Source organism: Zootoca vivipara, chromosome 7 (genome assembly GCF_965207765.1).
Source record: "Zootoca vivipara chromosome 7, rZooViv2.hap1.1, whole genome shotgun sequence".
In the NCBI taxonomy this organism is placed as follows: domain Eukaryota; kingdom Metazoa; phylum Chordata; class Lepidosauria; order Squamata; family Lacertidae; genus Zootoca; species Zootoca vivipara.
In genome coordinates this window covers 8,058,726-8,202,904 of record NC_142590.1, presented here as the reverse complement: position 1 = coordinate 8,202,904, position 144,179 = coordinate 8,058,726, and the positions used below count along the sequence as shown (strand labels likewise).

Here is a 144,179-nt window from a genome sequence, read left to right as displayed (position 1 = left end):
ACTGTTTGTGTGTTTGGGGGGCAGAGGGTTGTTGGGTCACGTTAGCCATATTGATTCCTATGCTGTTAGTGGGTTCTTGTTGTTGTCTTGTTGGCCTATGTAATAAAGGGGAGCATCTTCTATTTGGTGTCCTCTTCTATTTGTCCCTGTGTTAGTTTCAGCCTGTTGGCCAGCATTTCTAGTAAGTCTGTTTCCCATAAAATTTTGGTACTAGTGGTCCATGTTCATTCCTGACAGGTCTCTCCAGTATGATGTTTCTGCCTGCTGAGAGTAGGTGGGTTATGAGCTCTTTATAGTGTGAGTGTGCATTATTATCTTGGGAAATATTCAGTAGGGCCAGTTCTGGGGTGGGTTCCATTACCTGTTTGGTTATTTTGCATATTTCCAGAAGGATCAGATTTTGGGGGTATTCCCACCACAAGTGGAGGTATGTGCCTGTGGAGGTGCAGCCTCTCCAGCATTTTGGTGAGGTTCCGGGGTGTATCAGCGCCAGTTTCTGTGGTGTTAGGTACCATCTGTAGGTAAATTTCATGGTGAGTTCCCTTTTGGCTGAGATGGATTTAAAGCATAGCTGCCAAGTACCCCGTTTTCCCCGGGAAACCCCTGATTTTACTTACCTTTTCCCGGTGGTCCCCCGTATCACTTCGTCTCCCATTTTTCTCCGTTATTTTCTCCTGCCGGCGGCCATTTTTTTCTTTCTGATTTGCCCTTCTATGGGCACCAAAAATGGCCACCGCTGGCTTCAAAAGTCGCATCTGCGCATGTCCGGAAGTGCATAGACGCTACTTCCGGTGTCGGCAGCGGCCATTTTTGGTGCCCATAGATGGGCAGAGCGACACCGGAAGTGGCGTCGACGCACTTCCTGACATGCGTAGAAGTGACTTTTGAAGCCGGTGGCGGCCATTTTTGGTGCCCATAGAAGGGCAAAGCGACACCGGAAGTTACGTCGACGCAACTTCCGGTGTCGCACGGCTGCCGGTCCCGGATTCTGCAGTCCGGGACTTGGAAGGTAAGATTTAAAGGGAGGTTTAGACCACATTCTAGTCCATTGGGTAGGGTTTATTTCGTAGCCTATCTCGTGCTCCCAATGTTCCTTGATTGCATTGAGGGAGTTTGTGGGACTTTGGAGCAGTATTCTGTATATTGTGCATACCATTCCCTTGCCGTGCCCCTTAGGAGGAGGTTTTCAGATGTGATCAAGGGCCTAGTGGCTGCTGATTTTACTGCTGGATTGTTTAAGAAGGCGTGTAGTTGGTGGTGTGTTAGTCAGGGTATTTGGGTGTCCCCTAGTTTGTCTTGTATTCCATGTGTTGATATGGGTTTCTTATTTTTGTAGGAGTCTGCTAGGCAGTATAGGCCTTTGGCTTGCCAAGTTTTTATTTGGAAGTTCTGTGCCACATGATGGAATAGTGGGCGGCGAGCCAAAGGGGATAAGTGGAGATGGGTTTGGGGACAGCTTGCCTACTTTTTCTTGGATTGTGTGAACTTATTAGGGTTGTGGAGATTTTCCTTTGTTTGTTTTGGAGGAATGGGTTTGCTGCAGTGGGGGTATTTTCAATTGTCACTCTCTCCAAGTGTACCCATTGTTTCTTCTCATCTTCTAGAATGCATGGGATTATGTGGCACACTTGGTTGGTGATGTTGATGTAGTATAATTCTATGTTGGGGATTCCCCATCTTCTTTCTTGCAGGTATTTGGAGCTTATTCTTTGCTTTTTGTGTGAGAAAATAAATGAGTGTAATTCCCCCCCCCTGTCGTTTATGGAGTTGTGTTGAAGGAATCCAGATTGGGAGGGTTTGAAATAGGTAGGTTAATTTTGGGAGGGTGATCATTTTGACCATGGCTATTTTGTCTAAGAGGGTGAAGTTGATGTCGTTTCACTTCCTGAAGTCTCTGTTGATTTGTACCCCTAGGTATCTGAATTTGGTAAGGCAGAGTTTTATCTTTGTGATGTTGCTGAATTCCTTTGGGAGATGCAGGTGGGTGTTGAAGCACATAACCATGGATTTAGCAAAGTTCACCTGTAGGCCTGACACTGTATTGAATATGCTGAGGTTTTTTTTTATTATGGTGATTGCTGTGTTTATGAGATCTAGTGTCATGACCATTAGGTCACCTGCAAAGAACCCGAGTTTATAGGTTTTACCTTTTATTTCCACTCCCTTGATATCGGGGGGGGGGCAGCTTGGAGTCGGATTGCTAGGGGTTCCAGGGTTAGAATGAATAGGAAGGGAGACAGTGGGCACTCTTGTTTTATGCCTCTTTGGATTGCTATGGTATTGGAGTCCATACGATTAATTCTGCATTTTGCTGAGGATTTGGATTAAATTTGTTTAATAATTTAGAGAAAGTTGGGGTCAAATTGTTGTCGTTTAGTTGTTTAGTCGTGTCCGACTCTTCGTGACCCCATGGACCAGAGCACGCCAGGCACTCCTGTCTTCCACTGCCTCCCGCAGTTTGGTCAAACTCTTGTTCGTACCTTCGAGAACACTGTCCAACCATCTCATTCTCTGTCATCCCCTTCTCCTCGTGCCCTCAATCTTTCCCAACACCAGGGTCTTTTCCAAATTACATGTTGGTAAATACTGCTATTAGGTATTTCTATTCCAAAAAAATCAAAGGCTTTGAGGATGTCCAGCAACATAATCGTCAGTGGGAGTTTGGTTGTTTTGCTTCGTTTGATCAGATTTAGTAATTTCCTAATGGGATCTGTTATATTTCAAACAGGGATGAAGCCAAACTGGGCTGGTGTAGGAAATTTTTTAGGCGGTTGGCCAAGGTTGATGTGAATATTTTGAAGTCTTGACTTGCGGTATGATTCTACTTTGAGACTATCCTTGAGTGGTTTTGGGACAGACTATTTTAGAGGAGGTCCAAGTTTTAGGGATGTGTCATTAAATAGGCGGGTAATGTAGGGCATCAGGATTTCTTAAATTACAGTGGAACCTCTACCTGTGACCATAATCCGTTCCGGAGGTCCATCCGGAGGTCAAAACAGGTAGCTGGGAGAGGTGCCATTGTGTGCAGGCACGGGCAGCGATTGCCCGCTTCTGCTCATGTGCGAACGGCGGCAAACCCACCGCTTACTTCCAGGTTTGCCATGGACATTGGGCAAAATCGACTTAAGCGGAGGCAGACGTAAGAAGAGGTTTGACTGTGCTTGTAGAATTCTGCCGTAAAGCCATGCAGGCCTGGAGCTTTGTGTGGTTTTAGGCTTTTGAGGACTGTTTCCATTTCCTCTGGGGTGATAGGACCGGCCATGAATTCTTGTTCCTCTGCAGTTAAGGTTGGCATAGTCAATCCTACTAGGAAATTTCTGATACCCTGCTCAGATGGGTTGTGGGAGGTGTATAGATTGGAGTAAAATTCAGTTTTCTTCACAGCGTGGGTTTCTCACTATAAGACAAAATTATAGGGTCAGAATACTCACAGCCCAGCAACTTGATTAGCAGACGCTCCCGTGGGGCTTCATAATCAAATATTTGTTCACTGAAATGGAATCAAAGCAAAGGGTTTGCGAAGCAAGTCCCACAGCGCACGATACTGAAATAACAGATGGAAATTTAACAGAATTGAAACATTCTTTCTGTGCCGAGGCCTCTTTGAAGTGTGCAACTGAGCTCAGCCAAGAATGAGGGGGGAATGGACAGTGTCAGCAAAGCAGAGCATTGGCTCTTCCCAGAAGATGCGTATCCCAGCATGCACTGCTAGTGACCACGGGTTTTTCTGGTGCTTTCCCGGGGGTCCAGATCCCGGCACGCACTGTTGTTGAGCATGCCCAGAAAAGATTTCTCACAAGGAAATGCTGTGACCACACTCATGATTTAGATTGGCTGGAGTTCTATCATTTGGACAGGGTTTTCAATGCAACATTGCAATTTTGTTTTCAGCAAAAAGGGTTTGGCACCATTTTGCCCCAGGAGATATGAAACTGAAGAATTTAATATTTTGGCAAACCAATCTGCCGTTCTAGGAATTTGCCATTTAAAAGAGGGGGCGGGAGGGAGAGAGAGAGAGAGAGAGAGAGAGAGAGAATGAGGAATTCAAAAACCACCTAATTGATTCAGAGAAAGAACAGAAACTATACCCAAATATGGGGCACCACCCATTCAGAGTTAAAACGCTATTTAGTTCCCATTATTTCAATGAGATAATGAAGCAAGTCCCTCTTCCCTATTTAAATCAGCTGGATTTAAAAGTGCCTAACTTTGGCAATCAATTGGGTGTTGCCAGTTCAACACAAGACCAGACGGTTCTTCTGTCCAAAAACGAACAAATAGTTTTTTTTAATTAAATATTTTTTATTAGAAAGTTTTTATAACATCAAAAACATCAATAAACCAAAACCAAAAAGAAAACAAAAACACAACAATACAAACAAAAAAAAACACATACATCATCTTATATCATCTTTTTAACTCATTGTCCCTTTTGCTTCCCCAACTCCCCTCTATCTGATTTTCATTTTAGATTCATCTGTAACAGTTTCTATTTCATTACTTTTAATTTTCATCATCCTGTATTTTTCTTGATTCCTTTTAATCCCATCCTTTTATTTATATCTCACAAATAGTTTTAAAGAAGTCATTTGTTGTAAGAAAGACATCTCTTCCCATGGTGTACATATGTCCCCCCCCCAAAAAAATAGTTGCCTATAATCATACAGGTTTTGTAGGTTTTTGAAATAATAATATAACTTGCTAAGCCTTCATGTGCAAAACAAAACCTTCCTCTAGAAACCCAAATTTTGCAGAAGGAATTGCCCCAAGTCTTTAAGTTTGTGCTTTGGGGGTATGCAATGAAACCTTACTATTGGCAAATATCTAGGCTATGCAGTTATGCACTCCTATGCATGTCTAAAATCCACACACACACATTAATAGAGATCTGCAGTTGAAGCCTTGACGTGGAGCTCTGTCACTGTGAGGTCCACTCAAGTCTAAACTATAAAGTCGCGAGGTCACGGTTTTGCCAAAAAGCCAACGTCGTCCGATTCACTCGAAAGTGGTGCCAAACATCTGCAAATGCCCCCCCCTGCAATGTTTGGTGGTAGAAACCCCACATTTCAGGGTGGGCCATAACATGAGCCCTCGGTTCCCTAACCCTCGGGGTCACGATTTCGTGGAAAATCCATTGTCGGATTCACTTAAAAGCAGTGGGAAACACCTGAAAATGCCCCCCTGCAACATTTGGCAGTTCAAACCCCACGTTTCACAGTAGGCCATAAAATGAGCCCTCGGCGCTCTAACCCATGGGGCTCACGATTTTGCCAATAATCCAACATCGTCCGATTCACTCGAAAGGAATGCTAAACATAGACAACTGGCCTCCTGCAATGTTTGATCCCATGATTTACCATGGGGGGAGCTCCAGTTACAAAGTAGTAAACAATAATCACCCAAGTTATATACATTTAACTTGTGCACATTCAGTTTAATGTGCTTTGCATTTTTTTTCTTTAAATTTTTTTAAAGGGGTGTGTGTCCAGGAAAAAAGACTTTGGCGATGCCATCGACCATTGCTCCCAACATGTTTTGACTATATGCGATTTTGGCTAGAGGCGCAATCCATTGGACATAACCCTCGCATAAGTTGAGGGCTTACTTTACAACAGAAATAAATTGGGGGGAGACTTTGCCATTTGAAACACCTTGTTGAGAGCAGAGAGACATCCACACACGAAACCTCCCTCACAGCCTATCAGAGCATGTGCTACCTCGCAGATCATGCTACGTTTCTGGGTTGCTATGCAGTGGGTTGCGCTGTGGTCTAAACCACTGAGACTCTTGGGCTTGCCGATTGGAAGGTCGGCGGTTTGAATCCCTGCGACAGGGTGAGCTCCCATTGCTCTGTACCAGCTCCTGCCAACCTAGCAGTTGGAAGTGCAAGTAGATAAATAGGTACCACTGCGGTGGGAAGGTAAAAGGTGTTTCTGTGTGCTCTGGTTTCCATCACAGTGTCCCGTTGCGCCAGAAGTGGTTTAGTCCTGCTGGCCACATGACTCAGAAAGCTGTCTATGGACAAACACCAGCTCCCACGGCCTGAAAGCGAGATGAGCGCTGCAACCCCCCTGTCGCCTTTCACTGGACTTAACCGTCCAGGGGTCCTTTACCTTTTTTCTCTCTTTTGCTATGCAACACCTCCACATCCCTCCCCTATTGCCTAGGTGACAGTGACAACAGCACCTACTTTTAATTCTGTGTATGTTTTTAAATTATTGTTTATTTCTATGTTTTTAGTGGTTCTTACGTTTATATGTAAGCCTCCTTGAGGCCCATACAGTCATACCTTGGGTTGCGTCCACTGCAGGTCGCATTTTTCCGGGTTTCAAACACGGCGGATCCAGCAGTGTTTCCTTCCGGGTTCCGCCGCACGTGTATGCGCAGAAGCGCATGAGTGAAAGTGCCGGTCGGGTTGTGGACTTTTCGGGGTGCAAACGGCACCCCGGAACGGATTGGGTCCGTAACCTGAGGTACCAATGTAACGGGAAAAAGTGGGGTATGAATAAAGATATCACCACCACCATAAATTTACACATTTGTCCAGATTTTTGGTTTTGGGGAAATGGCAACCCATTCAACCTCTGAACGGATCTCTGGAACAGATTATAGTCGCAAATAGAGGTTCCACTGTATCGGGGGGCGTAGGAAGATAGGGGCGGTGCACCCCGAGCGACGCGATTCCAGGGGCGCCATCGCCGCTGTCCACCCTGCCCCCAAATCGCCCGTGCCACCCCTGCGTGCGGCGCGCCCCACCCACAGAACACGCGCCACGTCACTGGGGGCAGCGTGCCTGCTCCCCCCCCAAGTGATGGAGCATGAAGCTCCGCCGCTGCACTGTATTAAGTTTGCCTTGGGCCAGTCACTGTCTGAGCCTAGCACACCTAGCAAAGGGACCCTGTGCTAAACCAGACCTTTCTTCCAACACCCTTTGCCTCCCTGCTTACAACAACAGGCATATGCTACCTTCAATAGATTACATGACTGCTCCTTCTGTGAGAAAACTATATTACTAGACTGATGTTGTCTATGTAGCTTTCTGTGTTGTTTAGTCTGCAATTCTAAACAAAGGTGGAATTTAGACACATATTTTAAAAAACGTTGTGAAAATGCTTTTTTTAAAGTTTTGAAAAATATATTGAATTTGCCATAGCTCGCCATCTCCATCTATTGGCACATTTGTATAAGGCGCCTTACAGCACACTTAAAACATTTTATTTGCAGCTGTATGGCTGAGTCCAAACTTACTAGGGAACAAACCCCACTGAACATAGTTCATTCTGTTTCTGAGTAAACATGTACAGGATTCTGTACATGTTCTGGGCTGCATCAATAGGAGTATAGCATCTAGTTCAAGGGAAGTAATAGTACCACTGTATTCTGCTCTGGTCAGACCTCACCTGGAGTACTGTGTCCAGTTCTGGGCACCACAGTTCAAGAAGGATACTGATAAGCTGGAACGTGTCCAGAAGAGGGCAACCAAAATGGTCAAAGGCCTGGAAACGATGCCTTATGAGGAACGGCTTAGGGAGCTAGGTATGTTTAGCCTGGAGAAGAGAAGGTTAAGGGGTGATATGATAGCCATGTTCAAATATATAAAAGGATGTCATATAGAGGAGGGAGAAAGGTTGTTTTCTGCTGCTCCAGAGAAGCGGACACGGAGCAATGGATTCAAGCTACAAGAAAGAAGATTCCACCTAAACATTAGGAAGAACTTCCTGACAGTAAGAGCTGTTGGGCAGTGGAACTTGCTACCAAGGAATGTGGTGGAGTCTCCTTCTTTGGAGGTCTTTAAGCAGAGGCTTGACAGGCATATGTCAATAATGCTTTGATGGTGTTTCCTGCTCGGCAGGGGGTTGAACTGGATGGCCCTTGTGGTCTCTTCCAACTCTACGATTCTATGATTCTAGGATTGCACCGCTAATCTGACTTGGAGTAGTACACACTCAACTTATTATTATTATGAATCATTATATTTTTGTGGACTCCGGTGAGTAGTAGCTTTAGTAGGAAGTCATAGAAAACATTTGGGTGGAAGCAGTGGGGTTTTTTCGGTTAATAAAGTGAGGTTCTGGTACTCACAGCTTGATAAAAGCTGCTGTGCCTGTCAGCACAAAATGGCTACCATGAACAGCCAAAAAAGAGGTAACGTTACTCTGTATGGATGAGTACTCTCACACGCAAAAAAGCGCTGGGTATAAGCGATCAAATACGGGAAGTCTGACGCTGCAAAAAGTTGGAGCAGAAGATTAGGGCTGATTAGAAATGACATACCTAGCTGTGTGCTGTGAAAATAGAGCCCTTTTAAAGCTTGTTGCTGAAACTCCTCTCAAACTTGTTTTACTGTAAACATATTCAAATTATATTCTTGTCCAGAAGTGGCATATTCAATCCACGTCAGCATGAAATGCCTCGTGCTGCCAACGTGAAACTTCGTGGGCTGTGCAATATCACACTGGGAACACAATTGCCAGGCACGGAGGCCTCGGAAACAGCAGCATTTTTACTGTAAACATCTTCAAATTATGTCTGCAAATTAATTTGCAGCATGCTCTCAGTGGCACATGAGGGAGCATGAAATACTTCCGCAACCTCTTTAAAGATAAGGCAAGCTCAGAGAGCACTCTATTGGAAACATGGGGTGTCAGAATATTGACAAAGAACTGAAAATAAAAGGAACATTTAACTTATTACTTGGTCAGAGTTTTTTTTTGTAATTAATTGACTTTTTAGCAGCAGCTAAAAAAAGCCAATGCAATTCTGGGCTGCATCAATAGGAGTATAGCATCTAGATCAAGGGAAGTAATAGTACCACTGTATTCTGCTCTGGTCAGACCTGACCTGGAATACTGTGTCCAGTTCTGGGCACCACAGTTCAAGAAGGATACTGACAAGCTGGAACGTGTCCAGAAGAGGGCAACCAAAATGGTCAAAGGCTTGAAACAATGCCTTATGAGGAACGGCTTAGGGAGCTGGGTATGCTTAGCCTGGAGAAGAGAAGGTTAAGGGGTGATATGATAGCCATGTTCAAATATATAAAAGGATGTCATATAGAGGAGGGAGAAAGATTGTTTTGTGCTGCTCCAGAGAAGCGGAGACGGAGCAATGGATTCAAACTACAAGAAAGAATATTCCACCTAAACATTAGGAAGAACTTCCTGACAGTAAGAGCTGTTCGGCAGTGGAACTTGCTGCCAAGGAGTGTGGTGGAGTCTCCTCCTTTGGAGGTCTTTAAGCAGAGGCTTGGCAGGCATATGCCAAGAATGCTTTGATGGTGTTTCCTTCTCGGCAGGGGGTTGGACTGGATGGCCCTTGTGGTCTCTTCCAACTCTATGATTCTATGACTGAAAGGGTTCCCTGATAAACTGGGCAATAGGATTTTTTGTTTGTTATTTTATACAAAGTGCAGAAAGCAAGATCCATCTTAAAAGAGGTATTTCCCCCTTTCTCTCATAGGACGAATCCCTCTTCTAAGATGCAAGCCTTGGTATTAATACTGTGCAGGTATCATCGAAAAAGGAAACATGTTATCAGTGCAAAGTGCTTTTAGCTTTAATCCTGGAGTTGTTAATGTTATGCTTATAGGTAACACTACTCTCAGACAATTGTCATACGTTTTTTGGGGGAAACACCCATGTTTGGTGCTGGACTGTTATTTTGTGCAGAATCTCTCTGGGCTCCAAGTGGAAGGATTTGCCTGGTGTGTTTTGGTCGCTTGGTTAAAGGAGAGTGTCTTTTAGCTGGTTTTTGAGGGGATACTGGCCTGCTTCTTTGGTGTGATTTGCCTGATTTTTTTTTTTTTGCGGGCAGGGATCTGAGCACCACCACTTTTTCTTCTGTGATATGGGTATTTTGTGCTGCCCACCATAGCTTCCCAAATATGCCCCTGGACACAAAATGTTGGGAATCTCAGCCTCAATCAAGAGTTGCACGACTTAACTGGCTGAAACTCATACCATTAGTCAACTGGGACTTCTTTGCATAGCTGCCAAGTACCCCGTTTTCCCCGGGAAACCCCCATTTTTTCATACCGTTTCCCAACGGTCCCCAGTATCTCTTCGTCTCCCGTTATTCTCCCTTATAATCTCCTGCCGGCAGCCAATTTTTTTCCCCTGCTTTGCCCATCTATGGGCACCGAAAATGGCCGGCGCCAGCATCGAAAATCACATCTAAGCATGTCCGGAAGTGCGTAGACGTGACTTCCGGTGTCGGCGGTGTCCATTTTTGGTGCTCATAGATGGGCAGAGCGACACCGGAAGTTGCGTCTACGCACTTCCGGACATGAGTAGACACGACTTCCGTTGTGGCGCCGGCCATTTTTGGTGCCCATAGATGGGCTGCCGGTCCCGGATTCTGCAGTCCGGGACTTGGCAGGTATGCTTCTTTGATCAGATGGCCGTCCCAATTTAATGCAAGAGCAACCATTTCTCATGTAGAGGGGGAACCGTAGCAAAACGTTGGCATAAATGGCAAATGACAGGTGCAAGCCAGCTCTCCGATTTCTAGTGGCAATATCCCTAGTCCTGGCAGTGCCCCTGCAGCCTGTTTAAAATTTCCAGGATTGCAGCTTTCACTTTGTACCCGCGGCGTGGCACCACGGGGTTTCATTTCTACCACGACTGCTCTGTTCACAGCACTTGCAGCTGCAATAGACTGTGGGAAAATATTTCATTTCCCCAAGAGATAGCATTAGCCATGAGCGGGATTCACAGGATTGGCCCCAGTCCACACATATGTCTCCGGCACTCAGATGCTTCTTAGTATGGAATCCCCTCAGGTCTTAAGACTGGCTGGAAGCAGGTAACTTTACCAGGGCTCCGAGAACATGCAGTCTGAGCTGTAAACCTATTGCCACAAGGAAATACTTGAAGCTGAATTGTACATCACGAGGCAGGACATGCACATCCCTATCTTCTGAGATTTGCTGGAGCCTAATCTCCAGATCTCACAGTAGCACCACAGTTCGTGCAGGGGCTGATGGGAGCTGGGAGTCCTAAACATCTGGAGAGCACCAAGTTGGGAAAAGCTGTTCTACTCTGACAGCCAGTAAGTCTTGCACAGCCAGCTTCAGGCAGAGGCCTTCTTAAACATACGACAAGTTGGTTGGTGTATTTCATTACTCTGGCCACTGACCACAGCAACCGCTGAGGCATGGGACACAGGTAGCGCTGTGGTCTAAACCACTGAGACTCTTGGGCTTGCCAATCAGAAGGTTGGCGGTTCAAATCCATACCACGGGGTGAGCTCCTGTTGCTCTGTCCCAGCTTCTGCCAACCTAGCAGTTCGAAAGCATGTCAGTGCAAGTAAAGGTAAAGGGACCCCTGACCATTAGGTCCAGTCGTGACCGACTCTGGGGTTGCGCGCTCATCTCGCATTATTGGCCAAGGGAGCCAGCGTACAGCTTCCAGGTCACGTGGCCAGCATGACAAAGCTGCTTCTGGCGAACCAGAGCAACACACGGAAACGTAGCGGTTCCTATTTATCTACTTGCACTTTGATGTGCTTTCGAACTGCTAGGTTGGCAGGAGCTGGGACCGAGCAACAGGAGCTCACCCCGTCGCAGGGATTCGAACCGTCAACCTTCTGATCGGCAAGCCCTAGGTTCTGTGGTTTAACCCACAGCACCACCTGCGTCCCCGTCAGTGCAAGTACTGTAGACAAATACGGGAAGATAAATGGCGGGAAGGTAAACAGTGTTTCCGTGCGCTCTGGTTTCTGTCACGGTGTCCCGTTGCGCCAGAAGCGCTTTAGTCCTGCTGCCCACATGACCTTGAAAGCTGTCTGTGGACAAACACCGGCTCCCTCAGCCTGAGAGTGAGATGAGCGCCACAACCCCATAGTCGCCTTTAACTGGACTTAACTGCCCAGGAGTCCTTTACCTTTTCTTACCTTTTACCTCGATCCTCTAGTCAATGCTCAGAACTGGGTCCTGAGGGGCTTTAGTCATTAGGAAATCCCTACAGTGTCCCAATTTACACAGCCCTAACTCAGCTTTCCACAAGGAGAATTGCAGTCCTATTCCTAACACTCTAGTCTGATTGTTTTGGTCACGAGCAAAAGAAGAAATCACATTTTTAATAGTAGAAAGGAGCCCTTGCATCTTGTTAACATCTGCAGTTCAATCACATTTCTGGGCTAAAAGCTGCGGAATGCCTCAGCAGGACATAAATCTCACCACTTGCCGAAGTTGCCATACATGGGATCCAGATGTGACTGGGAGAATTGAAATTCACTTATGACACATAAGGGTGTCGGCAGCTTTGAGCAAACCCTAATAGAAAGGATGCTGAACTAATGCGGCATAACCACCCCTTGAAGCCCTGGCTGAGGTATCATATCATAAAGCTAGTAGTCCTGTCTCGGGCATTAGCAAGAAGCAGAAGGTGTTTTGAATTTTCCTCCAAAGTCTCATTACACGGTACTTCCCATGCACTGCTTACTTGCCTTGGTGTCTTTTTCAGTCTGCCAGAGATCTCTGCCGTTTTATGTAAACATAAAGCAGAAGCTCTTCTCTTGAGTGATGCACACCAGAGGCGTCTTGCCCATAGAGGCTAGTGGCGCCGGGCGCCAGGGCGCCAAGTTCTGGAGGGCGCCAGGGAAGAGGTGTAGGCTGGACGTGGCACCTCGCACCATCAGCTCGCCGCACTTGCCCACCTGCCATGCTGCGCCGAAGCAGCGCCGTGCCTGGAGCCTCCGTCTGCCGTGGCCACCGCGGCACAAAGCGGCCAGCTGAGCTAGGAGGTGCCGCGGCCAGCCTCTGCCTCTTCCCTGCCCTCCAACCGCTGCCCATGTCCTCCAGCCCCACTGGCAGCACCGTCCTCCCTAAAAAAGGTGGACAACTCCGGGAAACGGGGGGGGGGGCAGATGGAGCTTTGCACCACGGTGCCGGATATGCTTAAGACAGCTCTGATGCACGCAATTTAATGCTAAGTCTCTTCTGTGACAAAGATATGACAGAGACTGATGAGAACTCCCAGCCCATTTGCCTTTTGCAGCTGCTTCTAAAATATGTACCCATGTAGCGGTCATTTCCCACTATGGCTACCACATCCCTTTTCTGAGGAGCCGTTTCTTCTGCCATATCTCCGGAGTCAGTTCAGGAGACTTCTGCTAAACCCTGTTCTCCTTGCCATCAATAGAATCATCTCGCCTACCCCTCTCCTGAAGGCAGGCCGTCACAATTTGTGAGTGACCAACCAATGCAGGCCACCAGTTACCCGGTATGTCTGGCAGCTGGTAGGATAGTGCTTAGCTTGCTGTGTTTGAAATGTTCCTGGCATCGCCTAGTTGTTAGAATTATTCTTTCTGTCGCCCAGCACTGAGCTAGCTATTCTTTCCATACCCATTCAATCTCATGCTCCCTCTGCTGTTGGTTCGCTTTCACGTTCCTGGATATCATCTGCTGTTTTACACTGCACACTAAAATTTTCAAAATCGCCTGATGCTCAGTTTTCAGAGTGATTCCCCCCCCCACCTACCCTGCACTTCTTTCTGGGGATATTTGTTGCATTTCCTAATCATTTAAGTGCAATACTTAAAACTGCAGAAAATGTGAGTTTCCCCCTCAGCTCGTGCTGCCATTGCTGCACAAAATGTGGCAGCACAAGTGTGATGGGCTTCAAGTCGATATAGACATGACTGGTGCATCTTCAGAAGAGCTGCCAAGCCAGAGAAATCTCAGCCTTCATCCTCCAGTTGCGAGCCAAGACCCCCCCAGAAATTCCCAACCAATAACTCAGACGGACACGTTATTTTAGGTTTTTGTTTTGGCATAATTTTGGCCACAACTTTATTTAAAATTACAATTAATTTTGAGTGTTGGCCTTAGGCTTTGGTTAATCTTCTGCCCCACGGTGGGACAGGACCAGCTCTGACTTCCTGCAATAGGAAAGTCAAGTAAACACTGCATGGTGGAGGAGATAGCTGAGCAACAGGCAATCTCCCCCTCCAGAAATGTTCCCCAAGGCCCGTGCTCTGTATTGGCCCCAGCCCCGCACCATTGCAGGGGTGTAAAGACTAGAGCCCCGGAGCCCCAGGATTCCTTTAACGGAATACTTCTATAAGAGCAACACTGAGGGGCATGCACCTCCATGCGATGCCCCTCCCAAACTCATCAACCAAAGCCTAACCTGCCAACCTAACAAGTTGTGACTATTGCTAAGGAGTAGGCGAAAAACCAAGTGGCAACAGCCAATCAGCCAAATGGAAAAAATTCCTACTGACCCCTGAATACAGGCAGTACCATAGCAAGGTCAACCTAAACCTGCAGGAAAAAAAGGAGGTGGGCGGGAGGGAGATCAAATTCACTAGCAGGAATGGCGCTGAACCCCAGGGATGCTGACTACTTAAAAGATCCCCTTGTCAATCAAAATTGGATACATGCCATTCTCCCCAGAGACAGCCAGCCCCTCCAATCAGGTTCTCCCAATTAGCTTAAGCCCACCCCACCCACACACCGTCATTTCTGATAGGCCTGTTCGCAACTCTCACTAAATCCCTATGCGGGTTAATGAGTTTTATCGTCCTGACCTGAAAGATTTTATATGAGGCCAGCCTCACCTCATGACCTGGTGTGAGGCTTCGCACCAGGCAAAACCTGGCAAAACTTTTGGAGTCGGTGGGCATACAAAAGGCAACCTGCTGATTTTTAGCAAAACTAACAGTTGCTGCACAGTACAAAGAATTTGAGGTTTCAGACCCAGGTGGCGCTGTGGGTTAAACCACAGAGTCTAGGGCTTGCTGATCAGAAGGTTGGCGGTTCGAATCCCTGCAACGGGGTGAGTTCCCGTTGCTCGGTCCCAGCTCCTGCCCACCTAGCAGTTCGAAAGCACATCAAAGTGCAAGTACTGTAGATAAATAGGGACTGCTCCGGTGGGAAGGTAAATGGCGTTTCCGTGCGCTGCTCTGGTTCGCCAGAAGCAGCTTTGTCATGCTGGCCACATGACCCAGAAGCTGTCTGCAGACAAACGCCGGCTCCCTCGGCCTATAGAGCGAGATGAGCGCCGCAACCCCAGAGTCGGACATGACTGGACCTGATGGTCAGGGGCCCTTTTTTAAAAAGTAAGTTCCTATAGCCTTCCTGGTTCTGAGCACACCTGGGCAGCTGACATCACTACTGGGAAAACCATAGCTTTAACTATACACACCTTTGTTGGCAAGGTGATGTCTCTGCTTTTTTAGATACTGCCTAGGTTTGTCATTACTTTTCTTCTTTAGTTGGGACCTCACTCGTTTTCCATTTTGGGGCTAGCAAAACATGGGTCAAAACATGGGTCAAACATGGGAATTTCAGTCTGAATTATCCCCAACACAAAGGACTCCGTTTTTTTTGGGGGGGGGGAAGTACTTTAAAACATTTTTTCCTAATTCATTATATATCATTTCCCAATACTCTTTTGCCCTTTTATAAGTCCACCGCATATGATAAAACGTACCCTTAACCTCATTACATCTCCAGCACTTATCTGATTCGGACTTATACATTTTAGCAAGTCTGCTCAGAGTTAAATACCATCTATAAATCATTTTCAGGTAAGCTCTCCTCCAAAGAATAACATGCTGTGAACTTCAGATCGCTCTTCCTAAGTTTCCCCCAGCGGTTCAGATCTGTATTATGTCCTATATCTATTGCCCAGTGTGTCATAGAAACTTTAACAAGCACTTTCCTCCGTGGCTTGGGTCCAGGGCCGCCCAGGGCTGGTCGGGTGCCCTGGCGCCGTGGCACGGAGATCGCTCCGGCGCCCCCGCCCTGGTGGGCGGGTGCAGCGCGCAGCACGGCTTCCGCGCGGCTTCGCTGCGCAGCGCCCTCCTGCCAGCCCAGCGCCCTGGCGCCCCGCGCCACTGTGACTACCCTTAGAGCCGGGCCTGCTTGGGTCATTTTCAGCACTGGAACTGTGCTGGGAGAAAAGGAGCCTAAAACTGCACAGCCTGGGAAGCCAAGATGCAGGTAGGGTCTCCTCCCAGTTCCTTTCACCTTTTGCTGTAAAAAAGTAGACACACACAAACACACACACTATCTATACATCTATATCTGTACACTATCTTGGACAATCTTACTACCCCTGTTCCTAGCTGATTTTTGTCCATCTTACCATTTGCTCTTTCTCTAACGAAAATTGCCAGTGGCAAGAGAATTCACAGAAATCCCTTCTTAATTGGAAACAGCAAGGTTGTGTATTTTTCAGTTGTCTATTTTTGATTCCTGTAAAATTAAAGTTAAATAGCTGCAACACAGCAGTTTCCAAATTCCCACAGCCCCGTCCATTAAAGAGGAAATAGATCCCAGATTATTGAGGGGTGGGGGTGGGGTTTAATTATTAATACACTAGAACTTAGCATTAGAACAAAGCATCAGCGGCTTTATGGGATACATCTGGCGACGGCTGTTGTCTGTCTGTACAACTAGGTTCTCACAAACGCTTTCCCCCAGACTAATTTGTGGGAACTGTTTCTTACTGGGGGAAATGGGGTCTTTTGTGAACAGTTGGAACGAGAGAGAAGCAGTTTTGGTGAATGCTGGCAGGGATCTGAAATGCAAAGCAGTTGCCCTCCTGAGGGTCCCTCTATGCCAATTGTTTCAAGATGGAATTCCCACTCTTTGCCCTGTGAAAAGTGATTGGAAGCTGGCATGACAGGAGGTAGGGAAATGTCTCTGCTGAAGTGTGGGAAATTAGGTGGCTTGTGGCGGGAGACCATTGAGAGGCAGTGCTACAAACCCTCATTGAGGGGGCCCGGTGTCATGTGACCTGCCCCACCTGAGCTTACCTTCCAAGTCCCGGACTGCAGAATCCGGGACCGGCAGCCGCGTGACACCGGAAGTTGTGACAACGCAACTTCCGGTGTCGCTTTGCCCTTCTATGGGCACCAAAAATGGCCACTGCCGGCTTCGAAAGTCGCGTCTACGCATGTCCGGAAGTGCGTAGACACAGCTTTTTTTCTAGCTGTTTGATTTCAATCCCTAGGTTGTCTTTAATCAGACAGCAAAAGCCTGCTTTAGGCGGCCCTTAGTATTTGTTTTCTGTGCAGGTATCATATAAGAGGTGAATCCACTGATTTTAATGTCTCTAATTGCCCATGTTTCTTGTAGAAATTATTAATTCAAAGTCTTTGAGAAAATTCATTAGGTCTGGGTCTCCGCCTCCCCCCCCCCCAGCCACGATGTTCCAGGACAGCAAGCGTAAAGTCTGTTTTTGAGTTTGGGACTGGTTTGCAGAGTTTAGTCAGTCTAATTCAGTTATTGAGCTCAGTAATGAAAATGATGTATCGTTGGTATGTAACACCGAGCAAAATTGCTAAAATGTACAAAACAAGTTCTAAAATGTGCTGGGAATGTAAAGAGAAAGAAAGAGAGCACTTTCTACTACATGTGGTGGACATGTAGATTGGTAAAGGCCTTCTGGGATATTATAGATAGATAGATAGATAGATAGATAGATAGATAGATAGATAGATAATGAGTTAAATAAAATATTTAAAAATACATTTGTCAAAAAACCAGAAGCCTTTTTACTAGGTTATAATAGGTGAAGCCCCTCCATGGATCGCTGCCTTGTCGTGGCGAAGGGGCCTGAATAACTCCAAGAAGCTATGAGCTATGCCGTGCAGGGCCACTTAAGGTGGACAGGTCATAGCCGAGGGTTTAGACTAAACGTGATCCACATGGAGAAGGACTTGGCAAACCACTCCAGTATATTGCCAAGAAAACTCCAAGGACATAAAAAAGGAGAAGCTTTGAGAAGAAAGTGAGACTTTCCAAGTCATGCTCTGGTTCCTGGGGTCATGGAGAGTTGAACACGACAAAGACGACTAAACAACAAAATAGGTGAAGAGTTCCCAAGAGAAGACAAAAAACTTTTTATGTATGCAACGACGGCAGTGAGAATGCTACTAGCCCAGAGATGGAAAGAGGGAGAATTATAAGACTACTTTTTAACCCAGGAAAATCTTCTCAAAAGTCGGGGGTCATCTTATACGCCGGGTCGTATTTCTTATACGGCGAGTATATCCCAAACTCTCTCTCTCTCTCTCTCTCTCTCTCTCTCTATATATATATATATATATATATATAAACTGGAAAAGTTTGGGGTTGTCTTATTTGCCCAGTCATCTTACACGGGCACCAACAAAAGAAGAATGGCAGGTGAAACTGATGGAGTATGAGGAGATGGTGAAAGTGACAGGGAAGATCCGAGATCAGGAAGCTCAAGTATTTTCTAAAGACTGGAGTAAATTTGTATTCTTTTAAAAAAGACCACTGTAAACAAGTAAAATCTTTGGCACGGATGTAAAAACACTTGTAATGTGATTTTTTAACAGTAATTATGGTTATATAATAGACAGATAAGGGTAAAAGATGCAGTAAATGTAATCTTAAAGATGGAGCCCATGGAGGGAGGGAAGAAGGTCTAAGGGCTCGAAAGAACTCTGTATTTTAAAGTTTGAAATGGTTTTGTTTTATATGTATAATTTTTTTCAAAAACTTAATAAAAATATTATTATTTTTTAAAAATTCACCCACAGGAAAAAAAGAATTAAAGGAAATCGCCCTCTGCATGTCCTGTTCCTGCCCAGTGCTCCAGCGCTCACCTGAGCAGTGGAGGATGGCTGCACCCTCAGTAGTAGGGGAGCTCTTTCCCCTGTTCAGAAATATTGAGGGGGTAGAAGCCCCTTCTGCCCCCTATAGCTGGCGCCTCTGCCATGAATTTAGCTACAATGGGAGATAGTCAGCAGGCAAACGCAGTAATTGCAGTGTTCCCTTTCACAGTTATTGATCAGGGAAAACTGACTTGTTTTAATGGCAGGGCCATGAAACTCAGCGATGATGAAGAGTGCCAGCGATGGATGAACGCATATAAGGTAAAAAGGTAAAGGACCCCTGACAGTTAAGTCCAGTTGCAGATGACTCTGGGGTTGCAGCGCTCATCTCACTTTCAGGCCAAGGGAGCCAGCGTCTCTCCACAGACAGCTTTCTGGGTCATGTGGCCAGCAGGACTAAACCGCTTCTGGCGCAACAGAACACTGTGACGGAAACCAGAGCGCACGGAAACACCATTTACCTCCCTGCCGCAGTGGTACCTATTTATCTACTTGCCCTTTGTGCTTTCAAACTGCTAGGTTGGCAGGAGCTGGGACAGAAATAAACAGTAAATTGCAAGAGCTCGGGCCAGGAGGAAGATGAATTTCAAGTAAGTCTTCAAAAGGTTTTATTTATGTACCGTAATGATAAGATGAATTCAAATAGGAATTAATTCCAGTATGATAATGAGGCAAATAAAAATAAATTCCAGTGAAAAAATCCCAGGACAAGGCCCTGTTTCGCCAATTCTTCATCAGCAATGTTTTCATGGTCAGAGTGTACCAAGTATGTTTGCAAACTTCCTCCTGGCCCGAGTTCTTCAAATTTATTTCTGTTTATTTCTGGATTTTACCAAGAACTCCAATTTCTACAGTAATTCAACATGGCCAAAGGAGCTGGGACAGAGCAACGGGAGCTCACCCCGTCGCGGGGATTCGAACTGCCGACTTTCCGATTGACAAGCCCAAGAGGCTCCATGGTTTAGACCACAGTGCCACCCGCGTCCCTAATGCATATACAGTGGTACCTCGGTTTATGAACACAATAATCTTTCAGTGAATTCAACCACACTGATCCTGAGGTGTTTTTTTTAAAAAAATGTGTAGTTTAAAACATGGGAAGGATTCTCTGTACTATAATCTTTTAATTTCCATGATATTTACTGCACAATTTGATACTCATATTCTGAAAAATCTACTTTTTACTCCTCGTTATCTACTCAATTCAGGCATCCCCAAACTCGGCCCTCCAGACGTTTTGGGGCTACAACTCCCATCATCCCTAGCTAACAGGGCCAGTGGTCAGGGATGATGGGAACTGTAGTCCCAAAACATCTGGAGGGCTGAGTTTGGGGGTGCCTGACACAATTTGTACAGTGTAAAATCATTTGCACAATTCATTCCCATTTTTTTTAAAAAATGACTTTACTTCCCAGTGTTAAGTGCACTTTAGCTAGGAATTCCGGACTCCACCTGGTGACAAGCAATCTTTGGATAGCAAGTATGTTTCTTGACACCCCACCAAACACATTAATTGAGAATAATGCAATTTAAGCCTAATTATTCTACAGTAACTTTCCTGTAATTCAAACCCGCAGTGGACTATTGATGTTGGAAGAAAGTGTAAATACCTCATGTACCAAAGTGACAGACTGGCTGTGAGCCTGTTGGAAAGTAAAGAATAATGGTTCTAATACAAAATTGGTCCAGACAATTTGAGACTTTGTTTTTAAAACCAAGTAAGTTTCTGGCCCTCATGGTCTCGTGGAAACTTTGAAAGCAACTGGGCATTTGCTACCTACGGCTTGAAAAACTACAAGTGATCTAAGTAATAGTGATCATAAAATAAGAAACAGGACATTTGCACTCCTTACTTTTCTGGTCCCAATCCTTGGTCCACAGATACTCCAGCACTTCTGGGTCCTATCTTTTGTTCTCTGCAGAAGACACAGAAATCCAAAACAAACGTAACATTTTGACTAATCTACCTAATTTGCCTAATGCATTCATGTTGGGAAATGTGGGTTTGTATGGAGCCATGCTTTGTACTTCAGCTTGAGGTCTAAGACCCTGTTAAGTGACTGGCAGTCTCTCTGCCTTCTAAGAATTTATGCTCTAATTGATAACTGCACATATTTTCAGAGGCAGAGCCAAGCAAATAATAAGCTTGCTCAAATACTAAATTATTCTGTACAACCCACCTCCTCTTGCAGCCATCCAGATGGGATTACGCCGCAGCCAAGAGAGTCTGCTCTTTATTTCATGGCGCAGCTAGATTTTATCAGTCCTTTATCTCCCTCTCTCTCTCCAGATTTGATCCAGGCAGAAAGGCCAGCCACGTGGCAATAATTGTGCTAAGAAAACAAACAAACCTCTGAAGAGAGGAAGAGAAAAGGCAGCTGAGAGGCAATTTACACTGCAGAAGCAAATATACAAATAGAAAGGGAGAGTCATAGCAGATTATGTCACAGCTGAGGCATAATCTTCAATACAGTCATACCTCGGTTTAAGTACGCCTCGGTTTGAGTATTTTCAGTTTAAGTACTCCGCGGACCTGTCTGGAACGGATCAATCCACTTTCCAATACTTTCAATGTGAAAGTTCACTTCAGGTTAAGTACGTTTCAGGTTAAGTACGGACTTCCGGAACCAATTACACTCATACCTCGGGTTAAGTACGCTTCAGGTTGAGTACTCCATGGACCCGTCTGGAACAGATTAATCCACTTTCCATTACTTTCAATGTGAAAGTTTGCTTCAGGTTGAGTACGCTTCAGTTTAAGTACTCCACGGACCGTCTGGAACGGAATAATCTACTTTCCATTACTTTGTGGGAAAGTTCGCTTCAGGTTAAGTTCGTTTCAGGTTAAGTACAGACTTCCGGAACCAATTGTGTTTGTAAACCGAGGTACCAGTGTATGTAGGTAGGCCAAAAACTTATACCCCTGGTTTGGGTGCATAAACACAATTAAGTGGACGCAAATTCTGAAGTGAACCTAAATTTGGTGACCTTGCATAAATTAGTGACCTCATCAAAGATCACAATTCCTTTGTTTGGAATGCTAGACCTAGAATCAAAGAAATCTAGAGTTGGAAGGATCCTTGAGGGCAGTCTATCTTAACCCCTTGCGAGGTAAGAATCTCAGCTGAAGCATTCAACTGCAAAGCTATTCTCTTGTGCTACTCAGCTGTATTTCAAATGGAGTGTCATTTCCCAGAGAGGGAAATTTAGCTCAGAATGCTTAATAAGATTGTGAACATGCATAGTTGAGCATTCAGCAAGAACAAGCACCGGAAGCCACATGCAAAAGTTGCTTAACGTTAAACTATCAGCTTGGAGTCTTGCTTCCATCCTAGAGCAAGCCAGTCACTGCTCTTCCACTCTAGGCAATAAGGGGAAGATAAGAGTACTGTAATTGAATTTCCACCCCATTGGAAGTATTGCACTTATATATATGTGTGTGTGTGTCTCCAAGTAAGTTCTGTCTTTACTGGTTCTTCTTCTTCTTTGGCGATCCCTCGTAGCCAAGTAAGATTGTTTTCCATGAACATGGTTTTAACAGTGGGTCCATAAGTGACTGTGGAGACCAATTCTGGACCCACACGTCCTTACACAGTGGGGAAATTGGTTCCCGGGTGGGAGCTGATCACGATGTGGATTTGTCAAGCGTGCCTTTCTCTTAGCACGTTTCTCCCTTGTGTTCTGAGTTCGAGTGTCTTCAAAGTCCATGACACCTTTGGTAAAGGCTGTTCTCCAGTTGGAGTGCTCGCAGGCCAGTGTTTCCCAGTTGTCGGTGTTTATACTACATTTTTTAAAGATTTGCCTTGAGAGAGTCTTTAAACCTCTTTTGTTGACCACCGACACTACACTTTCCATTTTTAAGTTGGGAATAGAGTAGTTGCTTTGGAAGACGATCATCAGGCATCCAAACAACGTGACCAGTCCAACGAAGTTGATGTTGAAGAATCATCGCTTTCAACACTGGTGATCTTTGCTTCTTCCAGTACACTGGTATTAGTTAACCTGTCTTCCCAAGTGATGTGTAAAATTTTCAGAGACGCTGTTGATGGAATCTTTCGAGGAGTTGGAGATGGCATTTAGTTACAAGTACACTTTATAGATATGGGTCTATCCCATATGGAGATAATCCCTTTGTCCTCTGTTGGCTGAAAGCTGAAAGCCAACAGAGCATCTCTCGCTAAAAAGCTGCTGGTCCAATGACGGAGGAAATCAAAGGGAGAGGGAGGAGGGCTGCGTGCCTTGTGCTTTTGTTACCTGCACAGGTAAGGTCACATGCAAAAGGAAGTATGTCCCAGCCCAGGAGGAAAAAGGAAGTTCCGATGGCGACTGGCTGGACCAAGCATCCCCTTGCATGGCCACTCTAGGAAAACAAGGAATGTTATACTTGACTGCTATCTATACATCCCACCCCACTCCTACCCCCACCCCCCCAGAAATCAAGGAACCATAGAATCATATGACTTGTAGAGTTTTGCTGGGTGGCAGGTGTGCAAGGGTGCATATGCTTTATTTTAAAAAGAAAAGAACGATGAATTATACCTTTTGCAGAAATGTGTTGTGCTTGGTAGTGTCAAGAGGAGTTTGGACTGGACAGTTAGGAAAGGAAGAGCACTGTTAATGGTACTCTCTATATTTTCTGCACCTGAATGACATACTGCACACAGATTATATGCACCCATTCAGTTTTTAAGGTATGAACTCCATTTCCAAATTTGCTGGATTCGATCCAAATAAAATATTATCACTGTTGCCTGATTACACAAAGTTCCTTTCCTCCTTTTCAAGAAGTGAATTGTGCCAGTGAGCTACGCCAGGAAGCATTACTATTCTGCCTGGTGTTTATCTTATTCCAGAACATCTTCAAAACTCCCTTTGAAACAGATATTATGAAAGGCTCTTTAAAAGCATGCGTGTAGCTTGCTTGCAAAGAATTGATTGCAGCATTCCCTGTAGTTAATTAACAGCTCGGCTCAACGATGACAAGCTCTTGATTATGTCGCGTGTTATAACGGGCATGGTTCGTGCTGATATAATGAATGTTGTAAAACAGTTTCCATTATAACCGCCATTTTCACAAGCCCATAACTTTTCGAAACATTTGCTTTGCATGCTTGGCCCCTGCCCAATGCTCATCGGGGGAGGGGGAGTTTGACCCCTCTCGCCCCCTTTGGAGTTATGAGAAAGTAAAATGGACAAAAAGAAACACTTTTACATAATGATATCATAAAACCTCAAGTACTCTGAGTGTAACTGGAACATTTCCTGCCTCTTGCAGCTTGGAACATGACACAGCTGCAGTCTTTTTGGGAAAGGGTTTGTACTTCGACTCCATTACTCTAAGGCAGGGATGAGCAATCTGTTTCTGTTGAGGGAAAACCTCTTTCTCTTGGAAGTCATCGGTTGAGGGTCACATCGGGCTGGAATCCAAAGTGATTAGGATCCTTTGCTTTCCTTCCACCTTGTAGTCCTTTGGAACCAGAGCTGGTCTGGATTCAATGTGAGAGTCAGTATGGTTTAAAGGTAAAGGTAAAGGTAAAGGGTTGCGCACTCATCTCGCATTATTGGCCGAGGGAGCCGGCGTATAGCTTCCAGGTCATGTGGCCAGCATGACAAAGCCGCTTCTGGCAAACCAGAGCAGCACATGGAAACGCCGTTTACCTTCCCGCTTTAGTGGTTCCTATTTATCTACTTGCATTTTGATGTGCTTTCAAACTGCTAGGTTGGCAGGAGCTGGGACCAAGCAACGGGAGCTCACCCCGTCACAGGGATTCGAATCTCCGACCTTTTGATCAGCAAGCCCTAGGCTCAGTGGTTTAGCCCACAGCGCCACCTGGGTCCCCCAGGATGGTTTAGGTAGCCCTTATAGAACACAGGTAACAGGCAGAGGCAGATTTAGGGGACCAAAACTACTCTGGTCCCACTATGAAGCTGCAGCCTTTTGCTGGATGGGAGACTTCTGGGAAAAGATTTATAATGAATTGAAAAAAGTGTTGAAAAACACTTTTGTTAAGAAACCAGAGGCCTTCTTACTGGGGATAGTTGGAGAGGAAATACCCAAGAAAGATGTTACATTTTTTCTGTATGCCACAACAGCAGCAAGAATATTATTAGCCAAGAATTGGAAGAATGAAGAGTTACCTACGATAGATGAATGGCAGAAGAAGATGATAGAATTTATGGAGCTGGCAGAGCTAACCTGGAGACTCCGAGACCAGAGGGAGGAAGTGGTGGAAGAAGAGTGGAAAATTTTTAAAGAGTATTTAAGAAATAAACATATTATTGGAAAGAATTTAGAGAAGTTTAGGAGGTACAGGGAGGTTGTAGAAATAAATAAAAAGTTTAGATAAATATGGATATTGAGATGTAGTTATAAATAAATAGGAAGTGTGAGATGTGTTATGATATAAGATAAGATTAGAAAAAGAATAGTTTTATGGTATATAAGGTATAAGGATAAAAGATTTAGAAATTACTAAAGAGGATTTACAATGTAATGCAGTTGGAAGGGATATGAGGAAGTCACAGAATTAGAATTGATATAAGTTGAAGGTTTTTTTGGGGGAAATTCTTTTTGTGTTTTTTTGTATTTTGTAGTTTTTATATTTTGTAATTTTTGTATTTTGTATTTCTTGTATTTTGTATCTTTTGTATTTTCTGTTTTTGTGCTTTTTGATTGTTATAAAATAATAAATATTTTTTTTGGGGGGGGGAACTACTCTGGTCCCACTAGATGCTGAGGCTCAGAGGCACCTCAGGGGATGTTGCAACTACGATTTAGAATGGAGCACGATAAATGGGGGGCCACAGATTTTTGGCGTTGCACAGGGGCTGCTGAAATTTGAGACCTTCAGGCATGGGTGTACCCAGGATTTTAGTATTTTGGTTAGGGGGGGCAAGCTTTTGGTTAGGGGGACCAGAACCTCAGTTAGCTATGTGTTTTTATTTATTTTTATTGATTGGGACAGCTGCCCCTCCCTGCCCCCTCCGGCTACGCCCATGCCCCCAGGTCTGCCACTGTACAGGGGAAGTGTGCAAGCACTTTTCTGCCCAATCATTTTGTGAAAAACAAGCACACTGCCACCTTTCAGTGTTGTTAGCAAATGAATGAAGTCACAAGCATGGCTGACATTTGGTGGAGTAGCATAAGCCATAGAAATAAAAATGGGAGAGGCACTCACATTATGTGGAGAAATGACTTGCTGGTTCACTTTGAATCTTCTTCTTTTAGTTTTCCCTGGTGGAAAAGTGGTTGCTGCCTACAGAAAACAATTTAGAAATCCCAGAGCTTTCTTTCTTTCTTTCTTTCTTTCTTTCTTTCTTTCTTTCTTTCTTTCTTTCTTTCTTTCTTTCTTTCTTTCTTCTTTATTTTTATATGCTTTACAGCAGTGGTCCTCAACCCCCGGGCCACGGACCGGTAGCGGTCCGTGGATCAATTGGTACCAGGCTGCCTAAGGATCATTAAATACAATTAAATTAAAATTATTAAATCAAAACAATCTAAATAAAATATAAACAATAAACGTCCCCCCCCCTCAGCGGGCCGCAGTAAAATTATCAAACGTTGACTGGTCCGCGGCGATAAAAAGGTTGGGGAGCACTGCTTTACAGTATTATGCTTAAACACCAACAACCCCCCATAGATTTACGTTATTTGTTACAAAAGATACGAAGTTAACAAAAAATAAACTCATATGTTCTGACAATAAATCTTCTTAAAGTACATCTAACTTTCCGCCGTCTCCATACTAACTTATTGCATAAACCTATCCATTCATTTTATAATAAAGTATTATTTCTCCTGTGCCCTTGTTTCTTACTTAGTACAGCTCCAGAAGTTTTTCGAAGGCAGCGACCGAGTTGCAACAATTGTTCTTAAGATATGTTTTGAAAACTTCCCATTTTGCAAGAAATACTTGTTTTGAATTATCTTTCATTTTTTTTCGGTTAATTTGGCTAGCTCTGCACATTCAACTAATTTTTGTAACCATTCTGACCTGGAAGGGATTATACCACACTCAGAGCTTTCATGTACAGTTTTATCCTATGAGAGCTTCCTTGCAGTGTCATATTCTAGAGACTATATGCATAAAGAATTTAAGCGCTCTTCAGCGGAACAGCCAACTTACTGTGACAATCTACCTTTACAGCATCTGTACTACTGACTCTCAAACTTTGGGAATGTTGAAATATAGACAACAAAAATCCGTTTGAGCCATGCGACTCAAATCGGGTCTACTGTACTAGACCCAATTTTGATAAGTAATGAGGACTAAAGTCACTTCTGGAGCTCTCCGGGATTAGGGGCCATGAGTTTAAGCATCATTAGTTTCATAGTATTATTATAATTATTATAATTATTATTATAATTATTATTATTATTATTATTATTATTTTCTTTATTGAATTTATATACTGCCCTATACATGGAGGTCTCAGGTGGTTCACAGAACAAGATCAACATACAAACCACAATATATATAATCAATATAAAAACAACAACCCAATAACCCCCCCACACACATTTTAAAAGGGTATAGGATGTCAATCAGATCAACCAAGTTGCTGAATTGCAACTCATTAGCAAGCTTAAAACCATGGAGCCACCTGGAATGAACAAAGACATAGGATTCTTATCTCATTATACATGATCAAGCTTTCCTTAGCACCTCAGCCTTTACTCTCCCCCCCCCCGCAAGACCAATTGCAGTCATTAACAGTCGTTAACAGTCATTAACAGTCATTAAGGTGGATTCTGTTTCAGTGTATCTGACGAAGTGTGCATGCACACGAAAGCTCATACCAAAATAAAAACTTAGTTGGTCTTTAAGGTGCTACTGAAGGAATTTTTTTATTTTGAGATCAACCAAAGGCCTGGTTAAAAAGGAACGTTTTTGCCTGGTGCCTAAAGATGTATAATGAAGGCGCCAGGCAAACGTCCCTGGGGGAGCATTCCACAGACAGGGAGCCACTACAGAAAAGCCCCATTCTTGTGTTGCCACCCTCTGGACCTCTCCAGGAGGAGGCACATGAAGGAGGGCCTCAGAAGATGATCTCAGGGTCCGGGGAGATTCATATGGAAAGAGGCGGTCTTTGAGGTATTGTAGATCTGTCCCTCCTACCTTTTGCGATGCTTCCACAGGTCCCTTGTGTAGCAGAAGCCTTGGGGAATGCACAAAAACACTCACCAGTGCAAAGTCCGGAGGGGATGGCGGAATCCACTCCACCATTTGGCAGATTGGAATGGAACTGACTGGTTCTCCTCAAGCCTACCTTTCCTGACTTTCCTTTATTGTCCCCCCCCCCCCAGCCTTTCTCACTCCGCACACATTCCTCGTTATTTGTCTGCCCACTCCCGGCCCGTTCTTTTCGTTGTGTTCTTTGCAGCCATCTTTTAAATTAGTCCTTCAGGTTGCCTCATCTCTTCCCAAGAGAACAAACAAACTCATTTCTTCCTTTGTTCAATCTCTTCCTTAATCTTTATTTGGCCAGTGGCTATGGTCCAGGAAGCCCATTTGCACATCGACAGGAGGAGAGTGAGTGTGTACAGCTGGGATCTTTGTCTCCCTTTCAGCACAGTCACTCCCTCCTTACCCCACAGCGCTGTGAACCATAACTGAACCCCAAAGTTTCAGTAGTGACTTGCAAGCTACACCTGCTGAAATCCTCTCTTCCGCACAACTATCCAAGGGGCAGGAGCCCGGTCCTCTTTTGTTTATATATACAGTGGTACCTCTACTTACGAATGTTTCTACTTACGAATGGAGCTCTGTCTGCCATCTTGGATGCAGTTTAGATAGGATATTTTCTACTTATGAATTTTTAGATAGGGTTGCTTCGACTTACAATTTTTTTCTCCCAATGCATTCCTATGGGATTCGACTTACAATTTTTTTCGACTTACGAATGTGCGTTCGGAACGCATTAAATTCGTAAGTGGAGGTACCACTGTATATAATTTTTATTAACTTTTCTGTTTTACAATTTAAAATACTCATTTTACATCCTTAAGATATCCATGGCTTCCCCTCTTCTCTTTCCATGGTTCATTTTACATATCATAAATCCCTGCATATTTTACAAAAACTGTACCATTCCGTATTCCATTATTGCATCCATCAAAACTTGTTTACACTGTTGAATTTAACTTAATGCCGCCAGCATTTTCAGCTGTACACAGTTATTTCCCATATAGTCAATAAACGTTTTCCAATCCTCTTTAAACGTATGTTCTTCTTGTTCTCTTATTCTATATGTTAAGTCCGTAAGCTGCACATATTCCATCAATTTAAGTTGCCATTCTTCTTTAGTTGGGACCTCACTTGTTTTCCATTTGGGGGCTAACAAAACATGGGTCACAGTATTAGCATACACCTGGGAATTTTAGTCTGAATTATCCCCAACAGAAAGGACTCTGGTTTTGGGGGGGAAGTACTTTTAAACATTTTTTTCAATTCATTCTGAATCATTTCCCAATACTGTTTTACTCTTTTGCAAGTCCACCACATATGAAAGAACGTTTCCTCTCTGTCCTCTTCTGCATCTGGCCTCCTGAGGGGAGGGGCTGTAAACCTGATTGCTTTCAGACTGTTTTTATCATCCAATCGAACCTACTTGCTGGAATCTCCCTGTTTTCCCCCCAAAGGGTGGGAAAGCAAATAATAACCTCCTCCCCACAGTGCTGCTACGACAGTACCGCTACAACTTCACTGTCCCCCCACTGCATCGCCCTAAACAACTTAACACTTCAGGATACGGGGCGACAACACTTTGACAACATTGCAGGATTATCATACAATACTCTCTTTTCAGTCCCGCTCTCAACAATACGAGTATTAACAACACAGGGCTACTCTGAGGGCTGATGTGACCCACAGTTTATTGGCCAGAGTGCTAACCCCACCACCCTTTCCACACACACAAAGATGCAGCTGTGGTCTAAACAACTGAGTTTCTTGGGCTTGCTGATCAGAAGGTCGGCGGTTCGAATCCCCATGATGGAGTGAGCTCCTGTTGCTCTATCCCAGCTCCAGCCAACCTAGCAGTTCGAAAGCACGCCAGTGCAAGTAGATAAATAGGTACTGTTGTGGCAGGAAGGTAAAAGGTGTTTTCGTGCGCTCTGGTTTCCATCACGGTGTCCTGATGTGGTTTAGTCATGCTGGCCACATGACCCGGAAAGCTGTCTGTGGACAAATGCCAGCTCCCTCGGCTTGAAATTGAGATGAGCATCACACTCAATAGTTGCCTTTGACTGGCCTTAACCGTCCAGGGGTCCTTTACCTTTTTAACTTTATGAATATAATCTTTTCCTGCTAGAGTAAATTGTTAAGTGCTTATTTAAACAGAGGAGGGACCATTTTGCCCCGGCATGCAAAGAAGACATGAATTGTTTTTTTTAATATAAAAAAATATGAATCTGTTTTTGTTGCTGTTTTGGATATAGGACACAGCACACTCACAGCTAGGTGAAAGTGGTTTAGTCCTGTTGGCCACATGACCTGGAAAGTTGTCTGTGGATAAATGCTGGCTCCCTCAGCCTGAAAGCGAGATGAGCGCCGCAACCCCATAGTCACCTTTTGACTGGACTTAACCATCCAGGGGTCCTTTACCTGTACAGTACATGCATTACAAATTTTGTAATTCCTTGCATTGGGGAAATGGTAATTTCTTTAATATATACAATTGTTGCTTAGCACAGTCCCTTTGAATCATTTTACAAAGCCATAGCACTAAACAAAAAACGCAGAAGAAACGAGAACACTTCTGCATGTCCTTGAGACTAAACTCTCTGCTTTAGTGGCGTTCCTTTGAGAAGAAAAGTGCAGGCATGGCACTGGGCTCTCTTCATAAGGTTCTTTCCCTCTTTGGATTCGTTTTCCCAATCACACATTCTCTGCACAAGCTCCTTTTGTTCGCTGCTGTGAGCCAATCTCCATGTTGTAGCAGCTGCCCAGATGTTCCCTATCAAACTCCAAGCCATGCCAGCAAACTTTGGCACACATGAAAGTACACTGAGTAATGGGCCTCCACAAATACCGGTTTCCCCTTCTGATTTCTGCAAGTATTTTAAAATGCTAATGGGTTCCACTCAGCTGCAATCTAAAGGAGGCTGTAGGGCTGGGCTGTGTGAGTGTCCAGCAAATTAACAGTTAAAAGTCTATGAGGCGCCTCGGTGCTGCGATGCCCTGAGGGGTCTCGTCTGGAGTTCTCTAACCTTGAACTGCTGTCACTCGCTTTCCTGCTAATAGCTTTCCAGCAGTGGAGCCAAAATCTGGGCATTTTTGTTTTCCAAAATGAAACCGAGCTCAGCTCGCGGAGCAAACTCTGTGTTTTCCCGCCTCCGCAGAGGATGCTGTTGACATGGCCTCAGAGCTGTCCCAGTTCCTTTCACATTCTTGCATGCCACCCTTTAGAAGAGGAGAGAAACAGACGGAGTAGGGAGACTGTGTGTTCCTCCATCTCAGCAGGCGCTGGTACAGTTTGGTCCTGGAAGCATCTTATGCATTCCTGACATTACAAATGATAGCTCCGGGTGAGAGGATGCTGCAATCAGATGGGTCCCCCACGGCCATGTACAATGTCAGCATAGCATCCTTGGGGTCCCCGGTCTATATCCTTGTTGACACTTTCAAAGAACTGTAAAACCCTGTTTCTCCGAAAATAAGACGTAGCCATAAAATAAGCCGTAGCAGGATTTTTAAGCATTCAAGGAATATAAGCCATACCCTGAAAATAAGACATAGTGATACGCGCAGAAGCAATGCCGGCCGCGGCAGGAAGAGGAGGGGAAAAAAATAAGACATCCCCTGAAAATAAACCATAGTGTTGTTGTTTTTTTGAGGAAAAATAAATATAAGACGGTGTCTTATTTTCGGAGAAACACGGGTAGCTTTGTGAAACAAGACTTGTCCTTGCAGAAGCTCCGCCAGCTCTGCTCCAGCAAGGCCCCCTTTATCTACTGTACAAGCTTATTTATTTCCTGGGGTAAAATCCTTTTAAAAAACCTCAACAACACCCTAAAAAAAGGTTAACAACTTTGGCCAGCTCCCACAGCCCTTTACTTCTTCAAATTTGGCCCTCTTTGAAAAAAGTTTGGACATTACTGTTTTAAATCAACCTCTTTGGCTGTTCTACAGTCTTTCTTTTATTTTCTAGCGGGCCTCAGTTAAACACAGTGAGACGTTTCATATTTGTTTTCAGGCCCAGCTCTAGGGGTAGTCTCGGTGGCACGGGGCGCCAGGGCGCGGGCCGGCACGGGGGCGCTGCGCGGCAAAGCCGCAAGGAAGCCATGCTGCGCGCTGCACCCGCCCACCAGGGCGGGGGCGCCGGAGCGATCTCCGTGCCACGGCGCCAGGGCCCCCGACCTGCTTGAGACGGCCCTGTTTGTTTTATATTTAAATGATCTAACATTGGGGGTAGCAGTGATTTGCACTGTTTTTCAGGACATCCCTGACCTCCCAATTACCCACCGTGCTGAGATTCACTGGCTGTGCGTGTACTTTTGAATCCATGAGGGGACTGCAAGCTACAAATTGGGAAACTAGGGATCAACTACTTCAGCCAGCTTGGTGCACGGTGACTGCTTTTATGATAACATGGCATAATCCTCATATTTGAAGTTCAAGGACAGCTTGAGATCTGCATCCATTTCACACTGCAAAGCTTTTGGGACAAGCGTGGTGGAGCAGCGCTTCGTTCTCCGGAAAGGGGGGGGCAACACAAGAACGGGCCTTTTCTGCAGTGGCTCCCTGCTTGTGGAATGCTCTCCCCAGGGAGGCTCGCCTGGCACCCTCATTACATATCTTTAGGCACTGCACAACAATGTCCCTCTTTAACCAGGCATTTGGCTGATTAAACAATCTGCAGCTGATTAAAACAATCTATAGGGACGCGTGTGGCGCTGTGGTCTAAACCACTGAGCCTAGGGCTTGCCAATCAGAAGGTCGGCGGTTCGAATCCCCGTGACGGGGTGTCCCAGCTCCTGCCAAACTAGCAGTTTGAAAGCACGTCAAAAGTGCAAGGGGATAAATAGGTACCGTTCCGGCGGGAAGGTAAACGGTGTTTCCGTGCGCTGCTATGGTTTCGTCAGAAGCGGCTTAGCCAAGCTGGCCACATAACCCAAAAAACTGTCTGCGGACAAATGTCGGCTCCCTCAGCCAGTAAAGGGAGATGAGCACCACAACCCCAGAGTCGTTCGCGACTGGACTCAGGGCCGTCTTAAGCATATTGGGCGCCCTGGGGCCGTGGTGCGAAGATCGCTCCGGCGCGCCCCCCGCCCCGTTTGCCACCACGGCTGGCGGGTGGGCACAGCACTGCTGCAATGGACGCAGCTGCGTGGCGTCCCCTGGCGGCATGGCGCCCTGTGCCACCCAGCCTTGCCTTAGAGCCGGCCCTGACTGGACTTAACTGTCAGGGGTCCCTTTACCTTTTTAGCCTTCTAAGTGTGTCGGGGTGTAGGTGTGCTACTGTTTTGCTTCTTTTTGTTTTGTTTTTTGTTTTCGTATTTTGGGTTTTCATACTGCAAACCACCCTGTGATCTATTGGATGAATTTAATAAATCATCGTCACCAGACCCAGCAACATTGAATTCATGGGAGGAAGGGTGCTAAGGGAATGCCTCAGCTGACAGGCCTGACAGGAGGGTGGCCACCTGCCTCGCATTGCCATGGCCTTGCAAGCCACCTGAGGTCTGGATGAAGCCCTAGGTTTCCCCAAGCCAAGAGGCAGGGCAGTGGGAGCAGGAGCCGGCCAGGTGACGTAACCATATTCCCCACATACCTATGAAGGAAAGCTGTATTTCTCTTCCTCTCCCCCCCCCCTCCGTCCCTTCTTTTGTATTGAAATGGAAATCTATTCTGAAGTCAGCTAAAAGCAATGCAAGCCAAAAATTTTGGAAAAGGGGGAAAAATTCACCATGGGACTATGCCTTGATTAAAAGCAATTAAAATGCCACAAAATAATGGGAGCTGGGCTCTTTTCTTTGGTGAAGGGTGCACATAGAAGAAGATGCCTTCACCCCGGTATGGCTCCCCTTTATCATATACACAGCCCAACAAGACAATGACAAGAATCCGCCAACAGCATACAAATCAATCTGGCTAACCTGATTCATAAACACCCACCACCCCACTCACACATGAAAACTGTGGGATGTGATACATAAGTAGCAGTCAAATACAACATTCCTTGTTTTCCTAGAGTGGACATGCAAGGGGATGTTTGGTTCAACCAGTCAGAACTTCCTGTTTCCTCCTGGGCTGGGACATACTTCCTTTGCATGTGACTAGAGGTGGGCGTGACCTTACCTGTGCAGGTAACAGAAGCACAAGGCACGTAGCACTCTCTCGCTCTTTGACTTCCTCTGCCGTAGGAGCAGCAGCTTTTTAGCTAGAGATGCTCTATGGGCTTTCAGCCATTAGAGGACACTGGGATTCTTCCCCTATGGGATAATTCCACATGTATATACTTTGTAACTAAGTCTGCCTTCAGGGATCCAACTGTGAACTGATGATGTTGTGAGTAAACTTCTTTTATTGACTTCAAATAAGATTGTTGTGTGTTTATTCTTTTGAGAGGGATAAAAAGGGGACTTACCAGGAACATGCAATTCAATAATCAATTGTATGATAGTGAGAGGCTTAAACAAGCCTGCAACCACCTGGCCGCTGTGCGTTAAAAAGGGAATGCACTCTGCTAAGTAAAGGGACTTGCTAACACAAGTTCGGAAGGATATTAATAAATAATATATCCTCTCCTGCTTCCCTGAACATTCCCACAAAAACAAAGTTAATCACAGCCAATCACAAACAAGCAACCACACCCTAGGCCAACCCCAACCTCTCTCACCACCAAAGGAACACAAGCGAATAATAAAGAGAGCCTGCACAAGTGACGCTGACACAAAACCCCACACATACACTGAGTAGAATGGAAGGATTGCCACCCCACCCCACCCCACTCACCATGCCCCCGCTCCACCTCTTTCCCCCTTTTCCTCCTAAGGCAACACTAATGTCTCAACAAATGAAACTGATCTGTAGAAAATGTAACTTGAAAGAAGAGGCATTGCACAAACTTTTGTAAACCAAGAAATCTTTAATAAAAATAAGGTGGTTTTTTTTAAAAAAAATAAAAAAGGGTGCACATGGTCTCACACAGAGGTAAAAGACTGCATCTCTAAAACATAAAACATGGCACTGTGGGTTAAACCACAGAGTCTAGGGCTTGCTGATCAGAAGGTCGGCGGTTCAAATCCCTGTGACAGGGTGAGCTCCCGTTGCTCGGTCCCAGCTCCTGCCAACCTAGCAGTTCGGAAGCATGTCAAAATGCAAGTAGATAAACAGGAACCACTACAGCGGGAAGGTAAACGGCGTTTCCATGTGCTGCTCTGGTTTTCCAAAAGCAGCTTTGTCATGCTGGCCACATGACCTGGAAGCTATACGCCGGCTCACTCGGCCAATAATGAGAGATGAGCGCGCAACCCCAGAGTCGGTCACGACTGGACCTAATGGTCAGGGGTCCCTTTACCTAAAACATAAGCTGCCTTCTTCACACTGCTCAGTTACTGGATAGTAGTACAACAACTTGGATACAGTATTTCAGTAAAGGTAAAGGTAAAGGGACCCCTGACCATAAGGTCCAGTTGTGGATGACTCTGGGGTTGCGGCGCTCCTCTCGCTTTATAGGCCAAGGAGCCGGTGTTTGTCTGCAGACAGCTTCTGGGTCATGTGGCCAGCATAACTAAGCCGCTTCTGGTGAACCAGAGCAGCACACAGAAATGCTGTTTACCTTCCTGCTAGAGCGCTACCTATTTATCTACTTGCACCTTTGAGCTGATAGGTTGCCAGGAGCTGGGACCGAACAACGGGAGCTCACCCCGTCGCGGGGATTCGAACCACCGACCTTCTGATCGGCAAGCCCTAGGCTCTCAGCCTTCAACGTTCCGTGAGCAGTTGGTTCCCACTCTGAACCAAAAACAATGCCTTCAAAGCTATTCCAGATGTAATGATCAAATGAGTGCAGTGCAGGACACATGATGGCATATTGGTGGGTAGACTTGGGCTTGCACATGATGTTGTGTAGTCTTATTGGATGATAACATCAATGTCTTCCCACAATTACACAGTGCTAGGCAGAGCCCTCACTGAGCGAGTAAATTTCCAACAGGTGGGGGACACACAGGAATGAATGCTGTTCCAGACAACGAAGTACCTTGAACATTAAAAAAAAAACGGGCATGCTGAGAAGGCAAGGATCTCTACAAGCCAGGAATTCTTACGTATGATTCATGCATGCAAGTACTCACCTGTAGTTTAAAGTGGTACAAGTCAAGTCAGACAGGTCTACTTCTGTGTTCTTAACATCTTCCAGAGTCTGATGATTGCATAAGTGGGGGGGGGGGAAGGAAAAGATAAAAACGTCAAAATGTTGTAAAGGATTTTATTTCTTAAAAGCCAAGCACATTTCAGCCCATGTACATTTTAGGCCTTCCTCATGGGCTATAAAACGGAGAGAAAGGTTTGCATGTTCACTCAAACATTAAATTCAACTTGATCTTTGCTGCTTCCGTGTCTCAGATTTTGCTCATGGAACATCCGGCTTTCCCTTTAGCATTTGGAGAAAGCCTGGCAATGTTGCATGACTGATGGGTTGAACATTGACTCTCGGAAGGCACAAATATGGCCAATTGCCTTGAATGAAAAAATTGACGTGTCGAGATACATGCAGCCAAAGGCAAGTCAAACCCATTTAACTTCTACAACACTTGGCAGCCGTTTCTTGACTTTATGTGACCAGAGGACTGTACTCACAGAACTCAATATGTTGCTGTTACATAAACTGAAAACCAATAAAAATATTTATATATTTTAAAAAAGGAGAGAGAGGACAAAGAGCGGCGACATCAGAGATCTCTGCTGTTCGTTTCAACTTTGCATTTTGAGTAAGTATGTAAGGACATGAAATTGTTGTTTTTAAGCTTGGGGGGGCGGGCGGGACGACAGACCCTGATAAAGGCTTAAAATTCACAGAGGCTGAAATGCATTGGGTTTGTTTGCAGATGCTCCCTATTTCTAGCTCTATTCCCTATATTACAGAAGATCCTTCTATTGAGATGGGAAAGGTGATTGCTTTTGAATGGGCCGTTTCAAAGAGTGGATCAATGCTCAAAATCAATCTGGTTTTGATATCTCAAAGACGGTTTGCTTGTGCTCAGTTGCCTTGTGCTGCGTATGTTTTAAAGTATGCTTGTGATTTTTTCCCTTGATTTTCTTGTTTTCTCTTTTTGCAAACTGCTTTGAGGTTTGGTTTTGTTTTACAATAAAGTGGTGTATAAATGTGATGAAATAAATGAGGTGGAGCTTCTAAAACTATTGGTAGGGGGAAGTGTATGGGGCTGTAAAGACCTTGAGACATGTGTTTTCCCAGTGAGAAGTGCTGTAGGATATCCAGTGCAGTCACTGTATGAAAAATCAATCTCTAGCCTTATATGTAACCCTGCTCTGATAACCTTGATGGGATCTCATCTCTTTTTTTAAAAAAAAATAACATTTTATTAGATTTTCCAATTAATACACATTTAAACATAACAAATAACACCATAACACAGTAACATGTATTTCACTGTGACTTCCCTCCATCCCCTCATAAGGTTTTCTAATCAAAGCTTATCCCGCAGTTTTTTATTTCCTCTTCTTAAATTCAGTTCGCAGGATTTACTTCAACCCTGCAAGAGTTTTTAAACTTCTACAGTTCTTTTCCATGTAGTCCACATATTTACTCCAGTCTTTTAGGAACTTTGTTTCCCCCTGGTTCCGGATCCCGCTCGTAAGTCTCGCTAATTCAGCATAGTCTATCATTTTTGTCTGCCACTCTCCAATCGTTGGTAATTCCTGTGTCTTCCATTTTTGGGCTAATAAAGTCCTAGCCGTGGTTGTTGCATATAAACATAATACATTGTCCTCTCTTTTAATTTCTTGACCTATCATTCCTAACAGAAATGATTCAGGTTTTTTGGGAAAGGTGTATTTAAAAATTTTCTTCAGTTCATTATATATCATTTCCCAAAATTCTTTGACCTTGTCGCACTTCCACCACATATGATAAAAATCTCCCTCCTCCTCCTTACATTTCCAGCATTTTCTATCATTCAGATGGGATCTCATCTCTAGGTCCATCAACGGTGTCTCTGAAAAATTGTACACATCACTTGGGAAGATAGGCGAACTAATGCCAGTGTACTGGAATAAGCAAAGATCTCCAGTGTCAAAGCAATGATTCTTCAACATCAACATCGTTGGACTGGTCATGTTGTGCGGATGCCCGATTATTGTCTTCCAAAGCAACTACTGTACTACTATTCCCAACTTAAAAATGGAAAACGTAATGGTGGTGGTCAACAAAAGAGGTTTGAAGACAAATCTAAAAAAAACTGTAGTATAAACACTGACAACTGGGGAACACTGGCCTGCGAGGGCTCCAATTGGAGAACAGCCTTTACCAAAGGTGTCATGAGTTTTGAAGACGCTCAAACTCAGGACGAAAGGGAGAAACGTGCTAAGAGGAAGGCACGCTTGGCAAACCCTCACCGTGATCAACTCCTGCCAGGAAACCTATGTCCCCACTGTGGAAGGACATGTGGATCCAGAATTGGCTTCCACAGTCACTTACGGACTCACTGTTAAAACTGTGTTCATAGAAGACAATCTTACTTGGCTATGAGGGATCGCCGAAGAAGCTGAGCTGCAGAGGCCGGTGGGATGTGGAGACCTGATTATACCACTCTTGGGACTTACAAACTCCTATGCATGCAGCTTATAGCATTTGTGATGGAGGTCTCTCAGCAACTCCCTAAAATTGAGGGCCTAAATACTGGCTCCTCCTTTGCATGTATGTGTGTCTGGGATGCAAACAGGTGTCTTCTAGTTACTGAATGTAAGGCATAGCTGCCAAGTTATCCCTTTTTTACAGGGATTTCCCCTTATGCTGAATAGGCTTCCTCGCAAGAAAAGGGAAAACTTGGCAGCTATGAAAGGCTAACCTGACCCAAAAATACACACACATGAAAACAAAGACCATCATAGCCAATCACAAATGAACAACTACATCCTTGGCCAACCCAAATCTCTCACACAATCAAAAGAACACAAGCGAATAAAGGAGTACCAACACAAACAAAGCTGACATCAAGCCCTACATACATTAAGCAAAACAGAAACATCGTCACCTACTCCCACCCCCATCCACCCTCCCATCCCTTATCTACCTTGTTTTCCCTCTTTCTTCTTAGTGTCTTAACAAATGAAACTGATTTGCAAAAATGATACATGTTAAAATATGAGTGACACTGCACACATCTTTGTAATTCAAAAAAATATTTAATAAAAAAATATTTAAAATTAAAAAATGCAGCCCCCTTGGCAGGAGCAACAGAAACTCTCATGTACTTCTGTTCTCTCACCTTGTGATCCTCCCATAAAACAACACCATGAGGACTGAGCATAGAACTGTAGAATTGTAGAGTTGGAAGGAATCCTAAGGGTCATCTTGTCCTGTAATGCAGGAATCTCAACTAGATCATACATGACAAATGGCCATCCAACCTCTGCTCTGGTGGATTGAGGATTAGATCTGTAGCTTTAGATCTAAACATCCTATTCCATCTGTGTGGGAGAAATACAAAAGAATAATCTGGCTGTGAAGCCCTTTTAGCAGAGTAAGGTAAAGGTAAAGGGACCCCTGACCATTAGGTCCAGTCGTGAACGACTCTGGGGTTGCACGCTCATCTCGCATTATTGGCCGAGGGAGCCGGCGTATAGCTTCCATAGTTTAGCAGAGTAAAACACACTTAATTCCATAGTTTAGCAGCGTATAGTTTAGCAGAGTAAAACACACTTAATTTTTTTGCATCTTATTAAAGCTTAGGAATTGGGAAGCTAACCCTTTCTATCCCTTTTTGTTTGTGGTCTTCTGACCTTCCCCTCTTCACCCTACACATTTTTAGTTAAACAGAGAAAAGGTTTACTTACATTTCAATGCAGGCAAGCAAATGCAGCAAAGTACAGTATGTCTAGTCGAAATCGCCTTTCTTTTAACTTGAAGCCATTGATCTGGGTCCTTGTTTTCGGAACAGGAGAAAATCAGCTTGCTCCTTCCTCCATGTGAGAGCCCCTAAGATATTTGAAGATGTCTACCCTATCTCCTCTGAGTCTCCTCTTCTCCATGCTAAACATACCCAGTTCCTTCAACCTTTCCTCATAAGGCTTGGTTTCCAGACCCTTAATTATTTTGGTCCCCCTCCTCCTCTGCACGTTCCAGCTTGTCAATATCCTCCTTGAATTGTGGCACCCAGAACTGACGTCGAGTTTCAATTTGAAAATAGAAAGGGTTGAAATGGGAAGGGTGAGTTGACTTACTTGAGTCCCTAACAGCTGTTAGGTTATGTCAGGGGGACTCCCTACAGGGAGCCTCCCCTCCCCCCCCGTCATCCTGACCAGCACTTCACCCAGCGATAGCATGAGCAGCGAGTCAGGAGGAGGGAATGAGGAATGGAGCGGAATGGAGGGAGGGCTCAGTGAGGCGCCCGAGCCCTGGCTACACGCTGGGGAACAGAGTGGGCAGGAAGGGCTCAGAGACGCGTCAGAGCTTTGGCTCTGGTCAGGGGACAACAGATGAGGGGCTCAGCAAGACGCCGGAGCCCAGGTGCAGCCCCAGCCAGCAAGAGGGGATATCTCTTTCCAGCGCACAAATTGAGGCACATGCCCACACGTAGGGCTAAGGGGCGGCGTTTCAGGGTGCCCAGGCTTTTATGTTGGCCCCGAAGCAGGCGGAAGCCATTACCGGATTCTGAAAGTGACTAGGTGGTCATGTTTTCTGCTATCTCTGCACTGTAAATAGTATGCACAATAAAACTCTTAAAGACAGCGCTGCCTGGAGCGTTTTTACTCAAGAGCAGCCACAATAGCCCCCTGACAGGTTATAGAACAAGCGGCGTGTGGTTCACGATCCCGTTAATCGCAAAAGGTGCTACAACTAATTTATTTTACCAATTGCTGTGTTGCTTGACTTACACATGATGGTGTTATACAACCGCTGATGTAATGTGTCTGAGAGAATTCTGTGTATTGTGAAGACATCCTGCTGCCACATAGCTGAGTTAGATCATTGGTTTATATCGCACAGTATTGTATATTCTCTCAAGTGGGGTCTCTCCAAGGGCCTCAGCAGAGGGCTTTTGCCAGCTGTTTCATTAGAGAAACAGGGAATTGAGCTTGGTACCATTGGTGTGCAAATGGTGTGCCCTAGCACTGAAATAGGAGTCTTCTCCATTCTTCACTTTTGGGGGGCTAGGCTAGGCAATACAGTTCCTACTGGCTAAGCACGCTGTGGCCTTCTGCTTAATTAGGCTGTTACAAGACAGAGGAGACTTTAAAATAACTGAAAGCATCTCACTGCAAATCATATTTTGAGTAATAATCACAGAAGAGTTTGCTTTGCAAAATCATTCTGCTCAGTGTCTCTTTTCTGTTGTCATTTCTCCACAAACCCTTTCGCAGAGAACAGCTTTAACTAAAAATGAACTGTGATCAATAAATTCATTATGAACAATGGCAGAGTCAGACTTTCATCAACTATCTTTTTTTAAAATAAAATAAAATAAACTTTATTTAAATTGAATTAAAATACATTCAACACATACTCAAAGAACACAGGCATACCAAACAGGCACCAAATCATATATAAATCATAATATACAAAATCATATAAAAATAATAATAAAGTAATCTATAACATTCATCTCCAAATGATAATAATAGAAACAATCATAATATAGTCTACATAATAATAAACATAATAATCCAAAACATAAAAATTCTCGACAATACATAAACAATGAAATAAGAAAATAGAAAAAAAGAAAAAAGAGGAAAAAGAGAGAGAGAGAGAAAAAAAACATACATTCATCTCATCATTCGTATCCAAATTCATCAAAAATCCTGATCCCGTACCTGGTATATTTCTCCCACTAAAGACTTCCACTTATCTCTATTCTCAGATTTCTTTAAATATTATTTTCCAATACTGCATTCCCAATTCTATATAATCAAATAGGCATCTCCGATGATCATCAGATAAAATGAACTGTGATCAATAAATTCATTATGAACAATGGCAGAGTCAGACTTTCATCCACTATCAAGTTTTAGGTAAAAGGTCTGATCCATGTGGACTCTTCTCTTGACTTAGTAAAAATAAACTTAAGGAAGTATCTAAGTTTATGAGCCTTGCCCAACCCTTCTCACTGCCTCTCCAACCAGGAAAGGATTTCGTAGCCATCTTTCTTGGCCTAATGGCTTTTAAAGTGCCTCAGTGAACTGTTAAGTATCGGGTTCTTCTAACTCCATCAAGTTGGCTGCAGGTTTTCAGTGCAGATTCATTCTGATTTATTCCCCAAGAGCACCCTAACTAAACAGTTTGGGAGGGACTGTAATGAGAGAAGGGAGGAATTATTTATACACCTGGGGGGGGGGGCATTGGAGTTATTCTTGTTGATTTTCCTCTTTGTATTTCGCAGTCTACTTGTTAAACGGTATAAAACAAATCATATTTTTTAAAAGTTATTTAAAGCACTAAAGCTTATGTGAATTAGGGAGCAGATTGTGTAGCTACAGTCATTTTCTCAATTAACTGAACATAAATCTACGGTAATGAGCTGCTTAACTGGTATGGGAAAGATTGAATAGCCTCGGCCCTGCAAAAGCCCCGGATCCGTCCCAAAGTTCTGTTAACACACCAAGCTTTGATTATTCCATTTTTCCCATCTGTGCAAGTGCAAGCACTAGTGTGTAATTAGCACTACCCGCCACAGAGAACATCCAGACCACAGAATAGAAAGGCTGGGAGCATTTTGAGGATCATTCAGTCCAACTAAAGAAGGATCCCTCTCCACTATTTTGGTGGCATCCATCTGTCTCGAGAGACAATGGAGTGCGCCTCTGGAGGTGAAGTCAAATCACTGCATTAGCAGCCACTCAAGTGACCTCTGTGGGGTGCAAGCCTAGGCAGAGTGCATTATAGAGATCCTGGGCTGCCCAGTGTGGGAATGTTAGGGATGTGGATTAGGATATATTATTAGATAGATCCTATCCAAGCTTGTGTTATCAAGCTTCCAATATCAGCAGAGTGACATTCCCCTTTTGTGCGCAGCAAAGGTGTGTGTTTAGGTTTGTTAAAACCTCTACAACAATATTATACTTCCTGGAAAAATCCCCCTTTTCCCTCTTAAAAGAAATACACGACACAATAGTCTTAAAAGAAGATAGAGTTTACTCACATGACATCCTGAGTTGACAGCATAATCTCAGAAAGGCAGGCTTGCTTAGAAAAGTTACATTTATGTACATGTGGAGACTACTTAGTAAAGTAAGGCTCCATTTGGTCTCTCTTGGCTGGAAGCCGGGAGAGACTCAAACGCTAAGGTGTTGCTTCTCTGAAGTGTGTGGTCCAAGAGAGGGAAATGGCTACTGGCCAGTGAATTTATTTGCCACCTTTCCCATCTCATTTGCATGTCTGGAGGAACCGGAAACTGACCTGGTCAGGTGTTCCTCCATGTGGTCCTCCAAGTGGACACTCTGGGAACTGTTGTGACTTGTCTGCCCCAGTATTCCATCCCACACCCAGATGACAAGGCCCACCTCTCAGCTTTGGGCCACTACCACGTTGATGAGCCCCACCTGCCCTCCAGGACCCCCTATAGTTGGCATCATTGGGCAATACCCTGCTCATCTCTACCACACGGTAAGTCATCATCCTCCTCCTATAGATTAACTCACACCTATACCAAGGGCACTTCATCAAAGGTACTTGTAGGAAAGAGTCATTTTCCAGAAGAAGAAGAAGAAGAAGAAGAAGAAGAAGAAGAAGAAGAAGAAGAAGAAGAAGAAGAAGAAGAAGAAGAAGAAGATTAAATACATGTTTTCTTGATTTACCAAATTTGCACAAAACAGCTGTTTCAACAATAAAAATTGATTCGTGTAATACAGCCAGCCCCATCAGTTAGAGCAGGCATCCCCAAACTTCGGCCCTCCAGATGTTTTGGATTACAATTCCCATCATCCCTGACCACTGGTCCTGTTAGCTAGGGATCATGGGATCCAGTTAGCTAGGGATCATGGGATCCAGTTAGCTAGGGATCATGGGATCCAGTTGTAGGCGAAAAACATCTGGAGGGCCGCAGTTTGGGGATGCCTGAGTTAGAGCAGGTATGTCCAACAGGTAGACCCCCCAAAGAAGCTAAACAATATTGACTCCCCTAAGAAAAGCTTAACAACTTTGACCTAAATCACCAAAAAACGAGCTTTCCTCCTCCTTCCTAAAAAAAAAAAAGCTCAACAACTTTGACCTGAACACCAGAAAAGGGGTTAGATCACTGTCAGTGAGTAGATCACAGTCTCTTGGGAGTTGGCCACCCCTGAGTTAGAGAATCAGCGGTCCACCAAGAAGCACCTTGTCAGGGAAAATAATGGCCAAGCAGGTGGAAGCCCAGGTAGCTTCAGGCTCCAGACCCCACCCTGAAACCAAAAAGCCAAGGTGCAGCTTGGGAAGAACGTGAGCAACCATGGCAGGGGGGGGGGAAGGGACTTGGAGACAGGGCTTTTCCTTTCCCTTTCCTGGCTCCTGTACCTGCAAGGGCCAATTTTATTTTCATTTCGAATGCAGCTGTTTTGCTCAAGAGCAGTTATGTACAAATCAGCCGTTTTTAAAGTTCAAAACAAAAAACAAAACAAAACAGTGAACGATGGGTGGAAATAGGCAGGCTGCATCCTTCCCTTTCAGCTAATGGAAACAAAATGGCAGAGTTGTGCTCAGATGACAAGCAAAAGTACGAGTTGTGGTGATAGATGGCACCCGGCAAAATGCTGCCATCACACATTAAAACAACAGCAACATCCCCACCATGCAATGTGCTTCAGCACATCCACACTTGAGTAACATGTGAGTTTATGTTAGCTTCTGCACCCACCTGCCCTTACCACTTTGGAAAAATCCAAGTTAAATGCACGAGTGTGGCCAGCCACCAGGATGAGGACAATGTAATGTGGACAGCACAAAAATCATGCACAGATGGGATACATTGCATCCACTTTCAACTGCCCCGGGTACACACCCGCAATTTAGAATATCAAGTTTTTCAGTTGCCGTGAAGTTGGAAAAAGGAGAAAAATATGTTTATGAGAAAGGATATAATATAAAGCCCTCTTTTTAATTTTGTTGTTGTTGTTTAGTCGTTTAGTCGTGTCCGACTCTTTGTGACCCCATGGACCATAGCACGCCAGGAACTCCTGTCTTCCACTGCCTCCCGCAGTTTGGTCAAACTCATGTTCGTAGCTTCGAGAACACTGTCCAACCATCTCGTCCTCTGTCGTCCTGTTCTCCTAGTGCCTTCAATCTTTCCCAACATCAGGGAAAGATTTTTAATTTACTTGCCTTCAAATGGTAATGGATGAAGCCCTTTGCAAACTTATTGGAACTGCACACTAAGAAAGTGGCAGAGTTTATGGAGAAGCACACTGGACCTTGAAAATACAAAAACTAGCTGTTAGCTGAATTTGTCTCTAGCACTACTCAAAATGATTCTGGAGTCGATGATCAGCAAAACCACAGGTTGCTGAGAGAACTAATAAAAGAACAAGGTCACATTCTTTCTGTAGATCTTAAGTAAGAGATCCTCCGGGGCATTCTCTGGCTCCAAACGAGGCCTGCAACCCTACAGAACTGGACCAGAAGGTTTGGTGGCGAAGCTCTCAAAGAGCCATCCGGGGACGTGGATTTATTATTTGGTGAAGAACAATAGAATTGCTTCTCCATGTTTTCCCTCTCCCAAGGATGGAGGGGAAAGAAGCAGTTATTGTTTTGATTTCTGCAAATGCTAAGATAATGACATTACAGAGCACCCTCTAAGTTGACCCACTGCCATGACCTGTGAGCAGGAAGTCACCTTAACCACAAACATTCTGCGTGGCCTTAGGTCAGGGGGTAGTTATCTCAGTCCCCACAACCTTTTTCTTTGGCTCCTCAAGAATCCACCCAAAATGGGGAGGGGAAAGCAAGCACTGGGCTGGGCAAAGGGCAGGACCCTGGTGGGTGTGCAAATTGCTCGCTCTCCAGTCTTCAGATTGATCATTTGATGAGCACAGGGGGCAAGACTCTGCACAGATCAGCTGAGGAGGGCGGCTGTGGGATTGTGTGTGCCCATGCTAGAGGGTGGCAACTACTGGCCACACCTGATGCTGGCATGCAGCTTCTGCTCCCCCAAATTCTTTCTCCAAATTCTTCCCCCGAATTCCTTTCTTGGAAATGAAAGTAAAGGAAAGGAAAGGATGTAAATAAGAACTTAAATGACTCAAAGATGATGAGTGCTGGTGGAGGGGAGTCAAATGGGTGTGGTACTTCATCCTTTTTTCTTTCTTACCCTTTCCTTTTATTCTCTTTGGTTTTTTGGGTTAAGTATGTGTACTTTTTGATTGATGCTTTTGAATTATGGTGCTGGAGGAGACTCTTGAGAGTCCCATGGACTGCAAGAAGATCAAACCTATCCATTCTTAAGGAAATCAGCCCTGAGTGCTAACTGGAAGGACAGATCGTGAAGCTGAGGCTCCAATACTTTGGCCACCTCATGAGAAGAGAAGAATCCTTGGAAAAGACCCTGATGTTGGGAAAGATTGAGGGCACTAGGAGAAGGGGACGACAGAGGACGAGATGGTTGGACAGTGTTCTTGATGCTACGAACATGAGTTTGACCAAACTGCGGGAGGCAGTGCAAGACAGGAGTGCCTGGCGTGCTATGGTCCATGGAGTCACAAAGAGTCGGATACGACTAAACGACTAAACAACAACAACATGTGTACTTTATTGTTTGTTTGTTAAACATTAAAATTAAAAAAGGAAAGGAAAGGCAAAATCAGAAGTGATGAGGCCAAATATCCTTTGTTAAGGACAGGTAAGCTTTATGTGATTAAAGTAATTTATATTTGCTGTGCGGATCATGTGCCTTCTTCCTAGTTGGGTCAAAGTGCATGTTTGACTTTAACGCTCATTAAAATGTATGAAAGAGTTTGACGAGAGATACACAAATTGGAAGGAGAAGAGATGGGGAGCTATCAACAGATATATGATGGTGGAATAGAGGAAAGTGGAGCTCTGGGGGCTTGTTAGAGGACTAAAAGAACAGGACACCAAAGAGATGTGATTCTGGAAAGTGGGAATGGGTTGATAGTAAAGGTAAAAAAAAAAAAGGTAAAGGACCCCTGGATGGTTAAGTCCAGTTAAAGGCGACTATGGGGTTATGGTGCTCATCTCACTTTCAGGCTGAGGAAGCCGGTGTTTGTCCACAGACAGCTTTCCAGGCAATGGCTATTATGCACAATAGCTGTGTTCTCATTCCACTGCTGGAGGTGGATTGCTAGGTCAGGAGTGCCCCAGACCCGAGAGGGTGCATTATTTTGTTTTATTTTTAATGCAAAGTCTTACAAATGAGCAGATATGTCTCTGGATGGAAATCAAGAAAGCAATTTTGAAGCAATGTACATTCTGTCTAAGAACAGCAGACCTGAGAGATTAGTAAAAGTGCTCTCAGTATCGTGGGGGATAATGTCCATGGTGAGGGGCCAACTTTGATGATATGATCATGTGCCTCCACCTCTGGCCCTCGCAAGCCATACGGAATCCATCTTGCTCTAGGGAGGGGGGGGGAAGAAGAAGTGCTGGCTCCATGGGAGATGTATCAACAGGGATGGATGGCTGATTCCAAATGATTGCCTACAAATCAGAGAACTGCCACCTCCTCTTTGAACTGCTGCTGAAGTTGGATGGGAATGTTATCTGCAAGCATCTGGATCTTCTCAGTCAGCACAGCTTTGATCACCTCAGCAAGCTGACTAGTGTCCTCTCAGGGCATGGTTCCCATCTTGAAGGTCTCTATCTGTTTCTGACATGCATGGTTAGATGTTCTCCTGCAAAGGTGCTTGTGGCATAATTAAAGGTGTGTTGTGTTTGCTAATTTGAACAGAAAACCCTTTTCTTTGGTTAAGTGGCAAGGTTTATTTCCAAGAACCTGTTCATGAACTATGGGTCCCTGGGAATATTTCTAGCAGGGGGAATGCAATAAAAGCTCTCTTCTTTAAAAACAAACGAATGGCCCACAAATAACCTGGGTTTGGCTGTATTGCAAGCAAGTCCTCCCTAGCGCAGCCTGGAAGAAGCAGCACTCTGAAACATACAACTTATACCACTGCTAAGGTCTTTTGCCTTAAACTTTGTGGTAACATAGTTTATCTCAGAAATAAAGGATGGTATGAGCATAAAAGAATATAAGGGGAGGCCTGCAGAATCTGACCAAAGGCCCATCTAGCCCGGCACTTTGTTCTCACAGTGGCCAAGCGATGCTCATGGGAAGCTCACAAGCAGGGCACAAAGCCCAGCAGGGGTCAGCAAACATTTTCAGCAGGGGGCCGGTCCACTGTCCCTCAGACCTTGTGGGGGGCCGGATTATATTTCGGGAGGGGAAATGAACGAATTCCTATGCCCCACAAATAACCCAGAGATGCATTTTAAATAAAAGGACACATTCTACTCATGTAAAAACACGCTGATTCCTGGACCGTCCGTGGGCTGGATTTAGAAAGTGATTGGGCTGGATCCAGCCCCTGGGCCTTAGTTTGCCTATCCATGGGGTAGAGCAGGGGTCAGCAAGCTTTTTCAGCCATGGGCCGGTCCACTGTCTGTCAGGCCATGTGGTGGGCCGGACTATTTTTTTGGGGGGGGGGGAGAATGAACAAATCCCTATGCCCCACAAATAACCCAGAGATGCATTTTAAATAAAAGGACACATTCTACTCATGTAAAAACACGCTGATTCCCGAACCATCTGCGGTCTGGATTGAGAAGGCGACTGGGCCGCATCCGGCCCCCGGGCCTTAGGGGGTAGAGCTTCCGAGATCAAATGCTGAAACAAATTTCAGAAGGAAGGTTTGCTGCGGCGAAACCAGCAAAGCACTGTATAGACTTTTAAAGAAATGAACAGATTTCTTGTGGCGTCTGTGGCAGTAGGTTCTAGACCTCCAAAAATGTTTATGCCACAATAAAGACGTCACTCTTTAAGGTGTTGCATGATTCCTTGTTATTTGTTTCAAAAGTGGTCGACAATTAGGTCAACCAAACATTCCCTTCCAGGATGTGCTTACACATTCATTTGGTTTGGAATACTTATTCTCCCATGTGCTGATGTCAGCTTCAACTTCGCTTGCATCGTCGTGACCACAAGTACTGTTCAAGAGCAGTTCACCGATTCTTGATTCCCCCTGAACTGTCTGGGTGTGTCTGCTGTGCTTTGTAGCAGCCTAGCACTGTTTTCCCATGGAGCATCAAGCTTAAGAAAGGCAAAGGACCCCTGACAGTTAAGTCCAGTTGCAGATGAATCTGGGTTGCGGCGCTCATCTCGCTTTACTGGCCAAGGGAGCCGGCATTTTCCCGCAGACAGTTTGTCTGGGTCATGTGAGCAGCATGACTAAGCCGCTTTTGGCGAACCAGAGCAGCACACTGACATGCTGTTTACCTTCCCGCTGGTGTGCTTTGAAGATGCTCGAACTCAGGACGAAAGGGAGAAACGTGCTAAGAGGAAGGCACATTGGCAAATCCTCACCGTGATCAACTCCTGCCTGGAAACCTATGTCCCCACTGTGGAAAGATGTGTGGATCCAGAATTTATCTACTTGCACTTTGAGGTGCTTTCAAACTGCTAGGTTGGCAGGAGCAGGGACTGAGCAAAGGGAGCTCACCCCGTCACAGGGATTCGAACCGCAGACCTTCCAATCGGCAAACCCTAGGCTCAGTGGTATAGACATCAAGCTTATTCTGCACCCAAAGTCTCCACGGTCGTTCTTCTAAATACTTCAAAAACAGCATATGCTTTCTAGCACTTTGAAACCAAAGAAAGAAATGTCCGTGACTTCTGCTCAAAAATCTACTCGGGCTAAGGGAAAGCCCATTTGACAGGCGGCCCCTGGGCCATGCACAATTGCCACACTCCATATTCATACAATTGTTTTCAAAGTGTTTCACCTCTATCATCTCATTAATCCTTACAAGAATGCAGTCCTGTTTTACTCTGACACCCAGAATCACCAGCAATGCAGTTGGTTACATTATTTTATCAGTTGTGCAGTCCAGTCCTGAAAATCTTCAGCTGTAACCTCACCAGTCTGAATGAATTCAGTGGGGTTTACTTATTTCACAAATAAATATGCGTATATCCCCCCTTCTCCTCCTCCCAGCAGACTTTAGTGATGCCAAAATGATCAATCTTTTTTTTAAAAAGGCGATAGAACAGGTTGTGGAAACTATCGAGGCATCTCTCTATTAGCTGCGGCTGGCAAAATTCTTGCAAGGATCTTAGCAAACCATCAGGGCCGGCTCTTCATAGACCCCCGGTGGCGCAGTGCACCATGGCGCGGGGCTGGTAAGCTGGGCGCCGGCCCGAGGGCGGGGCGGGCGGTGGAGCGATCTCCGCCCCTCAGCACCAGGGCGCGCGATCTGCTCAAGACGGCCCTACAAACCATCTTCTAACTATATTCAAGGATACACTTCCTGAATCCCAAAATGGTTTTTGACCATCTAGGGGGACAGTGGACATGATTTTCACCGCTCAACGTCTTCAAGAAAAATGCAGCGAGCAAAACCAACCCCTATATATGGCGTTTGACTAAGGCCTTCGGCACTGTAAATTCCACTGCCCTGCTGAAAATCAGCTGGCCAGATAAATTTGTGAACATCCCTCGGTTCCTTCATGATAATATGATGGCAACAATCGCGGATAACAATGGCTCTCAAAGTGAACCAGTCACAGTGGAATCAAGCATTAAACAGGGATGTGTTATCGCCCCCAACTCTAGTTATTATCTTCATCGCCATGATCCTACACATTGTTGAAGGAAAACTCCCCACTGGGGTAGAAATCATATATCAAACAGATGGAAAGCTCTTTAATCTGAGTAGGCTGAAAGCAAGGAGTAAGGTTACCATAACTTCCGTCATGGAGCTTCAGTATGTTGATGACAATGTAGTGTGTGCACACTCAGAGGACGACTCTCAAACCATCCTAAATATCTTTGCAGAAGCTTACAGAAAGCTTGGCCTATCACTCAACATCAACTTTGTTGGAAGGGTCACGCTGTGCAGATTCCTGATTATCGTCTCCCAAAGCAATTACCCTATTCCCAACTTTAGAATGGAAAGCAAAATACTGGTGGACAAAAAAAGAGGTTTAAAGATGTTCTCAAGAAAATCTTTTTAAAAATGAGGTATAAACACCAACAACTGGGAAACACTGGCCTGCGAGCGCTCCAATTGGAGAACAGCCTTTACCAAAGGTGTCATGGGCTTTGAAGATGCTCAAACTCAGGACGAAAGGGAGAAATGTGCTAAGAGGAAGGCACGTTGGCAAATCCTCACCGTCATCATCTCCCGCCTGGAAACCAATGTACCCACTGTGGAAGGGCGTGTGGATCTAGAATTAGCTTCCACAGTCACTTACGGACACTCTGCTGAGACCATGTTCCCAGGACACAATCTTACTCAGCTATGAGTGATCACCAAAGAAGAAGAAGGATGCATATACACTGTAGCGAGAGACATAACCATTGCTTTATGAAAATTCATGAAGATTCATGTTTCCATTTTAATAAAAACATTTAACAGTAGTCCAGGGAAAGTGTTTTAAAAAAATAAAAATATTTTAGCCCAGATAAATTCTGGACTTGATGCTGATTTTCCTGCTGACCTTTTTTCTTGGCGGGGGGTGGGATTCATATAACTTTATTCACAAATGCAACGTTTTGCACAGCCAACGTCCAAACTGCAAATTCTATAACAGTCATTCCAAACATTCTCATTTATTACAGGTTTTTTTCAAAACAACACAACATGCACTTAAAAAGATGCTTAAATGAGCGAGGGGTATGCAAATGACAGCATTCTTTTTTAAAGATTAAAGACAAGTTTAGAAGTCAATGAGATTTTAATTAAATTAAATGGTACTTTAATGGGTACTTACTAGGGAGATTTATGGAAACACATAAACTCGGTTTTCCATGAGGTGGAGCCTGAGCTTTTAAGAGTTACCTTACGGTGCTTTTTCCTGCTGCAATATAATACCCCAAATATTTGTAAGTTGTGGCTAAACATTGAAGTCTCTCTCCCCCCCCCTTTTGCAGGGGTGAAGGGGGAGATCAGTGGTGCCAATTTGTCTGCCCCTGTTCTGATTATTGGATGCTTTTTTTTTGTAAAGGAGAGAGGCTGTGGGGGGAAGGTTTCTCCCTTCAGGGCGAGAGATATCTGATATCCATTCTAAGTGCAGCCAGAAGGACAAAGTTTTGTCTCAGACTGCAGAGAAGGGTGGGGAGAATGGTCAATGGGTTTGTTTGTTGTTGTTTTAAAAATATATATTTGTTGCAAACTTCCTATGGACAATTATGTCTGTTTTAGTATTTCGGATTCAAAACACTGGTTCCCCCTTTTAGGGATGAAAAAATATTGATCCTTTAAAAAAGGGGGGGTTAATGTGTATTTATTTATTTACTTATTCTCCCTCCTGACTGCCCCTGTCTCCTGTCTAGAAGTGCTATCCAATGACCCCTGGCACTGATTAAAGTTTCAAGATGACCCCAAAGAGCTTTCCTTGCTCTGGCTGGTTATAAAAGTTGTTTTAACTACTGCTTCAGCGAAACTCGGGGCTTTTGCTGTGCAGAGTCTGAGACTGTTCAAGTTCCCAGGCAGGGAGGACTATGTTAAAGAGCAGATGAGCTGGAAAGAGGAAATGCTACTTGGAATATGGTTCCTCCTCTTAACCCACAGAATAGCATCTCACTGTCTAAAGGCTTGTAGAGAGGAGTGGAGAAGCATCTGGGTGTTTGCCAGGTATGTAATGAATTCGTCATATACAAGGCCTGGTTAAAGTGGTTGTGGGCCCTGGTGCAATTCCCAAAATAGAGTCTCCTTCCTCCCAGAAGGAACCAAATGAAACAAAGAACCACAAAATAAGTCTTATGGGATCTTAAAGACTAACACTTTCATTATGGCATGAGCTTTTGTGGGCTACAAAAACAACAACGCACAAACCTCTGAGCGTACCTGCCTGCACATTTTGCTTCCTAACTTTCTTTAAAGGAGGCTAATAAACTTACTTTTTAAAACGATAGAGTCTGCGACCCCTTGCCGGCATGGGCCCTGGTACCAGTGCTCCAGTTGTTGCATTATAATCTAGCCATGTTCAGATCCAGTCCCACAAGTCACATAGTATCCGTGCTGGAATGATCCCTGACTGTCCGTATGGCTGATGCCAAATATCACTAGCTGTACAAAGGCTGCCCAATCCACGGAACGGCATTATTTCAGGTTTTGGTTAATGGGAGGGGAGCAAGAGGGCTTTCTGTGGTTTCTTGAGGTCAGCAGCTGAATGACAGAATCGCACCTGGCAAGCGACAATAATGTGAAGTTGCCAAAACAGTGGCATAGGAAGCAGCTTTTATAATGAGTGATATATACATTATTCTCTACTTGCAGCTGGTCTAAGGCCATGGAATCCATTTGTGATCGTTACTCCCTCCCAGACTTTGCTGCCCTGATCTCATGGGATAACGACAAAATTCATAGCTGGATTCTAGCTAGGGATGAAGCTTTCGATCTAGCACAATCTAAGGCGGCTAAACTCTCCACGTGGCTCCCCCATGTGAAGGTAGTTAGATCTCTGGCCCACTATTTGTGCGATTTGACAAACCCCAAGCTAAGAAGGGCTTTCACACTAGCCCGATTCCACGCCATACCTACAGCATTCTTACACGGCGTTTTTCCTAGCACACCACTGAACCTCCGACTCTGCCCATGCAATGAGGGAAAGATTGAGGACTATATACACTTTTTCTTTTACTGTCCTCTATATGATTCTGTAAGATCCAGGCTTCTCCCTTTAATCCTGACGTCCATCGCATGGGACATCGATCGCATGAAGTACTTACTGGTGGACGCCAACCCCCTGGTTTCACGTGACGTAGCTATCTACATTCTACAGGCCCTTAAACTCAGGGCCGCTTTCTTAGCTAACTTGCCCAGCCCCAGTCTTATGTAAATTCCTGTTAAACTTTTAGCCAACACGCCTTGCTTTCGCCTCTACCTAATCAGTCACATTCACCTGGATTTTATATTTAATGTTCTAATTGTATTTGTTATATTTTATTGCTGTGCGACAGTTGCCTGTTTGTTTGTACATGTGCTATGGCCATATGGCTAATGCAATAAACTACTTTACTTACTTGCTCTACTTGCAACTGGTACTAGGTCTCCAGAGTTTCAGGCCAGACACTTTCCCACCCCTAGGTGGAGAAACCAGGGACAGAACCTGCTCCACACAAGGCAGATATACTACCTCTGAGCTACGACCATACCCGCCAAGTTCCGGCCTGAGAAATAAGGGACTGGACCAGAAGTAGCAGACCGGAAGTAGCGCTGCCAACATTTTGGAACTGGGTGGAGCATGCTCAGAAGCGACTTTTGATGCTGCTCTTCCCTGTTCCAAAATGGCCGCCACACCAGAAGTCGCACTGCAGCCATTTTGGAACTGGGCAAAGCAGCATCAAAAGTCGCTTCTGAGCATGCTCCGCTCAGTTCCAAAATGGCCGCCGCGCCAGAATAAACCGGGGAAAAACAAAAAAATCCGTTTTTTCGGCTGGGGGCAGCTGGAAAAACGGGGTTTTCCCGGGGAATACGGGAGACTTGGCAGCTATGGCTACGACCCTCCCCCCAAACCTGGCAAAGCTCATGCCACGATTGCACCAGAGATAACTACTAACATAAATCAGATCCAAAAAGACACAAAATAAAGAGGGGGAAACCATGAGAAGGCAACAGGTTGGGAATTGGGTCCTGTAGATTCTGAGCAATAAGTAAGATAGAGAAAAGTCTAGTGCAGAACCACCCTTATTAGCCTGGGTCCAGAATACACAACCTCTTTGTTTGGAACAACCTTCCATATACCAATCTTTGAATACCTCTTCCAAAAGCAATATTTTAATTAACATTGCGGACTTACTCTCATGTTCTCAATCAGTCTTGTAATAAGATGCAGTGAGTGGTGAATGCTAAAAACTGACATGACTGCATGAGACATGAACTCAAACATGAGTTTTTAATGTTTTGGAGAGAGAGAATAAACTTTGGTTTCAAGTTGCTGCCCTGTTGCAGACTTGATTGGACTCTGATGGTCTGCTCACCCTAAATCTGCCTGAGGGATTCGGAGCTCTAAAGCCTAATTCTAAACTGCTTGTGGCATTTCTAGATGATATCAAGATGTTTGGATTTTATTTTTTTTTAAGTTGAATTTACAGTGGAAAGTTAATGTAGGCTACCTAAGCCTCAAAGAACCTTCAAATAAGGGCAAGATGGAAGAAGTCCACATTAGCCTTGGTGGGAGCCTTGCCTTTTTTCTGTGTAAACACATGCTTGACTCTACGTGTTTAAAATGTGAATGTAGTAGATGGTTCACATGTGATCATGTTCATAGGGTCTGCTCTGGAGGAATAATAATAATAATAATGTGAAACAATTAGAGTAAGCAATTCTATCAACTGTGGGAAATATAGAATTTTATGGAGCTGTACCAAATACAGTTGTACCTTGGATCCCGAATACCCTGGAACTCGGACGTTTTGGCTCCCGAAGACTCTAGGTAGACCCCCGGTGGCGCAGTGAGCCAGGGCACCCTGCGAGGGTAGGGGCGCCAGAGCGATCTCCGCCCCTCAGCGCCACGGCGGCTGACCTGCTCGAGACTGCCCTGCTCCCGAATGCCGCAAATCCGGAAGTGATTGTTCTGGTTTGAGAACGTTCTTTTGAGAACGTCCAACAAGGCTTCCACAGCTTCTGATTGGCTGCAAGAGCTTCCAGCAGCCAATCAGAAGCCAGGATTTGGTTTTCAAATGTTTGGGAAGCAGGGCAGTCTCGAGCAGGTTGGGCGCCCTGGCGCTGAGGCGCGGAGATCGCTCCGGCGCCCCCGCCCTCACAGCACGGCTTCCGCATGGCTTTGCCGTGCAGCGCCCCACCTGCCGTCCCGGCGCCTTGGCGCCCCGTGCCACCGGGGCTATACCTAGAGCTGGCCCTGTTTGGAAGTCGAACAGACTTTCAGAACGAATTCCGTTCAACTTCCAAAGTACAACTATATTCACTTTAAATGTTTAAATGCCTTGGCACATCAAATACTTTGAAAATCCAGGGTGCCAGGAAGAAGGGTGCTAGCTTAGCCTTCTTCTGAGTGCTATGGTATCAGGAGCCTAGATATTTGTGGGCAAGAGTTCAATCGCACAAACCTCACCTACAATCCAGAATGGTATCTTCCAAGGAAAGCCCTTGGCCCAAATAGAATTGGCATGCTGCAGGAAAAAGCTCTCACATGGCTATCAGTAATGTGTGAGTCACCCCCGATTGTGGCAGAAACCTCCAGATTTCCCTTGATCTAGCTATGGTTATCCTTATCTTGAATGAAATGTGCAAAGACACATCCATCATGTCTGTGTTTATGAGTCCGGGCCAATCTCTGTACATTAACCTGTGCCTGTTTATATGTGCACACATCCTCTTGCAGGGCTTATGGAGCTGTGTGCCAGTGCCCTGCTAATACCTTTAAAAGGGTAAGGGTTGGCATAGAGTGCCAGAGGTCTGCAGTGCTTTTTACATCCAGGGATGGCAACGAACAAGAGCAGTCAAGGCGCTGGTGTGAGATAATAGCCTTTTATAATGTTCTGGCAGTTCTCAGAATGTGGGTCACAGGAGGCATACCTGTAAGTTGTAGTTAATTTCTTTAAAAGAAAGTTGCCAAAGTGGAGGGCTGTGTGGTCGGAAACGTACAAAGCAAGAGCACACGCCTGGGATTGCTCTCTCTATTTATTTACAAAGATTTAGAAGCCAATCAATGAGCTCTCCACATGATGTACATTAAAAAATTGTAGATAAAACACAAACATAATTATCTTTAAACCATATACGGAAACAGTAAAACATTTAAAACAAATACAGCAAACTAAATGTCTGGGTAAGTTTGCTGCAATGAAAGAAGTTTTCAGCAGTCATCTAAAATGTTGTAATGAGGGCACCTTGTCTAATGTCAATTGGCAGGGAGTTCCAAAGGATGGATCCTACCACACTAAAAGATCAACTCCTTGCAAACCTAGAGTGAACATTATGTGGCACTTATAAAATTAATAGCTCCACAGATCAAAATATTCCAAGAGGGGTGCATGTGGCAAAGTAAACTGGTCCCAAGCCATTTATAGCTCTTACGGCAGATTAGAAATGCTTAGCGTTTCATATAGCAATTCTGAATCTCTAGCATGCATATATTTTGCCGTGCTCCTTTACGAAAACCCTCTCAAGTAGGTCAATTTTATTATCACCCCCCATGTTGCAGAAGGAGGGGTAAGGCTTGGATTTAGGACAAGAGACAGGAATCAGTCCAGAAACTTCCTGAATGGTTGGACAGTTGGACAGTCACTCTCCTCCTCAGATCGAACCTGTGTTAAGCGATACTGATTACACTTGGATGTTTAAGAACACAATAAGGGCCTTGTGGGGCCATACCAAGTCCTGCCTAATCCAGCATTAAGGAGAGGATACAATGTAAGGAGCATGACCTAGGATGCTCCTTGCTGGGTGGACCATCAGTCTGATCAAGGAGGCATGCTCTGACATTCTACACTCACCCTTAACCAGTTGTGTCGAAAGCCCTGCATCTGCTCTGGAAAGAAGCTTTTGTTTGACTGCTATGTGTGGAGGCACACGCTGCATGTGGGATGGAATACTGGGGCAGACAAGTCACAACAATTCCCAGAGTGTCCACATGGAGGACCACCTGGAGGAAAACCCGACTAAGTTCAGTTTCCTGTTCCTCCAGACATGCAAATGAGATGGGAAAGGTGGCAGATAAATTCACTGGCCAGTAGCCATTTCCCTCTCTTGGACCACACACTTCAGAGAAGCAACACCTTAGCATTAGAGTCTCTCTCGGCTTCCAGCCAAGAGAGAGACCAAATGCAGCCTTACTTTACTAAGTAGTCTCCACATGTACATAAATGTAACTTTTCTAAGCAAGCCTGCCTTTCTGAGATTATGCTGTGAACTCAGGATGTCATGTGAGTAAACTCTATCTTATTTTAAGACTATTGCGTCATGTATTTCTTTTAAGAGGGATAAAGGGGATTTGCCAGGAAGTATAATATTGTTGTACAGGTTTTAACAAACCTAAGCGCACACTTTTGCTGCGCACAAAAGGGGAATGTCACTCTGCTGATATTGGAAGCTTGATAACACAAGCTTGGATAGGATCTATCGAATAATATATCCTAATCCACACCCCTAACATTCCCACACTGCAGAGCCCTAGCGAGGGCAAGACACCCCATGAACACCCAGAAGTATGTTTATCTCCTACTTTTCTGGGTTGGGTTGGTGTTTTCCAAGAAGGGGCATGGTCAGAGGGCGCAGGGCTCAATGGGTGGGTCCACTTGCAAGAACATTCTTCTGCTGAACACTCTGGCAGACAAGAGAGTTGCAAGGCTCCTGCTTTTGCTTGGTCTCCAGAACTTTTGTCTCCAGCATGGTAAAATACCCTGGCACCATCCCGCACAGCTGCTTGTGTGTGAGAGAAGGAGAAGTCAGGATAAAACGGCCTCCTCCCAAGTCCCAGCTCCTTAATTAAATGCATGGCAAGAACCGGGAGAAGCACATCTGGTTTCAATCTGCACGGGCCCTTTGATGGCATCAGATGTTCTTTTCCCTAACGGAGGGTGTGTGGAAATTCTGGCCTGTCTGTGGCAGCTTGGAGCCCAGGCTGGCTGCTGTCACTGAACCCCAGGGGCCCTTCTCCTTCCCTGCTGTCGGCTGACCCCTGCACCACACTCAGCCCCACCCCCGCTTCAGTCCTGTTATTTCCCCCGCTCGGAGAGGCACACAGCTCTTGTGAACAAGGGCTTCGTGTTTTGCCTGCTTCTCCTTTTTACTCTTTTCTCTCCAGTGAGGCTATGGGGCAATCCACACAAACTAAAAAGTGTTCAAACCTTAAAATGCAAAATGTGACCTGATTCAGCCATGGAAACATCCGCCTTCATCCTTCAGATGATAACTGGCAGCTAAACACGCAACAGGAGTTGCTGGGAGCTGAAATGTCAAGTTCTCCCTGCCTGTGGTGAATACATTTGTGATGGCCCAGTCAGATATCATGGGAGGAACATGAGAGCCACTGCTGTGAATCAGGCAAATGTGTGTGTGTGTGTGTGTGTGTGTGTGTGTGTGTTGGGGGGAATTGTGAAGGCATCTTACATCACTTTTCTAAGCAGACATCTCTGTGATGGAATGGGATCCAAAAGACTGCGACATTCCCAACTTTTTGGCTTTCCACAGCAGAAAACATGTCTCATCTATGAAGTTTTCTTTGATAAACAGTTTCCTCAAACTGCATTTGGACCCATATCCACCTGTGAAAATGTCTTTGTTTTGTTTTATTGACTTCTTTTAGCTTGCATTTCTGAGATGGAGACTGAGACTGAGCCCATCTCTCTTTGAATGGCTTTGGGCACATGTTTAGATCAGGAGGTGTTTACTACATCTCCCTGCATCCCTGGGCCTTTGGCCATGCTGACTGGGGCTGATGAATATAATAACATCTGAAGGGCCATGTGCTCCTCACTCCTGAACAAACCTTCCCAAGCTTTCCCTCATGAAGGTCTCTTGAGAAGGAAGAAGGACTAAGCAAGCCATCATCTAATGTTGTATTGCATGATGTATATTTGCATTTATATATTGTGCATGTTCAAAGCAGTGAGAGAAAATTCACACACACCACACATGGATGTCTGTCTTTGGAGACAATGGAGTGTGCCTCTGAAGGTGAAGTCAAACTTGCCTGAAATGGTACCTCTCATCAGCTTATGATCCAGCCAAAGTTGGGAGCTTTTTACTTTCGTTGATTCTAACGGAAGAGTTAAATCAGGCTTCCTCAACCTTGGCCCGCCAGATGTTTTGAGACTACAATTCCCATCATCCCTGACCACTGGTCCTGCTAGCTAGGGAGCATGGAAGTTGTAGGCCAAAAACACCTGGAGGGCCAAGGTTGAGGAAGCCTGAGTTAAACATTTCCTTCACTTTCTCATACTGGAAACAACGAGCCTTAAATAGGTTGTCTTAAATAGGGACCCAGGTGGCGCTGTGGGTTAAACCACAGAGTCTAGGGCAGTGTTTCCCAACCTTGTGCCTCCAGATGTTTTGTGACTACAATTCCCATCATTCCCGACCACTGGTCTTGCTAGCTAGGGATGATGGGAGGTGTAGTCCAAAAACAGCTGGAGGCACAAGGTTGAGAAACACTGGTCTAGGGCTTGCTGATCAGAAGGTCGGTGGTTCGAATCCCTGCAACGGGGTGAGCTCCTGTTGCTCGGTCCCAGCTCCTGCCCGCCTAGCAGTTTGAAAGCACATCAAAGTGCAAGTAGATAAATAGGGACCGCTCCGGCGGGAAGGTAAACGGCGTTTCCGTGCGCTGCTCTGGTTCACCAGAAGCAGCTTTGTCATGCTGGCCACATGACCCGGAAGCTGTCTGTGGACAAACGCCGGCTCCCTCGGCCTATAGAGCGAGATGAGCGCCGCAACCCCAGAGTCGGACACAACTGGACCTGATGGTCAGGGGCCCCTTTACCTTTTACCATTGCCTCTTAGCTTTCTTTTTTATTATTTTTATTTTTATTAATCTTTATTAAATTTAAAATCAATATAAAACAAAACAACCATCTAAAGCTTTCTAGGTGGACAGAAAAAATAGTTTTTTATGGTTGATCCAGCAACGGTTAAGAATGGTGATGTCCAATTGGTTTCCATGGGAGATTTAAAGCACACTTAACCCTCCCACTGATATTTACAGGGCTTTAAAATGCTCCTGCTGGTGGTTCTCTTAATTTGGAGACGGCTACCTCTTTCTCATCCCAAGACTGCATCCACTCTTGGCCAACCTTCTGGGGAAGCACAGGAGCTGTAGTGTAGCCACCCTCCTCTCTCTGACACTAGCCCCCCCCCCACCTAAATCATGAACTCAGCATAAATAAATATACTGGATTTTATTGTCTACGTTATGTAACTATTGAAATATGTGCATACTGAAATACCGAAGCAGCAAGAAGAAGATATGCAAAGCAAACCAACACAAGACCTGGCTCATGGATGTACAGTAGGTTCATCGTCATCTAGTGAGGCTTGCATATGTCGATGAACCATTGCGGGTGCAACCCCACTCTAAAGCTTTCCTAACCAGCACAAAACCGTTCCTTGGAGCTGGTTCGTTCATCAATTGCTGAGTGGCCAAGTGATGGACAGAAAGCTTAATCAGCCGTGTTGTATTAAAATTGATGCACAGCAATAGGAATAATACATATGATGTGCGCGTCTGAACCAAAACTTGCAACTGCAGGAAACTTTTTTTTGGTAACGTTCAGCAGAAGCTGAGCTGATGAGACTGGACGTGCCCCGTTTCCTAAAGTGCTTCTGCAACCTCCCCCCCCCCAATGCAAATGAGATTCTCCAGCAGGACCTTAAACTAATCCGCAGCAGTTAATTGGAAAAACAAATAAGCAGACCGTGTTGGGAGTCACCGCCTGCGTCCGCCTGGGCTTCCCAACTTTCGACCCGACGTTTGGAAAGGGGGGGGCAAAACTTCAATCTTTATTGAAGAAAAAGCCTCTCGCGTGCGCTCTCTGGGATGAGATGCTTGCGAGCGGGTGGGGAAGTGGGTCTCTAAATCCGAGTGTGGGTTTGGTGAGTCTGGATTGGTAGGGGAAAGTGGGGGTGGGTGGGGGGGAGAGAGAGCTTGCCCGGGGTGGGTGGAGGAAGGAGGTCTGTAAAACGTCAGAAACAGCACAAAGCCTTTGCCACGTAATTAGAGGCTCCTATTAAGTCTGGGTCTGCCCTCCCCAGGGTCCCTCCAGCTCCCCCAGCCCCACCCACCCACATGCCAGGCTGCGCCTTTTGAAGTGCCAGAGAGCCGCTCGATCCGGAGAGGGAGGGGCGGGTGAGCAGCAAGCGAAAAAGAAACCCGCTCGAGCTCCCCAAGCAGCCTCCTCCTCCTCCTCTTCCTTCACCAGGCAGGCAGGAGAGAGAGGGGGGATCTGGAGTGGCGCTCCTGCGTCCGTCTGTCGGCCGCTCGGAGCACTCCATCTGCAAGACTTCAGCCCCTCCCGACGGCCCGCCTTCACTTCTAAGCGCGCCGTCGAAGGAGCGCGCCCAGTCAGGGAGACGCGGGAGGGTCGCGAGAGCCACCGCGAGTCCCATTGGAGGCACCCTGCGATTCAGCAAGAGAAGGCACCCTTTGGATCCCCGGCCAGGTCCTGCCGCCTCCCGGGTTTGGGCCGCTTTGCGCGCTTGGTGTGGATTTTCCCCTCTGGAGTTTTACTCGACGGCACTTCGGAGAACAGCCGGCAGCTGCTGCGGGGTTTGGGGGAACGTGCTTAGCCGGGGACCCCCTTCAGGCTCTGCTCTTCTTCCTTGGCTCCCTTCCTCCTTTCTCTCCCACCCCACCCCACCCCGTCCTTGACCTGGGGGCCCAAAGCCATGACTTCCAGCTACGTCCACGTTCTGGAGAGGCAACCGGCCGTCCTGCCCACGCGTCTGGAGAGCCCCGGGAACCTCGACAGCCTCCAGGCGAAAAAGAACTTCTCTGTCAGCCACCTGTTGGATCTGGAGGAAGCCGGAGACTTGGTGGCAGCGCAGACCGACGACGGCGTCGGGGAAGGCGGCCGCAGCCTCCTGGAATCGCCGGGCCTGACCAGCGGCAGCGACACGCAGCAGCAGGACGGTAAGTGGCGCACCGCGAACCAGCAGCTTCCTCCTGGCCCGCCCGCCTGCCGAGGCTCTCGACTTGCGAGCCGTTGAGACTTGGACTGTTCTTTTCTGAAGGGTCAGCCCAGCCCAGCCTTCCCGGAGAGTAAGCCTGAGTGGGGAACTAGGATGGCTGTGAAATAGCCCCGTTAAAGGGGGCTAGTTTAGAAGACTGAGGCGCCTTCTAAACACACCCAGCGCTTTAAAAAAAGCAACAACCCCCTGCGCCCTCTGTTTCTGAAAGTCATGTGCAAAAGATAAACATGGGTAGCCTAAAATAATAAGTAGGCTAAAGTAAAATACACGGCGGAGGAATAATATATGTTAATATAGGGGAAGATCTGTGCCAGTAGCCAAGGAAGGTCGCATCACATCCAGAACCAAGTTTAACATTTATCGATCCGGTCCTACTCGGCTTTGTTCGGGACCCACTAATCCAGATCAGTTTAATTCATATTATCAGTCTCCCGTAGACGATTTGTGGGTGCAAATCAGAAACCCCGCCACCTCCTTTTACTACATTTTGTGTAAAGAGCAGGGAAGGTCGACACGTGCGATTGAGGCGGGTCGTCTTCGGATGCCCGGGTTAATGAGATGCGTCCGGCAAACAGGCAGACGGCAGAGGCCGGGGAGCTGGCGAGGCCTCCGGTTGAACTGTGTCTGGGTGGTGTATCTCTGCGAGCATCTCTGCTGCCATCATAGGGTAGCAGGGGAAAAAGCGGCGCTGCTCCGCGCGGGATCCACCAAAAAGTTCCGCTGCGCGAGTCTCGTTGAAACGAACAGCAGGGCAGATATGCGCGGTTTCCACGGGAGAACTCCCTAGACCTGCTCCAGAGCTGAAATCCTGCGGACACCGTCAGCATCAGCTTCTGAGAAAGCAGGTGTGGGTTGTTAGGCTGTCAGTCGATCAAAGCCTCTCGCCCTCGCGTCTAATTCTCTAAGCGACTTTCCAACACAGAGACACGCACGCAAGCAAGCAAAACTGCGAGCCCCACAATTCCCAGCCGGCGTCTTGCTTCCTGGAGAGGTTTCCGCGTTTTGGATTTTAATTTTCCGCGGCCCAGGTTGTTCCAATCTTACCAGCGTCACTGCTGTGATTATTTTTAGTTCAGAAAGAGCCGAGATTTCTGTTGTGTGTGTGCGTTTTAAGGACGTCTATATAAAATGCACAATATGTACGTATAAATATGTACGTATATGTACAATATGTACGTATATGTACAATATGTACGTATAAATGCAATATGTGCAATATGCACAATATGTACGTATAAATGCTTTTCAGTTAACCCCCCCACCCCACCCGTTGGAAGAGTTAGCTCTGGAAGTTACGGATCCTTCCATAACTGCAGAAGAACGAGCCGGTGACGCCGGTGTCTGACAGCCTGAGCCAAGAAGATATTTGGAAGTCTGGTTTATTTTAAGCTAAATAGCCCACAGACACTCGTTTTAAAGATATCTGAAAGTAGCGTCATCCAGGAAACCTCCTGCATTAAGCTCCTTTTATCCTTAGGTCCCTCACTGGCCAAACACATTTAAACACCACAAAACCCTACCAGAGAATCAAGGCTTAATTCTCACAAACAATAGCTAAACTGTGCTGGGCTTCAGAATGCCGCCGGATTGAATACTTCCGTAGGGAATCCTCCTAGTTCTCTAGGGATGGTAAGTTATTTTATAAAAAGAGGAACAGTCAGTCACGTGGGGCCCCTTCTGTAGGTTTAAGTGGTACAGCCAAGACCCAGGTTGCCCTCCTCATCTGTTGTGGGGGGCAGGTAGCAGGTTGTGCATCTTTCCAAAAGAAAGAGGGCCTTGCAGAATTTTGTAATACAGTATTGGGGTAGATAAATAACAGCAGCAACTGCTTAAGTCTGTCTCCGGGAATGAGTCTTGCGGAAAGATTGCTGGGCCAGTCTGGGAACAAGTGTTGGGCCAGCCACACCCAGGGGCTCTGCAGAGAGGCGTGCCAGGCAGCCTTACTCCGAAGCAAGTCCCATAGAATTTAGCTGGACCCCCTTTGCTTTAAACCTTTGCATCAGGTACAGATTCTCAGGTGCACCTTTTCTCCCCCATCCTTCCGACGGGGCCAGGCTGCAGCCCGCTGCTAGGGATGTGGCTGACTTGGTCTGCGAGATCCAGCCGGCGTTCAAAGGCTTCCCGTCTCATTCATTGCAATGGAGGCAATGAGACTCACAGTTGCTTGGGCTTGGACTGGAGTGTGCCCGTTGTTTGTTTCTTTGGTTTGTTGCTGGCTGCTGCTGCATCTCATGCAATTTCCCCAAAGCTTTCTTTCCCCCCTAAAAAAGCTTTTGGACTTTGCTTCGAGCTGCTATCCGAAGCCTGATTATTTAGGAGTCCAGCTACACTTGAAATAATTCGCTCCGGATCGCGAATTGGAGGAGCAGAGCGAGGAATCGACACTTGATGTAGAAAAAGCCACCCCCGGTCTCCACCGGCCTATGCAGAATTCACGCAGGGAGAAAAACAGTCCGTTTCCTTCGGACTCAGACTCTCTCTCTCTCTGCTTAGGAAATCAAACGAGCTATTCCAGTCTAATACAAGAAAAACAGGCCCGCAACAAGCTGCCGTTCCAACGCAGTCTCATCCCGACGTTCTTCACTGGATTTAGGATTGCCTCGCTCGCTTCGATTCCGATCCAAGACATATTGACTCATATTTGATCAGAATTGCCCACGTATCAAAATCGTCCCGAAACTTCTCGAGACCGCCAATTTATAGCCAGTCTGTTTTACAGCGGTTTAAGGCTAGGAGCAAGTCGGTTGGGTTTACTGGTGAGTAAATACGTCATGGATCGGAATCACGACCGAAGAGAGCCCTCAGGCCAAAGGACATCATCCGATTGAGACTGCTTTGGGAGTGCAGCCTTGAAACACGGACTCAGAAATTAAGCTTCCCCCTTTTCAAATGCAGCTTGTCGACGAAGAAAGATGCGTTCATGGGCGTAGCGGGAGGGGGCAGCTGCCCCCATAATCAATAAAAATCAATACAAATCTGAGGTTCTGCCCCCCCCCACAAAAGCCTGTCTGTCCCTCCAACAAAAGCCTGCCCCCCCCCCCAAATCCCGGCTACGCCCATGGATGCGTTAAGGGTTTTCTGCATTGGACTGGAGTTGCTCGTTGACCTCGTCAAACCACTTTATCTCGGGCCATTGGAGCACACGCTCAGCTCAGAAGTAAAGGCCGTCCGACTTGCTAGCTCTAATCGGTTTCCAAAGTATTTTGCCCAGGTTCTAAGCACCTTCCGATGAAGCCCGGATCTATTCCTTTGCAGTTTAGGCCCGCTTCCTTGAAAACAAAACCCATTTGGAGACAGCGGGACGGACTTCCGAGTCGGCCTGCCTTTTATCTGCACGTGTGAAATCGGTCGTCGCACCAGCAAGCCATTGAAGCTGCGGGGTCCCTTCTTTGCTCCATCCGTAGCCAAACCTCCCTCGCCTCGCCTGCCCCGCTCCTTTCACGCCAGAAGCTGCCGAAAGAGCTCAAGAAATCCCGCGAGTGCGTACACAGGACTCCAGAGAAAGAGAAAAGTTCTGAGGCGGGCCGGACCTCGAGCTGCATCCTGAGCATCTTCCCGCTGGCGAGCATTTGAAGCGCGCTCTCCAACGGGCGTCACTCCCGAGTACCCTCCTGCTCCTTGCGTGGAGCTGCCCGGCCAGAGGCCTGCCTCGGGGTCTTGGATGCAGGCGAGCTCAAATTCAGATTTCTCCCATGTCGCGCCCTCTCGCCCTCTTTTGGGGTCTAAGCCCTAGGAAGTCAATGCGCTCGTGAGACTGACTTCCAAGGAAACGCGCTCAGCCTGGTAGCCTTATAAGCACAGCGTCGCGGCTAAAAGGGGCGAAACAGCAACTCATCCATCCTCTAGCCCGAGGGCCCTCCGTAAAACTAGCCAGGCCCGGATTGTCCTTGGGAAGGTCAGCCTGCTGGGTACCAAAGGGTTCCAATGTTTCTCAACCTTGACTCCCCAGCCGTTGCTGCACTACAACTCCCATCTTCCCTAGCTAAACTAACAAGCGGAGTGCAGGTCCAAGTTCCTCAACTCCTCCGCTTTGGTTCGATCCCTTCCACAAGGACGGGCTCTTCCACCCTCTCCCCCTGCCATCCGAAGTGGCGTGGAAATCGCCCCGAATGAGTGGGGAGACTCCTCTCGGACAACACAGCTTTCCTCTTGGCCGCAGGGAGCAGAGCTGTCGCCGGGAGGAGCGGGGTGCATTTTCAAGGGGGTGGCTTGAAGGTGGGGAAGCGGGTCCCTTGAAGGCGAAGGGGAGCCTTCTCCTCGGGACCCGACTCCTTCGTGTGCCCGCCGAGGATGAGGAAGGAAGGGTGCGTGTGGGAGAGTCAGGGCCCGGCGAGTCTCTTCCCCGCCGGGCTCTGAACCCTCTTCGGAGCATCACGAGGCCCCTTGTAGAGTTGGAAGGGACCCAGAGAGCCATGTAGTCCAACCCTCTGCAATGCAGGAGTCTCTTGTGTGTTCGCTGGTGCTGCTGGAGCGGAGAAGTGGCTCCGACGCGGGAAAGAAGGCACGCAATATTTACGCATTCCGCGTTCCCCTATAGATGTGCCGTCCACCTACAAAAACACACACGGGTTTTGTTTTGTTTTTTGCTTTTGCAGGTAAATTGGGGCGTGGTTGTCCTTGTACAGCGGCCTTAGCCACACTTTTACACACACACCCCAAGAAAAATCAAAGGACTTTGCAATTGCAGGCCGTTTTGGAGAGGCGAGAAATTGAAAGTGAGCAGTTGTCGAGCGGAGCTGGGAGCTCTCTGGCAGAAAGAAAGGGAGGGATCGCGTTTACAGGCCATCCTAGCCACGTCTACTACGCTCTGCTGAATTCAGTGGGTGGGTGTGGGTTTACCCTCCACGTCTTTCCCTTGCGTTCAAGCGCGCGGTGAACAGGAAACCCTCGCGCGCTTCTCCCGTTCCCTCGTTCGGGCAGTTTGTCTAAAACGGATTCTGCTTTGCACAGGGGAGCCGTTAACACGCGCGCACTTCTTGCGCCCGTCCAAATCCCGGGCAGGCGCTTCTCTCCCTTCATCACAATGACACCCCCCCACGACAATGCAGAAGGGGACGCCGGGCTCGGAACTAACCCACAGAGCTCCTGCAAGAGGGCAGGGAGGAAACGGTGCTGCGTGCTTATGTCTTAAAAGCGTTTGGTTCTTTCTGTAGCTGGGGGTGGGGGGTGAGGCGGGGGTTATCCCGCGAGCGAAAGCTGACTCTGTCCGCCTTGGCCAAGAGCATAAATATGAAGGGGTGTCGAGCTGAGCTTCATCGCTCCCTCCACCCTGAAAAGTTGTGGAGAGGGCGGGGAAGGGAGACACAGCGAAGGTAATGAGAGGTAGGCCCGAGCAAAGATTTGCACCACGAGGTCAAGTGCCTATCCATTTCACTGTGACTTACTTTCATGTAGAAGTCCGGGAGACATCTCCAGGGAGATGTAAACTTCAATCCCCACATACTTTAATGACCGGGGAAATGTACAACTGGTTGTCCCCAAACATAAGATGCGGGGACCCCCCTCCCTCCCCAAGCTGGTCGGTTTCATTAACCATTTTGGGCTACAATGACGGCAGGCAAGTTTTCCACTTGCACAGAATTCGTCACGAGGCTGAGTTGGAAATGCAGCGAATTCCCAACAGCGGTGAAAAAGAAGTTGTTGACAAACGACGCCTTCCTCTTAAAGAAACTGCATGGTTTTGTGGCAAACGCACGTTCAGTGCTCAATAATAACTCTGCTTGAGGAAGGACCTTCCCTTCCCATTTTGTCTGACGAAGAATTCTGTCTTGCCCCAAAGCTTCCCTGCCCTCTCACCCTTGGTCGGATAAAATAGAACGACCAGGCATATAAATTTCGGGATTGACAGATAATCCATTTATCCGAGCTTATTTTATGTCCCTCGGGTGGGGGTGGGGGTAAAGAACCTTGGTGCAACCACGCTGCGATGCAGTTGGGGGGTGGAGTGCTGGGAGAGGGGAGCAAGCAAGCCCCCCTGCGTCTCAGCGCTCGCTGTGGGGCTTTGGGCAAGGCATACAGAAGTGAAGGAAATAACTTGCTTTTTCAGTGGTGCCTGATGAAAAATTCTGTCTAGTTCGAAAGCTTGCCTGTACTGGCCTAAATTGTGAGACTACAATGAGATGAGGATACACCATGGGTACAAATCCAAAGGAAGAAAACACATTTAGAAGGAACCCTCGAAATACAAAAGGCAACTCAAGGGCGATCTCCGTAAATCTGTCCACAATGGGAAAGGGGCCAGGAGGAGGATACTGCAATTCGCAAGAGCTGCTTCTTTCCCCATCTTAAGGGTCTAAAAGTCTGCAGACAAAGATCAGCAAGGCTTCTAACTCTGCTTTGTCCAAACACTAGTCCCTTTTCCTCCCTCAGAAATCGAAATGTTATTGAGCATCCGGTTTGAAGAAGAGTTCTGTGTAACTCGAAAGTTTACGCATTGAGCATAGGTTGGTCCTATTCAGGAAGTTATTCTACTGTGAATTTTGTTCTGAAGTGAGCTTAGAAAAGGGGAACTGGAACTGCAGGATGTCCTGTGATACTTTTTTGGGGGTGGGTGGGTAGGTAGGGTCCCCGCAAGCAGCTAGGGCACGAAGCGAAATCATTTGATTCCAAAATGTCTCCTCGTGGCCCCACGTATGTTTGGTTACCAACGGGCATGCCGTTACGGATGTTTCGAAAGTTTCCTTGACGTCTAGTTAAATTTAGAGAGTTAAATTTCCTGCCTTTTCTTCTCTTTTCTGAATGCATCTGCAGCTGACATAACTAACCCCTAACGCATCAGCACCTAGATTTAAACATAAACGCAGCCTGGAGTAAGCACTTCGAAATTCCACAGATTCCAACAGGGGACAGTTGCAGCCGATGCCTGCTTCCTTGCCAAGCAAGGTAAATAAAGGAGTTCCGATGGGGCTTCTCCCAAAGGAAAAACGGATAAGACTTTTGCCGTAAGCATCTGCACAGCTCTTCTTTTAAAATGAGCGCGCCTTAAAAGTGCTTAAGCCTGGCTGGATCGCTCTGTGTTAGGCTTCGAATAAAACTTGACTACCCTACCCTAAATTCGTTTGACAACGCCATCCATTTGAACGGGGCTTCCTTCCCGTTTAAACTACGTAGTTCCTTGAAAGCCAGTGCCATTCATTCATCAGTGGGAGCCAATTGCTCCCACCTGAGAATTTATGAATGGCTTCGTTTCGCTTCGCATTGCGGGTTGGGGGTGCGGCGGCTCCTTCCTCAGGAGGTTTCCAGTGGTCGAAGAGGAGGCGACTTCTCCTTCCAGAGGCCTCTCCAAGGACTCTATTGCGCCTCTGGGAGCGGAGGGACAGCGGGAGACGCCGCAGAGCCCACGCTCGCCCACGGACAGGCTCCGCAAACGCGCATTTCGCACTCAAGCACAGGAAAGGCAAGCGCTCCACGTCTACGCATGTTCTTACTTTCCGAAAGGTGGATCAATGGAGACTCGCCTTTTGATCCCAACAGCCTCGGGTTGCGAACGACGTGCGCTTTCAGGCGTGAAAGGGTCTTTCAGGATCGGGGACGCAGCCTTACCCGCTCGGTTTTGTTTTTTTTAATTGTCCGAAAAGGAATTGTGACTCTGGCTTCTTCTTTTTAAAATTTTTAAATTTGCGGGCAGGGGCTCTAGAGTCCGATTCACAATGCAGTTAGCATGAGTGCTGGGATCCGAAAAAGTGAATTGGCACGGGTTCGCTGTCGAAGAGGGCAGAGGAGAAATTCTCTGCTTAGGGTCTTGCCCCGTTATGGTGGGGGTCATGCCAACCTCTCCATCTGGTTGCTCTCAAAGGCCTTCCTCCTCCTTGAAATGTACGAACGAGGACTCACGTGCGTCAGCAGGAGAAGCTGTTGCAGAGAATAATAGACCCTACTCAACTCCACTTTATTTCAATATAAGAGAGATCCACCCCGATCTTGTGAATTAACAAAGGGTTGCCGCTGAAGGCCTGCGCCGAAACCTGTGGGTTTCTGACTGCTTGCCTCGTTTGTGGGCAAGTGGACTTGGGCAGGTTCTAACTGCGCGCCCTTCGGACCGGACGGCTCTTCGTTGCCTCAAGGGAGATTTCCTTTTGAGGCTGATCCCTGCATTGGATTGGGCTGTCAGTAAGAGCATTTGCGGCAGAATGTGGTGGTGTGGCAGGCAGGGATGCCATCTTGAATAAAATATTTTTTTGGGGGGGGGTAAGCCCTGCCCCGCATAACCGATCACATGATGCGACGCGCACACTGTTTGAATGGCAATGCCCATCAAATTTAGAAGGGCTCTGCCCCCTCAAATATTTAATGGGGGGCACGGGGGGCACAGACCCCTCGGCCCCTAACAGTTGGCTCCTATGTGGCTAGGCCATTGCCTTCATCACATGATGGATCCCCCCGCCTTCGGATGGTAGATGTATCATTTTTGTTGTGAAGCACACAATTAACACGCTAATTAACACGTTTCTTTCGTCCGCTTCTGGAATCCCGATATCTTGGGGTGGGGCGGGAGGAAGGAGGGAGAAAGAAAGAGAGTGAATGGGATATTTTAAGCAGGGTAGATAATTATTTAAAATTACTCAGATTACATAATTTAAATTACTTTAATTATGTCACTACCACGACTACAGGAATAACCCGGGATTTACTTCTGCTGTGAAACACATTTTTTGGGGAATAAAAACAGTGTTGTTGTTGTTTTTAAAAGGATCACACGTTTTTAAGTAAAACTAAAGTAATAATAAAAATTAAAAATAGCATGAGCATCTCTAACCTTCTACATGCTGGCTTGTGGGCCCTTGCTTTACAAATGGTTTTTAAATATAAAAGCAAGCAAGCAAGCAAGTAGGAAGAGTGAGGCGGAGTCCCAGCGTCCATCCTGGCGACCCCCAGTGCTGAAGCGGGGTCCCTCTTTAGGTGGTGATTTGGGGTGAGTCTTTGGCTGTGGGGCCCTGGACTTTACTGACCAGTAGCCTCCACATGATGTTGGGCTCCAGTTCACCTCATTCCTGAACCTTGGCTATGATGGCCGGTATTGTATTGCAGGGGCGGGCCATTCCAGACTGATGTTATTTTCGGGTGGGATAATAATAATAATAATAATAATAATAATAATAATAATAATAATAATAATAGTAGTAGTAATATTTATACCTCGCCCATCTGGCTGGGCTTCCCTAGCCACTCTGGGTGGCTTCCAACAAAACATTAAAATACAATAGTCTGTCAAACATTAAAAGCTTCCTTAAACAGGGCTGCCTTCAGATGTCTCCTAAAAGTCTGGTAGTTGTTGTTCTCTTTGACATCTGGTGGGAGGGCGTTCCACAGGGCGGATGCCACTACCGAGAAGGCCCTCTGCCTGGTTCCCTATAACTTGGCTTCTCACAGGTTTACCACTCCCATCAGCCCGTCACCCATTCCCACCCACCCCCACCACCCTCTGTATATATATATAAGGGTATGACACTTCTGTTTCCAGTGTATCTGAAGAAGTGTGCATGCACACGAATGCTCATACCAAAATAAAAACTTAGTTGGTCTTTAAGGTGCTACTGAAGGAATTTTTTTTTATTTTGCTTCGACTCAGACTAACACGGCTACCTACCTGTAACTTGGCTTGTCACAGTGAGGGAACCGCCAGAATGCCCTCGGCACTGGACCTCAGTGTCCGGGCAGAACGATGGGGGTGGAGATGCTCCTTCAGGTATACTGGACCAAGGCCACTTAAGGGCTTTAAAGGTCAGCACCAACACTTTGAATTGTGCTCGGAAACCTACTGGGAGCCAATGTAGGTCAATGTAGGATCCAATTCACAAGCTCATTTGGGGCTCTTGCACAACAAACTGCCCCCCCCACTTCTTATGATAGGGAAAGGAGCAGGAAAACGATGTGAAGAGTGTGGGAAAACACTTGCTTTGACCCAGCACCACCTCACATCCCCCTCCCAGACAAATCAGGGTAAACGCGCAATAAATAGGTCTTCTGGAAGCAGCACCCCAGGCTGGCTTTATTTCGCTTTATTAGTTGTTCTGCTATGCTTCCCCAGTACTGTACTACCATGTTACAACTGTGAGGAGAGGCCGCAGCGCAACAAAAGCGGGACGCACACGACGCCCCCTCCCCCCAAAAACCCCATTTGTGGTCTTGGAAAAGGATATGCTCTGATTGGAACCGTTTGCAGGCGGAAGCAGAATTGAAAGGAGTTGTAGAACTTCACAGATAGCCTGCCCAGTAAAGATTGTCGCGATAGCGCGTTAAAAAAAAAGGGGGGTGCCTTTGGGCCCTGGGACAAGTGGGAGCTGGAGGGCCCAGGAGGGTTCTCCACTCCTTTTCTAAACCCTCTGTTTAGCAGTTCCGGTGGAATAGTACTAAATCCCAAATATGCTGACCATGGAGATGTTTTAACAACGAGATTCCTTTGAAATCCTGTGTTGGATCGTATTATCTTATCATGTAGCGTACGTATACCTAGCAGTAAATTCTATTGTGTCCACTGGGAATTCTCTCTAGTTTATTAAGCTTATTTCGGGCGGCAGTCTTGGGGCGTGTTCCCATTCCCGGCTTAAAAATGCAGCTAGGCGGGCCAACCCCCCCCCCCGCAATTCGGAACTAAACTGGCTTTGGGGAGAACGCATGCATAGCTGCCAAGTTTTCCCTTTTCTCGCGAGGAAGCCTATTCAGCATAAGGGAAAATCCCTTTAAAAAGGGATAACTTGGCAGCTATGCGCATGGGAACTCAGGATGTCCTCAGAAAGGACAAGACAGATAACGATCGTGGTTAGCTTCGTGCCTACCCGCTTCCCAAACCATCGATGGCAGCTCACTAAATGCAGACTAAGGGCTTGTGCGCACAGCGCATTGTAAACAACGCTGGGCAACTTTGAGAAGGAAGGATTAAAGTCGCGTTCAAGGCATGCGCAGGCGCGCTCCTTCCCTCGATACACTGCCCACTCCACGGCTCTGTGACTCTGCGGATATTTTGCTCCTTTAGGAGAGCTCGATCCTTTAGGAGAGCTCGAACCAGCTCGGCTCGCGGAGGCCTGATCCTGCTCTTGCGCATCTCCCTTCCGCGCAATGGCGTTTTGCGCAGGAGAACACCCCATTTTGTAGGTTCACAATACAGAAGCACAAAAATAACATAACAAAAGCAGTAAAAAAACACCATACAATTTAAAAGGTCGTAGATGGTTTAATTAGCCAACGGCCTGGGAGAAGAGGAGTGTTTATGCCGGTGGATCCCCCCCCCCTCCTGCTTTCCAGCTTGTCGTTTGCCGGACAGAATAGACTTGCCCACGGGAAGCGCTGCGCGCAAAGAAAATGCGCTCTCCATCCCACTTCCTCCGGACAGGTGTGTCAAAAAACGAATCCGGTGAGGGGGCTCAAGGGTGTGGATGGCGTTAAAGAGCAAAGTAGGCGAAGCTGGACAGGTAAATAGAGGTTAACAAATAAAGAGCACACCCACCCACCGCTCGCCCTAATAATTCAGGTGTGGGGACAGCCCGCTGAAAACGAGTGGGAGAAGCTTCTGAGAGTGGGTGGCTAAGAAGGATCTCTCAGCCGGAGGGATTCAAAGCGGTGTTAGTCCCAGTTCCATGACGGCCATATGATAGGCTACACACCCAGATGCTTGGCAATAAAGGGACTTCATCCGCTCTGTGTGTGTTGGGGGGGGAGCCACCTCACAGGGTTGTTGTCGCCTCAAAGATTGCTAAACGCAGCGGCTCCAGCCGTTCTTAAAATATAAAATAAAATCTGGATAAATTTTACAAGTCGTTTTTCCTAGGAGAATTTCGAAAGGCGGTGTTTCGCCAGTGCTCTTTTTAATTTTTTGGGGAAAAGAAACACGAACAGGTCGTCCTAGAAATGGTTGTTGTTTAAAAAAAATCCAGTGAAATCCAATGAAACCACTGTAATGTAATGGTTATATAAACCGATGCCATGCCAGTCAGAAGATGACAGCAAGAGATTCCTGCGTAAGGAAGGATGAGTTGCTCGACTCGAGCGCTGTGGTTGTTGTTGCTTTAAGGAGAGATAATTTATTTGTAATTCGATTTTCACACCGTAGGCTCGCCACAAGCCTGTTAATGGAACTGAACGCAAAATGATCCCTAAGGTCTGTGAGTCTGTGCTTCGCTCAAAGCGCAAACCATTTTCTTCTCCCATTCCATTTGGAAAGCCCGTTCGTTTCACGTGGGCGGCGGCGTCGTCTCCCAAATTCACACCCATTTGGCTTATTGTGGCGCATTAAGGTCCTCACCTGGATCCATTAGCATCGCTTTAGCAAAAGGGACTAGTTCAGACGCAAGATCGGAAACCTCTTTGCCGGGACCACCATCCCCCGTCTCCACTTGCAGAGTTCAGTTTCCCAGGGCGGCTTAAAAAGCGAGGTCCTTATCTGGGCTTTTCCAGGTTCCCTCCGTGTCTCTTGACAATTTGCCGATATATTGCAGGAGCTTTAAGTGCCTGGCAGCAAAATCCTAGAGATACAAGGCTGCAGTCCTAAGCACACTTACCAGGGAGTCTCACCAGATAAATGCCCTTAGGCGCTTTCAGAATTGACTTCATCGGGTTCCATGGTCATAAAGATCCTATCAATTGGACAGCCAATGTGAATTTTCTGCTGGAGTGGCACCTTGGCCCCGCGACCGTGACTGCCCGGCCCGAGGCTGTGGGTGTCATGCAGCGTGTATGGCCTTGGCATCAAAATTTGTGGGTGCCCGGCCTCTTCATGGGGAATTTTGTGGGTGCTCGGGCACCCAGGGAGTTGGCACCTATGATTATCTGAACCACACAGGACCAACCACAAAGGACATGAAAGTCTCACCTGTTTCAGTGCGAGAGTCATGCGCGCACCTTTACCCCAACAAAGCCAACCGGTCTTAAGAGACTTTAAAATGGGCTGGATAATTCTAAAGAAGAAATAAGTGTGATTTTAATAGAACCAATTTACTTCCAAGTAACGCTGAAATTCTGTGCACATTTACTTGAAAGTTAACCTCGTTGAGCTCAGTGAGCAAGCACGCATAGGAGCGGGCGGCTTAATAAGGATGACTTCCTTAAACCGGTTTAAAATGCTAAATCATAGGTAGCACGACCTACGTTGGTGATGAATCCCCAAGGGCGTGGAGGTGTGCCGGAAAGGATTAGGGCGTGAGACAACCCCGCATTTTTGCAATCCGACAATCGACAATCCTTGTTTAGGAGGCAGCGCCATTGACGCAATCAGTATATGCGCAAATGTAGGGTACGCAATAAGCCACTGCGGACCCGAAGGAGAGCTGTGGGAGAGCCCCATTCATTGAAAGCCACTGGCAGCAGGGCTCCCCGGTAGCTTGACGACGCCAAGCCCCTCGACCATGGGCGTAGCCAGGATTTTTTTTTGAGGGGCTTTATGTTGGGGGGACAGAACAAAGTTATACGCGACGCAATTGGTCAGTTAAGTATTTTTATTTATTTACTTGATGGGGGGCAGCTGCCCCGCTGCTCCCCTATGCTCATGCCTTTAACAGTTTGGGGATCCGACTGTTAATTTGGAGAGCAGATCGCCTCCATTTGGAGACTTTTTCCTCAAAGAAAGAATAATAATAAGAGTGTACTGTACAGCACAAATATTGCTTTACAATATTTACAACATCCAGAAAGATCCACAAAGATGCTACGCTACGTACGGCATCGATCTCATGTTGAAAACGACCACTGTTTGCAGCTGAGCCTTGACCCCCACCTGCTGTCTTCACAGAGCCCCAAACAGGCTGCAGTTTGTTTCCTTCCAGAGTTCTGGCAGACAATCTTTGCAAATGTGTGGAGTTCTGGAAATAACTTCCTGTCCTTCTGCCGCGACAAAAAGAGAGGTTTTGCTTCCTAAACCGAGGCAGTAAGTGTGAAATCTCCTGTAGCCTTAGATCTGTGGGGTTTCCTATCTTGAAAGGAACTCGGGAATAATCGCAAGGCAAATGTGTGTGCCTGTCTGTAGCATGACTGCAAGCACAGAAATATTTAATTCCCAGAAAAGTTCACCACGAGTTAAGACAGAATATTTAAGAACCATATATTCATGAAGAATTAATTATGATGCATTTTGCTGTATAAAAATTAATGTTTCTCTTGAAAGAGGCCTTTATCTCTCAGTTGAAAATCACCCACTTATGGCACATTCCATTTCTTCCTTTCCTGATGAGGGTACTGGAGGAAAAAAAATATACAATTACAGTATTCCATTCTTGCATCCCAAATATGCCATAGGTTTAAACTCTTTAAAAACCACCATCAATATTAGAGCCCAAATATCTTTCCACAATGAAAGCCAAACTACAGTATTTTTACAGCTAAAATGAATTTGCTTTGTAAAAGTCTCTTGTTTGAACTTGGCTGCTGAATACCCACTGGATATTTGCTTTTTATTTGATTTGATGAGTAAAATGTTACCTTGATGTTTGATTCAACATTTTTGTGCATGATACAGCCAAAAGTTAAACACTTTTAAAGTTCTATCGATTCCAAAGGGATATATTTAAGTATGCGCTGAACGCTTCAATTGAATTTAACAGTTTTTCGCTTTGTTTGGAAGTGCATTTTTTGCTAGGATTTGCCAGGTAGGATATAAAGTTTGATATCTGAATTAATTTTATATTGTGTTTTACATTTTACTCTATTTGAGCCGGCATGACAGTGGACCTGTTACTTGGTATTTAACATCTGGCAGTTGCCAGTGGGGTTTACTTCCAGCAAATATGATTAGAATTCAGATGTGTGTATAGTAATTTGTCATTCTCAATGGTATTCAGCTAAGTCATGATCAATGGACCTGGTTATTCATGACCAACTGAAGCCCATTTCAAAATCCATTGATTCCGAGTATGACTTGGTGACTACGTCTTAGGTATTCAGCATACTAGATATGCTGACATGAAGGTGAACACCCATTCATTTGCCTGAACTGGCCCTCCTTGGCCAAAGCAGCTCTACACAGAACTCTCTGCCTAGCAGTTCCCGATACCTTTTCCATCCAGCTCTTTCCTCTCTGACCAGAGATGCGACCACATGCAGAAACACATAGCTCTGTACTTGCAGAGCTTCTTTTAATTTCAATATGGCTGCTTGAGTGGGAGAACTTCCAGGGGGTTCTGAGGCAGAATGCCCATTCAGTTTCATTCAGTACTGTTAAAGGTAAAGGGACCCCTGACCATTAGGTCTAGTCGTGACCGACTCTGGGGTTGCACGCACATCTCGCATTATTGGCCGAGGGAGCCGGCGTATAGCTTCCAGGTCATGTGGCCAGCATGACAAAGCGGCTTCTGGCGAACCAGAGCAGCACATGGAAACGCCGTTTACCTTCCCGCTGTAGCGGTTCCTATTTATCTACTTGCATTTTGACGTGCTTTCGAACTGCTAGGTGGGCAGGAGCTGGGACCAAGCAATGGGAGCTCACCCCGTCACAGGGATTCGAACCGCTGACTTTCTGATCAGCAAGCCCTAGGCTCAGTGGTTTAGCCCACAGCACCACCTGGCTCCCACAGGTGTTACCATACTGTAACATCATTACTGTTACCATCTTATAAATCCTGCTGTCTACATCTGCTAAGAGCCAGAGCTGAGGAGCAAACTGTGTATTTGCATCTGATTATCATTAGGGGTTCATCTCGGTAAGGACAGTGGAGTACACCCACCCACCCCATCCAGCAAAAGTTTAGATTCCCTTTGTTCATTGGGAGAGATTTTAAGTGCCGCACATGCTTAATTCTGCCATTGAAATCAATGGGACTCCAAAGTGTCTAACATTGCCTGAATTATGTATCCACAATATTTGACCAGCATTCAATCCTCCACATCTTCTAACTGTTTTCACTGGCTTGGTTGGGTTAATCCTTACATTCCTCATAGTGCTTTTGAGTAAGGAATTCTGCAGTTGGATAATGTTAATAAATAATAATAATAATAATAATAATAATAATAATAATAATAATACTTTTATTATTTGTATGCCACCCATCAGACTGGGTTGCCTCTGCCACTCTGGGAGGCTTCCAGCAAAATATAAAAACACCATCATTAAACACTTCCCTCTACGGGACTGTCTTCAGATGTCTTCTAAAAGTCATATAATTGTTTATCTAAATAAATAAAAAAATTAAAAAATTGTCCAGTAGCACCTTAGAGACCAACTAACTTTGTTCTGGGTATACCAGAAAGCTTATATCCAGAACAAACTTAGTTGGTCTCTAAGGTGCTACTGGACAATTTTTTAATTTAATTTGACTGCGTCAGACGAACACGTTTACCTACCTGAATCTACTTGTTTATCTGTTGGTGACATCCAATAGAAGGGTGGGCATGTTGATGACAATAGATCACATTGGACATTTCTGCTACACTCTAACCATTAAAGCTTCTCTATGATGTTCTGGACACGGGTGGCGCTGTGGCCTAAACCGCTGAGCCTAGGGCTTGCCGATCAGAAGGTTGGCGGTTCGAATCCCCGCGATGGGGTGAGCTCCCATTGTTCGGTCCCAGCTCCTGCCAACCTAGCAGTTTGAAAGCACATCAAAGTGCAAGTAGATAAATAGGCGGGAAGGTAAACGGCGTTTCTGTGCGCTGCTCTGGTTCATCAGGAGCGGCTTAGTCATGCTGGCCACATGACCTGGCAGCTGTCTGTGGACAAACGCCGGCTCCCTTGGCCTATAGAGCGAGATGAGCGTGCAACCCCAGAGTCGTCCGTGATGGGACCTAACGGTCAGGGCTACCTTTAGCTTTACCTATGATGTTCTGGCTCTCTCTAAAACCACCACAAGCCTCAAGCCTATTTCTTTTTCTGATACACACATATGCATGCTCGCCATAAACACGTGCGTGCGCACACACACACTTAGCATTTGAATAGCACACAAAGCTCTTAATATCTGCCTCTTCTGCCAGGTTTCCAGGGGCTGAAATAATTTACGAATAATTATCCTCTGTTGCTTATTATTAATTGCACTGAAACAAATGGGGTTTTTTTTTTAGTATGGTATGAGTATTATATTATGTATATTATGTTTATATTTCTTATATGGTTTTTTCCAGGGAGGGCATTATTGGGTTGTTGTTGTTTTTTTGTTGTTGTTGAACATATTTTTTATTAAAGATTTCTTGGTTTACAAAAGTATGTGCAATGTCTCTTATTCAAGTTACATTTTCTACAGGTCAGTTTCATGTGTTGAGACATTGGTGCAACATTAGGAAGAAAAGGGGGGAAGAGGTGGAGGGGCGCATGGCGAGTAGGGGTGGCAATCCTTCTCTTCTACTCAGTGTATGTGTGGGGTTTTGTGTCAGCGTCGCTTGTGCAGGTTCTCTTTACTATTCGCTTGTGTTCCTTTGGTGGTGAGAGAGGTTGGGGGGTGGCCTAGAGTGTGGTTGGCTGTCTTTGGGTGGCTGTAGTGAGATTTGTTTTTGTGTGGTGTGTGTGTGTGTATTTTTGAATCAGGTTAGCCAGATTGATTTGTATGCTGTTGGCGGATTCTTGCCGTTGTCTTGTTTGGCTGTGTAAGTGATAAAGGGGAGCCAAGGCGTCTTCTTATATTTATCCCCACTTCAGTTTCAGTTTATTGGTTAGTTTTTCTAATAAGGCTGTTTCCCATACTATTTGATACCATGGGTCCATGCTTACTTCTGACTGGTCTCTCCAGTGTCTGGCTATTTTGATTATGTATTTTGTGGCTTTATGTTTTAATTTTGTTCTGTGAACCGCCCTAAGACCTTCAGGTATGGGGCAGTATATAAAATCTATCTATCTATCTATCTATCTATCTATCTATCTATCTATCTATCTATCTATCTCTATCTCTATCTCTATCTCTATCTCTATCTCTATCTCTATCTCTATCTCTATCTCTATCTCTATCTCTATCTCTATCTCTATCTCTATCTCTATCTATCTAATCTATCTATCTATCGTCTATCTATCATCTATCCATCTCTCTCTCTCTCTCTCACCTGTCTGTCTGTCTGTCTGTCTGTCTGTCTGTCTGTCTGTCTGTCTGTCTGTCTCTATCTATCTATCTATCTATCTATCTATCTATCTATCTATCTATCATCTATCTATCTATCTATCTATCTATCTATCTATCTATCTATCTATCATCTATCTATCTATCTATCTATCTATCTATCTATCTATCTATCTATCTATCATCTATGCATGCTTGCTTGCTTGCTTGCTTGCTTGCTTGCTGTAAACTGCCCTGTGGCCTTTGGGTGAAAAGTGTCATATACCTTTCTAAATATATAAATGAAATGTATAGTATCCAATTAAGTTCAGACCAGAGTATTTATATAATGCAGATAGGAATGGGAGCTGAGTCTGCGAGAGAGCGCTGTGCCTAAGGTCTCTAAGTGAGTTAAGGCTGAGATTTGAACCAAGAACCTCCTAGTTCACGGTGTTCAGCCTGTTCTTATGCATGTTTACTCAGAAGTAAATCTTACTGATCACACGAGTCTTAATTCTCAAGTTTGCACCCAAAAGATTTCAGTCTTAGCTACTACTTGACACAGCTCAGAATCATAAAAAAGATTATTCCCAAAATTCCAATCCTCTTTTAGCTTATGAAAACACTGGCAGTTTATGATCAGCATTATTAAACTCCTGCATAGTATAACATTTATTTCCAAAATGAGCAGCATAGATAAAAAAACCTGACATTTTGGACAAGAAAGCAGGAGACAGGAGGAGAAAATGTTGACAGCAAGCTAGACATTTAGAAGCCAAATTTAATCGCTTTGACAAAGTACAGATAGTAGAGTTAGATGCAGGACTTACCAACAGGAAACATCTTTTATGAAATTATTGAATTGGATTGATGAACTTGATAAGAAGTGGGAGCCGTGCCCAAAAGCTGTTGAAGGAAAGCTGCTGTTACAGGAACTTAATCAGAAAATGCTTTATGCATCTTGTAAACAACCTCATAAAATCCAGATTCATTTGTAACAGCTCAAGGAAGCTCATTTATCCATGAACGTTTTGTAAAAATCCACGGCTGGGCTTTTAAAGGCATTATCTTAAGACCAGTGAAGACTTTAGAAAATAATTGCAGGTATCAATGATGTTAGTGCCTGATTTGTTTTCCTGGGGTCTCTTTGTAAACTACGGTAATTGAAATCTGATACTTCGGATTGTAGTAAAATTTTACTGGGTGTTGATGGTGAGATCCCTTATAATGAAATACGCTTTAAAGGTAAACTGTGCTTCTAAATTGGAACGATGTAGAAAGGACAAATGTTTATTGACCAGCTTTATGAAACAGAGGTGCATTGGTTGTACAGCATATTTCCTTTCTTTTTAAAACATTGTTTAAATTGGTATCTTCCTCTTACACTGGGCTTTGAGCAGGCTTCCTGGGAGGGGCTGATCTGCAAGCTCACACCTGTTATAATGGTACTACCGGTATTTGCATAGATACATAGGAAGTTGCCTTTGGTCCAGTTAGGGGACATTCCCATCCAGGCACCCCAGAACGGATCGGGTCTGCAACCCGAGGTACCACTGTATAAAATCTGATGTAAAAGATTTACAACTCCAGCAATAGAAATATTCTTGACAAAGGCAGATCTCCAATGTCAATCACACCCAGAGTAGAGCCATCAAAACCAATCAACCTCAGTCATTTAAGCCTATAGATTTCAATGGGTCTACTCTGAGTAAGGGGCAGTTGAATATCAACCCATCTTTAAAAAAAAAAAAGATGTGCAGGGGTTTAATATTATTGGTACATAACCTGAAACATAACCTGTCAACTCCCTGGGGCCCTGGGTACATGAGCACCCACAAAATTCCCCATGAAAGGGCTGGGCACCCATAAATTTTGGTGCCAGGGCCATGCATGGTGCTGGCACCCATGGCCCTGGGCATCCACAGTTGCGAGGCCAAGGTGGCACTGCTGACCCGCAATAAATTTTTCTTAATCACTATATTTAGTGAGATAGAGAAGCCTCTTTTTTTGCTCTAAAAGATTTATATTACTTATAAATATTTATACTGCTATACTTTGTCTTAAAATGCCAGTGAATCCTGTCTTCAATAAAGGATATTTCCCCATTTCTATCTTTTTGCTTCAATATAAGATGGGGGGAGGGAGGGGGAGAGACAGAGAGAGAGATAATTTGATGGTCTTTTTAGTTCTGCAAACTGTAGGATTCTTATGTCTACTTTGCTTGCCTTTAGTGTGGCATCAAGTAGACTGTGCCGTTGCTATTTAAAATAAGAGCACAAATGAACAAATGTCTGTTAACACACCAGGTTTTGGAAGATAAAACTTTGGGTTGACGTGACTTGACAGATTGCCTTTCACGACCATCAACAGTCTGTCATTTGCACTGAATTTTCATTCCAAATGGTGTAATTTAATGAGGTATGAAACCCTGATTGGAGCCCATGGGAATGTCCTTTTAAAAAAAGCTAAATTGTGTAACCATTACTCAGTCAACAAACCAGGCATTTTCCTTTTTCTGAAATACATAGCAGGTTTCAGAGGCAGATACTGACTGCAGAGAAGCAAAAGTACCAAAGCCACTTGTTAGTTGAGAGGCACAAAGCGTTTGTGGTAGCTAAGCCACGGGTCCACTGTCCCAATGACTCACCTTCTCTTCTTAGAGTTTGTATTTTCTGCGGAGTTTTTGGCCAGGATGTCCTCTTCTCCCGACTGAAATTTAGCCAAATCCTGGCTTATGCTCGCCATCTGCTTTTCTTACTGTCAAAATCTAAATTTCCTAAGTTCTTCAGGTATTCTATTTCCTTTCCTGTGCCAAACACCACCTACACCAGGCATGTCCAAAGTCCGTTTCGGGGGCCTAATCCAGCCCGTCGGTCAGTTTAATCCAGCCCCTGCGGCAGTTTATTTCCTGGGGTAAAATCCTTAAAAAACCCTCAACAACTTCAATCCTAAAAAAAAGGTTAATAACTTTGGTTGGCCCTTTGGTCGGCCCCCACAGCCCTTCACTTCATCAAATCTGGCCCTCTTTGAAACACAACTGAGTCCTACACCAATGGCTTCTTTCTTTCAACAGCAGCAAGAGCTATACAAATGGTTTAGGAGGGGCAAAAGGGAGAGGAAATTGCAGCCCTGACCTCAGGCTATTGACCCCCAATCTTGGAATTATTACTACAGTTTTTAATACACTTGCTCAGAAGTGAATTCATTTAAAATCCCCTGGAATTAGCTTTCAGATAAATTTGTTTAGAAGTGAGCTTATCTTATGTAACGAAGGAGTCAGATGTACAGTAGACATCTGGTTTATTATTGTGGCGATGTGCCTCTGGTGGAATATTATATTTGGTGTGAATTCTTATTCTCTTCACTACCTCCACCTGAAGTGTGTGCCTTGCAGTGCATGCCTGAATTTGATTTCAAGCAAATGATGACAACCCCAGGCTCTGAGATCCAGCAATGCTGCTTCATCAAAATGCGATGTCAAAAAATGTGGGAAATTATACACCTACTTTTGACGTCCATCAGCATTCATCTGGGATCTGGGCATAGCTGCCAAGTTCTCCCTTTTCTCGCGAGGAAGCCTATTCAGCGTAAGGGAATTTCCCTTTAAAAAGGGAGAACTTGGCAGCTATGGATCTGGGCCATCTTAAGCTTATCTGATGCCGTGGTGCAGGGATCCCTCGGGCGCCCCCACCCCACCCTCCCACACGTGCGTGCGCCGCCTCACCCACGCTTTCCTCAGCCGCTTTCCTTGGCCCCTCCCCCTCCCTGCTTGCATTGTGCAAAGAGAGAAGAACAAACAGGAAACACGGCGGCCGCTCACCCGGCAGCGCTCTGATTCACTTGGGCTCGCAGCTTTCCCGAAGAGGGAGGGGTGGGGAGGAGGTGTTGCCCACCCCCTTCCAGCCCCGGGGAAGGAGAGCGTTGGGCCGCGTGTTGCCCAAAGTCTCTTCTCTCCTTTCCCCCGCACTGGGCTCCCCTCAGTCGAGCTTCGCCACCAGCACGCACACAGCACGGGGAAAAGGAGGAGGCGCGGTGCGGCGTGGAGTCCTGGCCAGACTGCCGGAACCCTGTGCTCACTTGCAAGGCTCCGGGGCGCTGCCTCCTCCTCCACTGCCTGATGACAGCCCACTGATTCCTGCAACCAAGGGAGAGGAGTAGGCAGTGGCGGCAGAGCCATAGGGCTTAGTGGCTGGTTGCGCCCCGCCGGCGCCCCTGAGAGGCTGGCACCCTGGTGCAATACGCCATGAGGCCCTATGGGAAAGACGCCTCTGTCTGGGATTGGAAGGATTCACAGGTGAATGTAAACATTCACCAAAGTGCATGCAAATCACTATAACATATATGCTAACAATGGGAGAAAATATTACCAGTATTATTCATCTCCCATAGATAGTAATTTTTGTCATATGCATGAATGCTTGGTTTAAAAAGCTGGCGCCATATTGTTCTGGGCTCCTTGCTTCCTCGGGTTATGGGAAGTTCCAGAGACAACACTAGTAGATTAACAGCGCAATATGTCAGGGACTGGGCAGAGGAGGAATGGTGGAGAACGCCTACCCAGCCTGACCCTTCTGGAGAAGAAGACAGTTCAGAATTACAACAGGAGTTTGAGGGAGATCAGAGGCAGATGGGGAAAGCTGGGAAATAATGAGAGAGGGGGAGGAGGGCAACAGCTGACGGACACAGTGTTTTTGGAAAGCATTCCAGACCCCCCCTCTCCCAGAACCCGGGGAGCATTGAAGGTAGGAGAGCAAAGAGCTCAAAGGCAGAGGGCATTTTTCAGCACCCATAGGGGAGACGAATGAGGGAGTGGGAGAGAAGGAGGGGGTGGAGACTCACTTGGGGAAATGCCATTATTCCAAGAAGCTGCATTCCCAAGCCTTTCTCTGTGAATACTGAATAAAAAGCAGATGGTAAAGACTTTTCCATGTCTTCTCTGTTCCTGGCAACCTGCTGTGGGGGGTTGGTTCCTCTGCCGCCTGACAGACATAAATAAGACATAAATTCCACCGCATTCAATGGGGCTTATTCCTGGCTAAGGCAGCAATCCTGGCCCTTCTTATCTGAATTCAATAGTGCTTAGTTATGAGTAGGTGGTTAGGATTGCCCTGCAAGTGGGCACCGAAGTGTAGCCTAAGTTCATTTTTGGACAAGGGTCTTGTGTACCTTTGTAATATTTGCTTTGCTTTGCAATGTGCAAGCAGAGAAGGAGCAAACCAAGACTTTTCTAAGCAGATAGCATGCTTGCCTGCCTCAGATTCTCAGAAGGGACCTTGTGTCACCTACTCAAGGATGCAACCTTTTCCTAGCCAAGTCCAGCTAAACATTCTGTCTATCTGTCTTGCTTTCATCTATTCTGTATTCTAAAAAATCATCTGTTGAATCCTGACAAACCCAGATGAATACAGAGAACATATGTGCTCTTTGAAGTCTCTCTGCACCCTTTCCTCAGCCAGAGGGTTATCACCTTGCTCAAGTTGGGTGGGCATTGCATTCCAAAAGCTGGAGGGAAATTCTTCACTGATCAGCAGAACATCTCCTGCTGAAACCTTCATTTATGATTCCAGGATACTATCCAGCAACTATGCTAACAAAGGAACGGGCGAGAAAATATTTATTTATATTTGCAAGAGTATTTTTATCCCACCTTTCCATTTCTGCAAAAATGTTCAAGGTGGCTAGCATCAAAATGAAAAACAATTAAATTCTTTCTTTCTTTCTTTCTTTCTTTCTTTCTTTCTTTCTTTCTTTCTTTCTTTCTTTCTTTCTTATCTTTGAAACCATTCAGCTGGAACCACCAATAAGGTGACATCCAATGTCTACCAGCGTGGGTGGCGCTGTGGTATAAACCACTGAGCCTCCTGGGTTTGCCGATCAGAAGGTTGGCGGTTCAAATCTGCATGATGGAGTGAGCTCCTGTTGCTCTGTCCCACCTCCTGCCAACCTAGCAGTTTGAAAGCACGCCAGTGCAAGTAGATAAATAGGTACTGCTCCGGCGGGAAGGTAAACGGTGTTTCTTTGCGCTCTGGTTTCCGTCACGGTGTCCCATTGCGCCAGAAGCAGTTTAGTCTTGCTGGCCATGGGAAAGCTGTCTGTGGACCAATGCTGGCTCCCTCGGCCTGAAAGCAAGATGAGTGCTGCAACCCCATAGTTGCCTTTGACTGGACTTAACCATCCAGGGGTCCTTTACCTTTACCTTACCAGTTGTAGGGTCAGGACATACTACCTGGTCATGGCCTGATCTAAGGTGTGCCGCAGCAATAGCAATGCCACCATGCGGATGTATGGTTGGGGGCCACAGTAGCTCACGGCCACAGCTGCCACCTGGGAATCCAGTAGCAAAGCTGGGGCAAAATGTTTAGCAGCAGCAGCAGCAGCAGCAACAGCAGCAACAAACAACAACAACAACAACAACAACAACAACAACAACAACAACAACAACAACATACCACCCTTACCCTTACAGGTCTCAGGGCGGTTTACAGGATAATGAAATAAAATAATAAGCTGTAGCTACTGAATATTTAGGGGACATGGGTGGCACTGTGGGTTAATCAGAAGGTCGGTGGTTCAAATCCCTGCAACAGGGTGAGCTCCCGTTGCTCGGTCCCAGCTCCTGCCAACTTAGCAGTTCGAAAGCACACCAGTGCAAGTAGATAAAGAGGTACCACTCTGGCAGGAAGGTAAACGGCACTTCCGTGCACTGCTCTGGTTCGCCAGAAGCGGCTACATCATGCTGGCCACATGACCTGGAAGCTGTACCAGTAAAGCCAGTAAAGCGAGATGAGCTCTGCAACCTCAGAGTCGTCTGCGACTGGATCTAATGGTCAGGGGTCCCTTTACCGTTACCTTACTGAATATTTGGTGGACGGGGTCTGAGTCCATGTCTGGGGCTACTCTAACCCACTGCTGAAGTTCCTGAGCTCCCCGGGAGCTCTTTCCTGTCTGGGAATGGTGGGTCATGCCCTTTTGGCCTCCAGCCCTGGCCCAAAGCCTGTTTATTTAGCACTGGGCAGAGACGGTGGGGTTATTAAAGGGGATTTGCTAGAGCTGAGAGACCATATCTCAGGGAGTGGCGACAGAGCAGCTCCCTGATCTCTGCGGTTTTCCATGTTTGCGCTGAGGCCTGTGATCGGGTTCCTCCTTAGCAAGCAAATTGCACAAACTGTTTGCCTCCAAGTGCTCTCTCCAGCAAAACCTCAGAGCTCTTTTCCCAGCATGGAATATTTTTCTTTCCCTTTTGGACACAGCAGAGGTTGCAATGTGGCATGAAGTGAGGCGCCCGAGAGGCTCCAGGGTTGCATGATGTCATGATGGAACACAATGAAGCACAAGGAAAGGGGGCGGGGGGGGGAGAGAGAGAGAAGAAGAAGACGACAAAATTCAGGGAAGAGGCGGAGAAGAGGAATAGAGCAGCAGCAGCAGCTGGATCCAAAACAGTCTGCCTGCAAAACATTTGTGCTCATTTTCAGTTGGATCCCAGGAGACAAGGGGTGCAGAAAAAGTCCAGCTTTTTCTTTCACTGGGCTTATTACTGTTGGGTAATATTCAGCATTCAGACAGTGCTTAGAGTGTCCGGTGCACTTCATATGGAATCACAGAGTTGGAAGGGACCCCGAGGGCCATCTAGTCCAACCCTTTGCAATGCAGGAATATACAGCAGTCCCTAATGGGGATTGAACCTGCAACCTTGATGTTGTCCGCACCATGCTCTAACAAACTGAGCTATCCAGCTACCCTGTGTTAGTAGTCTTTTACACTACAGCATCCTTCTCGTGTTTATCGCTTTTATTATCTTCATATTGCAAGGAAGGGGGTGAGGCTGAATAAAAGTGGTTTCCTTGAGTCACTTGTCAATCCTGATGAAGCATTCTTTATAACTCAAAACCTTTGAAGCCTTATTAGCTGATAAGGGCCCTTAAGTTGCGCCCAGGCAAGGACAGAGACAGTCAACAAGACTTCAAGGGTTGAATTCAGAGAATTCCATCCTTTTCAGACATTGTGATGTATCGGTCTATCGTGATGTTTAGCTGGTGATATATTGCGATGTTGAAAACCAGATACCGCCCAGCCCTACTCTAAAGCGGTTTGTATAAAATGGTATAAAGCCTTCATAATATAGTCCAAACCTGGTTTCAAGTCCATATCACACTACAACGGAACCTTGGTTCCTGAAATTAATCCGTTCTGGGAGTCTTTGATTCCCAAAACAGTTCAAGAACCAAGGCACGGCGTGTGATTGGCTGCACCTTGAATATGATCACCCCACAAAGAAGTGGGCCAATAGGTGATACCACACTTTAGAAGCTTCCCACAGTGCATCTGTTCCTGTCTCTTCTGCATAATCTGTCAAGGTTATGATTACTGCAATGCGTCATATGTAGGGCTGCCCCTGAAGATGGTTCGGAAACTTCAGCTGGTGCAGAATTCAGCGACCAGGTTGCTCACCGGAGCAAGATGGTTTGAGCATATTACACCCATCCTGGTCCGACTGCACTGGCTACCAATGAGTTTCCGGGCCTAATTCAAAGTGCTCGTTTTGACCTATAAATCCTTAAATGGCTCAAGACTGCAATACCTCAAGGACTGCCTCTTTCCATATGAACCTACCTGGACCCCGAGATCATCTTCTGAGGCCCTCCTTTGTGTGCCTCCTCCTTGAGAGGTCTGGAGGGTGGCAACACGAGAACGTCTGTGGAATGCTCTCTCCAGGGAAGTTAGCCTGGTGCCATAATAATAATAATAATAATAATAATAATAATATTAATAATAATAAGGCCTATTGGCTGATTTTTTAACATATTGTTAAATAATATTAAGATCATGCCTTTCTTGTGAATTTAATAATTTATTATTTGTACACCCCCCCCATCTGGCTGGGTTTCCCCAGACACTCTGGGCAGCTTCCAACAAAGATTAAAAATACATTAAAATGTCACACATTAAAAACTTCCCTAAATAGGGCTGCCTTCAGATGTCTTCTAAATGTCAGGTAGTTGTTTATCTCTTTGACATCTGATGGGAGGGCGTTCCACAGGGCAGGCGCCACTACCGAGAAGGCCCTCTGCTTGGTTCCCTGTAACTTCCCTTCTCGAAGTGAGGAAACCACCAGAAGGCCTTCGGCACTGGACCTCAGTGTCCGGGCAGAATAATGGGGGTGGAGACGCTCCTTCAGGTATACCGGACCGAGGCCATTTAGGGCTTTAAAGGTGAGCACCAATGCTTTGAATTGTGCTCTGAAATGTACACCTTTAGGTGCCAGGCAAAAACATTCCTTTTTAACCAGGTCCTTGGTCAATCTGATTTACATCCTATGCCCTTTTAAAATGTGGGTTTTTTTTGGGGGGGGGGCTATTGGATTGTTGTTTTTATTTTTATTACGGTAGGTATTTATATCTTGATTTTATTCTGTGAACCACCCTGAGACACCCGGATATAGGACAGCATATAAATAAAATAATAATAATAATAATAATAATAATAATAATAATAATAATATAATTCTCCTGTATGATAATATCAAAGTCCAGTATGATCATTATGCAGTAAGCCTTCCAGCTTAGAGGATACAGCAAAACTCCTTCCTATCCTCCTGGGTTAAATTAGGGGTTACACAAGCAAGATGGTAACAGTTGCGGCTGACGGCTATGATGGGGGCTATGTAAATGGGGGCGATCCACCTTTGATTGATGTTATTGGTGACTCAGCCATGGAAGAAGGAGGAAGTATGTGGTCTAATACCCTTGAGAAATGAATCAGGGTCATCTCAAGAAATGTTGGCAATCTGAGATGGAGAAATCAAATGGCAGTCTTCCCCTCCACCCCTGTTGGAACCCACTGGGAAGTTCTCTGAGCATGGCTACTGAACTGAATGGGAGCTCCCCAAGAAAACAATACTTCCCATCTTGTTCCATTCAGTTGAGCTTGCATTGGAAAACTTGCTTTCCATTGCAGGGAGTTGGATTAGATCAGGCATAGGCAACCTTTGGCCCGCCAGATGTTTTGGCCTACAACTCCCATGATCCCTAGCTCACAGAACCAGTGGTAAGGGATGATGGGCATACCTGCCAAGCCTCCCGCTGAAAAATGCGGGATCAGCAGCGGCGCGGCCCCGGAAGTTGCATAGAAGCAACTTCCGGGGCCGCTCCGCCCATGTGTGGGTACCGGAAATCGGGCAGAGCAGCACCGGAAGTCACTTCTACGCATGCCTGACAGCCATCTTGGTGGTGGCCGCAAGATGGCCGCTGGGCATGCGTCGAAGCGACGTCCGGTGCCGCTCTGCCCGATTTCCGGTACCCACACATGGGCAGAGCAGCATACAAAACGGAGGCTCCCTGGGAGGTAGGAAATCCAGGGGATTTCTGGGATTTTTCTCCATTCGGGAGAACAGTGGAAAACAGATTAAAATCCGGGGGTTTCCCGCGAAAAACGGGATACTTGGCAGCTAAGATGATGGGCATTGTAGTCCAAAACATCTGGAGGGCCGTAGAACCTCAATATATTGTGGAGAGTGCATCATTCCTTCTATTAGCAGCAGGCTTCCGACACCAATAATGATCAACTGACTATTTGTGTTTGTTTTGAGTACAGGATTACGAGTAAGATAGAAAACAGGCTTTGTTTCAATTAATTTGCACACGGGTGTACAGTAGAAGGGAGAAATAGATAACTTTTATTGTATTGCTCAGTATTTGCTCAGTACACTCTTGAAATATTCCCCCCTTTAAATCGAGAATTAATTTCCTCCCAATAGGAAGAAGGAGGAACCCTAATGTGAAGGGTTCCGTTTAATAACTAGTGTTTTCTGCTCCTTGCCTTTCTGAAACATTTATCTACCAATTACACTGAAATTTCCCAGACCCCCGTTCCCTGGTTAAAGATGAACATTGGGGAAAAGACTGAGCAAAAACAATGTCAGGGTTTTTGAGTGAAAGGTGAGTGGGAAAAGTCCACAGCTTGTCTCTCAACTGATGTATTCTGAAAAGAGAACAGGGCCGGGGCTCGGATATCAGAAGTTGTCGCTAAATGGGCATTATGGAACAGAGTGGGATCATTGCAGGGAAACGGAAGTGGCGAAGCTTAGCAAAACAACCAGAGTGTTTGCCTAAGTTGAGTTTTTGACAGATCTTTTAAACTGAACATACCAGAGAAAGGATACATTGTCCGCGTTCTTGTGAAACTTTCAAAGCAGCTCCAGTTTATACAGGAATGGTCCTTTGCAACAACTCCCTAAGCAATTATGCGCTGTTCCTGTGTAACAGTTTCTTATAGGAATGGTTAGCTTTGGTTTCCTCCAGCCCCTCCCCTTCCTTACCTAACAAGGATGGAGGAAAATATCCTTAAGGCAATAGGAAAGGAGAGAGTGGGATGCAGCTGAATAGAGCCAGGGGGCCTATATAAGCCGTTCAAGGGGGTTTGTTTGCAGGGGCCAACCGGCCCTAGGTTAGGCTAGGCCTCTTCTTTGAATATTCCAATTTCTTTTATTTTTTAAAATAAGGTTTTCAGTCCCTTTACAGACAGGAATATAAGGGGAAACATACAGCCAGCATTCAACCTGATTTCCCAGGAAGCAGGACATTTACTCCCACCTTCCAGGGTTTGGGGCAATGAATGCCAGTACAACAGGGCCGTCTCTATCATTGAGCAGAGTGAGGCAGATGCCTCAAGCAGCAGGTGCTGAGGGCCAGCAGTAGCAGCCCCCTCCTGCCATTCCTCTCTGTTGGAGGACAGAACTGGGGGAACACGCCACCTGCTCTGTGCACTCTAAACTAGCCAACTTCTGGGGGTGGGGATGGAGGATGCCGTCTTTTCGGTGCCACAGATTCGACTACCAGCTAGGTGGGATGTGATACATAAGTAGCAGTCAAGTACAACATTCCTTGTTTTCCTAGAGTGGACATGCAGGGGAATGTTTGGTCCAGCCAGTCGAAAACTTCCTGTTTCCTCCCGGCTGGGACATACTTCCTTTGCATGTGACTAGAGGTGGGCGTGACCTTACGTGTCCAGGTAACAAAAGGGACAAAGCACGCAGCATCTTCTTTCTTTTCGACTTCCTCCGTCGTTGGAGCAGCGTTTTAGCTAGAAATGCTCTGTTGGCTTTCAGCTAACAGAGGAGACTGGGATTATCCCCATGTGGGATAGCTCCACATGTATATACTTTGTAACTAAGTCTGCCTTCAGGGATCCCTCTGTGAACAGAATGTGAGTAAACTACTTGGCGTGTTTATTCTTTTAAGAGGGATATAAGGGAACTTACCAGGAACCTAATAGTGATAGGCTTGCACAAGCCTGCAACCAGCTACCCGCTGTGCATTTAAAAGGGGAATGTGAAACTCTGCTAAGTAAATAAAGTTGCTAGTGCAAGTTAGGAAGGATATTAATAAACAATATATCATCTCCTGCCTCCCTGAACATTCCCACACTAGGTCAGCTTCTCTGCATGGACCCCTGATAGGACTCCATTTTGTTTTTTTGCCTCAGGCAGCAAAACCTCTTGTGCCACCCCAGACTGGCAGCAGAAGGAGCGAGAATTACTTGTGCTCTTGGAGCTTAAAAATAAATAAATTAATAAATAAATGGAAAGTAATTTATGATGTAGCATCCTGCACATGTCTACTCATAAGTAACTCCTACTGCAGTCAAGGAGATTGACAACCCACTAAGTTCTACTAGGGGCTTGGAACATCCCACTTCCTAGGACCACATACCCTCAGAAGTGCCATGTCAGGGGGGCCCTGCCACTGGTAGAGGGAGCCAGAGGTAGTTAGGGTCAAATTCGACTGGACTTAACTGTCCAGGGCCCTTTACCATCACACCAATTGTTCCACCCATCTCTCAATCTAATTAAACAAGTTGTTTTTGGTCATCACAGGAGTGTTTAGAGTTGAAATGCAAACTTTATAAAATGATGACACAGGAACTTTATAAAATGATGACACAGGAACTTTATAAAATGATGACACAGGAACTGAACTTTACACAAAACTGTGGACCTCTTACTACAATTGTACTGAGCATGGCAGCTGCCCTAAATTTCAATTTTCCTGCCAGTGTTTCCCTGAATTACCTCCCTCTATGAAGCCACTTCCTACTGCCAGGAAAAGGGTTTTCTTCTGTAGTTAACAACATGATTTGAAACCATGTCATAGGCTTTAAATACTCTGTCTGTCTGTCTGTCTGTCTGTCTGTCTGTCTGTCTGTCTGTCTGTCTGTCTTCTGTCTCTCTCTGTGTGTGTGTTTGTGTGCGCGCTAATTGCCATGGGGGGGGGAGAGAACTGGATTATTTTCACCAGTATTTTAGCTTGGGAGGGAAGCTGTGAATCTCCTTGTTCCATGTGATGCATTGCTTAGGATAATGTACAGGTATCCCTCCAAAAAAAACACCTTGGTGTTTAATTTTTTTTCTTCAATCCTCAATGTGATTGGAAATCACACCATCATGTAATGCGTACTTAGGCCCTAAGTGTGTGGGGTTGGGGCGGTGGAATGTCACACAATGATCTTTACTGTTTAGTGAAGGAACCTTGTGGAGATTTCAGTATCCCACTGAGGAAGAAGGTGAAACTGAAAGGAGCTGTCCAATGAAACTAGTTGCTCCAGTTTGGCTATGAGCTGCTTTCTCTACATCTCAGGGCAAACTCCAGCAGAGGAGGAAAATCATAAAGTTCTCTCTCTCACACACAGGAAAGAGAGAGAGACAGAAACAGAGAAGAGAACATATTTATATTCCCCCTTTCAAGCATTCCATCGATTTCACTCCATCTTGCTGCTTTTTCAAAGCTATTTTGGGTCTTCCTGGCAAGGAATGCCAGGGTTTTGTTTTCCAATTAAACAGATTCACACCCTCCAGGCCCGTAAGTAGCTTTGCTATTTTTGTCTGTCACGGATAGTGAGAAATGGCAACCTAAAGCCAGTCACAAGTACATCTACAGATGTTCAACAGTTGTACGGGTACCTCATGGAAATACAGGAAGCAGGATCTCCATGGTGAGCTGTTTCTGGACTCTTCAATAAAACCTTTTATAGTAAAAAGTGCTGGAAGAGAGAGGGAACTTGGCTCTTCCCTTCTCGTCTGTCTCCACAGGTTTCTAGGATCTGAAGCAAACACAATACTCAGCCCTTCCACTTTTTCTTCTCTCCTGCCCTTTGATAGATAACCATCTCCAAATACTCTGGGCATGACCATTTCATTTAGTTTGGAGGTAGTCACCCCAGCCTTCAAAGTCTATTAGAAAACTAGGCTGAAAACAGACATAATATATTCCCAGGAGCAGGGTGTTTTGGAAGAATTATTGTTCTTTTCACTCCAATGTTTCCTCTCCAGAGTTGAGGAAAGAAAGAAAGAAAGAAAGAAAGAAAGAAAGAAAGAAAGAAAGAGAAAGAGTTCTGCATGGTGATGATTGGCTGGCAACCCTGTTGCCATCACAAAATCTCCTCCTAAAAAAGAAAGTTTCCATTTATTATTGTCATCATCAGCACCATCAAGACAAGCAAATAAGTTATACACATGGCATTTAAAAACACACAACATCAACAACAAATAATGAGAATGCAGGTTCAGCTATTAGTCTTCACCCTCCATACAAACAGGAAAGTTGTTGGCCGAGTTAGCATTTGAATCACTGGTATACACACCTGACATTTCAACAGTGAAGTTTGGAGTGTTGGAGAAAAGCAAATATTTTTCCTTCTCTGAAGCTTCTAGTAAATGCATGTGTTACTTTAAACCACCAGGGTGCAATCCTTGTGTAACAATCGAGCCAACACTTGTTTGTAAGCCTTTGTCTAAGTTAACTCCACTCCTAGAAGCTGAGACAAGAAGTTGCTTTTATTACTATTCACCCTGTAAATATTTCCTGCATGAATAAAGCCTTTGAACTCTATAGATTGTAAGTGATTATTCTGATCTAATTCACTCAAGCTGCAAGGTCTGCTAACATGGAGAAAGCCAAGTTCACACCAAGCCAGAGGGATCCCTATTTTAGCTCAGATTTTATACTATTTCTGTCTTCTCACAGCTCTTCACTTTTTATCGTAACAGAAAGGGCATGTAACTGAAATCTTGCATTGATGTGCACATTACACTAAAAAATGATACATGCTTTTGAGTTCTGGTTCAGGTGATGTTTTGTTTGTAGGTGTCAGAAAGGGGGAAAGGATGAATCTACACATACAGAAAGATACGGTAGATGGAGTAAAATGTATAGTATCTGATTTTTTTTTTATAAAAAGGATTCCAAGTTCCTGGTTGGAGCATAGGAAGGTTTTGGAAATAGAAAGGTTGGTGTAAGAGAAGTCAAGCTATTGAGTTGCAAAGTTGTTGTTGTTTTTGCTGGAAACCTACCCAGTAAGACTTTTGTGTTACCCAGTCAAGTATCCGCTGATCAAGCAGGAGATATCGCAGTACATTTTGTATCATTCTCTTGGATTAATTCAGCAACAATTCTCTATGCTTTAGTCATTGTTTTTTAATTCCTGTGCTTGTGTCCCTTAACTGCTATATAGCATTCTTAACTGCTATATAAATGTTGAGCGTGTATTAGCATAAGGCTACTCATTTCACAGGCTGTACATGTTATTCTCACATAAATCAACGTGGGAATGACAAATGTACAGCATGTGTAACTAATGAACTTATCCCATTATTTGTTTCATTTAGAGTGCTTAAGAGCTCCTTTGGTTTGAAAGATGAAAGGGAACCCTAGTTGTATAACATGTAACAAATTAAAATCTCTCTAGAGGAGAGAATAACCATGAGACATTCAATTTTCCGTCCTAAATTAACTGCCTGATGCCAAACGCATTATAGCTTATGACTGTGTGAAGGTACATAATACCATTTTTTGAAGTCAAAGGCAAACTTGCTGCCAATAATACGCAGAGCTTTTGAAAGGCTGTAATTCCTCATTTAACCAATGCCAGTTGCAAGTACTTGGTGCTAAGGAATAATGCCTCCATGCCAAATAAAATACGGAGTAAGTCTGTGGTGCAGTTGTCAGCATATTGTTAGTTACAGGGCTGAGTGACAGAAAGCATTCGGCAGGGAAGATAAATGTCTCCGAGTTGCCTGCCAAGTTCACTGAAAAGGGCCTTTTCTTCAACATTCTTTTCAGGGTGGAAAAATCTTTCCTGTTTTCATTCCCCCAGCAAACATTTAATGAGCTGTGTTTTACAAAGCTATTAGAAGGGCTGTCTTAAACTCGCCCTAAGGCATTTGAAAACATCTCTCTTTCTGTCCTGATCTATGTCACAAACTATTGAAAATGATACATTTTTTACAGGGAGAGCGTAAGCAACATCTGGTTATTACAGACCGTAATATTACAGCAGCCCTGCCAGGTTAGACTGAAGGTCCATCTAGTCAGTTGGACGCTTGCAGGAAGTCTGTAAGGAGAACATGAAGCCAAGCTGTTGCTTGCACTCAGCACCGGACATTCAGTGCTATACTGACTCTGAACATCGAGGCTCTGCTTGACTGTCATGTCCAGTAACTAATGATAGACTGATCTAACAGCTCCCTTTAAATCCAGCAAAGCTAGAAACCATTGCCATGCCATGTGGCATTTTGTATAAAGGCAAAGGTAAAGGGGCCCCTGACCATCAGGTCCAGTCGTGTCCGACTCTGGGGTTGCGGCGCTCATCTCGCTCTATAGGCCGAGGGAGCCAGCGTTTGTCCACAGACAGCTTCCGGGTCATGTGGCCAGCATGACAAAGGTGCCTCTGGCGAACCAGAGCAGCACACGGAAAACGCCGTTTACCTTCCCGCCGGAGCGGTCCCTATTTATCTACTTGCACTTTGATGTGCTTTCGAACTGCTAGGTGGGCAGGAGCTGGGACCAAGCAACGGGAACTCACCCCGTTGCAAAGATTCGAACCGCCGACCTTCTGATCAGCAAGCCCTAGACTCTGTGGTTTAACCCACAGCGCCACCTGGGTCCCTATTGCCAACTTAAATAAAAAACCACCCTGAAAAGCTCTACATGTGTTAGATCCCCCCAAAACATTTCTTATTTATCTGCCATTATTTTGTGACACAGCTGTAAAATGACCATAAATGTTTAGGATAACAACAACAACAACTGCAGCATATCATGTTTTGCTTTGTCACAGTGCCCTACCTCTGAGGAATGCTTCATATCCCCAGTATTTTGATAACTCTAGGTTACATAGGAGCCAACTTCTAGGGGCTGAGGTCCATTTGCCCCCCCACCAAAGTATTTGAGAGGGCTAGGCCTTGCCAAAGTTGATGGACATTGCCATCTATTGACGTTGCACATCTATTGATCACATTGTCATGTGATCAATTATGCGGGGCAGGGCTTATCTGCCCCCCCAATATTTGATTCAAGGCACCCCTGCTAGGATATCAACTAGTTTATATAAAAAGCTAATATCAAACAATATTTATGTAACAACAAGATACAGCATGAGAGCAGAAAACAAGGGCAAAACCGCATTCGAGATGGTTGTACTAGGCCAAGACATGTTTCAAAAACTTTCTTAGAATTTCACAAGGTGTGTTGTTTTGCTTTAAGATGTCCTACCCAAACAGTCTCTCAGAGCTGTCCCAGTACAGAAGGGAGGAAGAAGGCAAAATGCACCAGTAAGGAGTTTTCCTGATGCAAATTTAGGGAGATCTAGATTGGGAGGGCATAAATTATTATGCAAAAGCATCTACATTTGTACTATTTTCCAGTGTGTGAGTCAGCTGTTACACAAGAAGTACTTTCACCCTCTAATATATTTCCTTTCATAACAATACTTTTAATTTTAGGCAATAACTAGAAACCCTTTCCTTTAATTTCTAGGGCCAGTATCATCTTGATTTGGGGGCAGCGTGGTACATGACCTTAGAGCAAAAAAGTTCGGTCGTCTTGTTCTAGGTTAACTGCAACACCTGGCAATTCAACAGGTCCATATGTTATTTTTCCTAAGTTTAGAAATGTGCTACAGAAATATGTAGACAAGAGCAATTTCGTTTTATGACTTTGAAACCCTTAGCTAAAAACAATGTGAGAAGGAAGGTAATTAAGAGAGAGAGAGAATTGGGATTGCAACAAGTTTCAAGTGAGAATATCTGTTATTGTTTCAGCCAGAATCTGGACCTCCGTGTTCTTGGCCAGGGGAGTACTAGAGTGTTGGGATAAGTTTGATGGACATTCCTGGCTGGTTGAGAAAACAAGGACACCCAGGACACTCATGAATCAGAGAGGAAAGCAGAAGCTTGAATTTTTCATTACAGATTAATAGTTTTATTGTGCTTGTACATCAGAGAAGGGAACTTTCCTGATACCAACAGGGTACACCCCAAGTACCATCCAGTTGTGTTACTCTTGTTGCTGCCACTTCTTCCAGTGGTGCCGATCATTTGGCGCTCCACACTGGTGCCAGTGGGCACAGAGTAGGGGGCTGGGGCTGTCAGGCCTTGGGATGTGTGAATAGAAGTTTCGGGTTTTCAGTCTCCTCCTCAGGGTAACCCAGGGAAAGGCGTAAACTATGAAAACAAGGAGTCAGAAATGTGAGGGTGCAGGCCATGGTCTGCTTGGGCTGGAAATATTTTGCTTTTCTCTCCCTCCTGCCTCTGCAGTGTCCCTCATGTTTTCCCCGAGGCCAGGCCAGCCCACCCATGAGCATAGCTGCCAAGTCTCCCGTTTTCCCCGGGAAATCCCCGTTTTTCCAGCTGTTCCTAGCTGAAAAAACGATTTTTTTGTTTTCCCCCGGTTTATTCTGGCGCGGCGGCCACTTTGGAACTGGGTGGAGCATGCTCAGAAGCGACTTTTGATACTGCTCTGGCCAGTTCCAAAATGGCTGCAGTGCGACTTCTGGCACAGCAGCCATTTTGGAACTGGGCAAAGCAGCATCAAAAGTCACTTCTGAGCATGCTCCGCCCAGTTCCAAAATGGCGGCAGCGCTACTTCCGGTCTGCTATTTCCGGCCCGGTCCCTTATGTTTCTGACAGCAACTTGGCAGGTATGCCCATGAGTCAAGGTGAGTCAGCTGCCTTGGGCGGCAGGATCCACATGAGCAGCAGATCCGGCCTCCAAGGAATGCCTTGCCCACTGAGAGCTGAGGCTCACTCCTTGGAGGCTGGATCTGCTTTGGCTCCGCCCTCCATGCCCCCTCTTCAGCAGCTTCCCAGAGAATAGGAGTCACTGCTTTCCTCCACATCCTTGTTCCTCATGTAGATCTTTATTTTCCCCTCATTCCCAATGTACAGTCATACCTCTACACCCGAAGGCTTCGACTTCCAAAGAATTCGACTTCCAAAGTAGAAGCCTCAGGAAGTCTTTCCGGCGCGGCGCCCGGCGCACATGTTCTATGCCTGCGCAGAGCGGCGTGCGCAGTCGGCGCATGCGCAGAAGTGCAAAATCGCGCTTCGCGCATGCGCTGTAGTGGCGCTTTGACATCCGAAGACTTCGACTTACGAAGACGACTGTGGAACGGATCGTCTTCGTAAGTCGAGGTAGCACTGTAGATCTTCACTCACCTGTTCTTCCCTGGCAGAGAGGGGCACCATTTTGTAGTTTGCCCTGGTGCCAAAATGTATTGGGCCAGCCTTGCCCCAAAGGAACCAGGCACGGCAGGTCTCGTCCCTTGACCCACTTAGGAGCAGACCCAGATACATTTAAAGCACACAACTTTGCCCGGACAGTGGTGGCAACTGCACTTTGTTAAGGCTGCTTGAAACGGTAGTTCTGTGAGGGGGAAATTACAGCTCCCAGGATGCTTTGGGGGAATGTAATGCATTTTAAATGTCGATTGAATATGTTTTAAATGCATAGTGTGGACTTGCAGTTAGTGTCAAAGTGATCTCTTTATTCTTCCAGGTCTCCTTTCTGCAATAGTATTACATCTCTCCACCCCAACCCCTGCAATTGGTGGTTCCCATCAGAATTCTTATAGACCACATTTTCTTTTTTAAAATACATTTTCCCCTCTAAGAATAATGCGTGCTCCCTGACTCCAGCACACTGAAAACTCTTTTTGCACACTTGTTTCTCCCCTCCCCTCATTCCCTCCCCTCATTCCCACTATCCAACTTTTAAGTGCCACAAATTCCAGAGGATGAGATGTGTGCATGCCAATTTGTGCTACTGAAATTAATGGGATTCAGAATGTGCTCTGCTTTGGCTAGAGATCATGCCCATACTTTTTACTCTGAAATTATTCCTCAGTTGTTTATGGAATTGCATAAATAAAGCACAGACTATTCTCAACAGTACTAATATTACGAGCCATTCTGGAAATACAGTGGTACCTTGGTTTAAGTACACAATTGGTTCTGGAAGTCTGTACTTAACCTGAAGCGTACTTAACCTGAAGTGAACTTTCCCATTGAAAGTAATGGAAAGTGGATTAATCTGTTCCAGACAGGTCCGCGGAGTACTTAAATTGAAAGTACTCAAACCGAAGCGTACATAAACAGAGGTATGACTGTAGTAATATTGAAGGGGAGCATATAAATCTATGAAATAAATGAAACATACAAATTAAATTAAATTAAATTAATACAAATAATAATTACTCCATCTATTTTTCTACAGGGAATTATGTTTTAAACAGCAGTCTTTGGAAATGTATACAGGGCTATATTACTCATCCTTGAAATTTAGAATCTCAAGATGGTCATTAGATTTCTGGCAGGAACCCAGGAACAATACGTTCCGAATAGTCATCATACCGAAAGGTTAAGAGATGTGAGATGTGAGTGTATTAGCTAAATGTGAAATCCATTTGTTGTTCATGATGGGTTAAAGTTTCCATCTCTGGGGTAACATTCCAGAAAAAGTGCTTTGCAAAGCCTCTGTTTGCTTACTCCCAAGGAATTACAATGACTTCAAAAAGATGTTAAGTTTCACTCCAGTCTTACACATCTGTACAGAACCTCTTAGATTGCAATGCTGGAGTAATGAATGTTTGCCACGCCACAATAATGTGCCACGTTACTTGGACACAGCACTTGCTGTGCTCTCTCCCAGCGGTGGTTTTCAACTTTTCGGAGTCCACAGCTCCCTCGACTGACCACATTCTTTTTGTGGCTCCCCTCCCCTGCGGAAGCCACTTACCCTGGGGTTCCGTTAAAGGATGTGCGTAAGTGGGGATTTGCCCGTTCTGTCCCTGCCCCATTCTGCCCCATCCCTTTTTCAGCGCCATTTTTGTCACATGTGTTGATGGGAACCTAAACAATGACATACGGTAGCTCTGTGGGGCTGAGCTGATGCACTCCACATGGCAGCCCCAGACTGCTTTCCCCCAAATTAGTGTGCACGATGGCACACAAATCAATAAACCAATGGTTGTGGTATATTCTGATAGCCTCACTTGCCAATTGATCTGCCCAGTCTGCAGCCACTGAACCAACCATTATCTGGTGTGTTGGCGGCGGCAGGGGGAAACCTTAACATTTGACTCAAATAATCCAGGATTAGTTGTGGACTTGACCATGGACTGTCATTAATTCCTGCCTCTGAGAGAAAAACAGCTTTCCTATCTGTGGAGGGCTTCGTGATCAGGTTTGGCTTGGCTTTCGCCACTAGCTGACATGATTAATTTTCATATCTACGTATATCATTTCTCTGTGTTTTTCTTTCTTTCTGGAATTTACACTTTCCAAATTCACTCAGTATTCCATCAATATTGAGGTCTCTGAATCATCCCATTACCAACCGCCATGTGACTTTCACCTCTCCTCAATGTGATTGATTGATTGCATTTATATCCCTCATTTATCTCCACGGAGCTCAGGGTGGTTTACATGGTTTGACCCCTCCTCACTTAATCCCCACAACCACCCTGTGAGGTAGGTTAAGTTGAGAGTGAGGGGCTAGTCCAAGGTCACCCAATGAGCTTCAGGGTCAAGTGGGGATTTGAACCCTGGTCTTCCAGGTCATGACACAATTATGTTAGATGTTTCCCTCCCCTCCAAGTGCGAGCTGGTAAAGCTGAGTGATTTTGTTCAGAAGGAAGCCCACCCAGTTCCGTGGGGCTTATTATGTCTGAGTTAGTGTACTGCAATGTATGTAAGATTGCAGCCTTAGGCATAGTTATATCCAGTGCTTTGTTCCCCCTAAAAATGTTTAGGGGTACTCTCATTTTGACTCAAGAAAACCACAATTTTACAGTTCAAATCGGGGAAAATAAATACAGCACATGGACAAAAGTACAGTCGTACCTTGGAAGTCGAACGGAATCTGTTCTGGAAGTCTGTTTGACTTCCAAAATGTTCAGAAACCAAATCCTGGCTTCTGATTGGCTGCAGGAGCTTCCTGCAGCCAATCAGAAGCCGTGGAAGCCCCACTGGATGTTTGGGTTCCGAAAGAACATTCGCAAACTGAACCATCACTTCCGGGTTTGTGGCGTTCGGGAGCCAAAACGTCTGAGTTCCAGGGCGTTTGGGATCCAAGGTACGACTGTACAAAGATTCACAAAATGTGCCCCCCAGAAAAAAAAAGCACTGGTCATACCCATGGACAGCAGGCTAATAATATCCGCATATCTCATTCACCCTACAAAGTTCAGAGAGCTACAGTGGTACCTCGGTTTACAAACACAATTGGTTCCGGAAGTCTGTACTTAACCTGAAGCGTACTTAACCTGACGTGAACTTTCCCATTGAAAGTAATGGAAAGTGGATTAATCCGTTCCAGACAGGTCCGCGGAGTCAAATGATTACCCAGTGTCCTTGACTCCAGATCTGCAGATGTGGGGAGGGATAGGGGGGGGAACAGGAGACCTTGGCAGCAAAGGGCCAACAAGCAGCAAAGGGCCAACAAAACCATCTAGTTTTGGAACTACAGTATGTATCCGAAAATGGCAAGGCCATGAAGCTTGAAGGAAAGCAACGAATAAGAATTTCCCCTGAACACTCTCATTTCAAAGAAACCAAAGAGATCCACCACCCCAGCACGAGATGAAAGAGTCTTTCTTCTTCATCCCTGGAATGTGTTGAGCTGCTTGTCTGCATTGAAAGACGAATGGAGCCTGGAATGCAATAAGCAGTCTCAGGTTGTGTTGTTATTGGATCTTGTGCCTTCATTTCTTGAGTCCTAGTCAAGACAGATTTTGCCAAAGGGACCCATAAAGCATATTAGTGGTTCAGCGCTCACTTTCTAAATGAAAATCCGCTTACGGTTCCAACAAGATCTTGGTATTATCCTGGGAACCTGCCTCATTTAAGCAAATAAGATTCATTTCTGTTCTTTTATATAATAAGAGCGTTGCCTTTGGTGGCCTGACCTTTTGCTCCAGCTCGTATTTACATCTTTCATTACCCTGTAACACCCAATCAGGGTTGGTGAATTACAGCATCGCTGCTCTCTTCCTGGCTACAGTATTTGCAGATTGTGAGAGTTGGCAAGGAAGGTGATCTGTAGCCAGACATTCTTGTGTTTGTGAACCGAGCATTTGAATGATATACAGATGGAATCTTTATTAAAAAGAGATTTTGTTTTTGTTTATCTGCGAATCCAGCTGACAGTGGCATTTCTGTATGACACATGCGAGTCCCTGGTGGTTCCTACAAAACAAGTCAAAATGAATTTCCAGCTACAGCTAACCCAGGTCTAAGGAATAAGGGAACGTCCCAAAAGCAGATCTAGGATGAAATGACCAAAGGCGTTCACAATCGCATGGACTAAAATAGTCATGTGGCTGTGAGGTTTAGCCCCAAAATCTGGTAGTACCTGTCATAAGGAGATGGCTGGATAGAAAATATATATACAAGATTTTTAAGCCACTCACCTTTTAACTAATTAATCAGTTAACTGATTGATTAAATAAATAAATGTGCATATTACCAAAACCTGAATATAGGGACCTGTTCAAGATACTGTCAGTCTTGCAGCTGTTAAAAGCACAGGAGCCCTGCCAGAAAAAAGTTGGCAGCTCAGCTGGAGAATTTCACTTGGCAATTAATCATTTCCACCCATTACGACTTGAAATTGTGACTTGACGTGGTTGCTGAAGGTTGCTCCAGCTGAAGGTTGCTTTGCTTTGCTTTGCTTCCATCCAACCTCTTAAGCCTTGCTTTTCTACAGAGATTTCCTTCTGGGTTGTGAGGTCACCGTGTTCCCAGAACGTAATAATTTATTTGCTCGTATCTTGCAGATTGTAAAATCATGTGTGCGGTATTCGCCAGAATTCTTTATATTTCACGTTTCATAACAGCTTTAATGGGAATGGGATGTCGCCCCTTGGAAAATTGTGACGACAGCAACAATTGCCGCAAAGGAGGAAGCCATGGGAGGAAACTCGCTTGGTGAAGGAATTTAACAGATCTTTCTGTAGTTTGTGAGTGAATCTTTTCAAGCACAGCGTTGCACATCTGGTCTTTTGACCATGACCGACTGCCAGATTCCTCTCATTTCATCCCCACTCTGCTCTTGTATTGCTGCTTTTATCTTATCTCTGTCACTGCAGCTTGCCCTAGCATTAAAACAGCCAGTAAATCAAGGGCATCTTTCTGGAAGCAGGGGCACCCTGTTCTGTCCTGTGATGTGGGATCAGCCATGTGGATCATCTGGTGCAGAGTGATGTACAGGGTCAGCAGAAGTAGGCATCTGTAGTGAACATACAACAGGCCCCAATGGGGCTTTGTGAACAGCCCTTAGACGCCCATGGTGGCATGTTCTATGCCAGGCTTCCTCAAACTTGGCCCTCCAACTGTTTTTGGCCTACAACTCCCATGATCCCTAGCTAGCAGGACCAGTGGTCAGGGATGATGGGAATTATAGTCGCAAAACTTCTGGAGGGCCGAGTTTGAGGAAGCCTGTTCTATGCGCTCACTAGTCTCTCCATCTATCTGTCTGTCTATCACTGCCTGTTAACTAAACCTCATTTGCCCAAATCATCCTAAATTATACAAATGACTTTGTTGAAACCTGAATAAAGCATGCAAGATTTTGGAAAACAGGGAAATTGCATTATAATGATCGAGGAACACACAAAGCACGGCTAGGTTTATAGCCAGCTGTTGTTTCTAGTACAGTGGCACCTCGGTTTATGAACACAATTGGTTCCGGAAGTCTGTTCAAAAACTGAAGCGTTCATAAACTGAAGCAAACTTTCCCATTGAAAGTAATGGAACATCTGTTCCAGACGGGTCCGCGGAGTACTCAACCTGAAGCGTACTTAACCCAAAGCATGGGTGTAATTGGTTCCGGAAGTCTGTTCATAAACTGAAGCGTTCATAAACTGAAGCGAACTTTCCCATTGAAAGTAATGGAAAGTGGATTAATCTGTTCTAGACGGTCCGCGGAGTACTTAAACCAAAGCGTTCATAAACTGAAGTGAACTTTCCCATTGAAAGTAATGGAACGTGGATTAATCCGTTCCAGGCGGGTCCGCGGAGTACTCAACCTGAAGCGTACTTAACCCGAAGCATGGGTGTAATTGGTTCCGGAAGTCCGTTCATAAACTGAAGCGTTCATAAACTGAAGCGAACTTTCCCATTGAAAGTAATGGAAAGTGGATTAATCTGTTCCAGACGGTCCGCGGAGTACTTAAACCAAAGCGTTCATAAACTGAAGTGAACTTTCCCATTGAAAGTAATGGAACGTGGATTAATCCGTTCCAGGCGGGTCCGCGGAGTACTCAACCTGAAGCATACCTAACCCGAAGCATGGGTGTAATTGGTTCCGGAAGTCTGTTCATAAACTGAAGCGTTCATAAACTGAAGCGAACTTTCCCATTGAAAGTAATGGAAAGTGAATTCATCCTTTCCAGATGGGTCCGCGGCGTTCGTAAACTGAAAATTCGTAAACTGAGGTGTTCATAAACCAAGGTTCCACTGTAGTTACAGGGTCTTTTTCTTCTTCATTTCCTGGGGCAAAGGAAGCACATTCATTTTGTAACGACTGCTGGGGGGGGGGTTATAAGGAAAGAGCAATGTCCATTTTATATTTTATTTATGATTTTCAGTTCTATACATTTCAATAATTTTACAATCATTTTAACATTTCAAAGCTCGACTTCCTCCCCCCCCTTTTCTGCGGTTCCTTAAATTTATTTTTAACGTTTTCCGCATATCCAAGTTAACTTAATTTGCTCATTTATTCATCCTCTTTAAATATATACTCTTATAAAACCACGGGTTATTGCAATAATCCTGCCAATTTTCTTATCTGTTTACAGTTTATTTGTAAATATCCCATGAACTGTTTCCATCCTTTTATAAAAAGTTTCTTATCTTGATTTCTTACTTTTTCGGTAAGTTTTGCCATTTCTGCATATTCTGTAAGCTGGGAAAAAGCAACGTCTGTGTCCACAAAAAGCAACCCATCCACTGCTTCCCCAACATTCATGCCATTTTGAAAGATACACCCATCTCGAGCTTCCCTTTTTCTGATAGAACTTTTAAAAATGTTAATCTTGTGAAAAAGTGTACTAGAGTAGGTTGGGGAATCTTCAACTACATCTCCCATCATCCCTGACTATTGGCCATGCTAGCTGGGACCAATGGGAGTTGTAGTTCATGAAAGGCACTGCCAGAGTTCAGAGATGAGGTTTTTTTCAGAGCAAATAATACGCATATGATCACTGTTCCTAATCTGTGAAAAAGTATCCTAAATTGACAACCAGAAAAGTGGCTGTCGGTGCTTCCGTCAAAATATACAAATCAACAATGAGGGGGTCCGCAAATAGCATCACTGGAGGAAACCAGAACTTCCAGCAAAGCCTGTTCTAGTACAGGTTTGTGGCGAATCTATGGCCTTCTAGGTGTTGTTGAACTACAACTCCCATCAGCCCCAGCAGGCATGACCAATGGCCAGAGAGGATGGGACCTGTAGTTCAGGAATGAAGTTTCCCCACCCTTGATATGTAAGTTAGACTCATCAATAAATCAGTCCTTGAATTGCTGCATCACTCCCCAAATTCAGAATACAGTGGTACCTCGCAAGACGAATGCCCTGCAAGACGAATTTTTTCGCAAGACGAATGCATCTTGCAATGTGATGGTGACTCGCAAGACGAATTCGTTTTGCGAAAAATTCATCTTGCGAATCGCGGTTTCCCATAGGAATGCATTGAAATTTAATTAATGCGTTCCTATGGGCAAAAAAATTTTTTTTCAATGCATTCCTATGGGAAACCGCGATTCGCAAGACGAATTTTTCGCAAAATGAATTGACTTGTGGAACGAATTAAATTCGTCTTGCGAGGCACCACTGTACCTGTATAATTTTTCCTGGGATAATCTTTATCACCCCCTTTGCTGGTATGGTGCCAGGCAAGTCTTAGCAAGGTCAAAAGGTTCTGTTACACCTAGCTGGAAGTGTTCCAATATTCTCAACCGTTTTCTGTCTCACAAGTCACGTTCTGCCCTACCTGATAAAGTCAAATCTTTAAATGATCATTTTCAAAATAATATAAAATAAAATCCAATCAAAGTTTAAGAAAATGGCAAATAAATCCCTGTTCTTTCAGTGGCAGGGGGGGATATGGGGGGAGGAGGGAGGGGGGAGGCTAAACCCAACTTATAATTGGACCCCTTTGATTCTTAAAGCACACGGGTACCACTGGTGGCAGAAGTGGACCGGTGAGTGGAGGGAAAACGAAGGGACAGTGTTATATTGTATGTTTTGTTTGTGTTTGTTTTGTTTGTATAAAATTAATAAAAATTATTATAAAAAAAAAATAAGAAAATGGCAAATAAATGTGCGTCTGGGACACAGCGTGCGGCAGGGGTGGGGGGTGAATGGGGAAATTCATCAAAGGTTTGTTGGCCTGTCTTGGGAAGTGATAAGGTTGTGTGGTGGTCAGATTTAAGTCCCTTAAGCCACCATTTCAATGAAATTATCCTAGCTGGGCAGGTTTACTCTCCAATGGAGCTGAGCAGCATAGGCAGGGTCAGATGTACAAGGAAACCAACAGCTGGCTTACATAATGTGCCTAGTTGCTTGCCTTCTTAATGAAACTTTCTCCTTTAGAGCTATTCCCCTCCCAGAGAGAGTATCCATATGAAAAATTCGAAAGGAAAGCAAAGCCACCCAAATGATTTTCAAACACTTCCATTCACTCCAGTAATGTCGATGATGAAAGTAAAAAAAAAAAAAAATGTCTGGAAAGATCAACTGTGGTAGTTTTATTAGATTAAAAGACCAAACACTTGCATGAACTGTATAATTTTCATATTTCATTTAGCAGCTTGCAGAACATGTCTCTGCAGTTTGAAACTTGAATTTGACTTGCGGGTATGAAACTGATGCCAAGGACAAATGTCCCATTTGCCTAATAGACGAGACACCTCTCTGCTAGCAAATGTGGGGCCAATTGACTATATTTTGCTTCGTAGTAATTTCTTTCAGTCGCATAAGGCTTTGATCAGTTCAGGGGTCTGTGCCTTTTTAACATGATACTTTCCCCAGAAGCTGCAGTTGATTAAAAAAACCCAAGCTTATTAACAGCTGGAGAATTTGGGCGACTCTTCCAAGGCAGGCATTCTCTGTGTTTTTTAAAAATTTATTTTCATCCCTCTGCTGTCTTTCTTTTAGGAAGAATTTGAAAACTCAATTCAGCAATAGACAACCTGAGACTTACAGAGCAAACTAGAGCAAACTAGACGTGACATAAAATGCTGCATCTTTGCATTTAACATGCAGCTGTTCTTTTCTTTAATTAAAAAAAAACTGCAAATTTCATCAGTGGCAGGATCTGGGCTGGGTGGCTGATAGCAGGATGAGAACAGGCATGGAGAATAAATTTAACCCTTTCCTCCTCTGCTTTGGTCCTAAAGAAAAATCTTCCTCTGAAGCTAGTATTTGCATTGGTTAAGAAACTTTCCAAGTCAAAAGCCTTGGGTTGAACCCATATTTTCCAGTTAAAGGATCTTGCGTGATAAGACTGGGAAGGAAAGTCACCGCCAGTCTGAGTAGAACAGTATTGAACAAGAAAGAACCAGTTACCTTTATATAAGACTGTTTCACATGTTGCATGCAATTCCCAGGTGCTAGAGCAAGATGTATAGCTATGGGCCAGGAAATGCTATTTGAGACTGATTACCCACAACGACGTGCTTTGGTATCTGACTGGCAAACAGAAGAATGAATGAGTAATGGGATTCTGCTTTCCCACTGAGATCAGCTGGTGTCTGTATCAGAGAGTCTTTTTCTTTTCTTTTCTTTAAAAGGTAAAGTAAAGGACCCCTGACAGTTAAGCCCAGTCCCGAACAACTCTGGGGTTGCAGCACTCATCTAGCTTTACTGGCCAAGGGAGCCGACGTTTGTCCACAGACAGTTTTCCAGGTCATGTGGCCAGCATGACTAAGCCGCTTCTGGCGAAACCAGAGCAGCGCACGGAAATGCCGTTTACCTTCCCGCCAGAGCGGTACCTATTTATCTACTTGCACTGCCGTGCTTTCGAACTGCTAGGTTGGCAGGAGCTGGGACCGAGCAACGGGAGCTCACCCCTTCGTGGGGATTCGAATTGCCGACCTTCCGATCGGCAAGCCCAAGGCTCAGTGGTTTAGACCACAGCGCCACCCGGGTCTCAACAGAATAAGAAATTAACTATGGGAGGTGGGGATGCAAAGGCACTTGCTTAAATAACCATCACATTTTTTTTATCACTACCTTTTCGTGTCTTAATTCTTGCCCTCTCTAGGCATTCTCCCCTGTCATAAATGTTCCTGGTTCCCTATGTCAGACTACAGTACACAAAGCATGAGTATCCAAGAAAGTAGCAATGATGTTACTCAAAGTATAAAATCTGCCTTTCAGTGCATTCATCATGACTTCTAAGGGCAAATCTACAAAGCAGTCATGGGTGAGAAAGTAGCCATGGGAGAGAGAATGGACAGAGGAAAAAGGAACAGAGCGGGGAGCAAGGTTCAAGCTGACACACTGACTTGAAAAATCAGCCAAATCTTAGGCTGCATTACTGGCCTGTTGAGTTGTTGCATCCATCTGTCTTGAAAGACAATGGAGTGCACCTCCGAGGGTGATTGGGCTAGCAGCACTGAAGTGACTTCCCTGGGGCTCAAGCCTGGGCAGTGTGTATGGAGATGCTGGGATGCCCAGATGACAAGACTCTTGGCCTGGCTGATGTGGTCCAAAGGAAAGCAGAGCAATATGTTCGGCACCAGTTGGGCTGCAGTCAGGGAACATGCAAAAAAGCAGAGAGCCTAAATGTGCATACAAATAACAAAGAGTTCTGCAGCACCTTGAAGTCTAACCATTTCCCCCCCCCAAACTGATTTCTATTAAATTTTCCAAATAAACAACATTAAAAACAACAAAACATAAACAACAAACACAACAACAAATAACAACAAACAATTTTTTCTCAATTTACCATCTATTCAACTATTCTATTTTTGCTCTGCCGAGCTTTGACTTCCCTCCCTCCCATCCTTCGGTTTTCTTTCCCACTCTTGTCTCGCAGTTCCTTTTAGTCCACCTACTTAAAGTCAATTCATAGGATTTATTTCAGTCCTGCAAGTGTCTTCAAACTTCTACAGTTCTTCTCCATATAGCCCACAAATTTACTCCATTCCTTTTGGAACCTTGTCTCTCCCTCATTTCGGATCCCGCAGGTCAACTTTGCTAACTCTGCATAGTCAATCATTTTCGTCTGCCACTCCTCAATTGTTGGTAATTCTTGTGTTTTCCATTTTGGGGTTAATAAAGTCCTAGCCGCAGTTGTAGCATGCATGAATAATTTTTGATCTCCCTTTGCAATCTCCTCTCCTATTAGTTCCAATAGAAATGCCTCAGGTTTTTTGGGCAAGGTGTCTTTAAAAATCTTTTTCAGTTCATTATATATCATTTCCCAAAATCTTTTTACTTTGTCGCATGTCCACCACATATGATAAAATTCACCTTTTTTTGTCTTTACATTTCCAGCATGTCTTATTACTCATTCTGTACATCTTAGCTAATTTTACTGGTGTGATATACCATCTATACATCATCTTCATTAGAAGTCTAACCATTTTTTTAACGATGTCAGCTTTGGTGGAGACAGTGGCGGAGAAAGGGGTGTGTGGTGGGGGGGCGGTTCACACTGGGTGTCATCCCTGAGGGGTGTGTGTGACAAAATCCCCCCTGGGCAGATCGCCGCTGCACCGATAGGGTTGCCCCTAGGGACGGGAATCGTGATGCCCATAGGGATGGGCTGTTTCTATGGGCGCCACATGCGGCCGTCCCTATGGGCGGTTTGCCCCGCCCCTGGGCGTGCCACCCCAGGTGCCTGAGAGGCTTCCTCCACTGCTGGGTGGAGAACAGTCTGCTTTATGAGATACATGTGTTGCCCCAAGTGTGTGCTTTATGAGATACATGTGTTGCCCCACATAGAATTAGCTATGTACAAGGTTGTGGGGGCAGGGCATTGAAAACAGTGATGTTAGAGGGCCATGCAAAAAGTCCAGCCTGTAATAATGCCTTGCTGCAGTGTCCATTCACCATGCAATTGCCTTCCCAGCATAGCTGCCAAGTACCCCGTTTTCCCCGTGAAACCCCCGTTTTTCCTTACCTTTTCCGGATGGTCCCCCGTATCACTTCATCTCCCGTTTTTCTCCGTTATTTTCTTCTGCCGGCGCCCATTTTTTTTCTTTCTGATTTGCCCTTCTATGGGCAGCAAAAATGGCCACCGCCGGCTTCAAAAGTCGCATCTACGCATGTCCGGAAGTGCATAGACGCGACTTCCGGTGTCGGCGGCGGCCATTTTTGGTGCCCATAGATGGGCAGAGCGACACCAGAATTTGCGTTGACGCACTTCCTGACATGCGTAGAAGCGACTTTCGAAGCCGGCGGCGGCCATTTTTGGTGCCCATAGAAGGACAAAACGACACCGGAAGTTACGTTGATGCAACTTCTGGTGTCACACGGCTGCCGGTCCTGGATTCTGCAGTCCAGGACTTGGAAGGTAAGCTTCCCAGTGCTAGGATACTTAACAAATCTAGAAACCACAGGTGAATGTATTTAAACAGAAGTAATGAAGAGGGATGATGAATCATCCGCTCTCAATGAAGACAGACCCCTTGACCTGTAAAATCCCCTCCAGGATAACCATCTTCTCTGCTCTCTGATTTGCCAGGTGACCAGCTAAATTCTGAAGAGAAGAAGAAGAGAAAGCAGAGAAGGAACCGAACTACCTTCAACAGCAGTCAGCTGCAGGCCCTGGAGAGAGTTTTTGAGCGGACACACTATCCGGATGCCTTTGTACGAGAAGACCTTGCACGCCGGGTCAACCTCACTGAAGCCAGGGTCCAGGTAATTCATCTAGCCTTGATCTCAACACACATGACCCAAGAGATAGCTTATCAGGGTGATAGGCTATAGGAATAGTTGTGGTAACATAAAGAGCCCTTATGGGGATGCTATTAATAACTACAAAGGTGTTGCATTTAATTTAGTACCGTATTTGAACCATCTCATATATGTGGATGTATTAAGGAGAGGCTAAGGCTACTAGCTGCAATGCCTCCACTCTCAGAAGAACTCTGCCTCCCAATACCAGTTGCTGAGAATCAGAAGAGGGAAGAGAGGCTGTGGTACCCAGCTCCTGCTTTTGTGCTTCCTAGAGGCATCTGATTGGCCACTGGAAGAACAAGATGCTGGACTGGGTGTGCTTTTGATCCATTCTAATAGGATTCTACTGGCAACTGAGGACTCATCCACACTTGTCCCGTGCCTAGAAAGCACAGATCTGAGAGGCAGGGGCGTATGAAGTGGGGGGCGGAGGGAGCGGTCCGCCCCGGGTGCCACTAGGTGTGTGTGTGTATGTGACAAGATGGCCCCTGCCTCCCCCCAGCTGTAGAGCGGCCGAGGGCGCGCACAGTCAGTATGGGCTGCCTCTCGCACAGCGACTGTACAGGCTGCCGGGCGTGCGTCACCGGGCAGTTTGTTCTGCCCCGGGTGCCGGAGAGGGTTACTCTGCCACTGCCGAGAAGTTTTCTGTTTCCCCCCCAGGGAAACCTGCTAGTTACTGCTGAATTGGAGAAAATGCCAGTCCACTGGAAACCCGACGGTTATTTGCTCTGATTCAGCGACAAAAAGCGGCTTTCCCCAGGGAAAGTGGAAGAAGTGTGGACAAGCCCTGAGCTACAGATACGGCAATTTAAAAAAGAAGGGATAAAAATAATTTTAGTTTCTCTGCTCAAGAGTGCTACGGTATTGATGGTAATTTTCTGGGTTTGCTTTAAGACTGGACTGTGAGGCTGGAACGTAAGATATCTGATGGATCTTATTCCCCTCAGTCTTCCTGGCTTTGTTTCTCCCTCCCTCCCTCTGTCACAGATGAAAAGCCACTCTTTCAAAAGGACACTTAGTTTCAAAAGGATACTTAGCTTTAAAAAAGCTTTGTCTTATTAAAAATTCTTCTTCTTCTTCTTCTTCTTCTTCTTCTTCTTCTTCTTCTTCTTCTTCTTCTTCTTCTTCTTCTTCTTCTTCTTCTTCTTCTTCTTCCTCCTCCTCCTCCTCCTCCTCCTCCTCCTCCTCCTTTTATTATTTTCAATTTTATACATTTCAATAATTTTACAATCATTTTAACAATTCAAAACTTGACTTCCTTCCCCCTCTTTCTGTGGCTCCTTAATTTTTATAAAAAAAATTTCTGCATATCCAAATTAACTTAATTTGCTCATTTATTCATCTACTTTAAATACATACCCTTACAAAACTGCAGGTTATTACAATAATCCTGCCAATGTTCTTATCTGTTTACAGCTTATTTGTAAATATTCAATAAACCATTTCCATTGTTTTATAAAAAGTTTGTTATCTCGATTTCTTATCTTTCCAGTAAGTTTCACCATTTCTACATATTCTGTAAGTTTTTGTCTCCATTCTTCTTGGCTTTGGAACTCTTTGTCAGTCAGGAATGGGTCTGAGGTAGAATCTACAGGCATGTTAAAAACGTTACGAAAATGCTTTTTTAAAAAACCGTTTTGAAAAATGCATTGAATTTGCCATAGCTCGTCGTCGCCATCGAGGATCACAATTGTATATTGCACTTTGCAACACATTTAAAACGGTTTATTTGCTGCGGTATAGCTGAGTGAGACTGAAAGCCATCCATTTACAGTGGTACCTCGGTTTTTGAATGTCTCCTTTGCTTAACATTTTGGTTTACAAATGCCGTAAACCAGGAAGTAAATGCTTCGGTTTTCGAACGTGCCTCGGAAGTCAAACATGCCACGTGGCTTCTGCTGGGTGCAAGATCCTGAGGCCTAGCTGTCGACTGCTGAGTTTTTGGTTTTCGAACATTTCAGAACTTGAACGGTAGTCTGGAACGGATAACGTTCGAAAACCAAGGTACCACTGTAGTTATTTACTTGCTTGTTTTTTTTTTATATTTATGTATTGCATCTTCAACCCTGTAGCATTCTAGGGTCAACTTATAACTGGCAGTGTCCAATCTTTATATAAAAAAAACCCCAAAGCCCTAACATATTAAAATGGTAGCCAAAAAGCGGGTTCTCAAACAGAATAGTTATTGAAGTGAGCACAGCCAGCCCACCCACAGGTCAAGGTGAAGCAAGTTGCCTCAGCATAGCTGCCAAGTTCCGGACTGAGAAATAAGGGACTGGACCGGAAGTAGCAGACCGGAAGTAGCGCTGCCGCCATTTTGGAACTGGGCGGAGCATGCTCAGAAGCTACTCTTGATGCTGCTCTGCCCTGTTCCAAAATGGCCGCCACACCAGAAGTCACGCTGCAGCCATTTTGGAATTGGGCAAAGCAGCATCAAAAGTCGCTTCTGAGCATGCTCCACCCAGTTCCAAAATGGCCGTCGCGCCAGAATAAACCGGGGAAAAACAAAAAAATCCGTTTTTTCAGCTGGGGACAGCTGGAAAAACAGGGGTTTCCCGGGGAATACGGGAGACTTGGCAGCTATGTGCCTCAGTGGCAGAAGCACAATAAGTGGTGCTTCCCCCACCCCACCCGCCCCACGCTTCTGCTGCTGCTGGGATGTCCCACTTTCAGTGAGTTTCAGTGAGAGGGAAGCATAGTATTGCCATTCACCTTCCTGGCCTCTGGGCAAGTTCGACGGTGATGAAAATGGGGAGGTGGGGGGGGGGGAGATGTGGTGTGGCAAAGTCCCATTTTGCCTCAAGTGGCAAAACGAGATGGGCCACCTGGAAGTGAAGAAATAAATTTCTTTTAAAAAACAATAGCATTTTGTCGATACCAGATCAGCACAATCCCAACCAATAAATTTGTATAACAATTAAGGAGACCCATTTAGGAGCATAGCTGCCAAGTTTTCCCTTTTCTCGCGAGGAAGCCTATTCAGCATAATGGAAAATCCCTTAAAAAAAGGGATAACTTGGCAGCTATGTTTAGGAGGGAGGTCTCATGCCTAAATGGGCAAGGCTTGTAGAGGACACAGTGCAGCCAAAGTCCCCTGTGATTTTAGTGAGGCAAAATCAAACAATGCTTAGATCAGTCCCATTGGAAATGAAAAGGGCTTTAGTTTGGGCTGAATTGTGCTCCAAGTCTTTGTTCTCAGGAACTGACAATCCTGATGTTTTTTTTTTAGAGAGGTATGTTCTTTCTGCAGCAGACTTAAATTTAACATATGAAATTCCAGAGTGGGGGGAATAGCTATTAAATTCTAGAAGCAGCTGTGGGTCTTCTCTGCTTTAACAATCAGAAGAAACTCTGTGGAAATAGGAAAAATGCATAGAAAATTTATGCCTTTTTTTTAAATTGAATTTACGGCATAGGCAAAGTTCTAAGCCAAGTAGGGCTGCCAAAACAAATCTTGTAGGGCCATGGACTTCTCATAGAGGTGCCCTATCTATTTTTAATCATAGAAACATATGCTTCCAAAGGTGAGAGCCAGGGGCCTCCCTAGACTGTCAACTATATTTTAAAGAAGGGGGACAAAGGCTGTTTGCTGGTGTGGGCATCTTTGTGAGTTACAGGAGTTATTTCCTGTAGATTACCACTGCAGCATGAATCCTGATCCAGCAGTCATAGTTTTATAACTGCACGCCCTCCAACATTTCTCCGATGGAAATAGGAATGTCCTATTCCGTGAAAAGGGACCCAGGTGGCGCTGTGGGTTAAACCACAGAGTCTAGGGCTTGCTGATCAGAAGGTCGGCGGTTCGAATCCCTGTGACGGGGTGAGCTCCCGTTGCTCAGTCCCAGCTCCTGCCCACCTAGCAGTTCGAAAGCACCTCAAAGTGCAAGCAGATAAATAGGGACCGCTCCGGCGGGAAGGTAAACGGCGTTTCCGTGCGCTGCTCTGGATCTCCAGAAGCAGCTTTGTCATGCTGGCCACATGACCCGGAAGCTGTCTGCGGACAAACGCTGGCTCCCTCGGCCTATAGAGCGAGATGAGCGCTGAAACCCCAGAGTCGGACACGACTGGACCTGATGGTCAGGGGGCCCTTTACCTTTATTCCATGAAAATAATAATTTGTACACTGCCCTTCATCCATAGATCTCAGGGCAGTTCAAAACCCCAAAATACATTTTTTTAAAAAAATCTAATGCCCCTCCCCTTACAAACACATTAAAAATGGTATATTATCTTAATCAGCCAAAGGCCTGGTTAAAGAGAAATGTTTTCACTGGGAGTGTGAAGATATGTAACCAAAGGCACCAGGTTCACCTCCCTGGGGAGAGCTATTCCACGAGCAAGGAGCCACCACAGAAAAGGCCCCGCTGTTGTATTTCCATCCTCCGAGCCTCTTGTGGAGGATGATCTCAGAGTCTGGGTAGGTTCATTTGAGGTGAGGGGTCCTTGAGATATTGTGCCCCTGCACAGTTAGAGGCTTTATAATTCCCGATTGCAATTGCTTCCCAAGTCAATGCAGTGTTAACATTGAGATTGCAGCTGGCTTCTCATCTAGAAGATTTAAACTGAGTAGCAGTAGATAGCAGAGGCTCTTGTATGGGCTGGAGAAGTGGTATACCATACCAGTTGTCTTTGAGGAGTAGGAAAACGTTCTGGAAATTGGGACAGGGGCCAAGAGGAACAATCCACGCAGCAGTCAAAATAGCAACTGATGCACTGGAGTAAGAGCTGTGTTTTCCTAACTACCCTTGGCGGGCGTGGGGGTGGGATGGGGTGGAGAGAGAGACAGAAAGAACCCCTCACCCTTCATAGATCAGTATTTTTGACTACTTCACACTTCAACCCTGTTCTGATGTTCAAAGTCTCACATGGCAATGGGAGAGCAGGGAAGTCCCAAGTTGTCTGGGAGCAGGCATTAGCCATGCCTCCTTGTGGATGGCGTGGATGCCAAAAGTTAGCTATACTTTGCAGCTGCTCATGTATAAAGCAGACAGAGCTGACTGTTTATCCAAGAGTCTCCCTCCTACAGCAACCCTGATAGTCAGGGGAGACTGGAGCGACTTGGAAGTGCTGGCTCAGCCCTCATCCTTTTCCTGTCTCCTTCTCTTTCCAGGAAAAGCCCCAGCAACTCAAGAGAGCAGAAATAGGCACTTGCTTGAGGGAAGGAGTCAAGCTTTCCACAACTTGGTAGAGAAGGAGCGGTTAACTCTCAAACTGCGTATCTTCCCCAAAACCATATCATTGCATAGTTCCTTTAATCCTTGGGCAATGAGCTATTATTCCTTTGGTTAACCAAGAGTATTTCTCCTTCGTGAAGAGTGAGGCCTTGCTTCAAGACACTCCAGCCTTCGCTGCCTGGGCTCATGCAGACTTATTTTTTTGCACCGCGCTTTCCGGGTCCACACTTTAAAGCTGTGTGCCCATTCAACACTTTCCCCCAGGGAAAACTTGCAGTTTAAGCGCTGAATCAGAAAGAAAAGGCAATTGGGTTTACTGCAGATTGCTGCTGGTTCTGATTTAGCGGGCAGAAAGCAAGGTTTCCAGGGCAAAGGCTTGTGTCTAGACATGACAGGAGAAGCAGAAAGCCCAACAGACCTTCCCAAAAGCATATATATATATATATATATATATATATATATATATATATATATATATAAAATAAAAATAATATACAGTGGTACCTTGGGTTACAGATGCTTCAGGTTACAGATGCTTCAGGTTACAGACTCCGCTTACGCAGAAATAGTACTTCGGGTTAAGAACTTTGCTTTAGGATGAGAACAGAAATTACGGTGGCGGCGGCAGCAGGAGGCCCCATTAGCTAAAGTGGTACCTCAGGTTAAGTTTCAGGTTAAGAACGGACCTACAGAACAAATTAAGTTCTTAATCCGAGGTACCACTGTATATAAAAAATAAAAGCAGGAGAGCAAAGAGCTCGGGGACAGATGACCCTAAGAGGCAACTGTAGGGGTGGGGGGTGCTGTTGACAAATGAGGGGTGGAGATATACTTGGGACAACGTCATTATTCCAAGCAGCTGCATTCTCAAGCCTCTCTCTGTAAATATTAAATAAAAAGCAGGTGGTAAGGACTTTCCCTTGTCTTCTCCGTTCCTGGCAACCTGCCGTGGTTCCCCTGTCGCCTGACTACAGCGCTGACCCTGCTCTGTTTGTCCTCCTGTCTTAGGTGTGGTTTCAAAACAGACGGGCAAAGTTTCGCAGGAATGAGAGAGCCATGCTGGCCAACAAGAACGCATCCCTCCTCAAGTCCTACTCTGGGGATGTGACCGCAGTGGAGCAGCCGATTGTATCTCGACCCGCTCCAAGGCCCACCGACTATCTCTCCTGGGGGACTGCCTCTCCTTACAGGTGACCCTAACACTTCCGTATTACACTGAAAGTTTTTCCTCTTGCCGTGTCCGGCCAGTTTCCTGAGCCAGGACTCTCCGCTGCATCTCGTCTATTAAGAAGAAAACTATTTGAAACGGTTTAGATCTGATCTCCTCTACTCTTCCGTGAGCAAGTAGGCAATGCAGACACAGGGAGACGCCGAAGTTGCAATCCTATCCATGCTTGCTCACAGGAGTAAGCCCTGTTTAAGACAGTTGGGTTTACTTCCTGAAGTGTGAATAGGATTGCACTGTCAACCTGGCGTACAAGCCATTCCTCCTCTCTCCAGGGAGTCCTGGGACCTGTTGTTCTCTGCATGTGCACAGGGAAGGGATAGATCTTTGACAGACTTCTCAGCACCCTCAACAAACTACAACTCCCAGGATTCTTTGGAGAAAGCCATGGTCAACAAAGTAGCTTCAAAGCAACATATGCCATAGCTGCCAAGTATCCCGTTTTCGCCGGGAAACTCCCTTTTTTTCCTACCGTTTCCTGGCGGTCTCCCGTATTGGTTATTATCCCATTATTCTCCCTTAAATCCGCTCCTGCTGGTGGCCATTTTTCTGGTGCTGCTTTGCCATTCTATGGGCACCAGAAAATGGTGCCGCCGGTGCCGCAAGTCGCTTTTACGCATTTCCGGTCATGCGTAGAAGCGACTTCCGGCGCAGGCGCCGGCATTTTCTGGTGCCCATAGAAGGGCAAAGCGCCCCCGGAAGTTGCTTCTACGCAACTTCCGGTGTCGCGTGGCTGCCGATCCCGGATTTTTCCGTCCAGGACTTGGCAGGTATGACGTATGCTTGTAGATTAGTTATATCCATGGGGGGGGGAGCGGTTTAAAGTAGCAGGAAGTGCACTTCTTCAAAACAAAGCAACCCAATACAGCTGGGGCAGCTAGAAAAAGGTGGTATCCTAGACATCAAATCTGTTCTGTGCATGTGAAGGAATCACCTCTGAAGAAGTGTGGTCCTAAGGAGCCTTGGTAGCCTTTTCCTGAAAAAACCAAGAAGGCAGAGACAAGATGGTGGCAGAGCGGGAGCTTCAGGTGGAATACTTGACATGATGTGCATTAGCTTAAGTAAATTACTTTGTTTTAATCCATTCTTACTAACTACTTGTGGATGAAATAAACACATTCCTGATGATGAGACTTTTTCTTCAGAAGGGATCATACTTCACCATGACTCACTCTCTCTCACACAGAAAGAGAGAGAGAGAACAAAGAACAGAGTCGTGCATATAGGAGAGTCCTTATTTTTCAGCAGGGATGCGGGAGAAATTAGGTTCAGTCCACACTTCAGTGCAATCTAATCCACACTTCCCAAACTAACATGTGAACCGAAATCACAGCTATCATTCAAAATTTGTACATACTTATCTGAATTTTGAAATGCAATCCTAGAAAAAAAAAGTATACAAAATGTACAAATTAGAAGGCAGTATGCATAAAAACGCATGTATTTGGGAGAAGAATGAACAAAAAACCATTATATTAGGAAATATTAGGAAAGAATTGTGGGTATTAGGAGAAATGTGCGCTAAAATGCCGATGGTTTGTGAGGACTTGTTAAAAATGTGTATCACAAACTAGTGCAGAAGTGTAATGTTGGAAAAATGAGAAACGGAGAGAAGCCAAAATGGACAGGTTCATCTAACTGAATCCCATCTGAGACAAAGTCAAATGTCTGCCGTCCAGGAGAGAGTGGAAAGGTGGCTAAACCTGCCTTTCACCTCAGACATTGGAGCCGCCAAGGGGAGGAGGGTGAAGCTGCTAGAGAGGAACAACAAGGGCAGAAAAACATTTCCTCACATATATAACCTCCTGTGAGTGTCAGTTTGCCATTATACTAAGACACATTCTCCAGATTTTATTTCCGCCCCCCTCTAGAAGTAGTGTTTTGGGGAAATGGAGGGCCACCTTCTGAAAAACACCTGACCCTACTTTTTGTGGGGGAAACATTTTGTAATGCTGTTTGCAGTCACTCATTTCCCCATTGCTGCTTTGGCAGACATTTCCCCTGTTTTTGTGGGATGTGATATGTAAGTAGCAGTCAAGTACAACATTCCTTGTTTTCCTAGAGTGGACATGCAGGGGAATGTTTGGTCCAGCCAGTTGAAAACTTCCTATTTCCTCCTGGCTGGGACATACTTCCTTTGCATGTGACTAGAGGTGGGCGTGACCTTACCTGTCCAGGTAACAAAAGGGAGAAGGCACGCAGCACCCTCTATCTTTTTGACTTCCTTCATCGTTGGAGGAGCTTTTAGCTAGAAATGCTCTGTTGGAGGAGACTGGGATTATCCCCATGTGGGATAGCTCCACATGTAACTAAGTCTGCCTTCAGGTATCCAACTGTGACGAGAATGTGAGTAAACTACTTTTACATACTTTACGCAAGATGGTGGTGTATTTATTCTTTTAAGAGCAATATAAGGGAACTTACTGGAAACCTAATAGTGAGAGGCTTACACAAGCCTGCAACCAGCTACCCACTGTGCATTTAAAAGGGGAATGTGAAACTCTGCTAAGTAAAGGAACTTCCTAGCGCCAAGTTAGGAAGGATATTAATAAACAATGTATCCTCTCCTGCCTCCCTGAACATTCCCACTGTTTTATCTGTCCTCAGTTCATCCCAGCCAGTTAGGAATTTCATCCTGGGCAGGACTAGACCACATTGCCCTCTAGACCAGGCATGTCAAACTTGTGGCCCTCCAGATGTTTTGGACTACAATTCCCATCTTCCCCAACCACTGGTCCTGCTAGCTAGGGATCATGGGAGTTGTAGGCCAAAACATCTGGAGGGCCGCAAGTTTGACATGCCTGCTCTAGACGATCAGCAGAGCTGCTGTCAAAGGTTGGCATGGTTGAGTATCTGGAGTTCACAGGCAAGAGCTTCCTGGACCTTTGCAGCCTGCTTACTTGCTCACCCATCATTTGCTCTGGCCCAGATGACAGTGGTGGCGAGAAGCAGCAGCAGGGGATCACATCACTGTCTGTTTGGCTGTTGACTCTCTAGCTCAGCCTTTTTCAAGGTTTGGGTCCTAGATGTTGTTGGATTGAAACTCCCATCCTCCCTACTGAGCATGGCCAGTGGTGAAGGATTGTGGGTGTTGTAGTTCATGAACATCTGGCTGCATTGAGCTAGTGAGTAGGTGGTAGAAGTGATGAAGAACAAGAGGAGGAACTGGTGATAATGGCCATGTGGAGGTCACCTCACTGTGGGAAAAGCAGTCTGTAGAGAGCGGCTTGCCCAAGGGAAGTTCAAAACCTGAATCAAACACTGCCAATCAGATTGATTTATTGGTTTCATAAAATTTATATGCCACTTGATTGTAGAATACCTCAAACAGGTTTACAAAAAAAGATAAACCAATAAAACACTTAAAAATATTTAGCTACGTGTTGACATTGCTGAGGGTAAATGAAGCCCTTTATAGAGTTTAGCCAGTTGGAGATCACTCTAAGAATTGGTTTCTCAGTACTTTTACAACAACCCTTGGCAAACTGCAAAGATGGGGGGCACAATCTTTCATTTCAGATTAACATATATTTTTTTCCAAAACTGCCCCCTCTTCCTTTTGGTCCCAGCGTCAGTATCATATTTGTATCTGACAATCTCCTTTAATTACTGCCAAATTATAAGCAGATTCCCTATGTCCACTGCAATGGGCAACTCATGCCAAAATGAAGATTGTTCCCAGGCTTAAGCATTGTTGTTTTTTCCTCCCACACCACTGGAAGCCTCCATTGTAGGTCATCCTTTGAAATTTATTTTTTTAATTTCTTCCAAAAAAAACACACAAAAAAAGTCAATGGGAAAATTGCGCAAAACTTGTGGGAAACTCTCTTGGCAAAACCCTGTACAATTGAGTGAAACATAACAAATGTGGGCCGTGTGGGAAATCAAAAGCTTTTGCTTGGTACGTAATTACCTTTTTTTTTATTTCCAGCAAGAATGGGGAAAGACAAGGCATGTGTCCCAAAGTTGCACTGGTTGGGCCAATCACACAGAGGGCTAAATTCATTGGGTTCAACTACCTTGCAGAAGCGCAGCAGGCCTGTCATCAGTGCCAGGATGGGTGACTAGCTAAGAAACCACATAGATTTATTCTTGTATTCTATACTGGAGAACGACAGGAGCCAAATGTTTAAAAAGAAAAAGAAACCAGCTCTCCTGTACCAGACTCTTTGAAAGAAATGGTTTATTTTGAGGGTATTGTAAACTTAATGGTTAAAGGTAAAGGTAAAGGGACCCCTGACCATTAGGTCCAGTCGTGACCGACTCTGGGGTTGCGCGCTCATCTCGCATTATTGGCCGAGGGAGCCAGCATACAGCTTCCAGGTCATGTGGCCAGCATGACAAAGCCGCTTCTGGCAAACCAGAGCAGCACATGGAAACGCCGTTTACCTTCCCGCTGTAGCGGTTCCTATTTATCTACTTGCATTTTGACGTGCTTTCGAACTGCTAGGTTGGCAGGAGCTGGGACCAAGCAACGGGAGCTCACCCCGTCACAGGGATTCGAACCGCTGACCTTATGATCAGCAAGCCCTAGGCTCAGTGGTTTAGCCCACAGCGCCACCTGGGTTCCAACTTAATGGTTACTCCTCTTTAAAGAAGTATCCTGAACCTTGAACCATTGAAACTCAAGTTCAGTACACCAGTTCCCAGAGATATTTTGTATGCATAGACATCACATGTATAAAGTTGATCTTAACCAACACGATAGCCATTTCCAGGTGTCTCAAGCATACGGGCAAAGCTCTGCAAAACTAAGCAGACTGAGGCTTTCTATCCAATCTGGCTTCTTGGAATCCCATCAGAAAAGGAGGCTATGAGTCCACCATCTACTTGATGTTAAAACCACATTTTCACTTCTATAACATTTTTAGTATACAAAGGTCTTTGCAAGCCAACCAATCTTTTTTTTTGTGTGCTGACTTTCCAAAGTAAAAACCATGTTCAAGGCAGTTTACAATGTATGATTTTTTTTCAACATAACTGCAAACATAACAAAAGTAGTCATAAACAATAAACCAAGCATCAAAAAGTACACAACCAAATAAAACAATTTTCATATAAATAATAAGATCCAAAACAAAGCTGCAGAAAATTAACATCAACAGCAGCAACAACAACAACAACTGCCCCACACCCCAAACTCCTAAACAATCCCCCAACCCAAGTTATCCTTACAACGGCCCTGTGACGTTGACCAAGAGTGTTCTACAGTTTGGGGTACTGAGGTCAAAGAGGATGGGGATATCTTCAATATATGAATAGTGGCTTCTGGCTTAGGATATAAGGATGCTCCAATGAGTCAAGCAATGGTCCACACCAGGCATCCCCAAACTTCGGCCCTCCAGATGTTTTGGACTACAATTCCCATCATCCCTGACTACTGGTCCGGTTAGCTAGGGATCATGGGAGTTGTAGGCCAAAACATCTGGAGGGCCGCAGTTTGGGGATGCCTAGTCCACACAGACCAGAATCTGGTCTGCAAGAGTGGCTGTAGTTGGGCAGTCTAGGAAGTGTTACCATTAGTAGTAGTAATTCTTTCATTTGTTTAGCTGTAAGCCATAGGAAAGATAAAAAACATTCAGAGTTGAGCCTCACATTTGGCTTTTAATGTCCTGGCAGCCAACACAAATAGAGAAAGACGCAAGCTAACCTAATTTTCCTGGTCCAAGAGCAAAAAAATACACTCATTTGATATAACAATATTTCCCCCGCAGCTAAATACATGCAGAATGTTTCACAAGGATCTTTATAATGTAGTATATTATATAGTAATATAGTGAATAGCCATTTTACAAAAGAGACACCATCCTGGTGAGCTGCTAATTAGAGCTGAGCAATGACTGAGCCATCAATATTGGCTCCATCCCCCACTTCTGTATGAGCCAAGACAGTCAAATACATAGCTGCCAAGTCTCCCGTATTCCCCGGGAAACCCCCGTTTTTCCAGCTGTTCCCAGCCGAAAAAACGTGTGTGTTTTTTAGTTTTTTCCCGGTTTATTCTGGCGCGGTGGCAATTTTGGAACTGGGCGGAGCAGCATCAAAAGTAGCTTCTGAGCATGCTCCGCCCAGTTCCAAAATGGCGGCAGCGCTACTTCCGGTCTGCTACTTCCGGTCCAGTCCCTTATTTCTCAGGCTGGAACTTGGCAGCTATGGTCAAATAACCTCCTCCTCCTAAGTGCGATCCACAACAAGAGACTTCAGTGAAGCTCTCCCTTTGTGGCCTCTCGGCTTCTCACTTCCATTTGCTAGTGGCTTAGCTTGTGTGTTGGAAAGAACAGTAGATCTTAGTAGGGTTTCTGTTGATGTTCAGTGGCAGTTACAGGAGCCCTCCATCCACCTTTGGGCTGATGGAGGAAAAAGTGACCGGGGTCAGCAACAAAGGGAGGCCCTGGGCTGCAGGGCCTCATTTGCTCCTAGTGAAGAAGCCTTTGGGGACCTGCTTAGCATTACAGAGGTTAACAAAGGAGATCCCCTGTGTTGCAAATGTAGATGAATTCTAAGCAATAACATCTGATGGACTAGATTATCTAATTTCGTTCGCGCAACAATGATAGACCCTAATTCTCTGTGATTCTATTACATACTTTCTGTTAAGAATTGATAAGCTTGGAGCTACTCCATCATATATTTTCTGTTTAAGAATCACACACACACACAAGTGTGCTACTAATATTCTTATTAGCCGCGTGTTGCCTGTTACTGTTTAGCATTACAGAGGGACAGAATGACTCAACAGTCATTCAGCTCAAACAGGCTCATCTGATTTCATTTAAACTGTTGTCAGCTCTCCTCATTGCTTCTGCTAGCAAAATGCTCCTGTGTGCTATGTAGATTTCTCTCACTTTTGCTCATTTTAAACAAGCTACATGCTAACTTTGAAGGCCTTTGCTAGTGAAATATACTCGGAGTCGAGAGTGAATTTCATGCTCTTTATTCAGCTCATAGTCATCAAGGAGGAGAAGAGAAGACGAATGGCTCTTTTCCCAAAACCATCTGCTTATATACATTATTTACACAATGGGCCTTGCGTGATTGGCTACTTCAGGGCTACACCTGTGGGCCAATTATATTGTGGATTGACTTCTGCCTGCAGCCTGATTGGCTGCTCCTACAGGCCAATCAGGTAGCAGATTCACTTCTGCCAGCCGCCTGATTGGCTGCTCCAGCAGGCCAATCAGGTTGCGGATTCACTTCCACCTGGAGTTGGATTGGGTAGCTCCCGCTGATTCTGAATCCTATTGTTCTAGGATTCAGCTCAGTACATAACACCCCTCCCCTCTAAGTTCCAGTCCTGCCCGGGAAGTTGCATTCGTAGTCCCCAAGGTCTGCTGGCCGCCTCCGTGTGCGTTGTGGCCTGGGGTGTTCCTTGGTCAGGGGTTCTGGTTCTGGCTCGTGTTCCGAGGCTGCTGGCTGTGCCGGGGCTGTCTGGTCTGGTGCCACTGAACCACTAGGTTGTAGCTCTGGTTCCGGTGTCCTTCCAGCCTCGGGGCGCCCCTCTGTGCCTACTGCTTCTGCTTCCCCTGCCCACCCCTCTCGCTCTACAGGCCTCACTGCCCTGCTGTCCCCTTGGGACCCCTCTGTCCCGCTCTCCTCCCGGGTTCCTCCTGGGAATCGTCGCCGTAGCTGGTCGCAGTGGCGGCGCCAACATTGCCCCCCTTCCGTTAGTACCTCGTACGACACGGGACCGGTCACCTTGGTGACTGTGGCGGGTACCCATGCTGGGCCTGCCCCAAAATTCTTTGCATACACTGGGTCCTGGGCCACAAATGTCCGGGGGTTCCTGCCTTTCCCCACCACTACCTCATCCTGAGCTCTGTCGGGGTGAAGTCGGTCCAGTCTAGTTGCAAGGCGCCGGCCCATTAGTAATTCAGCTGGGCTCCGGCCCGTCGTTGTGCTTGGGGTGCTGTGCTGTGCTAGAAGAAATGCGGCAAGGCGGTATTCCCAGTCCCCTTGTGTCATGCGGCGGAGGCTGTCCTTGGTGGTCCGCACCATGCGCTCCGCTTGGCCATTGGTGGCAGGGTGGAATGGTGCTGAGCGGATGTGGCGGATGGCGTTCTGCGCTGTGAAGGTCTGGAACTCCTCTGACGTGAATGCGGTTCCATTGTCCGAGACGAGGGTGTCAGGGAGCCCGTGGGTCGCAAACAGCTTACGTAGTACCCGGATGGCTGCCGCCGTAGAAGTGGATGGTACCAGTGCGACCTCCAGCCATTTGGTGTAGGAATCCACCACTATGAAGAATGTTTTTCCCTGGAAGGGGCCAGCGAAGTCCACGTGCAAGCGTGACCATGGATGTCGGGCGGACTCCCAGGGCTGGACTGGGGCCCTTGGGGGATCCGGGCGGGATTCTTGGCAGGTCTGGCAGTGTTGGACCCAGGCCTCTATCTCTCTGTCAATCCCCGGCCACCACACATAACTCCTGGCAAGGGCCTTCATCCTCACTACCCCTGGGTGTGTCTCGTGTAGGGCTGTGAGGACCCTTTTGCGGAGGGGCTGGGGAACAACAACCCTGCTTCCCCATAACAGGCACCCCTTGTGGGCCGACAGTTCATGTTTGCGGTTTGTGTAGCCAGCGAATTCTGGCCCGGGGCTGCTGCTGGGCCATCCTCGCCACACCCAGTCCAGGACCCGGGAGATGACCCTATCTTTTGTGGAATGGTGCGCAACTTCTTGTGCCTGAATGGGTCGGTCGGGAAGCAGCTCCAGGGTCATAACCTCTTGCGCAGGCGCTGGGTCGGGGCCTGTTTCTGGTAGTGGTAGCCTGCTGAGGGCGTCTGCGTGGCCCATCGCCTTCCCAGGGCGGTGGATTAGTGCATACTGGTAGCCGGCAAGGAAAATTGACCACCTGAGGACACGTGGAGACAACACTTGGGGGGTCTGCTTCTCGGGGGCAAACAGGCCAAGCAACGGCTTGTGGTCAGTCACTATGGTAAAGGGCCGCCCGTACAAGAAATCATGGAATTTTTTTACGCCCTTCACGATTGCCAGACCCTCCTTGTCAATCTGTGAGTAGTTTCGTTCAGCTGCAGCAAGCGTCTGGGAGAAGTATGCCACCGGCACCTCTCTTCCATCCGGGAGTTGGTGTCCCAGGACAGCGCCGATGCCATAGGGAGAGGCGTCGCATGCCAGCACCACTGGCAGCCTCTCGTCGAAGTGTGCTAAGACCGAGTTCGAGACGAGCAAGTCCTTGACTGCCTGGAATGCGGCCCTTTGTCGCTGGCCCCACACCCAAGGGGCCCTTTTATCTAGGAGTCTGTGTAGGGGCTCCGCTACCGCTGCCTTATGGGGAAGGAAGGCATGGTAAAAGTTCAATAGTCCCAAGAATGACTGAAGTTCGGGCTTGCTCTTGGGCGCTGGGGCCTCACAAATGGCCCGTACCTTGTCACCGGTTGGATGGACCCCTTCTGCGTCCACCTTAAATCCCAGAAAGTCCACCTGCGGCACTCCCAGTAAACACTTTTCCCGCTTCACCTTGAGGCCCGCCGTCTGGAAACGGTGCAGGACGGAGCGGAGGCGGTCCTCAAATTCCTCTGGTGTGGGCCCGGCGATCAGTACATCATCGAAGAAGGGGGTGACGCCAGGAATCCCTTTAAGGAGAGAGTCCATTAGATTCTGGAATATGCCTGGTGCCACGCTAACGCCAAATTGCAGCCGCTTTACTCTGAATGCCCCTCTGTGCGTCACAATCGTCTGAGCCTCTGCTGTGGCTTCGTCCACAGGCAACTGTTGATACGCTTGGGCCAAGTCCAGTTTGCCAAAGATTTTTGACCCAGCCAGGGTGGCGAGGACATGGCTGACCACTGGCACTGGGTATGCATGGGCCGTGAGAGCCTTGTTTATGGTGCATTTGTAGTCTGCACAGATGCGGACCGAACCGTTAGGCTTGACGGGTGTGACAATTGGAGTTTCCCAGGGGGCGTTGGGCACCGGCTCCAGCACTCCTTGCTCCACGAGCCGGTCCAATTCCTCGTCTATGCGGGGTTTCAGGGCGAACGGGACCCGGCGGGCCTTGTGCCTGATGGGTCGTACAGCGGGGTCTAGCTGTAGGGCAATGGGGGGTCCTGTATATCGTCCCAATGCCCCATCGAAAACCCCTGGAAACTCTTTGCATATGGCGTCCACGTCCACTTGTAAGCTAGTGCGGTTCACCCCGGTAACGGCTAGCCCCAGAGGTCCAAACCATGCCAGTCCCAGTAAGCTAACGTAGGGGCCCTTAACTACCAGCAAGTCCAATTGTTGCTTTCGCCCTCGATATTGCACCCTGAAGGTCCCCACCCCCATAGTAGGGACCTTACGTTTCTGGAAGTCCCGGAGGGTGAATGGGGCCGGCCTTAGTTTGGGACCCCCATTAGGGCACAGTTCCCTTAATGTTCGGGCCGAGATTATGGATAGAGTTGAACCCGTGTCCAGCTCCATGCGGCATGGGGCTCCCTCTATCTGTACCTCTATATGAATTTTCTCTGTGCTGGGATGGGGCAACTGGAATACCTGGTAGTCCGTGATCTCCGTCGAGTTGCCTTGGTGCATGGTGCCGTGTGACCTGGGGCTCCTGGGTCGGTCATCTGATGCTTGTCGACGTGTGAGTCGAGCCCGACACACCCGGGCGATGTGTCCTAATTTTCTGCACTGCCTGCACTCTGCGTTGCGGAAACGACAGGTCCTCCTCTCGTGGTTCTCCCCGCAGCTTGCACAGTTCCCTCCTTCTCGTCGAGGCTGCTGTGGTGTGTGTGCTGCTTGAGTGCGCCGCTGTACTCTGTGTACTTCCTCCCTGTCAGATTCGGATTCGTCGGTGAGGTCTTCGTGGTAGACCCTCGGTTGGGATGGCGGGGCCGGTCGTGCCTCTTGCGTTGACCTCTCGGCGGCTTCGGTTGCCAGGGCTTCCTCCAGAGCAATCTGGAACGTGAGGTCTTTTTTGGCGTAGAGGCGTCGTTGCAACATCTCGTCCCTCAGGCCACCGACGAGGCGGTCACGAAGCATGTTCTCCAATTCTGAGAAGTTGCATAACCGGGCGGCTTGGCGGAGGGAGGTCACAAACCCAGTTATGGTTTCCCCCGGGGCTTGCCGCTTTGCGTAGAAGGCATTTCGGCAAGCTACCACCGAGGGCTGTGGTGAGAAGTGCTCCTTCAGCCGTTCCATTATTGTTTTGTAAGAGACGGTAGCGACATCTCTAGGTGCAAGGAGAGCCCGGGCGATTTCAAACGTCTCCTCTCCACAGACGCTGAAGAATGTCGCCCTCTTCATGGCATCGTTGGTGACTTCTTTCGCTTGCAGGAGGAAGTTGAAACGGGCGGCGTACCCTTCCCAGTCTCCTGATGCTGGTTTGAATGGCAAGAAGCTGCTGTCGGTTGCCATTCTGGGTTCCTTGGGTCCTGGAGCTGAAGCCTGGATGCACGGTGCGATGCAGCGGTGCAGCAGGTGGCGGTGCTGCGGTGCAGTGCGTGGTGGCGGTCAGCTCAGCAGGATCTCATCCTCGTCGCCAGTGAAATATACTCGGAGTCGAGAGTGAATTTCATGCTCTTTATTCAGCTCATAGTCATCAAGGAGGAGAAGAGAAGACGAATGGCTCTTTTCCCAAAACCATCTGCTTATATACATTATTTACACAATGGGCCTTGCGTGATTGGCTACTTCAGGGCTACACCTGTGGGCCAATTATATTGTGGATTGACTTCTGCCTGCAGCCTGATTGGCTGCTCCTACAGGCCAATCAGGTAGCAGATTCACTTCTGCCAGCCGCCTGATTGGCTGCTCCAGCAGGCCAATCAGGTTGCGGATTCACTTCCACCTGGAGTTGGATTGGGTAGCTCCCGCTGATTCTGAATCCTATTGTTCTAGGATTCAGCTCAGTACATAACAGCTAGCCAGCTGGTATGAAACAGCTCTGGCCTTAATTTGGGCCAAGAGAGATAAGCACGACCAATTCATTTAAAGCAGGGGTGTCAAACTCAAATTCATCGGGGGCCGCATCAGCAGTTTGGTCACCCTCAAAGGGCCGGTTGTATCTGTAGGACTATGTGTCCACTCTTTATTATCATAAATTATTGTCGCTGCATTCAATTATTACTGTTTTTTGTAATAATGTAAGTAATAACTAGCTCTGAAAGCAGAAACATAGTCAGAATAATGGCAAGTAGATATTTAAATGTACAATTATTGTACAGTTTATTGAAAAATGATTTTTGGTAACTGCACTGGGTGGTGGAGGCTCGCTAGGGTTTCATGCAGGACCTTTGCAGAGCTACTAGTACCTGGAGATGCTGGGGTCCTTCTGCATGCAGGACAGATGTTCTGCCAGTGAGCCACCACCCTTCACCAAAGGGACTGGCTGAGGTTGACTCACTGGAGCTGCTCTCCTGGTTCCAGGGTTTAAGGGCCAGAAGTGTGAAGCAGCATCCTATGTTTCTGAGGAGAGGGAGAGGGAGAGGGAGAGGGAGAGGGAGAGGGAGAGGGAGGGGAGGGGAGGGGAGGGAGGGAGGGAGGGAGGGAGGGAGGAAGGAAGGAAGGAAGGAAAGAGGGAGTGGGAGGGAGAGAGGAAGGAAGGAAAGAGGGGAGAGAAAGAAAAGTAGGAAATAAGGAAGGGAATAAAGAAGGAAAGAAAAAGAAAGAGGGAGAGAAGACGGAAAGGGAGAAAGAAGGAAGGAAGTAGAGGGAAAGAAAGAATAAGAATGAGGGAGAGGAAGAAAGATGGGAAGGACGGAAGGAAGGAAGGAAGGAAGGAAGGAGGAAGGAAAGAAAAGAGGGAGCAGGAGGGAGAGAGGAAGGAAAGAGGTGAGAGAAAGAAGAGTAGGAAAGAAGGAATAAAGAAGGAAAGAAAAAGAAAGATGGAGAGAAGACAGAGATAAAGAAGGAAGGAAGGAGAGGGAAAGAAAGAATAAGAGAGAGAGAGAGGAAAAAAGAAAGAGAAGGAGGGGTCGCCGCCTTGATTCAGCGCCAGAAAAGAGCACGAAGGGACCCAGGGGCAAAAAGCATTTCCCATGCAGCGTGAGGCAGCGGGTGTCCATTTTAGGAGAAGTGCGTAAAGCCTCAGAGTTTCACGTTCGTGAGGCTGAGCCGCTGCTGAGCTCACGTTCATGAGGCTGAGCCGCGGCAGGAGGAGGAGGAGGTGAGGCAAGAGGAGGAGGAGGAGGAGGCTACCCTGGTCGGTGCCCGGCAGCACCGTGCGGAGAGTCCCGAGCCTCTGGGATGCAGAAGTGCTCTGTAGCACTTTGAATCCTCCTCCTCCTCCACACGGCGCTGCTGGGTGCTTTGTCTGTGCTTCAGCAGCAGCAGCAGCCGCCGTTTCCAGGCGCCGAGCCATGGCAGGAGGAGGAGGATTCAAAGTGCTACAGAGCACTGCTGCGTCGCAGAGGCTCGGGACTCTCCGTGCGGCGTTGCCGGGCGCTGACCCGGCAAGCTGCCTCCTCCTTCTCCTGCTGCTGTGGCTCAGGGCGCTCCACGCAGCGCTGCTCCGGCCGCCTTTCTATCCCCCCCCCCGGCCCCAGCTGTTTGTCGGCGCTTTGTCGGCGCGGCGCTTCAGCAGCAAGGTCCCGCTGCTGGGTCCCACTGGCTGGGGCGCTCGGCGGGCCACATGACGAGGTCTGGCGGGCCAGATTTGGCCCCCAGGCCTTGTGTTTGACACCCGTGATTTAAAGTCTACCCTCTGCAGAGCCCCAGTTCAGTACCTCCCTCCCATATAGTCCCAACACTCTCTTGCTAGACCAGGAATAGCCAACTTGGTGCCCTCCAGAAGTTCCTGGATACCAAACTCCCATCCTCCCCAGCCAGCATGGTCAATAGTCAAGGATGATGGGAAACAACATCTAAAGAGCGCCATGTTGGCTGCTCCCAAGTCATACTGAGAAGTGGCGGGTGACATCATCATACTTTAATGCCATTTGACTGTGCCACCATCTTGCAAGGGCACCTTACTGTCACGGTGGGTGAGCCTTCAAGTACAAGGTATCTGATGAACTCACTTGCCTTATTATTTCTCCCTCCTTTCACACTTTCTAAAATAGCTCCTCATCCCTCCTAAGATGTTGTTTGCACGAGGGGGTCCCTAATGGATTCTAAGCGAAGACTCTACAAAGGTAACTTTCTGGGCAGAAGTGTCATGGTTGTGGGGCCGTCCATAGTCGCCTGGAGTTCTTCTGGGGAAAGGGTGCCAACTCCACTCCCAGGCCAATTTTGTAGGGCCTCTCGACTCCATCAAGTGCTAGACAGGATGAGGAGATGCAAAAGAGGCATGTGTAACAGAAGCTTCAAGCTTACCTTCTCTTTGCCTTAGCCTCCAATGACGTCACCGCAACAGAATGCACAATAATGATAAAAGCAGGAAAAAGCCTAATAAAATGATCCCTGTTTAGTGAACGATTCTCCCCTTGCCCTTGCCCTGCCCAGACCACCAGCAAGCTTCTAACTCCACTAGTTAGGTCCTTCATGCATGTATGTGAAGAAATTAACTCCACTTTACGTTCCAAATTGCTAGTCTCTTAGGCTGGATCTAGACATGTCAAAGAAGTGATTCAGTTAAAAGCATTGTAAACTCATACAGGGAAATCCAGTAGGGAAAGACGGGACTCCACAGTGCCATCTGGTGGTGTATATGCATATACAATGCATATAAAACCAATCTAGCCGAGTCCTTAGACTCCATCGAAGTTCCTATCTTGGATAGATCCAATGGCAGGAGGCTTAGCTCAGTTTTCTGAGAACTTTGTAGAAGCAGCGTTCATCTCCTCATACTTTGATTCCCCTGCTTTGTGGAATATGAAAGGATTATGGCAGTGGTGGCAGAGTCAAAACCCTTCCCTCCAATGACGGCTGCCTAAAGTCAGCCTTGCAAAATGCAAATTCAGTTACTGAAGCCTTCCCAGAATATTTTATGAGACTTGTGGAGTTAAGATTCTTGTCCATGTGTATCAGTCATCACAGAACAAACAGGCAATAGACGTTTTATATCTGTTCAAGGCTCTGAGCTTTTCAAAATGGGGACAGCTGACATGTCCAACTTGCCAGTCATTGTGGAATTCAGAGCAGAGCAACTGAGTGATTATATTATGAATGTGTGGGCCAGCTACATATATATTGGCTTCAGAAAGCACCACAGCTTAATGGCCACTCTTACCCAAAGAGGTCGTGTATTCTGGTTCATAGATACCACCAGAACCTTCCACCATCCAAAGCAGGGGCAGCAAACCTTAGACCCTTCTGATCAGTGCTTTTTTTTCCCTTTAAAAAATGTTCAGGGGTACTCTCATTTTGACTCAAGAAAACCACCATTTTATAGTTCAAATCGGGGAAAATAAATACAGTAAATGTACAGGAAAAAGTACAGTAAAATACAGTAAAAAGTACAAAGATTCACAAAATGTTTAGGGTTATGCGTCCCCCCAGGAAAAAAACACTGCTTCTGATATTGTTTGACTTCAACTCCCATCAACCCCAGTCATCATGGACAATGGTTAGGGATGATGGGAGCTGGAGTCCGAAAACATTTTTTTGGGGGGGGGGCACAGATTCCTCATTCCTGGTCTAAAATATAGAGGGCTCTAGAAACACCAACAGAGATCCAGTTGTAAGACAGTTATATTCCAATATCTGCACAGGGCTGATGTGTACACCAAGTTCATCTCCAACTTTGCAGCGAGTGTTGATTTGTAACCCATACCAAGCCACATGTTTGAAGACAGCAATTGTGGGTCTGTACAGTTTGCAGAACATTGATGAAGGATGCTCCAGGAGAAAAGGAAGCCACCTGCTTTTTCCAACGCCTTCCAATTTAGTTCTAAAAGTTTTATTAGATCATTCATCCAAACTGCAGATGGTTGCCATGTCGACAATCTGTCTGTATCCTCATCAACTGTTTGTGATACCACCCCAAAATCATCAACTCTCACCTGTTCCTTTTGGCTACCCTGGCTAAATGCACTATAAATATAAATTTATTGGGAAAGACCTATAGACAAGAATGTAACTCCCACCTCCTTTTCTTTTTTGAGCAGGTGGGGGCACTCTAAAGAACTCTGCATAACATACAGGTGCTTGAGTGAAACTCTGAATATTACTAACATGTGGTATTATAATAGCCAGGTGCAATTCACCATTTCTCAGCTTATCTGATCTATAAAATTTGAATAATAGGGCTATTTTGAAGAATACTTAGGCCAAACTCCATGTACAAACTGAAAGAAGCGACTTTCCTAGCAGAGTCGTACCTTGGAAGTCAAACAGCTTAGTTCCTGAACGTTTTGGCTCCCGAACGTCGCAAACCCAGAAGTGACTGTTCCGGTTTGTGAACTATTTTTGGAAGCCGAACATCCGATGGGGCTCCCACAGCTTCTGATTGGCTGCAGGACCTTCCTGCAGCCAATCAGAAGCCACACTTTGGTTTTCGAACATTTTGGAAGTCAAAGGGACTTCCGGAACGGATTTCATTCGACTTCCAAGGTACGACTGTGATACTTAGTGCTTGGTTTAATGTTGTTGTTGTTGTTGTTGTTGTTGTTGTTGTTGTTGTTGTTGTTAGTGGCTTGATCCTTTCATTTTTAAAAGTGTTGTTTCGAAAGATTCCGTGACATGCTTTGGATTTAATAAATAAAGTAATAATAATAGCAGAATCAGCAAGGGAGGGGGAATTAAACAATGCAGTCCACGAGTATCCATGGATTCAGCAGTGACTTACTTGCAACTTCTATTCTCTTTGATAGGTAGATTGCCTCTACCAAAGCTTTGCTTTAGAACTTGATTTTCAGTGCCAACACACAACAGTGGAACATAGAGTCATAGAATTGTACATTTAAAAGGGACCCCAATAAGTCACCTAGTCCAGCTCCCTGCAACTCAGGAATCTCAACTAGAGCATCCCTGTCAGATAGCCACCCAACCTCAGCTTAAAACCCTTCAAGGAAGGAGAGTCTACCACCTGTATTGTGTATTCCCAAATCCCAAATTGTGTGTATTCCCAAATCCCAAATTGTGGGAGGAGAAGGCTGTCGCTGTGTCTAAGGAGTGGCAGCTGTTTAGGCTCAGTGATATCTCCCTGTTCAGTGATCCTGCCTGTTCAGAAGTTGTGCTGCTGTTCCTATTGTTGTCCTAGCAATGGCACCAGAAAGCCCTTAAAAGAGATGAATCAACTTCCCTGCCATTATCTTCAGCAAGTGAAGCTAGAAGCTGCCCGACAGCTCCCATTTCAGGTGTGCACAGGTAGTGTGCTCCTCCGTGCTCCCAAATCTCAGCCTCACACCTGCAAATGACTGGTCCAATTCTAACCCACACTGGTCTGACTACCCAACACAGAAAGATATGAAGCCGGCTTCCTGAAATCCCCACCTTCTCAAGCAGAGGTTGTCAATGTGCCACCCTCCAAATGCTTTGAACCCCAACTCCCTTCAGCCCCAGACAACAGGGCCAATGGTCAGGGTCCAGGGATGATAGAAACTATAGTCATAGCTGCCAAGTCTCCCGTTTTCCCCGGGAAATCCCCGTTTTTCCAGCTGTTCCTAGCTGAAAAAAACGGATTTTTTTTGTTTTCCCCCGGTTTATTCTGGCGCGGCAGCCATTTTGGAACTGGGCGGAGCATGCTCAGAAGCGACTTTTGATGCTGCTCTGCCCAGTTCCAAAATGGCTGCAGTGCGACTTCTGGCGCGACGGCCATTTTGGAACTGGGCAAAGCAGCATCAAAAGTCACTTCTGAGCATGCTCCGCCCAGTTCCAAAATGGCGGCAGCGCTACTTCCGGTCTGCTATTTCCGGCCCGGCCCCTTATTTCTCTGATAGCAACTTGGCAGGTATGGCTATAGTCCACTACACCTGTAGAGGACCACTTTGCCAAAAAGACCACTTTGGTTATTCCTGCTCTCAGGTAGTTGCCTTGAGACCCAGACATGGTGAAAAGTGGTGTGTCTCTGTGTGAAGTGTCCCAGAAACCATATCTCCTCTTTTCCACGCATGTTTTTCATGCTTCAAATCATGTGCTGAGCATGAGCCCTTTCCGAGCTTTGCAAATATTGGCAGATACGATTGCCAAGTATCTGCAAACATTTGCACCTGCCCCTGGTCTTCAGCCTTTCACAGCAGCTCAATCTATGACAAGCATCCCCAAACTTTGGCCCTCCAGATGTTTTGGACTACAATTCCCATCATCCCTAACTACTGGTCCTGTTAGCTAGGGATCATGGGAGTTGTAGGCCAAAACATCTGGAGGGCCGCAGTTTGGGGATGCCTGATCTATGACCATTTGCCTTGCAAAGCTGGGCCTTCTGAAAACCGAACTTCCGTTAAAAGTTACAAGATCAGGCTAGCTGTGCATTTACCTGAAGAGATCTAATGCAACCTGGTGGCTTAACAAAGGCCATGTTCTGATGCCATTTTTCTTTCTCTCCCCTCTTCTTCTTCTTCTTCCAGCAGTGCCATGGCTTCTTATTCTGCCTCCTGTACCAATGCCAGCCCTGCTCAGGGCATGAATATGGCCAACAGCATTGCTAACCTGAGACTGAAGGCAAAGGAATACAGTTTACAGAGGAACCAGGTGCCAACAGTGAATTAGAGACAGCCGGGGAGTGTGGCCTCCGTTGCTTGAAAGGAAAGCAACGGGCCAAAGGGCCGCCATCTTGCTTGGCAATTCGTCCATGCCCAGAAAGCCAGTCAGCCCAAACTAGGACTCAGTATTGGGAATAACAGCAGGATCCAAATTAAAAGGAAATAGCTTCAAACGTGACTCTTCCCTCTCCTGGAAAATATCGCCACTTAAAGTACCAGCAAGTCTGTTGTAGCTCAATATAGCTCGAGCTTCTTCAGTGAAGGATGCAAGGCTTATGACTGCACTTAAACTTATCCATTTCCTTTCCCCACCTGCCCCATGGACCATGGACCAGTTTCTGGGCCAGCCACTCACCCCTTTTGTTCATAGGCCTTCTGGAAAAAAAAAGAGGATTTCTGGAACCAAAGACCGCATTGTTCATCATCACTAAAGCAATACTGGATCACATTTAAAGTTGTGACTGCCAACACACACCTGGGTGCCTTCGTGTTCATTGCCTGGAAATTATTTTTCTTCTTTACTTCTTCTTGTTAGGAATTTCAGGCCCATCTTGATTTAGAAGTGTGTGTGTGTGTGTGTGTGTGTGTGTCTCACTGTTTGTTCTGCCACGGTCTCTTTGATACTGTTATGTTGGTTGCAGGAGATTTAAAAACGCCAGATACGAAAGTGTGTTATTTTGAACCGATTTTTACCGATGTAGGAATATGCAAGTTTTCAAGTCACACAGAACTACTCATTTTATGAGAATGTTAAGTGTGTGCCCTTGAGGCACTCAAAAGCCTGTGTATGCTCCCAGCTTCTTGGAAAAGAAGAGCAGAGTCCAGTTTTGCAGGTGCTGTCCATGGGAATCAGTTTTCTGTTTAAAAATTGGAGGCCTACTCTGGCACAGAGTTACACAGGCTTACATCCCTGGATTTCGTTGGGCTTAAATGTGTGCACCTCTGTTGGTTTGTGGCCCCACGTAACTTCCTTGCTACTTTTGTTTCATGCCACATTCAACAGTGTTGTCCAGAATCATTTGATTTATATATACTGTATATATTTATATATATAAAATATACATGCAAGCTTTGTGAGTTTTCTTTTTCTTTTTTTATTAAACAAAATAAAATGAACTGAGAGAGCATTCTGGTTGTAAGTGGTCATGCAGCAAACTGCAAAACATAGCAGGACGTTCTCCAGGCTGTCCCCCTCTCCCCGAGACCCCTCTGTTCCTATCAACAGATACTTTTCTTCTACCCAAGGGCCCCACTCACTGGGACTCCACTCCCATCCTTTTAGGCCTATTTTGGAAGAATATTCGCCCCGGATGGAGGTGAGGACACTGCTGAAGGGTCAAGGATGCCCCTTCTCGAGGAGAAAGGAGAGATGGCCAGCTGTTCTCTCATCACCTACCTGAGAGTGCGTTGCTCCACATCATGCAAGGGCTGTAGTTCAGTAGACACCCCCAGGCTGAGTCCCCTTTTTTGCATCTGTTTAAAGGAAGGATCTTCTGAAGGACTGGGAAGGAAGACACATTTGTGCAAGGCCTCGGGGAGTCTCCCTTTCAGCCTTCTCAGATCCAACCTACATTCCATCTTTTAACACGAGACCCACTTTTATTCCACCCACCTTCCAGGTTAAGCCCACCCTTTGCTGTGGGCAACCTTTTTCTATGGGCGGCTGCATTCCCTCCAGGATGATCTGCTGGGGGCTACGTGCTGGGGATGGGCAGGGCCAGAGCAAATAGTGAGTGAGTGGGAGCACAAACTTTCTGGAACTCCCTTCCCTCTCCACCTCTGCTGGTGGAAGGACAGGCTTCTTTCCCCAGAGGTGTGAATGAATTTGCTGCTCCAGGGTGATAAGCTGCAAGGGAGAACAGCAGCCAGCCACCTTTGCCCTTTATTGGTTCTCCAAAGGGGGAATTTTGGCAGGTGCAACTATCAGCTGTTCTCTTGTTCAGTTATATAAAGGAACATTGCCTTCCTTTGCACCCAATCTCTCCCACTCCTCCTGTTGCTCTGCTGCTGGTTTGTTTTGTTTTTTTAAATCAATGCCACGACCCAGGTGGCACTGTGGGCTAAACCACTGAGCCTAGGGCTTGCTGATCAGAAGGTCGGCGGTTCGAATCCCTGTGACGGGGTGAGCTCCCGTTGCTTGGTCCCAGCTCCTGCCAACCTAGCAGTTCGAAAGCACATCAAAATGCAAGTAGATAAATAGGAACCACTATAGCGGGAAGGTAAACGGTGTTTCCATGTGCTGCTCTGGTTTGCCAGAAGCGGCTTTGTCATGCTGGCCACATGACCTGGAAGCTATACGCCGGCTCCCTCGGCCAATAATGCGAGATGAGCGCGCAACCCCAGAGTCGGTCACGACTGGACCTAATGGTCAGGGGTCCCTTTACCTTTACTTCAACCCATATTAGCACAGGGCACAATCCAGACCAGATGGTCTAACTCAGTTTCATATGTTGAGGAAGGAGCCAGTGGCTCAGATTATGTTTTGACATCTCTGTGCTCACTAGCCCTTCCATCCTCCCCTGCCACCCTTAGAAGGTTTCGCTCCCTGACTCCCTGCCTTACTCAGTTCTGTAACTTTGCCTGTCTTTCTCCATCTCCTGATTTCTCCTACCAGGCCTCCGTTTCCCCTGCTCACCTGGAGTCCCTCTGTGGACCTCAACTCTCCCTCTGCCATAAGGTGACACAACAAATGCTCTCCCCTTCGGGGCCGTTCAGTTCACTCCAACTATAATGGAGCTTGCCTGAGAGATCGTCACTGTCACATTGCACGTTCCTTATTATTGAAGGTCACATCAGATCTCCCAGGGAAGAAATGCCATCCTTATCCCCCTTTGCTTTCAATTAGCAGGCAGCAACCCTGGCAAATTCATCAAAATATTGGGCTGCTGGTTTACTCTTGACTTGATTTCCAGGTAGAGGTTATCACTCATCCCATGTTTGTGAAGTTCACAGTGTCCCCAGCACGGTATTTCCTTATGTCCGAGCATGTGTTACAGGAGCACTAAGCTACTTGCCAGTCCAGCACTAAGGATGCTCAGTCAGTAGAGCGTGAAACTCTAATTTGACAGCCTCCATCACCCACAGGGGCACATGATGCATGCAGATTCCATGTAATTCCTTCTGGAAATTTGTAAGTCATAGAGCCATTTCTCCGTTTCCCCATGTACAGGAGACGTACAAAGCCTCAGATTTTCCAGAGCACGGTTCTACTGTAGTGCCGAGTCTAAAAGGGGATGCTTTCCAAAGCAGTCCAAACTGAACTGGCCTGCTTTGTGAAGCACCAAGGCAGGATTTGAGCTGGATCTGACTCTAGGGCACAACCCGCTTTTTCAACCCCCTGCATGTGTGAACTGGGGCGGGGTGACTGCATTGTGTGAGCACAGACAGCCTCCAAGATAAGCGAGGGGAGATGCCAAATTCTCCTTGCCTTCCTGTTGCTGTTGGAGAGGAACCTCCTATAAATTGTCCTCAAAATCCAAGCCCTGGCGTGGAAATATGAAGTTTGGAAAGTGGAGATAAACGCTGAGTGAGCACACAGCGAACGCCTCATTTTCTCCACATCAAGAGATTACTTCTGCTCTGTCCTAAATTGAAAATGGATTGTGTGGCAATGTCCCTCCCCCCTGAGAAATAAGACAAAAGAGACAGATGATAGATTTAAGTGGGTGAATAAGGCCACAACTTTATTGGTTACGGATGTTGAGCGGTATTGGCTCAGGCATTGGAACCTAACCGTCTATATCTGACACCAACCCATGTGTTGGAGTCTGGGAGAAATTAACCACCAGAAAGAAGCCCAGTGATGTACATCTACCGGAACACCTCCTGTGGCCACCTTATGGCCCTGACCTCTCCAGGCTCTGGACCAAGCTCCGCCCCCGGAAACCTTTAACGGAATATTTCTCCATTTGCTGGGCAGGTGATGACGCAACCTGCCCCCCCTCTTCATCTTTCTATGCAAATTTCCAATGTCTACCGCCAAACCAAAGTTGTGACGAATTGCTACGAGGTAGGCGAAAAAACCATCATGGCTAGCCCATGTGGGAAAAGTCCTACCCAGCCCCTGGCCAACCAGGCGACCGACCGGAGTCCATAGCAGCGCCAGCCTAACCTAAAGGGTGGGTGGGTGGGTGAACTGGATCAGCTGGCGAGTGGGGGCAAAGAGGCCGAGTTCCTGCCTCCGAGCAGTTTAAAAGGGGTCAAGCCCCGCCCCCGGCTGACCTAATTGGTCAGCTTGGGGCTAACGGAGGCGGGAACGGCCCATCGCGAGGGGGGCTGACATCTCAGCCCCCCTTGCGAGAGTTGGTCGGGGCCTGCCCACAACGTCACCTCCGTCGCAGGCGCGGAAGTGGGTTTTTCATTCAGTTGGAGGGTCAGGAGCCGGAGTCAAGTGTAGATCAGGGATAAAAACATGGTGCCAGTGAAGTTAACTCTTTATTTAAAACAACCAAACCAGTGCAGGCCTAGTAATCCCAGCATCTCTTCCCAGTTGGTCTTGCCCCAGTGAAACAGTTGCGAGGACTGAAGACCCCCACCTTCCCACAGCTTCCTAAGTCCCCTCCCCTCCAGGGTTCCCCCCCCCCAAGCAATCAGAGACTGTATCTGCATGCAACCAATCTCTCCTCTGCTCTTTTAATTTCTCTGCGTGTTCCAGGAGACCAGCGGGGAGGAGAGCTAGCAGCAACAGGAGGGGGGGACTATTTTCCAGGATGTCCCTATTGTCCAGGGAAGTCCCAGATTTACAGTAGCCATCCCAGTTTCTGATTTGATCCAGGAATGTCCCGCTTTCCCTTAGGACGTCCCTATTTCCATAGGAGAAATGTTGGAAGGTATGGAGTTATGCAACCCCCAAGCCAAGGAGATGAGTAACTATACAACCTTTGGAAGACAACTAAAGGCAACCCTGTATAGGGGAGCTATTTAATGTTTTATTATGTTTTTATACATGTTGGAAGTGACCCAGAGTGGTTGGGGCAACCCAGTCAGGTGGCTGGGGTATAAATAGTAAAATTATTATTCTTATAGGATAGGACATTCCTATTTTCATTGGAGAAATGTTGGAGGGTATGGAGTTATGTGACCCCTGAGCCAAAGAGATAAGCAACTCAGTCAGATAGGTGGGGTATACACATTGTATTATTATTATATATGACGTCCCTATTTTCATCAGAGAAATGTTGGAGGGTATGCGTCTCCTAACAACCCTCAGGGCCCTTAACAAGCACCAGTTCCCAGGATTCTTTGGGGGAAGCCATGACTTAAAAGTTGTAGAACGCTGCTTTAATTGTACAGTGGTACCTCTGGTTATGAACTTAATTTGTTACGGAGGTCCGTTCTTGAGCTAAAACCGTTCTTATCCTGAGGTGCATTTTCGCTAATGGGGCCTCCCGCTGTGCACACACCCCTGGCACACAATTTCCGTTTGCATCCTGGGGCAAAGTTCGCAACCAGGAGCAGCTACTTCCAGGTTAGCGGAGTTCGTAACCCGAAGCGTTCATAACCAGAAGAGTTCATAAATCAGGTCCTCCTCCCAGGGAGCACGCGTTGCGGTGAGATCATCAAGACTGACCTCACTGCTGTTGTGGGCGGGAGCGATTAGATAACCACCACAACCCGATTGGTGGTCCCTCGGTTGCTGGGGTAATTCTGGCCCATGGGATCATTTCATGCATTAACCGAGGGACCTACAGTATATATACCGCTGCACAATGCGTTGAGCTTCCTCTTTTTGCCTCGTGCATCAGATCACCCACCCACCCTCCCTATATTTAGGGTTCAGGATGACCTTGCTATGCCATCGTGGGTCGTCTGTTTTTGGAACAGGGGCCCAGTAGGAATTTCCCCATTTGGCTGATTGGCCGGTGCCACTTGGGTTTTGCTGGCCGTGTAGCAAATTGTCACAACTTTGTAAGGTTTGGCGGTTAGGCATTGGTTAAAGGTGGAGGGGAGGGGAGGTTGTCACACCTGCCCCTCCAATGCGTGAAAGGGTATTCCGCTGAAGGAATCCAGGGGCTTGCCTTGCTTTTGTCTGATCCCCTTCCAGGGGTTAGGGCCATGCCAGAGCCCCTGGGAGCATTCGGGGCGAGCTTGAGTCTGAACCTGGTCCAATGCTTCCCCAGGATGTTTACCCTTACTTGACCTCTGCCGCAGTCCAGGTGTCAGTGCTGCCCTGCTGAGGTCAGGTGCAGCTAGTCGGGAACCAATGCCTAAGCAAACCGCTCACGATCTGTAACTTGTGGCCAAAATAATGCCAATAACCTTAGACTAAATTCTGTGTCAAGTGTGTCTTTATTTGTTGGGGGAGGTCTTGGGATCTTGGGATCTTAACACGCAACCAGAGGTACCATTGTATAGCGCAGATCAGGCCTGACTCCTGCCACGAGGCAGCATGAAGCAGCCACCTTGGATGGCAGAAGCCCCCGAGGCACTGGTGGAGAAGCAAAACCACAATTGGCACCGATTTCCAACGAAAACTCACGAAAGGCACAAAACCTCCCAAGATT

At 46.0% G+C, this 144,179-nt stretch overlaps 1 protein-coding gene across 4 annotated transcripts; it reads left to right on the top strand.

Moving 5' to 3' along the window:
- The first annotated feature begins 61,388 nt into the window (after positions 1 to 61,388).
- PRRX1 (paired related homeobox 1) lies at positions 61,389 to 138,803 on the top strand. Of its 4 annotated transcripts, none has more exons than XM_035123865.3 (5): positions 61,583 to 62,515; positions 112,548 to 112,723; positions 118,945 to 119,126; positions 133,156 to 133,227; positions 137,542 to 138,803. In XM_035123865.3, exons 1-4 carry the CDS (start codon positions 62,272 to 62,274, stop codon positions 133,208 to 133,210), a joined length of 657 nt encoding a protein of 218 aa, XP_034979756.3. In that variant the 5' UTR covers positions 61,583 to 62,271; the 3' UTR covers positions 133,211 to 133,227; positions 137,542 to 138,803. The 4 variants fall into 4 exon arrangements, with proteins under 4 accessions (XP_034979754.3, XP_034979756.3, XP_088529843.1 ...); XM_088673717.1 differs by having other exon boundaries at positions 61,689 to 62,515; positions 137,545 to 138,803; XM_035123863.3 differs by lacking the exon at positions 133,156 to 133,227 and having other exon boundaries at positions 61,389 to 62,515.
- The last annotated feature ends 5,376 nt before the right edge of the window (positions 138,804 to 144,179 follow it).

Excerpts from the sequence above, each read along its gene's own strand:
- PRRX1 (XM_035123863.3), top strand. The coding sequence starts at position 62,272 with ATGACTTCCAGCTACGTCCACGTTCTGGAGAGGCAACCGGCCGTCCTG. Across the intron at positions 112,724-118,944 it reads TCACTGAAGCCAGGGTCCAG|GTGTGGTTTCAAAACAGACG; the intron begins GTAATTCATCTA and ends CTCCTGTCTTAG. Across the intron at positions 119,127-137,541 it reads GGGACTGCCTCTCCTTACAG|CAGTGCCATGGCTTCTTATT; the intron begins GTGACCCTAACA and ends TTCTTCTTCCAG.